The 113,055-nt window shown below is 40.8% G+C and overlaps 2 protein-coding genes across 2 annotated transcripts; both read left to right on the top strand.

Annotated features, from left to right (window-relative positions):
- The first annotated feature begins 6,176 nt into the window (after positions 1-6,176).
- On the top strand, positions 6,177-92,989 carry LOC139441160 (proprotein convertase subtilisin/kexin type 4-like). Its single transcript, XM_071225448.1, has 16 exons — positions 6,177-6,690; positions 38,592-38,696; positions 58,798-58,905; positions 60,008-60,142; positions 60,762-60,838; positions 61,047-61,135; positions 61,887-62,059; positions 62,468-62,680; positions 63,489-63,589; positions 68,604-68,707; positions 69,206-69,323; positions 69,989-70,299; positions 78,883-79,046; positions 80,782-80,873; positions 81,902-82,095; positions 83,910-92,989. The coding sequence occupies exons 1-16, from the start codon at positions 6,493-6,495 to the stop codon at positions 84,284-84,286; spliced, it is 2,559 nt and encodes an 852-aa protein (XP_071081549.1). The 5' UTR covers positions 6,177-6,492; the 3' UTR covers positions 84,287-92,989.
- An 8,345-nt stretch (positions 92,990-101,334) lies between these two features.
- Positions 101,335-107,627, top strand: LOC139466357 (ganglioside GM2 activator-like). The gene is made up of 4 exons (XM_071248165.1): positions 101,335-101,448; positions 103,058-103,259; positions 104,793-104,991; positions 107,439-107,627. The coding sequence occupies exons 1-4, from the start codon at positions 101,370-101,372 to the stop codon at positions 107,571-107,573; spliced, it is 615 nt and encodes a 204-aa protein (XP_071104266.1). The 5' UTR covers positions 101,335-101,369; the 3' UTR covers positions 107,574-107,627.
- The last annotated feature ends 5,428 nt before the right edge of the window (positions 107,628-113,055 follow it).

The following is a 113,055-nucleotide window of genomic DNA, read 5'->3' as shown; positions in this document are numbered from 1 at the left end:
GAAACCTGAACGCTGTGCAGTACAGAGACCAAGTGTCGCAGCCAGTTGTGCTTCCGTTCTTACAAAACCAACAGCAGGGGACATTGTTTCAACACGACAATGCCAGGCCCAATACTGCAAGACTGACTCGGAACTTTCTAAACCAACAGAACGTTGACGTTTTGCCCTGGTCTGCCCACTCACCCGATATGAATCCTATTGAACATTCTTGACAGACAGATTATAGCACCCCATCAGCCTCCCGTCACCAGACAAGAATTGCAGCAGGCCCTGAGAGACAATTGGCAACGGATTCCAGTCCGCGTCATCAGAAGACTGACGTCATCGATGAGGCGGCGTATCACAGCATGCATTGAGGCAGCTGGACGTTTATATACGCGCTGTTGAAGGCAACTGTGTCGACAATGAACTTGTAGTGTGTCTGACAATTTTTGGTGACATTTCAGACAACTTTTGAAAATGAAATTTCTTACCCCATCATTGTTTACCTTGAGCTTACATTACCTGTGACTGCACAATTTCATTCAAACTGTGGTTGATCAATCATTTGTTACCCCTCCCTAGATTATATTATAATTCACAACAAAACCTCTTCTTGTTATTTTTTTATCGATCATGGAACTCGACATATACTTTCTTTTGCCGCCCAGTTTATATATACAAATTAATTTCCAACCATCTATCTTAGATATACTTTAGATACTTAGATATCTGTGTATAGAGTACACCTGAGTACACCTGCATTTCATGAGTATTATCTGCGGCAGAAGTGTTACAGAGCTGTTACATATTTCCCTGGTTCCAAGAAGCCTTTATATTCCTACACAACATATACCTTTAGTTATTGTTTAGTGTAGCTTCCCAAGTTTGTGAAAATATGTTACAGTTTCAGAATTCGTTCGGACACTTTAATTAATGCCATGTGGTCACCAACTCTATTACACAACCATACGAATTAAAAATGGAATTTAGACCCGTGTCTCACGGCAACAACTGTCAAGTAAAGTAGAATATGAGCTTTCTTAGGAATTTGAGTGTCATGCATAATTATTAATTTAAGCGAATACCTTTTCAGACGAAAATTAACTCTTCATAATAAAATATTTAGAAAAATGTGTGGTATCGTTTCTTTTGGACATTAGTTTATTATAATCAGTACAAAAACTATCGAAAGTATTAATCTGTTTCTTAAGACCAATAATTGTGGTTCAAATAAGTGCCACATCATCGTCAAACAAAAGCAGAAGTTTATTAATAATTATTGAGAATAATAGTGGGCATATACTGTTAGCTCTGACACATGCTATAAACACAACTATAAATTGATTTTAAGGTATTCATTCAGCAGTAGTGAAACCCGTGAAGATCCGGGTAGGCATGGGTCTTCAGCAACCCATGCTTGCTGTAACAGGCGATTATGCTTGAAGTAAGAGGCGACTACGGGATCGGCTTGTCAGGTTCGCTGACCTGGTTGATGCATGTCATCGTATCCAAGTTGCGTAGATCGATGCTAATGATCTCAATCACTGGATTGTCTGGTCCAGACTCGATTATTTACATACCGCCATCATATAGCTGAAAATATTGCTGAGTGCGGCGTTAAACAACAAACAACAAACAAAATTTTAATAGTAGTTGTGATAAGGACAGTCTAAGCACACCTCCCCCCAAGTTATGATAGGGTTTTTGTCAACACCTGTTCCTACTGCTCTGGCTCCTGTACAGGCGCCTGCTCTAAGTGGGATATCTCAATTGGATTGAAACAAACTTTTGCCACCAACAAGTAAAATCATTTAATGAATCATAAACATAAGAACTGCAACTGTAGTGTTATTATTGTCTTTGTACCAGACCATCTTGTGAACCTACCGATTGAAATCACCAGAAATGGACAAAACTGGCTATAGGGCAGTCATCAAGTACCTGCAACTGAAAGGGCTAACTCCAACACAGATACATCCTGACATGGTTTCCACTTTAGGGGATGATGCCCCTTCCTTTTCCACTGTAAAGAAGTGGGCTGCGGAATTAAAGCGTGGCAGAGAGAGCCTTGACGATGACCCGCGTCCAGGAAGGCCTGCAACAGCAACCATTCCGGAAAACATTACCCGGGAACATGACATGGTGATGGCTGATCGACGATTGACCACTCGACATATTGCCAGTGTTGTGGGTATCTCTCATGAGAGGGTTGAGCACATTATCACCAACGAGTTGGGAATGATTAAAGTTTCTGCAAGATGGGTGCCAAAGCTCTTGACAGCGGATCAGAATCGTGTCAGATTCCTGACGCTCCGTGACAATGTATGCCGTTTTGAAGCAGATCCCGATGATTTTTTGGCCCGATTTGTAACCATGGATGAGACCTGGATTCATCACTTTCAACCAGAAACCAAAATTCAGTCTAAACAATGGAAGCATCCGGAATCACCAGATCCCCCCCCCCCTCCCCCCCCCCCCCCCACCCCCAAAGCCAATCTTTGGGGATTCCAAGGGCATTCTGCTGATTGACTATCTTGAAAAAGGCCAGACTATTGTGCTGACCTACTGAGACAGTTGCATAAAGCTATCAAAGCTAAGCGACGGGGAATGCTCACTAAAGGAGACATGTTCGGTGGTTGCCATGTCAGCGATCCGTGATTGTGGCTTCGAACTCATTGACAATCCCCCTTATTCACCCGATTTGGCCCCGTCAGACTTCCATCTGTTTCGCAAAATGAAAATGGAACTAGCCGGTCGCCATTTTCCTAATAATGATGACGTCTTTCACAGTTAGGCTTAGAACTTTTCAGCCAGCCCTCCTAGCAACTTTCCTTCGTGCTGTTTAAACAGGACATTGGACAATGAAGGAATGTGATTTGTGTCTTCTGCGTGATAAGAATGTAATCCTAATGTTGATGGTGAGGGGATGTCAGTTATGAGATCGGTGTACACAGGTGAGGTGAGGTGAGGTGAGGTGAAATGGGGTTTAACGTCGCGCACTTATATAGCGACGTGCATGTACGTGTGTGTGTTTGTGTGGCTGCTTGCACTAGTCCGGACTGATGCCGATTTATAGTGCTAGCTCAATGAGATACCATGCCGCATTTTAACATGAATACCCCACTCAGACACAGTATACGGACTCCGAGCCGACCAGTCCTTGTTTTAGCCCTTTAATGCAGAGCGCCAGACAGGGTAACAACAAGTATACCATCTTTTTACATCTTTTGGTATGACGCGGCCGGGAATCGAACCCCAGACCTTCCGCTCTCTGGGCGGACGCTCTACCACTAGACCACGGAGGCGGCCAGTGTACACAGAGTGGGCTACATGGTAAAGATAAACCTGCGGCTACCTGAATTACTGGGAGAATACACTGTATACTAGTATACACACAGAAATTGTGTACCCTTATACTTGTCTTTTAGATTTATTTGATCAACCAATCACTTGACAGTCCGATGATGTCAGTGTCTATACATATCTTCCCAGGATTCTATACCTATAGAATACAATGTTATGGACTTAATCCGTGTCTAAATATGGGATGTGATGTCATATACTTAGACAAAGATTGTGACGTTACCCTCACGTGGGGATGACGCGAGGGAAGTAATAAAAACACTGTGTAGTTAACTTGGGGAGAGGTGTGTGAAAACTGTCCGTTTTACTACTACTGCATTCAGCATCATGGACGAAGCTCCTCTACATTTTAGAACGTACCATGGTTTATTTCTATTAACTAAGTCGAAAGCCTTACTGAAATCCACAAAGGGTACATGTTTTTCGTCAGATCATATATTTTCGGACATCATACGGTTTCGGACGGTCGTGTTTATCGCGATTACTCGCACTATAACAAGGGGCATTTCTTCACACAGACATTGTAAATATTTAGATGGTGGCTTGTTTTTAAAATAAAGTTATTTTATGCAAGTGAGTGAGATGTTTTACAGTTGTCCACGTGATTAGCGAGAAAACTACGAATGTTTCTTAAGCGTCCGAAAACCCACAACACGGGGATACGCTGTTTGCTTGTTAAAAGAGTCCCATCTGTGTGCACTTCAAGTCTGCCATGTATAGGATATACAGGTTTAACACGAAGCATAAATCCAGTAGCTTTAAACCGAAGTTGTTAACACGTGCACCTTCAGATATTGTGTCATAAGCTGGTACATTGTCTTCCTCTATGAAAATTCCTCTGTGTAGTGGAAAGATTTATTGGACCTTCAGCAACTCCTGTGCGCGCGTTCATGTCGCCACGTTTACATCATTATAAATACATACAAGTACAAAAAATACATAGTGGTGATCTGTTAGCCACTATTCCAGTTGGTAAATACCTAATGGGTTATCGGATGCTGTATACCAAGATGAGTACCATGGTGGTGGAATATAGTGATGTTATTAGTCTGTTAAGTCAAAGCTTTGGAGGGTTAAGTGCTACCATGTGATCAACATAAATTGGTATGTATGCAAAACAACTGACAACTGCTTTACAAACAAAAACACTCACCACCTGACGATCTACCAAACTCAGCAAATGTGTGTGTTATTGCAAACTATGTCAAAATCAGTGTTCGGGGATCATTTGGTACCTAAATGTCTTCAATAAACAGATGACATCCAATGTACGATATACTCCAGTAAGTCAGTGTCGCCTACCTTAGACCAAAGCCCCATGGAATTTTAGGAAATGATGTTAAATGTCGATTTGTAGCTTGGGTACAACGCACTTTCACATTCAATTACTGTAGAATTACATGCATTTCTGGCCCTTAACCACCCTTATCTCGACGGTATATAGTGGGGTGAAGCGCTCCTTAAATCTTGGTGTCATGCATGGTCGTACGAGCATGATCAGACGTCACGGATGTCATCAGATCTGCTGTTTTCTAAGGATCGTCTTGTGGAAAAGTTGCTTTAGCCCGTGTTTCCAAACACCGGACTTTGGTGAAAGGCTGTTTATAATTACAGTTGTAGCTTCTGATGCTCATCAGTGGTTTGGTCTCTGTTCTAATTCACAGGAAGAGTCGTTAACTTTGGTAGGTTGGTTTGTTGTTTAACGCCGCGCTCAGCAATATTCCAGCTATATGACGGCGGTCTGTAAATAATCGAGTCTGGACCAGACAATCCAGTGATTAATATCATGAGCATCGGTCCACGCAATTGGGATCGATGACATACATCAACCAAGTCAGCGAGCCTGACCACCCGATGACGTTAGTATAGTTGCCTTTTACGACAAGCATAGTCGCCTTTTACGGCAAGCATGTAGATTCGTTAATTGATCATGTATGTTGTATGCAAGCAGACCTTTATTTCTCATTTCTGATATTTATTTTGAAATTCGTTTGATTTCGTCTTCCGTATAACTAACTTAGCCATCATGGGTGGTGGTACCCTGTGGTCTTAGTCAATACGGTGCTTCCTCATAATATCCTCACGTCTCCATGCCAACTAAGAACAGAAACTCATAAGTTCTTACGACCTTTGAAGATCCGGGGTAGAATAAGTCTTCATAAAAAGCGACTGTGCTTGTCGTAAGAGGCGACCAACGGGATCGGGTGGTCAGACTCGCTGACTTTTTTTTATGCATGTCATCGTATCTCAATTGTTTGGATCGATGCTCATGATGTCAATCACTGGATGGTCTGGTCCATACTTGATTATTTACAGACAGTCGTAATATAGCTGGAATATTGTTGAGTTAAAGCGTCCCGTTATGGGATAATACACGACTCTTCAGTCAGAGGAGTTATTTCATGACGGGGCTCGGAAAATACATCAAAGAATATCAGCACCATTGCCCTTATTCCTTTATGTATGATCGTCTGCTTTATACAAATCAGAGACTAATATATATATATATATATGTACGTCTCCACGCGAATGCAAAAATATAATCATGCACATATCATGAATGATGGTGTTATCACGAATCTCACTCTTGGCGAAATATTTCCACCCTTTGTCATGGACTTGGAGATACATGTTTTATGTTGGCATAAACTGAATATGCAAATGTGAAAATAGTATTGTGAATACGTTATAAAAATGTTGAAAAATACATATAGTGAATGGTGAGATTCGAACTCACTCACACAACTATTGAGTTTTGTATCGAGCAAATATTATGTGCAGCGCATCAGTAGCGTCCCTTGAAAACACAATAGAGGGCGCTGGAAATTCATGTGAGTGAATATACTTCCTGTCTCCGAAAGTCCAAGTTGACGTGTTCTGTTGACTTGCAAATCGCTAGAAGGTCCGGGATAATTTCGTATTGATTTAAGTATGTAATTGCGGCCTGGTTCAATATTTACTCGAATCACCTCAATACCGGTGGATAATAACGGGTTCAAGTTATATACACTTTCCCATTTTATCATCTTGAGCTGTCAGATTGCGTGTGGGTCTTGCCTTATCCGTTACGCAAAGTGTGTTTTCTAATTGGCGTCACATTTAGGCGTTGGTGTCGTGGTAAGACGGTCTAGCAGAACAACTGTCCAGATGTTGAACATCTTAAGGGCCGTTGGAAGATGCCTGTATGGGAATGTGTATGTGTGGTGTATGGTGACACTGCTACTAGCAGATTTGGGTTGGGCGGAGGATAACGTCTACATTCATCATATAGCTGTCAACATAGAAGGGGGGCACGAGACCGCTGACAGAGTAGCAAGATCAACAGGACTGATTAATAAAGGCCAGGTAAGTTGAAAACTTTCATTTATCAAATAATTATTTTTAACTAAAGACGTCCGTTTTAATGACTTTTTTTGTATGTTGTCTTCATGTTTACAGTGAGTGAGTGAGTATGGTTTTACGCCGCTTTTAGCAATATTCCAGCAATATCACGGCGGGGGACACCAGAAATGGGCTTCACACATTGTACCCATGTCTGGAATCGAACCCGGGTCTTCGGCGTGACGAGCGAATGCTTTAACCACTAGGCTACCCGACCGCCACTCATGTTTACAGAGTTTAGACTATATCCTGGTTCACAGTATTAGTTCTTTTTTGACAGTAGGCCTATAGATACTACAATGAAAGTCCGTACACACAGCACAAGTACAATTCAAAACATTTTATTTTGACTTGCCTGTGTGGGATGTCACTGAATTAATATACAAATGATATGAAATTGTAAAACTCACAAACCTGTGTTCTTCATTCTGGTTATTCAAATTTACAAGGTCGATATTGAGCAGGAATTATTCAACAATAATGTTTTTTCCTATGAATGTTTTTTGTGTGTTATATTTGATTGTTAATCCATATTTCAGAAAAAAATTTTGGAAACATAAATGATGAAAACAATTCATGTTTGGTGCGTGCATTGAAAACACCAGAATGTCAAATTAACCTTACACCGTGTTGTATATCCTCACGTAGTGTGTTTTTGAGTCCTTTAGAAGTACCATATTTGATGTAATAAGCGCATCGCTCTAATAAGCGGTCGGGTAGCCTAGTGGTTAAATCGTTCACTCGTCACGCTGATGACCCGGGTTCGATTCCCAACATGGGTACAATGTGTGAAGCCCATTTCTGGTGTCCCCCGCCGTGATATTGCTGGAATATTGCTAAAAGCGGCGTAAAACCTCACTCACCCATTCACTCACTCACTCATACAGGCACCACCCTGGTTTGACCAGCTCACCTGTACATAGAATAGATGTATTGGTAATAGCAGTGTAACTGTTTCAAAAATGGGAATCCCTTGGGTCAGTTGACAAGTGAAACTGTGTTATCATAATTATGGATAGTGCTGTCGATGCGATGAACCAGTTATGATCCAATAAATATGAAAATGAAGTCACCTAGAACATGTAGAAGGTACTCCTTTTAGTAGGCTCCATACATCAGCTCCATTTACTTGCTACAAATCAATTGGCATTATATCATATATTGGGGCAGTTCACTCAGACATATCATGCATATCCCTATGTGGACTCTAAGGCTACTATAGTGAATAGCAGTGTGTCCTAAATGTCCATTATTTTAAGCATGACGTTTTACGATAAAAAGATCATTGCCCTTGTTTGTTTCCTTATGGTAATTATTAGGGCTGAGAGGGGTAACTCTGTCACCTGGGTTGGGTGGGTTCTGAGTAGTGGTGATGCATCGGTGGATCGCGATATTTTACTTACCGATACAAGTATCGATCAAAGTCACACACTAAGTGAAAAATATTGATTCATACCTTAAATGTTTACTTTAATGCCTGTTACACCATACACTAATTAGTGGTGAAAATTAGGGCTGTTACAATTCACTCGCATATTCGGTGAATCGAACCGTATCCATTCATGAATTGAATTTGTTATTCGTGGCCACTGGAATCGATATTTATGAATATGCAGTCATGTGCATTCACATACCCTGTACCTAAAAATATCCATAAGAACATATTATTTGCATAGATTTCGTCAAAGATAACACTCATATAATATGTAATTTGACAGTTTGTGATCACTGGTCATTGTTGCATTGGAGCAGGTACTAGTTCCTGGATAAGTGCAGTATATATAAATGTATATAATATTGATAGTTAACAAACAATGTCAAATAATTTTTGTTATCGTTTCACTGAATATAACAAATAATACATCAGCTGCTGACTTGTTATTGTATTTGTGAATTAATATTTGTATTCGTTACCCTATATTCATGATATCAATCATTTTCACCTCAAAGTGTTTTCGTTGCAGCCCTAGCGAAAATTAGTAGTGAAAAAGTAAACGTTTTCATCCATTGTGCCATACTTGACACTGCCAACTGTAAATCATCTGTGTGCCAAGTATTTGACTATCCTGTCTATGAAAAACATGGCTTACCCACCCCAGATAAGAGCACATACAAGTATTGTAATATGTATCGGATCGTGAACAAAGTATCGTGATATGTATCAGATCGCAAAGTTGGTGTATCGTCCCAGCCCTAGTTCTGAGTAGGACCTGGGTACCCACAGGACTTCCCAGACCCGTGGTTAGTCACATGATATATATGTTGTATAATGTTATGTGAAAATAAACAAGACTTTTCCATGGTTACACAACAAGATGAAGTCGCTAAAGAAGTTTGCATGATGTCTTTCTTGCTGACTTTTAAGGACGTCTGTGTAGGCATGATTAGAATGTTTTATCTATGTATCAAAGTAGTTCCCGAGTGCTCTGGTAAAACAATTCCCAAATCACATTTTGTACCCAAGATATTTTGTTGGCATACTCATCATTTCATCAATCACGCATTATAACTCATATGGAGATATTTATACTCTTGGCATTTACTGAATTTGTACCCCTGAAATGATAAGCCAGACATATGTGTAAAAATGTTTTCATTGTAACTTGTACCTACCTTAGGCCAACCTGAATATAACAGGTAACCAATAGTACTTCAAAGAATTTTTATGCTATATTGAAATATTCTGAAGATAGTATATCTGAAACTATTATCAACGCGTGGCGGTCTGACGTTGATTAATGAACAATTTGCATACTCGTATATGCAAGGGGCCGACGTATGGTTCCTGTAGGAGGTGACAATTTGGAGACGATGGCTTGCGGTTTATACAGTTTTACTTTATACATGTAGATATAAACATACAGAAGACACTATGTGCCAGGTCAGCACATGGTGGTAGTGGTTGGTGTCTAGGTGCCCCGGAGCACCCAGCCTAACCCTAGCTAGGCTAAGGGTAAGACCTTTCCTTTTCTTTTCTCCTCTTTGGACCAAGGCTTATATAGCCAAGGTCACCTGACATTTATTAAGTAATAAATATAAATGTAAACAGTAAATCATCAGTGACATACTTGCACATCCTGTTCAGGATGTCAGATGGTCGATGTACACAAAAATGGGGATTAACAAATAGGATTAGCATCTTATAAATAACAGCAATTAAATGTTTCAAGGCATATAGATGTCATGGCTCCAGGGTAATGAGCCTTTGCAATCAAATGTTCTTCAGACAATGGGTGTCGTAAATCAGTCGCTATGACACTATACTCATGATATTTTAACCAGGAATATCATATTTTATTGTCATGTTATTTTAGTTTCTGCTTTCATATTTAAAAGAGAAGTGATCACAAGATTTTCTCGTGTTTTTGCTTTTTCAAGTGCGAAAACAATTTATTGACATAAAATAACCACATTTTCTTTGCTTTGGAAGAAAACAAATCAAAACAGCATGTCTGCCTGTATAATGTGCAATCCCGCTTCACAGCTGTATTTTGTTTAAAAACATGCACATTATTTATACACAAGAAAAGCGTAATTACAGTACCAGTATTTATTTGTGACCTGGATGTGATCAATTTACTCTGAATACAGAAAGTATGCTTCTACGTGATATCAGGATGTCAAAGTTCATTATGTGGAAAACAGAATTGTTATAGTGTTTTTGTTCATCTGGTGGACTGACATTGTTATATTATTATTAGAGATGACTAATGAGGCAAGTAATTTCTTTAACTGTATGCTTAGTTAATTGTGAACAGTTTGAACCTGCAAATACTATAACAGCATTTGACAAACTAAATGGAATTCTTAAAGCTGTTGTACAATGGATACCCGGGTCGGGTTTGGTAATAGGGCGTCCAGAACCTGGGTAGGTAATTTGTATTCTAGTAACCCTTGTAAATATATGTCAGGAATACATAATATGTATTCTGTTTATTCCAAATATTTGATATTTACGTAAGGAAAACATACTCATCTAATCCGAATCTGATCCGATTTGTATCTTCTGCATGGAAAAACGACCGAATTTGTCCAGACATTGATTTGTTAAAAACGGGTCGCATTCGTCAAGATCTAGACACAATCTGGACTCAATCGACATGAAACGGCTATGAACAATTCATGTCTGTTCATTGCGACAGCGTCCCGACCCACAGGACACTGTTCAGACAACACAGGACACTGCTACGATTTTGATCCGATACAGCAGAATCTGTCACTACATAGTCATGATTGTAATCTGAATAGACAAAATCGGCTGAGTTTCCTGAAAGTTACGGGAGGCACCAAACTGTCGGGAGTGCTGAGCCAACAACCCTGGACCTTTCCCGATCTGTAGGACTCTGTTACGAACATATACAACTGCGTTCAGACAATGATAGGACATTCAAGATCTTTGAGCATAGTAATCCGTGTCGTAGCACTGTCTGATCTCAAACGGGAGCCATAATCGGCACTGTGTGGAATCGGCTGAAGCTAACACATCGTGATACAATCTGATCAAAGCATGATTAGACCCAGCTCACTCACGTATACTACCTACACAGACTATACGATCCGGGTACAGTTACGTCAACTCCCTGTGAAGATCCAGGGCCCCGTTCCACAAAGCCATCTTAGCACTAAGGTGATCGTAACTCCCATACTTTAGCACTGGCTTAAGATTGTCGTAGCGCTAAGATCACTTTGTGGAACGGTGGCCCAGTAAGAACTGTTCTGCAACTTTTGCTTGTCGTAAGCGGCAATTGACATGACTGGGTGGTTTGGGGCATTGACCGATATCAGTGGGGTATTTTTGCAGATTGCCCGATGGGAGGGGGTTGAGGGGAGTCCTAAAAACACACATGTTTTAAATATTTGAATATGTTTGAAACAGTGTTAGAAATTGACACTAGTCGTATAGTCCTTGCCAAACTGCCCAGTAGTTAAGGTATCATAAGGACTAGCAGAAATTTGGCCTTTTTAAGGGCTTAATGCCATATGTTATCATTATAAGGACTTGTGGACTAAAACTGTTTCTATTGCTGTGTTTGTGTGACCAACCTATTTATTGATTGAGAGTTGGACTTTGGCGAACAAAGATAGACAATTCTTCAACTTTATAACTTTATTTAGTCACTATATGGCTGAAATATTGCTGATGTGACTTTAAATTTTAACTCTCACTCACTCGCTCTTTCTTCAATCTGCGGACCATTCAGAAATTGTTTCTTTGATTCCTAATACATGTAGTAATTCTAGCTGCATTGAGTATGCTGTGAAGCAGATTGCTGATCATGCTGATGACAAAACGAGTACTGAACATTGAAACCGGCACTGTGATTCCGTACAGTGATAGTGTCAACAGTCTTTCAAAATAAATGGGGGTCCTAGGGGTCTGCTCCCATATGGTATTTGAGGCCATGAATATTAACAGTTAGGCAACGACAAGAACCCCTTGACTTACATGCAGTGTTCGAAAGACACATCGGCCTGAAGGCCCAACAGTTTTGTTCTCAGGCTGATAGTTTGAAATTTCAGCAGGCCCTTATTTTGAGTTGGTTGGTTGGTTGGTTTGTCGTTTAACGCCACACCCAGTAATATTCCAGCTATGTGACGGCGGTCTGTAAATAATCGAGTCTGGACCAGACAATCCAGTGATTGACATCATCAGCATCAATCCACGCAATTGGGACTGATGACGTGCATCAACCAAGTCAACGAGCCTGACCACCCGATCCCGTTAGTCGCCTTTTACGACAAGCATGGGTAGCTGAAGACCTATTCTACCCTGGAATCCCTTATTTTGAGCTGTAAACATGGTAAGAGAATCATAACACTGATGTTAATTGGTGAAACTGGGTCCAGCTTCAAAGTACTCTGCTCGTTAACTCTTTCAACACTGCAGGCCATTCATCACTTTTCACAAAGTCAGAAAATATGTATTTCATTTTAATGAATCAAGTTTCATCAATAGATTTATAATTATGAACTATTTACTGCAATGTTATCGAGCATGTCAAAGAGCAATATATAAAGGTTTCAAGCAAATCATCAATAAATTATAGTAATAAATAAAATTTTAAAAAATATTTCAACATATTGTCAAATTTATATCTAAGTTACTCTTTCCATCTCTTCATGCGATCCTGTAATGTATTTCAAACGACATGTCAGCATTTGTCACCTCAATCTTTAGGCTTGGACATTATTATATGCATGAGAAATCTTAGTCACAGGTCGTAACTTTGCACGATATGTTCATGAAGTTCTATGTTTTAAACAAAGGTTGCGATTTCCTGCTTAAAACGTTAAAAATAACACAATTAAACCAAAGACTTTCATCTAAGTCTGAAACATATCACACACGAAGATGGCATCCATTGCTGTTGTTTGATTGGCTGCCTAAAATAGGTCATCTGTTTCATTTTAACTAACTACGATACTTATATGTTTAGATTATGGCAGAAGCGTTATGAGAAAGCAATTTCTATCTGATAAAATCACACTTTACAACTACGAAAATACTCCCGGGGACATTATTGATGGAATGAATCTTCTCACGTGTTATTTATTCAAAGCCTCGAAAACGGATTTATTTCCCAGTATTTTCTGAGCCAAAAGCCACTATTATCGGGAAATATGTGATGATACATCATACTTAAAATTCTTTTTATCATCGTCAGATAACTTTAACAATGAAAATAAAAAAGAATAACTTAGTGTATAGCTAGCTCTTTTATAATGTCTTAAAATTGCTGAAAATCGCCATAATTTTCGCTTCCTTCTCCTTTTCCTCACATGGACCTTATGAATGTGTAAGCTTAAGTTTTTATTAAAAACGAACCTAATGAAGTTATAAATGCATTATTAAATAATATAATTTTAACAATCATATTTATATTAATATTCTGGGCCTACAGTTTTTTAAATGCGCTGGCCCTTCAGGTTCTCAGTTTACTCTGCTGAGTTTCAGACACTGCTCACATGCTTAAATTGTGGCAACTGCCATGCCAGCAATAGTTAGACTTGCTAAATATATTCATGTGAATGCTGGGAAAATGAATCCAGCTAGGGATCGATCATCATGAGGCACATCATTGGGAGCAAGCCTGATCATTGATTTGTTTTTTTTGTTATTTTCTCATGTTTATATTTGAGATAATCCATTTAAACAGACATCACAGTAAAAAGCATTTTCAGATAAATTGTAAGCATGTTAAAATCAAAATAAGTTAAATCTTTTGCAACCTTAATTGATTTATTAATCAGCCTTGGATTTGTATTGACTTGAAATCAATTAATCAGAACACCGATATGTGAAGCTTAGGCATATTGCATTATGTCACTAACAAGACCACTGCTGTAACAAATCCATAAAGGTGTAGGTGATAGACGTCACAGTCTGTGTCATGTTAATAGTGTAATGGTATTTATTCAGATGCGGGTGGCATTGTCATTTATCGATAATAACACCCAAATCAACGACACAGATTGTGAAAACATAGGCCTGATGTTCCACTCCACAGTTAAACAGTTTCCTTGTCTGAGGTGTCACCTCCCAATGATGTGTGAGGTGTGGAGATGTTGTTTGTGGGGTCTGTGCAGTGATGGTGACAGCTGGAGTTCCTGCATGTCCTCCATTTGTTGCTCCCTCCCTTGCGGCAGTGTTGTCACCTAGTGACGTATGACCGTCACATCACTGTCAGACACAGACATCAAAGTCACGGTGATCTGCCTTACACAAAGCTCACGCATAACCAGGATAATTGTGTTTTGAGCTTTTGATTCTAAGCAGTGATAAAAATACCCGGGGTTTTACTCCAGACATTGCGACAGTAGCTGACAGTGACTCCATGCTGAATCCTCAATATTATTATTGTGCTTATTGTTATGATTAGGATTCATGATGATGATGATTAATGGTAAAATAATGACGATAATGATGTTCAAATAATAATGATAATTGTGATAATAATATGCATACTATTATTTTGTGTTTTGAGAGAGTGCCATATTAACTCATATATGGACTAATGGAATGCCTGACCATTGGCCTGTGTCTTCAGACAAGTCGTCTGAATATCTGCCCAGAGGACACTGGGAAGGGTGAATGGATTATGAACATGTTACAACAGCCGTCACCTGAAGGTCCACAGAGTACACTGGGAGATGTTCATGTCTTGTAATTTGAATGTAAATCAAAGGAATTTATCGTGCATGTCTCATTACGTGTTTGCCTGGAGGACTGTGTCATGTTACGTTGAGGTGTAGCTTGTCACCTTATATGAGTATCATTAAACATATAATCTGTGAAACGTGTTACCTCATATGCGTATCTTAAACATTTGCTCCAACCATGGTACTGATTTGGTACATATCTTCATTTACATGGAAAATGTGGTCCTAATACATTCACACACTGTTGTGTCGAACTTCGATGAGTCAAATGTCTGTGTGTCTTGAAGTAAAAACTTCAAAAATTTCATCTTTTGTCATCATTTTCGGTTGAGTCAAACCTTGCACAACTGGAAGTATTTATGTAGGTCTCTTCCAGTTAGATACAACAGACAATGTTTGATTGTATTTACTGGAGATGGATGTCTGTGGCAGCTGCTATGCATACACAACCTTTGTACATGTAGCTTGGCTGCTTGTGAGGCTGTTCTAGGTATAAACAGTGATCATGATTATGGAATAGTTATTGCGTATTACATTGTATAGTTGACAGGTATCTGGTCACTGATGTCCTAACAGATGTCTGGGAGGTGTTTGGGACAGTGAGGTGTCGTACTTGTGCTCCACTTTATGACCTCTAGGATTGGTCCCTGAAAGAGAAATATTTGTCTTATATCACTGTTGGAGAAGTTGCTGATCATGCTAATCGGGAGAAGCCATCAAAGACGGTGGGGATGGGTTCCCAGGGTTTCCGTGACTTGCTCGGAGGGGATGTTGGCTGTCTGGTGTTTCGGGGAGTTTGTTCAGGATTTGGTCCAGATAACGGATCTCCCCATCTCCTTCCCTGCAAACAGGGGAAGGGGTGCTGCTTTATCAGTGTTAGTGTATACCACTCAAAAGATGTTAAGGACCCCCCGAGTCTCTCATATTACCATAGTTAATCTACCATTCCACTTCTTGTGTGTAGTATATAACTTACAATTTTGTTAAGTTGAACAATTATTACAATTTTTGGGGTATATTATTATTTGGGGTAAGCTTATTATTCCAAATTTTTGTGTTGCTGTGTATTAAGATAGTGAAAATGAAAAATGTTGCAAGTGTTTGACCATTTGACCTATTCTAACCTACTTTGGCTGTTTATCATATAGAATCCAGCAGAGATTTACCAAAGTGGTGTTGACATTAGGGGGCTCTGGGGTCTGTTATTTTTTGCAATAACTATTCATCTACCATGTTAAGTATGGTTGACAGACATTCTTTACCTTTAGCATGATTAGTATTAACATTACATTAATATCAAGGATCATTCAACTTTAATACTTAATTTGGACACAAAAAAGTGATTCCGATTTTCTAACTTTCACCTCACCATCATTTTTGTGGATGTGACCTTCTTCGGAAGTTGATCAAAGCAAATACTTGATGATATCTAGTTGATGATGTTTACTGTCCTGTAAGGATGTGAAACTGCATGTGTTATGGAGATCCAGTTGGATGCTGAGGACTAAAATGCACCACTGGCATGGTTCTGCAATCTGTCAAGGTCAAACCGATATCAATATCATAGTTATCAATGCAATACAGTTTTCAATATCATCCAATTTGAAAATGGAAGTGAAATGAAAATGGCTGGTTGAAGTTTGTGAGTGCAGCTTACTTTTTTGTTTGGTTTATTGTTTAGTGTCGCACTCAGCAATAGTCTGGCTATATGACAGCGGTCTGGACCAGACAATCCACTGATTGACATCATGAGCATCAATGTAGGCATCTGGGATACGATGACATGCATCAACCAAGTCAGCGACCCTGACCACCTGATCCTGTTAGTCGCCTCTTACAACAAGCGTAGTCGCTTTTAGAGCATTCGTCTACCCCCCAACAAGATGGCAATGTGAACAGGACACACATACACAAAGCCTAAGGCTGTGTTGCAAGGCAAGATGTCATCATTTCACGAACAATTTGACGTTTGAATGCAACATTGTGAGAAGTTGTGAAGCAGTCTAGTATTGTAAAGCTTAACAGTGCCTGGCTGTCTGTTGTTGCCTGGAGTCAGGGCCACTCACGCAACAACAGCGCCCTCTGTCTGTATGCCTGGTGATAACAAACCGCTGTCTCCCACTGCTCAAAGTTCCTTACTTACAAATTTGTTCAAGAGTGCAGAGGCCGTGGCTAAGACGTTTACCGCCAAAAATGTTATCTCGGTGTGTAGGTGACAATGGCTCCGATCTTGCAATAGGGGCATTTATCGCGTGTGTTCGTCACTTGCCTAAGTTTGTCAGGTGTCAACAGTGAGAGGCACAGCATCGGCAACAGCTGCCGAGGGGAGACCACTCTGTAAATACCAAGATTTATATTTGTAGAGACATCATCTTTAGCACCAGAATATATTGATTCGGTTGGGGACTTACGTCAAGATCAACATGGATCATGCCTTCCAAACATTGAGATTATTCGTGACACTCAAAGGTTATACCTTAAACCTTTGAAGTCATATTCAGCTTCACGGAGATTTGCTTGCATGCTTTCATGTATCATCTGGAGATGTTGTGAAATATTTCATATTTTGTTTTCCAAACAATAGGGCTTGCTGTCGACACAGATCATACAGAACGATAATCGTTAACTTAATAGCGATCAATTATTGCTAAATATTGGTAGGTGACTTTGACCAAATACTCAAAAACAGTCCAGAGAAGTCAACATGTTTCACTCCACTAGTGAGTGGTGGCACAGTTATGCAAGGATAGCTTTGTGGACCTTTGAGATATTACAAAAACAGTTACTTTTTTGTCTTCAGCAATTGACATTATTGACAATAACAAGTCTGTTGTATTAAATGTAAACTTTATTTTATCACAATGGTTTTTATGTAAGATATTATCAATGACATTATTTTCATATCGCTAATCGCTAATATTTCTACCCATTGACAATAATTCCGCTTATCAATTTTTTTTCCATCCTACCTTACATCATCTGTTTGTTTTAGTCTTAATGATTTTGTTGGAGGAGTTTGATATTCTACGCCGCCTTCCGATGTGTGATAGTGAGGAGTAGGTGATGAAGGGGGCATAGTGGAGTGGTTGTGCCTGTAGAACACCTGCTTACGTATACGTCGTGACATCACCAGGCTTAGTATCATAGTGCATTAGTGGTTCTCTGAAATGGAAAGGAATATACTTCCTGTGGTTGAGAGTTTCATTGTGTTGGTGTCGTTGAGTGAGTGAGGTGGGTCTGAAGCTGCTTAAGACAGTACTCCAATTATATCATAGCCTATTATCTCACTATAGTTGTAACAGTGTACCATTGGTAAACAATTCAGTTTATTCAAATGCAGTCTAGGATTGCAAAATAAATATGACAATCGTGATCAGGTTAATGTGGGAGGAAAGCCTGAAGGGATCCAAACATAAGTTAACGTTCCTCATTTTGGTGTCTGTCTGTCTGTCTGTCTGTCTGAAATCAAATAATTTATTTTGGTTTCGGTAGCTCAGGTTATAGTCCATAGGTTAAGACTTACTCAACTTTTGCTGGAAAGTCTCCAAAAGACACGTTCAGGCTGGTAGACAGAATTGTTTGCCGCAGACCTCAAGCGTGGTCTTGTTTTACCTTCCTGATGTAATGCAATTAGGATCTGCAAGACATGAACAGATATAATCTCCGTGTTGCCAGCCATGCAGTGTTCCTACCCCAGCTCTGATGTTTACGAATTAGAGCAGTCAACACAAAAAATTATTGTCACATTGATTTATGCCCAAACTGCAACATGATACCACTAGAGGATTGCTTGTGCTGTGTGGGAATGCTTGGAGAAATCTAGCGGCGGGAGACACACATAGCCTGCTTTGAAGGCTTTCAGCCTGCTTAGCTGTCATTATGAAAATGCTCAGCTTACATGGGAAATTGTTTAATGAACAAACTTGAGCAATGGTTGGCATTGTTTGTTATCAGAAGAGATTGATTCTATTGATCTGGCTTTTCATTATCATGATTATCAACAATTCTCTGCTAAATGGAAGAAAGTGTTTTTCTGATATAAGTGTTTTTATGTTATTTGAAGACAGCAGTGTTTCATGATAAGCAGTGTGAAATCATTATTAGCCATGTTTAGCCAATATTTCATTACATACCTGACTTTTGTTTATCCTGAGTGTCAGAATGGTATGCTGTATCAGAGTGTATCCTTTCACATATCTCCAGAACTGAAGTCAGTTGACAGTAATCATTACCCTGTGATATGGATATTGCAGTGTTATCCATCTGATCACTCACGCAGTCAGTGTGTCTGTCACCGCAAGGCCATGTATTATTGCCATGTGGAATGTGTAAACCGACCATTTTCATGATGCCATCGGTTGTTGACTAGATGGCATTCCAGGGTTGTAACTAGATGGCATGTCCACAGATTCTAACTAGATGGCACATCTATTGTTGTAACTAGATGGCACATCTATTGTTGTAACTGGATGGCACATCTATTGTTGTAACTAGATGGCACATCTATTGTTGTAACTAGATGGCACATCTATTGTTGTAACTAGATGGCACATCTATTGTTGTAACTAGATGGCATGTCCACGGATTCTAACTAGATGGCACATCTATTGTTGTTACTAGATGGCACATCTATTGTTGTAACTAGATGGCACATCTATTGTTGTAACTAGATGGCACATCTATTGCTGTAACTAGATGGCATGTCCACGGATTCTAACTAGATGGCACATCTATTGTTGTAACTCAATGGCATGTCCATGGATTCTAACTAGATGGCATATCATCATGTCAGAACTGCGTAGATCTATGCTCATGATGTCGACCACTGGATTTTCTGGTCCAGACATGGTTATTTACTGACAGCTTTGATATAACTGGAATATTGCTGAGTGAGGTTTTAAATAACAAATCAACAAACAAATGTTAGGTCAATTTGTTGTTTCTTTTTTAAAAACAGACTGTAGTTTGTTGTGTTCACATGGCTAAGAAGATGTATTAAACTGTGAAATTTTAAGTCTGGCTTCGTACCCAGCTGTTTTCTAACCAGGACATGATGCAATGAGAGGATAATGACCCTAATTTGTCTGGAACACTCCCAACTTGAAATAAGCCTGAGCTAACAGATGGATATGATTACCAGAATCTGTAACCTCACACCATCTCTGCTGGCACTCACATCCATAGCAAGCTGAGACACCAGACAAGTGCACTGTATTTACATCCAAACTGACATAATAGAGGAGAGTATATCTTAAAATTATGAGGAGTCATCCTAGGTGGCCTTTGTGGTATAGGATATATCAGGATCAGTTACTGGATATTTTCCTGTCCTTTGTCAACAGGTTATAAATAACTTCATAATATTTGACCACAATGCTTTTGAAATACTTCCAACGTGACTATAAGTTCCTCTTATGAGTGAGTGTATTCACAAATTGTGTGTATAAAATCCAGCAATATTTCTCAATATGTCGTACCAGTCTGCGACTTGAGCCACTAGTCCGAAGCCCCTGTCTATTAACATATCTGAGGTTCTAATGAGATCAGCTTGTACTTCAAGTCTTGTCCATGTACTAACACTAATAGTAATATCTACCGATAGTAATGCCAAACTACAATTTCGGGCTAACTAAGACTTACACATTTTTGGCACAGATTGTAGTACATGTATTTGCTAGCTGAAAAAATGTGACAATTTCAAGGTGCAATAATTTACTAAATATTTGCAGAACTTCATTAATATTTCGCACAAATCTTCTCATAATGAACGTGTGGGAGATTATTGTTAACCTGTAACAGGGCCATTCCTCTGTACACACTGGTTGATAAGGTATGTCCTTCCTGCATATCATTGTTTGAGATGGTCTGTGTATGACTGGGGTATGTGATCCTGGATCTGGTGGATGAACCAGCACCATTCACTTAAGTATGGATAAGATACGTTGTATATTTGCATAAAATATGCAAACTAAATCACTATGACCAAGTTAGTTTTGAGTTGCTTGTGTAGAAACATACATTTATATTTTTGAAAATGTGAACTCATCAGTTTACAAAACCCATTAGGCTGGACTGGAGAGTAAAAATATTTGAATACCCAAACAAAACTATCACTAACCAATGTGAATGATAACAGATGAGTAAATACTCAATGGCTCAAAACAATTATCTGAACCCTGGCTGAAGCTGCCGGAAGTCTCAAGACTTGACTGGTATCCAGCCAGGTACTGGTGAAGTGCGAGGTGTGGACATGGGCATTGTCTTGTTGATGTTGGACAAGAATCCCACTCCCGCAAAATTGAGAATAAAATATGCCCTCTTGTAAAACCTGTCAGTATTTGTTTGAATTCAAATTTCCTGTAACTGACAGCAGCGTCCTTCTGATTTGAATTACGCCAAACACCACAGTCATTAACAATGCTTGGGCAGAATTTGGGACCATTTAAAAGCATTTACCACCTCCTCCTGACCATAGTTTCTTTGATATCCTAAAGAACTAAAACTTGGCTTCATCAGTGACAAAAATCATGTTAGAGAAATCTTATCCCCAACCTCATTATGCACCACTCAACTCTTTACTCTGTGTGCTGCCATTATGAGCATGATGAGGGGAATCTTCTTTGGCACCTGTTTTATATATTGTGATTGCTTGAGGCAGGGTGGAATTGTCCATTCTGAAACTTCAGATGACTCTTGACCGCCTCCGTGGACTAGTGGTAGAGCGTCCGCCCAGAGAGCGGAAAGTCTGGGGTTCGATTCCCGGCCGCGTCATACCAAAAGACGTTAAAAGATGGTACTTGTTGTTACCCTGTCTGGCGCTCGGCATTAAAGGGCTAAAACAAGGACTGGTCGGCTCGGAGTCAGTATACTGTGTCTGAGTGGGATATTCATGTTAAACTGCGGCATGGTATCTCAGTGAGCTAGGACTATAAATCGGCATCTGTGCGGACTAGTACAAGCAGCCACACAAACACACACACGTACATGCACGTCGCTCTATAAGTGCAATAATCTTGGACGCGACGTTAAACCCCATTTCACCTCATCTCACCTCAGATGACCCTTGCCACACTAATATTCTTTTTCTATTGGCCCCATAAATCCCTTCGACGAATTGGTCTGATATGTCAGAATCATACATATCCTTGCCTGAATCCAATCAAACAGCAAATAGCGCTGAGTAGAGCACTTCCGTATATTCCTAATAACAACACATAGTTTATATGTATATTCTGTTGACTGGCATTAAGGAAGTTCAAAGGCAATAAAATACGTGAAACAACAACAGCTCATTGATTTGTATGCGAAGACGGTGTCTACAAACTTGAAGGCAGATGACAAGACAAAGGTTGTAGATCTGAATGTGATGAAGCCTCTCGGTGCGCATTGGGTCTTGTCGGCCTTTGACGCAGTGTTGTGTGGGTGGCATCTGTCTGCACTGCTGGTGCGTTGAATGATGCCTACTTTGACACAAGTGGGTGGTAGTACTCTTGACACCATCAGTGATAACTCACCGGATACATATTGTGTAATTTCTATTCTTTGAATGACATTGTTATATACTTGTTACAACTGCTGCTCAGTTAACTGTATTTGTGTTTACATTCAAGTTGGTATTTCCGCTATGCAAAGTGTGCAGCGAGGCCATCTTATTGTTCATAGTCATTTTGGAGTCAATCAATACAAAGTTTACTTAATGCGTGCAAAGACAACATGCATTTTTCTCATTTAATTTACGCTCACGTTAATTTTGAGATTTACAGAATGTGATGTTTTGTATTCACTGTCGTTAACTCCCTTTCCAAGAGTTGTATCGGCATTCGTTTTACTGAAATTGGTCCCTGTTCAGCAATTATTTTGTGACATGTAATCTATGTTTATTTTCCTTTCATGTAGTGGTACAGTTTCATGAGTCTCAGTGTGTTTCATTTGACTTTTAATGACCGCCATAGCAGGAGACCTCGAAAGACTTGTCTTTTCATAGTTGATAAATGTGTTCTTCTTGTGATTGAGTGCTTTAAGAGAAAGCTTAGATTGCATGTTGTGTTTTTTCTCCTGGTCTGTCAGGGTCTCCTGCGTATTAGTGTAGAAGAGGAGTTTTGATTGGCAGAGCCTGATCTACTGGGGCACTTCCTGGTGTGGGAGTTCAGTGTATACGTCAGCCGAGACATTCAAGTTTTGAAGGTGTTTGTCTTGACTGTGTGGACACTCATAGCCAGTGTGCTAATGTGTTAATTTTGGTGATATACACACTACAAAGCCGTCATAGAGAGTTATGCACATTTGATAGGACTTTACTTATTTGAGAGGGTTATGAACCATTTGAAAGGATCATACATATTTGTAAGGGTCATATACATTTGAGATTGTTATACATATTTGAGAGGATCTTACACATTTGAAAAGGTTATACACATTTGAAAGGGTTGTACACATTTGTGAGGCTCATACACATTTGAAAGGGTTATGCACATTTGAAAGGGTTATGCACAGTTGAGTGTTGGACTTGGATTCTGTGGTCATACCTCAACTAATGGCTAGAGGGCACTGGGAACCAAAGGCGCTGCTTCTTGCTGTGCAGGGTTATCTCCCTTAGCCATGTTAACCGTGCCAGCATCCACTGAGTATTTTGTTAATGTCTAAGTAATTACAATGGATTGATGCAACATTTGAATTCCAATCTGATTGCAAATACCAACAAGTTTAAACTAAGCCGAAAATAGCAATAAGCTGTAGACACATTCTTGAAGATCTGTTGGTGATTCAGTTAAAAGAAACAAATAATATATATATAAAGGAGTTTTGGTTTGTTTGATTGTTGCACTCACTGCACTGCACTCAGCTATATTACAGCTATATGACAGCAGTCTGTAGATAATTGAGTCTCGACCAGGGAATCCAGTGATTGACATCATGAGCATCGATCCATGCATTTGGGATACAATGCTATGCATCAACCAAGTCAGTGAGCCTGACCACCCGATCCCGTTAGTCGCCTCTTACGACAAGCATAGTCGCCTTTTACGTCAAGCATGTGTTACTGAAGACCTATTCTACCCCGGATCTTCACGGGTCAGGTATTTGGTACAGTGATTGGAAGACTATTGTATTGAAACTATTATTTTATCAGGATTTTTTTTACGTTTCCATGGCAACAAGATGGACTTAGGTTCTGTGAGTGTAGGGTTCATTTCTGGAGCATAACTCATAAACTGTTAAATATTCATCAAACTTTGCAGGTCTGTCAGATACATGCTGAACTGGTGCCTGTTGTTATTTAGAAATTTTAGAAATTTTTATTTTTTATGTTTCCATGGCAACAAGATGGACTTAGGTTCCAAACTCTCCTTTTTTTTACATTTTCCATGACAAGTTCCACCTCGGTTAAAAAAGGTTAGGGTTCGTTTAGGTTTAATTATGTCATAAATTCTGCAACAGGGGCGGGGGATATAGCCACGTTAGTGGCAAACTCTTGTTATTATTGATAAAATGGATGAAATTTGTAGGTTAATGCCAGAATGAACTAAACAAGAAGCAGCAGCATACGTTTATGGGCTGTCATAAAACAGGCCACTGGTTTACGAAGAGGAACGTCAGAGAACATTATAATTTATATAGGATGTCCTCACAAACAGGAAATGTGATGCCAATGACGCCGCATAACAATAAAATAGATAGCTGAAGCTCGTCATAAGATAAATGTGAGCTGCCATCAAGGAGCAGTGGCCCGCAGATTTCTGAAGATGTCCGCGGTCGTGCAACAGATCTTTAGATAAGCTTCTGGTTATTTGTGTAGTTTACCCAGGAGTTTGATGATGTTTGGCAATCCTCAATTTTTGGAGGGTATTCAAATTTTTAACCCTAGTGTTTCTTGATGTTTGGGTATTTTAATATGTTTCGTAACAATCCCTGTAAGTCATATAAAACTAAATGAATAGTAGTGGTGGGACGATGCATTGGTGGATTTTGATATTTTACTTCTCAATACAAGTATCAATCACAGTCGCACACAAAGTAAAAAATATTGATTCTGACCTTAAATGTTTGCTTTACTAACTGTTACACTAAACACTAATCAGTAGGGAAAATAAATATTTTCATCCATTGCGCCATACCTGACACTGCCAACTGTACATCGGCACACATCTGTGACACATTGGTGCAGTACTCATGAAACCAAAGATGATTGGTTGATACCCCTCCATCCACAGGGGAAAAAACATCAAAACTCACTGTGGCGTGTATTATGTGTGCCCCCTTACACAGCTGTGTTTTTTTGGGAAATGTGTTCTCTATATTCTAGGAAGTATGGTAGCTAATAAATAGTCATTGATAATAAGATCATTGGAACAACATTAATAAAGAAATAATAGTTAATATTATTTATTGTAAGTTCATTTTCTCACACACAGATGTTGTACTTGGTTCAAATAGAGAACATAATCTTCCCGCACTTGGCTAATTCATCACTTTGGAGCGCATTCATTAGATTGTGCTGCCTCTCGGTGATAAAATCTACTTTCAACGTCATAATTGAGGGATGGCCAAGGTTCGGATTTCTGCAAATTAAAGTAAACCTCGATGAGAGCAATAAAGTGGTAATAAATGTATTTCTGTACCAGCTGGAACATTGTCCCACTCATATAAAGTCTGATCACTTAAACATGATAAATATTGGTTGTTTGTCCTGTTGAGTCATTATTTGCAATCTGTCACGGAACTCCAATAATTCAGGTGAAAATTAATATTGAACCATATGAAGACGATTGGCTTCCTTTGTACAAGTACTCAGTGATCAATATATAAAACAATGTACCGCTGTATGCTCTGCCAGGCCACCTGTAAGCTTCTCTCCTCCAGGCATGGATGTATTGTAGATTCTGCACAACAACCTTGGAGATCTACATGATTTAGGCAACATCTGCAGAAAAAGATAGATAAAATACAAAAGTAAGATGAAATCTAAGTCGATGTCAGCTGAGCTGTCAGATTGAAGTATTGTACATTCATTCCCCCAATTAACCCATATATTAAACACATTTTGTTTAAAAAATGTAAGCCTGTCTTCCACATCTTCAAATCCATAATCACGAAATTATTATCATGGTTTTTTTGGCCTGATGCAGAATTTCTGTACAACTCAATCCAAGCAAATCTTTGAGAACATGGTGTATTTGTTGCGCTGTTGGCAGACAGTAGCTGTGTTTAGTCCCATTTCACAAGCAATCTGTTGCTAAGCCTCTGTGTTATGGCAATGAAGGTAGGACAAGTGAAGATCTATGACCATGTTGTTAGACAGGGCTTAGGTGAATTCAGTAGACATAGCCAGACAAGGGGAATGTCAGCCTGTCCCCAGTAGAGAAGAGCGTTGAGCAGAACATGTCAAATGTCGTCAGTGTTCAAGTAGAGAAAAGTATTGAGCAAGGCTGTCAAATGTCAGGCCACATCCTAAGTAGAAAAGTGTGTCGAGTAGAACGTGTCAAATGTCCGCTCGTCCCAAGTAGAGAAAAGTGTTGAGCAGAATGTGTCAAATGTCCGCACATCCCAAGTAGAGAAGAGTGTTGAGCAGGACAGGTCAAATGTCGGTGCATCCCATGTAGAGAAGAGCATTTAGTAGAACATGTCAAATGTCCGCACATCTCAAGTAGAGAAGAGCATTGAGTAGAACGTGTCAAATGTCGGCACGTCTCAAGTAGGGGAGAACGTTGAGCAGGACGGGTCAAATGTCGGTGCATCCCAAGTCAAGAAGAGTGTTGAGCAGGACGGGTCAAATGTTGGTGCATCCCAAGTCGAGAAGAGTGTTGAGCATGACAGGTCAAATGTCGGTGCATCCCAAGTCGAGAAGAGTGTTGAGCAGGACGGGTCAAATGTTGGTGCATCCCAAGTCGAGAAGAGTGTTGAGCATGACAGGTCAAATGTCGGTGCATCCCAAGTCGAGAAGAGTGTTGAGCAGGACGGGTCAAATGGCGGTGCATCCCAAGTCGAGAAGAGTGTTGAGCAGGACGGGTCAAATGGCGGTGCATCCCAAGTAGGGGAGAACGTTGAGCAGGACGGGTCAAATGTTGGTGCATCCCAAGTCAAGAAGAGTGTTGAGCAGGACGGGTCAAATGTCGGTGCATCCCAAGTCGAGAAGAGTGTTGAACATGACAGGTCAAATGTCGGTGCATCCCAAGTCGAGAAGAGTGTTGAGCAGGACGGGTCAAATGGCGGTGCATCCCAAGTCGAGAAGAGTGCTGAGCAGGACGGGTCAAATGGCGATGCATCCCAAGTCGAGAAGAGTGTTGAGCAGGATGGGTCCAAGGGGATTTGGGATTTAATTATTGGAATGATCTATAACTACGTGTGAAAGTTTACATGGACCACCGGTTTAAAACCTAACACTGGACTCCTGAAATCACATGTACCCCTAGTTCATACAAGGTTTTCTTAATCTTAGTTGGGGGCACTGGTGGCCCAGTCGTCTAAGGTGCCGCGATTCGCTGTGCAAAGTTGCGTCCATTGGACACGCCAGAAACCTATGATTGTGGGTTCGAATCCAGGTTCGTCCCGATTATGTTTCTAGGTTGGTCAGCACCATACATGTGCTTGTGGTTTTCACCGAAGTGGTTAACGTCCAAGACATGCATCACTTCGGGCTTTCCTCCCACATTAAGCTGATACGCTGCGATATAACTGGAACACTGTTAAAAGCGATGTAAACCCAACTCACTCACTCACTTAATCTTAGTTTGTTATATTCCTGCTGGGTTTGACCTGTTTCAGACTCTTCTGTGTTTTGGGTTTGGCCTGTTCCAGACACTCATGTGTGTTGGGTTTGGCCAGTTCCAGACACTCATGTGTGTTGGGTTTGACCTGTTCCAGACACTCATGTGTGTTGGGTTTGGCCTGTTCCAGACACTCATGTGTGTTGGGTTTGACCTGTTCCAGACACTCATGTGTGTTGGGTTTGACCTGTTCCAGACACTCATGTGTGTTGGGTTTGACCTGTTCCAGACACTCATGTGTGTTGGGTTTGGCCTGTTCCAGACACTCATGTGTGTTGGGTTTGGCCTGTTCCAGACACTCATGTGTGTTGGGTTTGGCCAGTTCCAGACTCTCCTGTGTGTTGGGTTTGACCTGTTCCAGACTCTCCTGTGTGTTGGGTTTGGCCAGTTCCAGACTCTCCTGTGTGTTGGGTTTGGCCTGTCCACAACTGGTCTACACAGTGTTGGCAATGCTCACACATACATAATGCCAAGAAACGGGAGATCATTGCCATTATTCGATCTCAGTGACACCGTCATTTTCATGGTACCAATTACTGTTTCTTGAAACCCATACATTCCTGAGATTCTTCTCCATGGCAACCAGAAGTCAGGGACAACAGATTACATCAGTAAGACCAGCACAGACAGATGTGAAGATGGTATCCTAAAACCTATTACTACATGATGGAACAGGGAAATTGGCTTTTATAGATCTAATTGTTCTTCCTTCATGAAGAGTCTCATCCAGCTAAAAGGCACATAATAAGAGAGAAGTCTGAGAATACCAAGTTCAGGTCTATACATTATATAGGTATATATCTTTGTATGATGCATGACACATGTCTGTGTGTGACACTTGGTGCATAAAGAATACTTCTTTTGGCTTGTTAGATAGCATTTTCATGAAACGAGTGGACTTTCTGTGGTATCTCGCCAAGCAAATGCTTGTTTGGTTTGATAAAGTGTCAGTTTTGAAGTCTCCATTTGTTTTTATGAATGAAACAGAAGTTCTAGCGTGATCCAATCCAATTATCTAACGAATTAAACAAGGTTAACCTTGTAGGACATACGTGTGACACCTGTCTGTGTCCTGTATATAATAAATACACACACACACACACACACACACACACACACACACACACACACACACACACACCAATGTGTGATGCAGGACTCTTGATACAGATCTACCGTATTTGACGTAATAAGCGCCTATGGCAATTTTACTGATATATTGGCCAGTGAACAGTCCCAATTAGCACCCCTTCTGATTGATCAATGTACACAAGACTTATTTATTCGCACTCACTCGTGTGTTATATGCACCCTTAATTATGGGCAATTAAATTCTGGAAAAATGTATTCATCGTACATAAACATTTCAGACTGTCACCATAAACCATGAAATTTATCTTTCAACTCTGTTTTTTTTTTCAGATAAATAATATTCTAATAAGAGCCCCCTATAATTTCTAATTTTGAGAACGCCCTGTGCGTTTATTACGTCGAATATGGTACACGTGATGTGGATGATATATATGTATTTCTACTTGCAATGCATGTTACATGTGTGATGTATGGTACATGATTTAATATATATGTATGCATGGTATATATATATATCTACATGTCATGTTTGGAACATAATATATAGCTACCTGTGATGCATGGTACATAATATATATCTTTGTGTCATAAATGGTACACGATACACAATATATATCTAATGTGATGCATGGTACATACTATATCTAGGTATGATGAATGGTGCATGGTGTTGCATTCATACTGAGTCGCATTTTTGGCTAGGGTCCAGTGGTGGCATTCTTTTGGAGACACATTAATTTCACGATTTACAGTATATCTATGTGTCATGCATGGTACACAATTTATATATGTGTGATGTATTTTACATAATATATATCTATGTATGATACATGGTGTATAATATATATATCTACGTGTCATATATGGTACACAATACAAGATATATATCTTCTGTGATTCATGGTACATACTATATCTAGGTATGATGAATGGTGCATGATGTATATCTATGTGTCATACATGGTACACATTATATATCTGTGTGATGTATGGTACATAATATATATCTACATATGATGCATTGTACATGATATATATTGAATGATGTTGGCCTTCACACTCATCTGTACGCAGGACACATTTTGTGGACTTTATTTACTTTGATTTCAAGTGACATGAATGTAAGAGTGGAAGAATCCTGTCTCTCAGGAAGTGCCAGGGGACATGTCGATGTGGTGATCCTGCACATTCCCTGTGTCAGTAGGGATTCACAATACACACTGTATTGATTGTACTTCTGTGTGGCGTAACGTCGGAACTTTGATGTTAAATCAGGAACATCTGAAGTATCATTCCTCGTGTATTGACTTCCTGCCAGAGGCTCCGTGACATAGATCCATGCTGGGGTCTGTCTGCGGCTGCTTCAGTGTTCCGGCATCATGCCCCTGTACAGGTGTCTACATCATGTACAAGTATTTGTTTCTTGTTTGACACCACATCCAGCAAATATTCCAGGTATATATGATGGTGACCTGTAGATAATCAAGTCTTGACCAGACAATCCAGTGCTTCACATTGTGAGCAACGATCCACCTCGTCGGTCTGCGATGATATGCAGTCAACCAAGTCACCAAGCATGTGGTCCCCTCTTACAACCAGCATAGGCTGCTGACCAGTTTTAACCTGGAATCCCCACTGAGTTCATGTACCAGTAAAACAGGATGTAGATACATGATGTGCAACAATGACATGATATTACACTTGACCTGAGGATCCTGCACCTCTGTGCTTTTTATCAATATGTGCCTCACTAGAGACTTGTTCATATTTCCTGTGTTCAAGATTCTTTAAGACAGACATACATCTTACATATTTGGATTTTTTCCCCTAAAAATCAGTTAAGTTGTAGCAGTTTGTAATAGAAATTTATATCAATAAATTAAGAATTATCTTTCCAGATCGATATGTCAGTATCATTGCCATAGTCGTGGTAAAGTGTCTGAGAATACCTTGAATATTAACACAGAACTTGTCCACTGTTCCAAACAGCTAATTACAACCTTATTTAAACAGACTTTCTGACATTTGTAACTTAGGAAACGTACCAGACTTGTTTCCAGTGATACTGTTTTGGACTGCAAAGCCCCTGATAAAACCTTGCTGTTTGATGTACAATAAGAACCTTTCACAACAAGTCCAATGCAGGCGAGAGATTAGGGCAGCCGAAGAAAGTCGGGGCAATTTGCTTAGCGTTTAAGGTCTCCTCATGGCTATTACCAGTTCATGTTATTTAGTCAATCTCCGGTATTATGGTTGTTGTGACCTGGCTGTTCCAGGGTTTTAGACCTGCTGTAGCCAGCTGCTGTAAGTTTGGGTTGGGCACACAGAGATGCATGACAATTACACCAATTCCCTTGCCCTGATTGGGGAGTAGTACAGAGTTACCCACAGATTCCCTGCCCTCACTACAGTGGACTAAAGGAATACCAGGTAATCACCCACATTGGGTTGTATGCAGCACACTTCAGTGCTGTCAGGCTGGCTAATTATCTGATACTATTTCATGATCAGAATAAATTGGCTGTAATTGCTTAAGGAGACCATCTGTAGATTTGGGGGCTTGCACTGACTTACTGAGATGGACTGAGGCTTGTGATGTCTGAATGCTGGGTATCGACTGATAGAATGCTGGATTACTGAAGTACACTAAGTCTTATGGTGATGTCACTGTCCACATCGTATCTGTGTTTGGACACTGTTGCTGGTAAAATATGGAGTATTCTAGAACGGTTCCATTTTCATACTTTTAAGATTGAATTGGGATGATTGTAACCTGATATAGTTTTAACTGTGGTTGTGTAGATTCCTTGTAGATTACATGTAATGTGTGATGTCCATCTGTGGCCCCTGTAGAACTGAAGATATAATCAAAATCATATTGGCCAGATATTACTGTAGTCTTGTTCAAAGGCTCTCTACAAAATGTAGGGTAAGGGATCATGTCAGTTGTGAGTGATGTGTCATCTGAGAGAAACGAAGGGATTGGATCAATTGAAACTGAATCATGCAATTCATGAACAGTGCATAAAGAAGTTAATTAGTGTGTGATGAAACGGATAAAATATTCTCTTTTACATTTTGGGGGATCACTGCAATGCCTTGAAACTGGATTTTATCTCAGTACATGATAGAAACTCTTTTATATCCATGACACTGTTCTTAAACATGTTAAAGCTTTTCCCTGCTTAGTGTAATGGTCAGACACCATGGGCATCTATGCTACTAAAAAAACGTTAACATGGTTAAGGACAACCCTGATTCTTTAATATTACTCTAGTTACTCTGTCATGGCCTGACAGATTAACTAAAGTAATATGAAAGAATTGGGTGGTCTTTAACTTTTTGGGGGTTATAAATATTGTTGGTCATAGTTCAGTTGCCACACTACTGTGTCATGTGTTTTCATGTGGTGATGTCTCAAATAATCTTTTAACATGAACAGAAAGATTTTAGGTAGAGACATCCACTAGCTGAGACCAGCGATAGAAATTATCAATTTTTAGTCCACTAGTCCATATAATGATAACATATAGCAAAACCATTAACACATGTAGCAAAACCCTTTAAATTGCAACTTTTTACTAGTGCTTATGATACCTTTACCATTGGTCAGTTTGGCAAGGACTAGAGGATCTGTGCCAATTTCCAGCACTGTTAGGACGTGCTGAGATGTGTGATGTGTTTTCACCTGAACATGCAGTGACAACTGGAGGTCACCGTGAGCTTGTGCCATGGAATGGTGTCGGTTGTACTGTTATCGTGAATGTCTTCCTCTGTTGTGAAGCACAATGCTCATTAAGCTGAACCCCTCCATAAAGGATTCCCCCGTGGTAGCATTAAAACATCCCCTGAATTTAAATCCAATTTTATGTGATGTCATTACGCTGTCGATTTTCTTAATGGCCACCATGGCATCCATATTGAAATAAAGCACTTCCATGTTTGGATTGATTTATGGAGTTTTAGCCTTTACTTGTCAAGTTTAGTCTTTATTTCACTTGCACCTTGCTATCTTTATTGCTGTAAGCTAGAGGCATGGGCATTTCTATGTTTAAGTTATCTAGTATTAGATATGCATGTGTTTTCCAAAACAGGAACTGATGTCATAAACCAGAAGTGCCTATATAACTTTCTTATTTATTAACTGGATATGACATCAGGGTTTTACCATAACCTCACAAAACTAGGGTTCCAGTGGACCCCCAATAATTGATTTGAAGGGTCCTTAGAGGGAAATATCATGGTCCTGTGTAGTAATGAAGTGGTGTTGTGTATTGTACTGTAAGATTGTTAATTGCTTTTATTACAGGACTTCTATGATTCTTGTCAAGAATTTGTGATAATGAATATTATTGTGCATATATATGATTTTCTGCATCCACTCTGTATAATTGTGAGTACTGGACACACATTTCTGTGTCATGTAGAACCCAGTGACATTTATTTTCCCTCATCAGTGATTTTGTTCAAATGGTAGTGTGTAGAACTTTTTATTTATTCTTATTCTTGCATTAGACATGTGTTTCTCAAACCAGAAATGAAGTCAATAAACTGGTGCATGTAACCTTCTTACTGACAGTGATTTAGGTGGCAACAGGCTGGGGACTTCTGTTTTTATGTGAACTTGCCCTGCAAAATTGTCAAATTGGGAGTGATGTCATTAGACATGTAGGGAAGCCATTTTAGTGGAAATGTCTTTGGGTGTTCATTACATTAGGTAGAGGCAAGCTGCTTTAATCTGGTATGAGGTTGTAGTAGGCATGCATTTTGCCAAACAGAAGATAATGGTATCACATTTGAAATGTGTGGAGGTATGTAATGATGGGATAGGGACTTCTGGCCATGGGGGTGATGGGGCAGGTTCTGTTTTTGCAAGTACTTCCAAAGAGTTTTTGAGTTAAGTCTCTATGAGAACCTGATATCCTGAGATCACAACTCTGACCCCGATTCCATATCCGAATCCACAACCACCCACAACCACACCAACCCAACCCAACATGATCAATAACCAAATATCCACTTCAACAAACATGTACTCAGAACCAACATCTGCACTCCCTCCCAACCACACTTGTTTTTTAGCTTGGGATTCTTGCAATTATAGGCTGTGACCCCCTAAAATACAATGTAAATATCCCTGCTCACAATTGATAAAAACACCTGCACCCTTCTTGTAATCCCCACCCACACTGAGGCAGGATGGATTAGAAATGGTCCCTTCTGATAAACAGTCAAACCAGAAGCACACATGTAAGGTTCCCTGATAAGACAGCAAGATAGTTTATGACACACACAAATTTATGTACCCACAGACAGTTAATTATGTTTCTGTCATTGGGGTCTTGATGCATTGATATAATGATCATGTGTCTATTTGTAATACAATATATTGTGCTCAAATGCTCGGTTTACTAACTCTGACCTTCCACATGTTCTTTGTGTTCTGCCAGGTGTCTGCTGTGTGTGATGCAGTATGTGTCTGCCATGTGTCTATTGTCTGCCATGTGTGATGCCAGATGTGTCTGCCATGTGTGATGCAAGATGTGTCTGCCATGTGTGATGCAAGATGTGTCTGCCATGTGTGATGCAAGATGTGTCTGCCATGTGTGATGCAAGATGTGTCTGCCCTGTGTGATGCAAGATGTGTCTGCCATGTGTGATGCAAGATGTGTCTGCCATGTGTGATGCAAGATGTGTCTGATGTGTGTGATGTCAGATGTGTCTGCCATGTGTGATGCCAGATGTGTCTGCCATGTGTGATGCAAGATGTGTCTGCCATGTGTGATGCCAGATGTGTCTGCCATGTGTGATGCAAGATGTGTCTGCCATGTGTGATGCAAGATGTGTCTGATGTGTGTGATGCCAGATGTGTCTGCTGTGTGTGATGCCAGATGTGTCTGCCATGTGTGATGCAAGATTTGTCTGCCATGTGTAATGCCAGATGTGTCTGATGTGTGTGATGCCAGATGTGTCTGATGTGCGTGATGCAAGATGTGTCTGCCATGTGTAATGCCAGATGTGTCTGATGTGTGTGATGCCAGATGTGTCTGCTGTGTGTGATGCAAGATGTGTCTGCCCTGTGTGATGCAAGATGTGTCTGCCATGTGTGATGCAAGATGTGATGCAAGATGTGTCTGCCCTGTGTGATGCAATATGTGTCTGCCATGTGTGATGCAAGATGTGTCTGTTATGTGTGATGCAAGATGTGTCTGCCATGTGTGATACCAGATGTGTCTGCCATGTGTGATGCAAGATGTGTCTGTTATGTGTGATGCAAGATGTGTCTGCCATGTGTGATGCAAGATGTGTCTGCCATGTGTGATGCAAGATGTGTCTGCCATGTGTATTGCAAGATGTGTCTGCCATGTGTGATGCAAGATGTGTCTGCCATGTGTAATGCAAGATGTGTCTGCCATGTGTGATGCAAGATGTGTCTGCCATGTGTGATGCAAGATGTGTCTTCCATGTGTGATGCAAGATGTGTCTGCCATGTGTGATGCCAGATGTGTCTGTTATATGTGATGCAAGATGTGTCTGCCATGTGTAATGCAATATGTGTCTGTTATGTGTGATGCCAGATGTGTCTGCCATGTGTGATGCAAGATGTGTCTGCCATGTGTAATGCAAGATGTGTCTGCCATGTGTAATGCAAGATGTGTCTGCCATGTGTAATGCAAGATGTGTCTGCCATGTGTAATGCATAAAGTGTCTGCCATGTGTAACTGTGATGCAAGATGTGTCTGCCATGTGTAACTGTGATGCAAGATGTGTCTGCCATGTGTAATGCAAGATGTGTCTGCCATGTGTAATGCAAGATGTGTCTGCCATGTGTAACTGTGATGCAAGATGTGTCTGCCATGTGTAACTGTGATGCAAGATGTGTCTGCCATGTGTAATGCAAGATGTGTCTGCCATGTGTAATGCATAAAGTGTCTGCCATGTGTAACTGTGATGCAAGATGTGTCTGCCATGTGTAACTGTGATGCAAGATGTGTCTGCCATGTGTAACTGTGATGCAAGATGTGTCTGCCATGTGTAATGCAAGATGTGCCTGCCATGTGTAATGCATAAAGTGTCTGCCATGTGTAACTGTGATGCAAGATGTGTCTGCCATGTGTAACTGTGATGCAAGATGTGTCTGCCATGTGTAATGCATAAAGTGTCTGCCATGTGTAACTGTAATGCAAGATGTGTCTGCCATGTGTAACTGTAATGCAAGATGTGTCTGCCATGTGTAACTGTGATGCAAGATGTGTCTGCCATGTGTAATGCAAGATGTGTCTGCCATGTGTAACTGTGATGCAAGATGTGTCTGCCATGTGTAACTGTGATGCAAGATGTGTCTGCCATGTGTAATGCAAGATGTGTCTGCCATGTGTAATGCATAAAGTGTCTGCCATGTGTAACTGTGATGCAAGATGTGTCTGCCATGTGTAACTGTGATGCAAGATGTGTCTGCCATGTGTAATGCAAGATGTGCCTGCCATGTGTAATGCATAAAGTGTCTGCCATGTGTAACTGTGATGCAAGATGTGTCTGCCATGTGTAACTGTGATGCAAGATGTGTCTGCCATGTGTAATGCATAAAGTGTCTGCCATGTGTAACTGTAATGCAAGATGTGTCTGCCATGTGTAACTGTAATGCAAGATGTGTCTGCCATGTGTAACTGTGATGCAAGATGTGTCTGCCATGTGTAACTGTGATGCAAGATGTGTCTGCCATGTGTAATGCAAGATGTGCCTGCCATGTGTAATGCATAAAGTGTCTGCCATGTGTAACTGTGATGCAAGATGTGTCTGCCATGTGTAACTGTGATGCAAGATGTGTCTGCCATGTGTAACTGTGATGCAAGATGTGTCTGCCATGTGTAATGCAAGATGTGCCTGCCATGTGTAATGCATAAAGTGTCTGCCATGTGTAACTGTGATGCAAGATGTGTCTGCTATGTGTAACTGTGATGCAAGATGTGTCTGCCATGTGTAATGCATAAAGTGTCTGCCATGTGTTACTGTGATGCAGGATGTGTCTGCCATGTGTAACTGTGATGCAAGATGTGTCTGCCATGTGTAATGCATAAAATGTCTGCCATGTGTAACTGTGATGCAAGATGTGTCTGCCATGTGTAATGCATAAAGTGTCTGCCATGTGTAACTGTGATGCAAGATGTGTCTGCCATGTGTAATGCATAAAGTGTCTGCCATGTGTAACTGTGATGCAAGATGTGTCTGCCATGTGTAATGCATAAAGTGTCTGCCATGTGTAACTGTGATGCAAGATGTGTCTGCCATGTGTAATGCATAAAGTGTCTGCCATGTGTAACTGTGATGCAAGATGTGTCTGCCATGTGTAACTGTGATGCAAGATGTGTCTGCCATGTGTAATGCAAGATGTGTCTGCTATGTGTAAAGCATAATGTGTCTGCCATGTGTGATGCAAGATGTGTCTGCCATGTGTGATGCAATATGTTTCTGCCACCTGTTATTCACTCACTTGACTTTGTGTCTTTTCGTGTGCTTTCCATGTGTGTGAGTCACCATGTGCTCTTAACCATGTGTATTGCCATGTATGTTGCCATGTCTTGAATGCAGATCATGTATGAGTCTGACATTTAGTCAATACAGACTGAGTGCAGCTGATAACTGAACAAACAGCCCTCCTAGCTGTGTCTCTGCGTCAATATGGTAAAATGGGAGTTTATGCCTCTGATGGATCAGAAGGGCTTTGTATGCTCCAGACTGCTATGTCAAACCAGCTGAAGGCAAGGCTGTGTTATTCAGATGAATTGGTTTTTTGACTGAGGCACTTTCAGCTTATTGTTACATCAAAGTGCTGCATCTATGAATAAGGTCACTTTAATGTCATACATATGAAATGTATTTCTGTATTGAGGACAGGATCTAATGGGGATGAAAGCCTGTTCATAGAAGACAACATGCCACCATGTGTAGTGGTGATATTGATTCAGGGCTAATCTAGCTGTCATATCAAAGGGGAAAGGTATTTTATGTAATGTTCAGATGTTATTATTTATTTTTTTCCTGAAGCTGTATTGCTAGACACTGTAGAACACAATAACAAAAGATGCTTTGTTGGCATGGAAAGCTCAGATGGGGACAATAAAAATTGTGGCCATTTTAGATGTACTAAGAATGTTTTCATGCTTCCTATGGTAATCAAAGTGCAAAACATCTGATAGGACATCATTGTAATGACATTTCTCGCAACACAAGCATATACCAAATCCCTGCAGACCTAGGTATCAATCATGATACTATATCTTGATCTCATACCTCAAGGGGCTTCTTTGCTGTAAACTGACGCTTGCCACAGTAGGTCACCTGAATAGCAACTGTTTGCCTCAGTAGATCACCAATAGCAAGTGCTTGTCACAGTAGGTCACCAATAGCAAGTGCTTGCCACAGTAGGTCAACTGAATAGCAAGTGCTTGCCACAGTAGGTCACCTGAATAGCAAGTGCTTGCCACAGTAGATCACCTGAATAGCAAGTGCTTGCCACAGTAGATCACCTGAATAGCAAGTGCTTGCCACAGTAGGTTACCTGAATAGCAAGTGCTTGCCACAGTAGGTTACCTGAATAGCAAGTGCTTGCCACAGTAGGTCACCAATAGCAAGTGCTTGCCACAGTAGATCACCAATAGCAAATGCTTGCCACAGTAGGTCACCGAAAGCAAGTGCTTGCCACAGTAGTCGCTGAAATTGAGTAGATTTGAGACACTCACTTATTTGAGAAGTGTTTCATAGAACTTTTCTTATAAACCTTTTTGTTTTATGTGTCTTTATACCCTGATTTTTCTGTGGGTGTATCACTGTTTGCCATGTTTGTTTCAGGTGGGAAGTGTCGCTGATCACTATTTGTTTGAGATCCCTGGGCGTGCTCGGAGATCTGTTAGTCACAGTGCTGAGCATCATGAATCCCTGGCAGCCCATCCACAGGTAAATAATGCATCCACATAATTGGAAAACAATGTTCACATCCACATGTAAAAAATGCATCCACGTAATAGGAAAACAATGTTCACATCCACAGGTAAATAATGCATCCATGTAATAGGAAAACAATGTTCACATCCACAGGTAAATAATGCATCCACGGAATAGGAAAACTGTTCACATCCACAGGTAAATAATGCATCCACGTAATAGGAAAACAATGTTCACATCCACAGGTAAATAATGCATCCACGTAATAGGAAAACAATGTTCACATCCACAGGTAAATAATGCATCCACGTTATAGGAAAACAATGTTCACATCCACAGGTAAATAATGCATCCACGTAATAGGAAAACTGTTCACATCCACAGGTAAATAATGCATCCACATAATTGGAAAACAATGTTCACATCCACAGGTAAATAATGCATCCACATAATAGGAAAACAATGTTCACATCCACAGGTAAATAATGCATCCACGTAATAGGAAAACAATGTTCACATCCACAGGTAAATAATGCATCCACGTAATAGGAAAACAATGTTCACATCCACAGGTAAATAATGCATCCACATAATAGGAAAACAATGTTTACATCCACAGGTAAATAATGCATCCACGTAATAGGAAAACAATGTTCACATCCACAGGTAAATAATGCATCCACGTAATAGGAAAACAATGTTCACATCCACAGGTAAATAATGCATCCACGTAATAGGAAAACTGTTCACATCCACAGGTAAATAATGCATCCACATAATAGGAAAACAATGTTCATATCCACAGGTAAATAATGCATCCAAGTAATAGGAAAACAATGTTCATATCCACAGGTAAATAATGCATCCACGTATTAGGAAAACAATGTTTACAGCATAATTGGCACTAGTCCTATAGCCCTTGCCAAACTTTTGCCCTTTTTAAGGGTTTTGCTATATGTTATCATTATAAGGAGTAGTGGCCAAAAACTGTTAGTTTCTAATCCTGGTTTATATGCACAGGTACATAATGCATCCACATAATAGGAAAACATTGTTCATATCCACAGGTAAATAATGCATCCAATTAACCTTTAGCCTGCTGAATTGTTTTAGCATAAGGTGCTGAGAAGACGTTGGACGATTTCAAACAGTCGGTACTTCATTAAACAAGGCCTAAGTGAAGAAATATTTTGCACATTTATTCCTGATAGAAAACTACACATTGCTATGTAAAAATTTTCTGATATTTTCAGTCATACCAAGGTTAAGGCCAAAGCGAACATAAAATTTGTAAATTTTCGTGAACTTGACTGAATTACGTTATTGAAGGTGGTTTACGTTTCATGTTAGGAACCTCTTTAAATTGTTACATTTGTGCAAATTCATTACAATAATCATATCACCGATATCTTAATTTTAACTGAGCATACATTTGATGTTTTTTATTGGTGAATAACGGCGGGATGGTAAATTATGAACCATTTCAGTAAATTTATTATCCAAACGTGCAACCGAAAAAAAACCCTGAATTTTTGGGGTCATCATGTCAGTTGCAGAAATATGAACATTCGGGTTAATCTAGTGTCACGTTATAAAATTTGCAGGAAACAATGATTCATAAATATTCACTAATCCTAATTTCAAGTCTTTTGGTTGAACATTTATGATACAGTAGAACACGGATATAACGAACACGGATATGATAAGGATATGTTTCATGTATCTGCGATGTACACTCTGATGATTTTATTTTCACTATAAAAATTGTGTTCCAGGCAGTATGTCTATAGATATCATCAATCAGCAATGATCAACCTCCAGAACAAGTGCGCAAAAATCGACGTGACAAAAACGTGTTTCAAAATAGCATTCATGCGATGACGAATATGATAGGATATATAGGCAAGTGCAGGATGTATATATCAGTAAGATACTTAATGCATACTTTCAGTGTTAGTTTATAATTAAACATGTTAAATGTGGGATAGTTAGAGAATTTTTCCTTTTATAATACATTTATTGATTCTAGCATTATTTTAGAACAATTTCACGGAACATTTTAAAATTTATTCCATCAATATAGAGACCGCCATGATTGGTTATTGATGATAGATTTGTTAATGTTTAATTATTAACAGCTGTTCACAGCTTCTAAAATATTAAGTTATATGTTTATATTTAGTACCGGTAGGCATTTTTTTCCACAATGATTATATGTATTGACACTAAACATTGGTCAATGCAGAAGCAAAGATTTACTGATCAAACTTCAATTATTATCTTTAGTTTAAACATATTTTATTCAACAATTATTATCTCTCACCTGGACATCAATTATGTGAATAAGTTACTATTTGATGTCATTATTTAAGTTTGTATTCCATAATAAGATCCTGATGAACATGTACATACACAAGTCATTTTGGACATTAATCTTGTGTATGAAGTGGTTTGTTTTCCAAACAAAACAATTCTTGAATACAGATGAATATGAATATGAAACATTAATTTCTTGTAACAGTGCATGAGATTTTTGTTTGTTTAATCACAAGATCAAGGGTGGCACTTAAGCTGGTGAGTTAGCCATATATATATTTATAAGAAAATGTTATCTATTGATAAAGGAATAGGGCACATATACGTACATTGACAGCTTGTGTGTCACAAGTTCCTCAGTTGGTGTGTATAAAAGTGCCTTTGCCATCATGAAACAAGAACAGTCGAAAACAAAAGTATTTGTCAAAAATACCCAACACATTTGTCTTTCCTTGAATAATCCTAGGTTTAGTGCTTGAAATTTTCAGTGTCATAAATTATTTAAAAAAAATTTCATAAGGATTTTTCTTTGAAAGACAAATGTCAAACCATCTGACAAGTTAGATAGAATTTTGACTTTAAAAGTCCTCATTTCTGAGGTGTCCATTCTTTTCAGATTTTTTTTCTACTTTTAGGACAAAACATGAACCGTCTACACGGTTTGGTTACGTAAACAAAACGTTTTTAAAATGTAAAAAGGAATTTGACTGATGAGAAATCTTTTTTTATCCCATCGTTTAATGAAATGTATTTGAAATGTGCTTTGTGTATGTAAAATTTCTATAAAGTATGTACTGGTACCCAAACTGGTATGTACAGTTTTGTAGTTTCAAGGATACACATTACTTTTTGTTTGATAAAATTAATTTATTATAACTTTCCTGTCAAAACACTAAAATTAACTTATGCTTATGGTTTACCAATTAACTGGCCTCATTCAGTGACAAGAATTTATTACTTTCCTATCACAATCAATCAATTTGAGTTGTGCCAATGTAGACTGACTTCACTCAAGGACCACATGCATTTAGGTTAGTCATATTATGAACTTGATGAAATATTTTATATCATATTGTTCAGCTCATTGTTTGCAGTAAACATGAAAAAATATAGAATCATACATATTTAGTTCAGTTTTCTTGTCGTCAAAAATCACAAAGTACTTTGAGTACAGTTTTGTTTTGGGTACAAAATCACATAGGCCCTACAATCATCCAGTCGACGTGTTCCTGCTTTGATCCTTAATATTCTAAATTGTTCCTCTTGCAATGACAGACTAATAAAATATTATGTTGTTATTATTATGGTATATCAATATGTTATATCGCTCTCCGCTGCCATCATTTTCAGAAAATAATTTTAAATCATCAAGCGTGGAACCCTTTACAGTTTCGGATATAGACTTACAAATTTGATGTTACGCACCGGCAGCAATCACGAATAAATATGAAACAAATAAGAGTGAAGACTGCTATTAATGTCAATAAATAGTAAACAGTTGACGAAAGATTGTAAATTATGTAATTTCTTTTGAATTTGGAATTTCGGAAAAAAAATTGTGATAGCTTACTGACTTTTCCATATTTTGCTTCTATGTGTGTCGTGCAGTACATGCTTCCTGTTTCAGAAATGATAGCTATAATTGCAAGTATTTTGATTACTTTTCGTAAACTGCATTATTTTGCTAGTAAATGGTTTACCTAGAATGTATATCAGTTCATTTTTTCCATATCATCCAAGGGGGTGGTTTGGTAGCCTAGTGGTTAAAGCATTCGCTCGTCACGCCGAAGACCCAGGTTCGATTCCCGACATGGGTACAATGTGTGAAGCCCATTTCTGGTGTCGCCCGCCATGATATTGCTGGAATATTGCTAAAAGCGGCATAAAACCATACTCACTCACTCCCCATATCATCCAATATTTGTCATTATTTGCAGTGTTTGTTGACTTTGTTCAACTCAACAAACCGCGAGTTAGGCCATGCCCAAACGTGTCACTGATGTTTGTCGGCATATCAGTGTGTCTAAAGGTTTATCAAAAGTAATCATTTGCTAACTCTATAAAATAAGATTTTGTTTTTACAAAGAAATATGCATCCGTGTCAATAATTCTAGAAGATTAAGTTAGATGTAACAAAATAATTGTAATAGTCTTACGGGATCACTATGCATGTGGAGTTGTTTGTTTACTGCCGTTGCCATGATCATACAAGCTCCAGCCAATCAATGATGTTACGATTCATATTGTTTTTGTTTTGATTTAAGTACATTGAAATTTTCTAATTTTTAGAAATAAAGAAACTTTAGTGTTTTCCTTTCATCAGCAAACAAAAAATTATGATCAAATATATAAAATGATAAAATTATTACAAAAATATCGGGCTGCATGCCGCTCAACGTGAAGTGCCAAAAGTCAACAATGGCCGTTTCTGGTAGTTGTGTGTTGCTAAATTTTGCTGTTGTTATCTCGCGATGTTTTCTTTTTAAGGTAAAATAACTTCTGAAAGTTTTGATATTTTGCAAGCTGACCATTTTTGCATACCATATGTAACTTAAAATATACACAAAGCCTACTTGTTAAACAGAAAAGTTATATAATAGCGAGTTTCATTTTAGAGTGTCCTTTGACATATTCACCACAATACAACTATGATAACAATCACAACATCCACAATACAACTATGATCACATTCACTACAATATGACTATGTTCATGTATTTATCACAATACAGCTATGTTCACAACATCCACAATTAAACTAAGTTCATATTCACAACAATACAACTATGTTCATATTCAGTATTATTCACCACAATACAACAATGTTCACAACAACCACAATACTAAGTACAATGTTCACATCCACCACAGTACAACTTTGTTCGTACCCACCACAGTACAACTATGTTCACAACCACAATACAAATATGTTCACAACAACCACAATACAACAATGTTCACATCCACCACATTACAGCTATGTTCACAGCAACCACAGTACAACTATGTTCACACCCACCACAATGCAACTATGTTCACAACAACCACAATACAACCATATTCACAACCACCACAATACAGCTATGTTCACAACAACCACAATACAACCATGTTCACAACCACCACAATACAACTATGTTCACAACAACCACAATACTACTGTGTTCACATCCACCACAATGCAACTATTTTCACAACACAACTTTGTTCACAACAACCACAATACAACTATGTTCATAACAACCACAATACAACTATGTTCACAGCAACCACAATACAACTATGTTCACAACAACCACAACACAACTATGTTCATAGCAACCACAATACGACTATGTTCCCATCCCCAGTATAACTGTTTGTATTCACCACAATACAACTATGTTAACAACATCCACAATGCAACCATGTTCACATCCCCAATATAACTGTACACATTCACAACAATACAAGTATGTTCACATCCACTACAATACAATTTTTTTCACATCTACAATACAACTTTGTTCACATTCACAATACAACTTTGTTCACATCCACAATACATTCATGTTCACATCTACAATGCAACCATGTTCAAATGCACAATGCAACTTTGTTCAAATGCACAATACAACTTTGTTCACATCCACAATACATTCACAATACAACCATGTTCAAATCCACAATGCAACTTTGTTCACATCCACCACATTACAACTTTGTTCAATCCACAATACATTCATGTTCACATCCACACTACAACTTTGTTCACATCCACCACATTACAACTTTGTTCAAATCCACAATACATTCATGTTCACATCCACACTACAACTTTGTTCACATCCACCACAATACAACTTTGTTCACATCCAGAATACATTCATGTTCACATCCACCACAATACAACTTTGTTCACATCCACCACAATACAACTTTGTTCACATCCACCACATTACAACTTTGTTCAAATCCACAATACATTCATGTTCACATCCACACTACAACTTTGTTCACATCCACCACAATACAATTTTGTTCACATCCACCACAATACAACTTTGTTCACATCCACCACAATACAACTTTGTTCACATCCACCACAATACAACTTTGTTCACATCCACCACATTACAACTTTGTTCAAATCCACAATACATTCATGTTCAAATCCACAATACATTCATGTTCACATCCACACTACAACTTTGTTCACATCCACCACAATACAACTTTGTTCACATCCACCACATTACAACTTTGTTCAAATCCACAATACATTCATGTTCAAATCCACAATACATTCATGTTCACATCCACAATACAACTTTGTTCACATCCACCACATTACAACTTTGTTCACATCCACCACATTACAACTTTGTTCAAATCCACAATACATTCATGTTCACATCCACACTACAACTTTGTTCACATCCACCACATTACAACTTTGTTCAAATCCACAATACATTCATGTTCACATTCACTCTACAACTTTGTTCACATCCACCACATTACAACTTTGTTCAAATCCACAATACATTCATGTTCACATCCACACTACAACTTTGTTCACATTCACCACAATACAACTTTGTTCACATCCACAATACATTCATGTTCACATCCACCACAATACAACTTTGTTCACATCCACCACAATACAACTTTGTTCACATCCACCACATTACAACTTTGTTCAAATCCACAATACATTCATGTTCACATCCACACTACAACTTTGTTCACATCCACCACAATACAACTTTGTTCACATCCACCACATTACAACTTTGTTCACATCCACCACATTACAATTTTGTTCAAATCCACAATACATTCATGTTCACATCCACACTACAACTTTGTTCACATCCACCACATTACAACTTTGTTCACATCCACCACATTACAACTTTGTTCAAATCCACAATACATTCATGTTCACATCCACACTACAACTTTGTTCACATCCACCACAATACAACTTTGTTCACATCCACCACATTACAACTTTGTTCACATCCACCACAATACAACTTTGTTCACATCCACAATACATTCATGTTCACATCAACAACAATACAACCATACATGGAACAAATATGAGATACTCAGTGTCAGTTTGTTCTGCTTAGAAGTTTCTGTAAACAATCATGACCTACTCCTACATCAGACATAATGAATCTCTCACATGTCCTCTGCCATATCATCTTTGGTTATCTAGTGTCATTATCTTTTTTCTGTTATGATAAATACCATGACCCATTTCCCTCCCTAGCTCTGTTTATCTAATTGGCAAGTGGCATCACCATCTCTTCCCGACCACATACTTAAAAATTGTCACAGAAGTGCTCATTAGCTTGAAATCAACAACTAAGAGGTTTTTTCAACTAAATTGAACACTTTCAACACAAAAATAGACACCGAGTTTGTCCTCCATGTGACATCCAGCACGACTGTGCCATGATTGTAGTTTATTATTTCCACCTCATGCACTCTGTTAGGAGAGTGAGTATCATGAAATTGATATTTGCAATATGCATGCACTTTGTCAAGGTTTTATTGCTGTCAGTTACCTGAATGAAATATGGGTTGCATCCACCATCAGGAGTTATGTTTATTGCCTGCAGCACAGGCTGATGCTTGTATTGGCTGTGCACCACCTGCAGGATCTTTCTTAAAATGCACCTCAGATTAACAAGGAGGTGTTCTGCGGTTTTGAGCAGATAAAAGACAATGTGTACACAACATTACTTTCCTGAATTTTACCATGAAACGATGCATATCATAAAGTAGAGATAATTTATGGTAACAAAGTCTTTATTTACCGTAAAGGCGACGTTTATGTGTAGATCGTTATACCGTTTTCAAGCAACGATAAATAAAGACGTTGTTATCCATAAATTATCTCTACTTTGTCATCCCTCAACTTCCTGTTTACCTGTCAAACTAATGCATATCATAGTACTAAACTGATATTCATTTTTGAACTTGCATGTTGACCAGATATGTAGAAACAATAGTTTATATTGCAAGACCAGCTTCATGAAAACTGTGACCCTCATAGCAATATACGCAGGTGGTGTATTGAAAATTCTTTTCTTTTTCTTGAATTGTATAATAGGCATTTCTTTGAAGTTGACGCATGACAAATTAGACCCATTTTATTGATAACAACTTCTTTATGTTGCTTACGGATCCTTATACTGTTGCGATGGTATAAGGATGGTTTCAAGGCATCAAGAGTGGTTATCTGACCGTGGTTGCTGTAAATAACGATTGCTTCACACATGATTTCACCAAAATTAATTTAAACAATATTCAAAGGAATTTTGAATAAAATTAATGAAATAGGTTACAAACATAAGTCCAGATATACATTGAACACATTTTAAAACCAGACAGTGTTATCACAAGATTACATTGCGTACTCAAGTACAAATTTTTGGACATGGTATTTCCGGTTTTACAAGCTCAAGGTAATGTCTTTGTGTTGGGGGAAAAAACCCAATCAAAAGAATCTCATTATGGTGTGTATAATGCGTACCCCCTTCTATACAGCCTTGTTTTTTTTAAAAAGTGTGCACTATAAAGTGTGGTATACCGAAATGTTGCTATTACAGTAAAATATAAATTCTATCCATAAATTGTGTCGACATTTTCTTTTTTTGCTGCTGAACAGCATGACCAGGATTTTTCACCCAAACCTGTAAATCAAGCAGGAATAACAGCCTTGCATGAGCACCCTTTGTAAGATGACAACAAGTTGATTAGTCAGGGATGTTTTCAGTGATGAGGCCATTTTACTGATGTACTCAACGTCATCAAATACATCTGAACTGTTCATGACCGGGCCATTCAGTTTCAGTGATCGTGGTGTTAGGCTGATAGCGTCAGTTAATTTCTTCCAAAAAAATTTCTGTAATTTGATGAAGGAGACAGAATTTTGGAAGATACATCTGTTTGTCACGAGTTGGTCATAAATAATGTTGTGGCAGCTTAGTGGATGATTATGACACCCCTCTAGCGGGCATGACAGATGAGGGGAAAGTGTGATTTGTTGATGTGTGGCTGCAGTGCATCGATTAGACTTAGCCTGGACTACATGGATGGTGCATGTTTGCTTGCAGTGGTGATTTGTTTTGTTGGCTTGTCAAATTGATCTTGTTTCCAATTTGTCCACTCAGTCTTCTGTCAAACTTCCATCATGGGATAATGTTTAGCTTACCTTTGTCAATTTAAGTGTGAGTCTAGAAGTGAAGGTTTTAAATTGTAGTAAAAAAAATTGCAATTTATAGTATATCACAACAATCAGGGTGGATGAGAAAAGCTAGTGGGTGACTGCATGAACAATGATCCAGTAGTAGGGATGCTGTTACTCATTCTGTCAGATTACCACCCAATCCCTATTTCAATCTCCTGTCAGAGCAAGCATGAGGTACTGCATGGGAACCTGTTCTTCTTTGGAACAGACATCTGCATGGGGAGACAACCATGAGGTGCTGTGACTTTCACTGCTTTGGCATCTGCATGGAGAGACAAGGATGAGGTGCTGTGACTTTCACTGCTTTGGCATCCGCATGGAGAGACAAGGATAGGGCGCTGTGACTTTCACTGCTTTGGCATCTCTATGGAGAGACAAGGATGAGGTGCTGTGACTTTCACTGCTTTGGCATCTGCATGGAGAGACATGGATGAGGTGCTGTGACTTTCACTGCTTTGGCATCTGCATGGAGAGACAAGGATAGGGTGCTGTGACTTTCACTGCTTTGGCATCTGCATGGAGAGACATGGATGAGGTGCTGTGACTTTCACTGCTTTGGCATCTGCATGGAGAGACAAGGATAGGGTGCTGTGACTTTCACTGCTTTGGCATCTGCATGGAGAGACATGGATGAGGTGCTGTGACTTTCACTGCTTTGGCATCTGCATGGAGAGACATGGATGAGGTGCTGTGACTTTCACTGCTTTGGCATCTGCATGGAGAGACATGGATGAGGTGCTGTGACTTTCATTGCTTTGGCATCTGCATGCAGAGACTAGTACCAGGTGCCGGTGACGCTCACTGCTTTGGCATCTCCATGGGGAGACAAGCGAGAAGTACCAGTGACTTTCACTGCTTTGCATCTGCATGCAGAGACGAGTACGAGATGCCGGTGACGTTCACTGCTTTGGCATCTCCAAGGGGAGACAAGTGAGAGGTGCTGGTGACTTTCACTGCTTTGGCATCCTCATGGAGAGACTAATACGATGTGCCGGTGACGTTCACTGCTTTGACATCTCCATGGGGAGACAAGCGAGAGGTGCTGGTGACTTTTACTGCATTGGCATCCTCATGCAGAGACAAGTACGATGTGCCGGTGACGTTCACTGCTTTGACATCTCCAAGGGGAGACAAGCGAGAGGTGCTGGTGACTTTTACTGCCTGGCATCTCCAAGGAGAGACAAGCGAGAGGTGCTGGTGACTTTCACTGCTTTGTCATCCTCATGGAGAGACTAGTATGAGGTGCTGGTGACTTTCACTGCTTGGCATCTCCAAGGAAAGACAAGCGAGAGATGCTGGTGACTTTCTCTGCTACTGCTTTTGCATTCCCATGGAGAGACAAGGATAAGGTGCTGGTGACTTTCACTGCTTTGGAATCTCCAAGGGGATACAAGCGAGAGGCGCTGGCGACTTTCATTGCTTTGGCATCTCCAAGGAGAGACAAGCGAGAGGTACTGGTGACTTTCACTGCTTTGGCATCTCCAAGGGGAAACAAGCGAGAAGCGCTGGTGACTTTCTCTGCAACTGCTTTTGCATTCCCATGGAGAAACAAGGATGAGGTGCTGGTGACTTTCACTGCTTTGGAATCTCCAAGGGGATACAAGCGAGAGGCGCTGGTGACTTTCATTGCTTTGGCATCTGCATGGGGAGACAAGGGTGAGGTGCTGTGACTTACCCTGCTTTGGCATCTCCATGGGGAGACAATCATGAGGTGCTGGTGACTTTCACTGCTTTGGCATATGCAAGGGGAGGTAAGCATGAGGTGCTAGTGACATTAGCTGCTTTGGCATCTGATACATCCTTGGCTAAGTGGAATAAAGTAGACATGAAGTTTTGAAAAATTCTGAATGTTGTCAAATTTTATATAACAACCTTCAATTCCTTCTATTTTCTAAAACAAATGTTTACATGATCCCCCTCCACAATAAAGCAGGGAATCCGTTTAGAAATACAAGTAAGAAAAAGTGTGCAACAGGCTCACTGGACCGACGCTTGCTACTTCAAAGCATAGCTCTAAATTTCAGGGGAATGGATCGATGGCTAGTTATGAAAGAAAACAAATTTTAAGGGTAAAATATAAGAAAACAAATTGACGAGTCATGTCATATTTTTAAGTAAACATGATAAATGGAAAACCATGTAACAAAAGAATGAAACGTGTTCGGGCTTATTTATGTCAGCTGAGATGTCTATAACATTATTAATGAGGAGTGAGCCATGACATATGAAGACTGATTTGGTGACAAATTGAAACTGCCCTTTGCTTGTTCTGGCCTGGGGTCATTGGACAAGCAGTTGAATCAATCAGCAACTTTGTGATTGGTTTTGTTACTGAACATTGGCACACATGATCTCCAGGATAAGAGCTCCATTTGATTAAATGTGGGTGGCCACTTCCATATCGGTCAAGGTCAAATCAGCTGAGATCTTAAACACTGAGGATCGCCGCGAATAGCTGCAAAATTGCTGATGCGGCGTTAAGCAATACTCACTCAGTCACTCACTAAACACTGAGGCCAACTGATAAGACAATTTTCAAAACGAATGGAGGAACTGACTTATCAAAACCTACAACTTTGTCAAGATACAGACATAACACCATTAAAGGGTTGACACTTTAATATATCATAATGATTAATTATGTGAATATATGTCAGTTAATATTTGTATTTCATTCTGAGCACCACTTGCTAAATTGCTGCTGAGTGTTTCATAAACAACTGTCATGATGATCCATCTCAGTAGTTTATTCATCAAATAACCTTATATTCACTTAACGAATCATGTTTGTTTGTTGTTTAACGCCACACTCAGAAAGAATTCAGCCGTGACAGTGGTCTGTGTACACAGTTATTAACTGAGGCCTCGACAGTGGTCTGTATACTCAGTTATTAACTGAGGCTGTGACAATTGGCTGTGACAGTGGTCTGTATACTCAGTTATTAACTGGGGCCGTGACAGTGGTCTGTATATTCAGTTATTAACTGGGGCTGTGACACTCACCATGGTCTGTGTACTCAGTTATTAACTGAGGCTGTGACAATTGGCTGTGACAGTGGTCTGTACTCGGTTATTAACTGAGGCTGTGACAGTGGTCTGTACACTCAGTAGTTTTTAACTGGGGCTGTGCCACACTTGTCGATGTATTCTGATATTAAATGAGACTGTCAAGGTGGTCTAGGTTGTGTCACTTTGTGGTGACGGATTCTCCTGTTGCTGTGTCACTTTGTGGTGACGGATTCTCCTGTTGCTGTGTCACTTGGTAGTGATGGATTCACCTGTTGCTGTGTCACTTGGTGGTGATGGATTCACCTGCTGCTGTGTCACTCGGTGGTGATGGATTCACCTGTTGCTGTGTCACTTGGTGGTGATGGATTCACCTGTTGCTGTGTCACTTGGTGGTGATGGATTCACCTGTTGCTGTGTCAGTTGGTGGTGATGGATTCACCTGTTGCTGTGTCACTTGGTGGTGATGGATTCACCTGTTGCTGTGTCACCGAGTGGTGATGGATTCACCTGTTGCTGTGTCACCGAGTGGTGATGGGTTCACCTGTTGCTGTGTCACTTGGTGGTGATGGATTCACCTGCTGCTGTGTCACTTGGTGGTGATGGATTCACCTGTTGCTGTGTCACTTGGTGGTGATGGATTCACCTGTTGCTGTGTCACTTGGTGGTGATGGATTCACCTGTTGCTGTGTCACTTGGTGGTGATGGATTCACCTGTTGCTGTGTCACTTGGTTGTGATGGATTCACCTGTTGCTGTGTCACTTGGTGGTGATGGATTCACCTGTTGCTGTGTCACTTGGTGGTGATGGATTCACATGTTGCTGTGTCACTTGGTGGTGATTGATTCACCTGTTGCTGTGTCACTTGGTGGTGATGGATTCACCTGTTGCTGTGTCACTTGGTGGTGATGGATTCACCTGTTGCTGTGTCACCGAGTGGTGATGGATTCACCTGTTGCTGTGTCACCGAGTGGTGATGGGTTCACCTGTTGCTGTGTCACTTGGTGGTGATGGATTCACCTGCTGCTGTGTCACTTGGTGGTGATGGATTCACCTGTTGCTGTGTCACCGAGTGGTGATGGATTCACCTGTTGCTGTGTCACCGAGTGGTGATGGGTTCACCTGTTGCTGTGTCACTTGGTGGTGATGGATTCACCTGCTGCTGTGTCACTTGGTGGTGATGGATTCACCTGTTGCTGTGTCACTTGGTGGTGATGGATTCACCTGTTGCTGTGTCACTTGGTGGTGATGGATTCACATGTTGCTGTGTCACTTGGTGGTGATTGATTCACCTGTTGCTGTGTCACTTGGTGGTGATGGATTCACCTGTTGCTGTGTCACTTGGTGGTGATGGATTCACCTGTTGCTGTGTCACCGAGTGGTGATGGATTCACCTGTTGCTCTCAGCTGCCGTACAGGATGCTGCAGATGCTGGCTTGCAAGTCCCTCCGGGCCAGCACACAAAACACATGATCCAGGCTTGATGAACTGGATCAGACAGGAATCAATTATGTCTTTGGTATTTTTTATGTGAACAAGAGATTATTTCCCACAGGAAAATGAAACTGGTATGGTGCCCTAGGATGTAGTGTGTTTAGCTTGAACAATTTGATAAAAAACAGCAAAGAACTCTGAAGGAAAATCAATTCTGATCCAAATTGACTTGGAACACATGGAAAAAGAAGTCATCAGCATTATGCTGTGTTTATGATCATGATGATGTTGAAAGCTCTGTGCCATGTTGACATGTTGCTGAATGCCATGTGTAAATAATCAGGTGTATGATATTTATGTGTAAATAATGATGTATGATATATGCCATGTGAAGATGATGGTGTATGATATATGCCATGTGTAGATAATGGTGTATGATATATACCATGTGTAGATAATGGTGTATGGTATATGCCATGTGTAGATAATGGTGTATGATATATGCCATGTGTAGATAATGGTGTATGATTGATGCCATGTGTAGATAATGGTGCATGGGATATGCCATGTGTAGATGATGGTGTATGATATATGCCATGTGTAGATAATGGTGCATGGTATATGCCATGTGTAGATAATGGTGTATGATATATGCCATGTGAACATATGAATGACATATGCCATGTGTAGATGATGGTGTATGATATATGCCATGTGTAGATAATGGTGTATGAAAAAGCCATGTGTGGATAATGGTGCATGGTATATGCCATGTGTAGATAATGGTGTATGATATATGCCATGTGAACATATGAATGACATATGCCATGTGTAGATGATGGTGTATGAAATATGCCATGTGTAGATAATGGTGTATGAAAAAGCCATGTGTGGATAATGGTGCATGGTATATGCCATGTGTAGACAATGGTGTATGATATATGCCATGTGAACATGTGAATGACATATGCCATGACGAAATGTTGCTGAATTACGTATATCATGAGGATATCAGTTTGAGGACATCAGTTACTGAATCACATATACCATTAGGACCATGGTCCCCAAATGACATATACCATGAGGATAGCAGTTGCTGAATCACATACAGAAGCACATCTGTTGCTGAATGACATATGTAGCGAGCACATCAGTTGCTGAATGGCAGATACCATGGTGACATCAGTTGCTGAATGGCATATACCATGATGACATCAGTTGCTGAATGGCATGTACCATGATGACATTAGTTGCTGGTTTGCATATACCATGATGACATCTGTTGCTGAATGGCATATACCATGATGACATCTGTTGCTGAGATGCATATACCATGATGCTATCTGTTGCTGAATGGCATATACCTTGATGATATCTGTTGATGAATGGCATATACCATGATGACATCAGTTGCTGAATGGCATATACCACGTTGAGATCAGTTGCTGAATGGCATATACCATGATGACATCAGTTGCTGAATGGCATATACCTTGATGACATTAGTTGCTGAATGGCATATACCATGATGAGATCAGTTGCTGGATTGCATATACAACGATGACATCAGTTGCTGAATGGCATATACCATGATGAGATCAGTTGCTGAATGGCATATGTCATGAGGACATCGGTTGCTGAATGGCATATAGGACATCAGTTGCTGAATGGCATATACCATGAGGACATCAGTTGCTGAATCACATATACCATGAGGATAATAGTCCCCCAATGACATATACCATGAGGATATCAGTTGTAGTATGATATATATCATGAGTACATCAGTTGCTGAATGGCATATACCATGACATCAGTTGCTCAATAGCAAATATTATAAGGACGTCATTTCCTTAATGGCATATACCATAAGGACATCATTTCCTGAATGGCATATACCATAAGGACATCAGTTGCTAAATGGCATATACTATAAGGACATCATTTTCTTAATGGCATATACCTTAAGGACATCAGTTGCTGAATGGCATATACTATAAGGACATCAGATGCTCAATGGCATATACTATAAGGACAGTTGCTGAATGACATATACTATAAGGACATTATTGTCTGAATGACATATATCATGAGTACATCAGTTGCTGAATGACATATATCATGAGGACATCAGTTGCTGAATGACATATATCATGAGGACATCAGTTGCTGAATGGTATATTGGAGGACATCATTTGCTGAATGGCATGTACCATGAGGACATCATTTGCTGAATGGCATGTACCATGAGGAGATCAGTTGCTGAATGGCATATGCCATGAGGAGATCAGTTGCTGAATGGCATATAGGATGACATCAGTTGCTGAATGGCATATACCATGAGGAGATCAGTTGCTGAATGGCATATACCATGAGGAGATCAGTTGCTGAATGGCATATAGGAGGACATCATTTGCTGAATGGCATGTACTATGAGGAGATCAGTTGCTGAATGGCATATACCATGAAGAGATCAGTTGCTGAATGGCATATAGGAGGACATCATTTGCTGAATGGCATAAACCATGAGGACATCATTTGCTGAATGGCATGTACCATGAGGACATCATTTGCTGAATGGCATATACCATGAGGAGATCAGTTGCTGAATGGCATATACCATGAAGAGATCAGTAGCTGAATGGCATATGCCATGAGGACATCAGTTGCTGAATGGCATATACCATGAGGACATCAGTTGCTGAATGGCATATAGGAGGACATCATTTGCTGAATGGCATAAACCATGAGGACATCATTTGCTGAATGGCATGTACCATGAGGACATCAGTTGCTGAATGGCATATACCTTAAAGACATTGTCACTGTGTGGGTGTTGTACAATATTATACTTGCCATGTACAAAGCAGACTTTCATCAGTATCTGCTAGGGGTCATTTGAGGCGTTATCAATGTTGTCCATTTATCATCCAAGATCATGTTTGTATTGTGCAGCGGTGTAGTGATACCCCCAGTGTGTACCGAGTGTGAGAGGTTTGTGTGCGTATTGTGCAGCGGTGTAGTGATACCCCCAGTGTGTACCGAGTGTGAGAGGTTTGTGTGCGTACTGTGCAGATACAGGAATATTTGTAAAAGATAATTCTCCGTGGTATAACTCAATGTCCTGCAGTGTGAGTCAGCCTTGATATTGGGGAACACATCTGGTCACAAAAGATCTCTTCACACCAGTAGGGACTTTTACACATAATAATTGGCATCAAATTGTAAATTTCTTGTTTCTGCCTAAAACATTTGAGAAGGAATGAATAATGTATTTTTCGACTTTTTAACTTTGTTAATCCCATAGAAGCTTTGCAAGTAGTTGGTCACTGATGACTGAAGGTGGCAAGGTATTTAGTGTGATCAGGCCCTTCTGATGGCTGCACCCTGCCAATCACTCTCCCTCAACTCATGCACAATACAGGCTATTCACTACTTCACTGTTTCAACATCTGTAACGTTTGCCGGTGAATTCTTATGTAGCCATGTTACAATTCTTAGTTTTTGTTTCAAATAAAGTATTTGAATAAAAACATATGGAATCTTGTTGAATTTGAAGTCAAGTGTACCACTGTACAACAGGACATGAATGTAGATTATGTTCAGTTTACATTTGTGCAACATGATGACAACATTATGTGCAGTTTACATTTGTGCAACATGACAACATTATGTGCAGCTTACATTTGTTCAACATCATGACAACATCATGTGCTGTTTACATTTGTGCAACATGATGACTACATTATATACAGTTTACATTTGTGCAACATCATGACAACATCATGTGCTGTTTACATTTGTGCAACATGATGACTACATTATGTACAGTTTACATTTGTGCAACATCATAACGACATTATGTACAGTGTACATTTGTGCAACATGACAACATTATGTACAGTGTACATTTGTGCAACATGATTACCATATTTACAGCTCACATTTGTGCAACATCAGTACAATATGTTTTACATTTGTGCAACATCATTACAATATGTATAGTTCACATTTGTGCAACATGATGACTACATTATGTACAAATTACATTTGTGCAACATGATGACAACATTATGTGCAGTTTACATTTGTGCAACATGACAACATTATGTACAGTGTATATTTGTGCAACATGATGACTACATTATGTACAGTGTACATTTGTGCAACATGATGACAACATTATATGCAGTTTACATTTGTGCAACATGATGACTACATTATGTACAGTGTACATTTGTGCAACATGACAACATTATGTACAGTGTACATTTGTGCAACAGGATTACCATATTTACAGCTCACATTTGTGCAACATCATTACAATATGTACAGTTCACATTTGTGCAACATTATGACTACATTATGTACAAATTACATTTGTGCAACATGATGACAACATTATGCGCAGTTTACATTTGTGCAACATGATGACAACATTATGTACAGTGTACATTTGTGCAACATGACAACATTATGTACAGTGTTCATTTGTGCAACATGATGACAACATTATGTACAGTGTACATTTGTGCAACATGATGACTACATTATGTACAGTGTACATTTGTGCAACATGATGACAACATTATGTACAGTGTACATTTGTGCAACATGATGACTACATTATGTACAGTGTACATTTGTGCAACATGATGACAACATTATGTACAGTTTACATTTGTGCAACATGATGACAACATTATGTGCAGTTTACATATGTGCAACATGATTACAATATGTACAGTTTACATTTGTGCAACATGATGACTACATTATGTACAATTTACATTTGTGCAACATGATGACTACATTATGTGCAGTTTACATATGTGCAACATGATTACAATATGTACAGTTTACATTTGTGCAACATGATGACAACATTATGTACAGTGTACATTTGTGCAACATGATGACTACATTATGTGCAGTTTACATATGTGCAACATGATTACAATATGTACAGTTTACATTTGTGCAACATCATGACTACATTATGTGCAGTTTTTCATATGTGCAACATGATTACAATATGTACAGTTTACATTTGTGCAACATGATGACTACATTATGAACAATTTACATTTGTGCAGCATGATGACAACATTATGTGCAGTTTACATTTGTGCAACATGATGACAACATTATGTACAGTGTACATTTGTGCAACATGATGACTACATTATGTACAGTGTACATTTGTGCAACATGATGACAGCATTATGTACAGTGTACATTTGTGCAACATGATGACTACATTATGTACAGTTTACATTTGTGCAACATGACAACATTATATACAGTGTACATTTGTGCAACATGATGACTACATTATGTACAGTGTACATTTGTGCAACATGATGACAACATTATGTACAGTGTACATTTGTGCAACATGATGACAACATTATATACAGTGTACATTTGTGCAACATGATGACTACAATATGTACAGTTTACATTTGTGCAACATGATGACTACATTATGTACAGTGTACATTTGTGCAACATGACAACATTATGTACAGTGTACATTTGTGCAACATGATGACAACATTATGTACAGTGTACATTTGTGCAACATGATGACAACATTATGTACAGTGTACATTTGTGCAACATAATGACTACATTATGTACAGTGTACATTTGTGCAACATGATGACTACATTATGTACAGTGTACATTTGTGCAACATGACAACAATATGTACAGTGTACATTTGTGCAACATGATGACAACATTATGTACAGTGTACATTTGTGCAACATGATGACAACATTATGTACAGTGTACATTTGTGCAACATGATGACAACATTATGTACAGTGTACATTTGTGCAACATCATAACAGCATTATGTACAGTGTACATTTGTGCAACATGATGACTACATTATGTACAGTGTACATTTGTGCAACATGATGACAACATTATGTACAGTGTACATTTGTGCAGCATGATGACAGTAAGTTATGTCATGGTAAACTTTGGTTGAGTTTGAATGCATACTTTCCATCTTAAGGATCTTGGAGGGGAACTGGAATGTTGTTTATTATGTCACGTGGTGTGCTGAATGTGTTGTTGCTGATGCTGCTGCAGGTGCTGTGGTTCGAGCAGCAGATCGAGAGGAAGAGGGTGAAGAGGGACCTGCAGCCTGCACCTCCGTTTTATCTGAATGACCCCAACTACAGCGACCAGTGGTACCTGGTAAGCAGATATATATATATGTGTGTGTGTGTTATGTGTATCATGTTATAGGGTGTTTCATGTGACAGTAGTTTGTGTCATGTGACAGTAGAGTGTATTATGGGACAGTTATGTGACAGTCATGTGACAGAAGGGTGTGCATGTGACAGTACAGTGTATCATGTGACAATAGGGTGTATCATGTGACAGTAGAGTGTATCATGTGACAGTAGGGTTCGTCATGAGACAGTAGGGTGTATCATGTGACAGTAGGGTTCGTCATGTGACAGTAGGGTGTATCATGTGACAGTTTGGTGTATAATGTGACAGTAAGGTGTATCATGTGACAATAGGGTGTGACAGTGGGGTGTATCATGTGACAGTAGAGTGTATCATGTGACAGTAAGGTGTATCATTTGACAGTAAGGTGTATCATTTGACAGTAAGGTGTATCATGTGACAGTGGGGTGTATCATGTGACAGTAGAGTGTATCATGTGACAGTTAAGTGCATCATGTGACAGTAGGGTCCATCATGTGACAGTAAGGTGTATGAGGAATGTTAAATATCCTGTGTCAGTGATACTATTGTGAGATATATCATGTGTTGCCATGTTATCGATTAATGTGACCCACATAGTGTGTCCAAACCTTGCTGCACCACTTTTTCTCATTGACAGCAGAATCTCTTCATAATTTCCACTCTGAGATTGAGATTTAAGAGGCAACCAATTTCTTTTTAATATCAAATATCCTTCTGGTTTTTTAGATGTTTCATATAAAGGAGTATTAAAGATGTTTTCTTATGTAAATGTGGCCAGAAATGAAGTTGGAAATACATCAATCTCATGTCAGTATTGAATATGATTCTTATGGCAACGTCCCCAAGCAATCACGTTCAGGTAGCACGTGGAACAAGACGTGAGAGAAGAATAGGGATCCTGATCAAGATTTTAAGTAGCACAGTAAGTAAGTACTTTTAGGAGAAGGATTTCTAAGCACTTCAAGTGAAACTGCTGTGATGCTATTTCACTAATGGATGCCATAATCATCTGTCCCCTGTGATGGCAGCAGTAAAATGAATGACTTCTTATCTCACGATTGATAACTATTGTTCGTTGCAGCATGGCGGGGCTGCTAATGGATTTGACATGAATGTCATACCAGCATGGAGGCGTGGTTACACAGGCAAGGGCGTCGTCATCACGATTCTGGACGATGGGATAGAAAGGAACCACGCTGATCTCATTGACAACTATGTAGGCTTTCACTTTCTCTCATGGCTATGTTGAAATTGGAACTTTACCCAATCTAATTTTATCTTATAAAAGATGATTCTTCGTTTTCTGAAGATGTTGATTGTTGGCCATAATATTAATCATTGATTTGTCTTGTCCAGACTCAGTTATTTACAGACCGCCATCATAGTAGCTGGAGTCCAGCATTAAACAACAAAAAAAGCAAACAAAACATCTTCCAGAAAATAGACCGAGAAACAACTGGCTAGGAATATAGCTGCAAGTCCTGAGTCATGGGAGTCATGAGGTGTACCATCAAAGTTAACCATTAGAAAGTTTCTTATTGCAAATGATTCAACTTGATTGGGAGTGGTTGGGTAGCTTAGTGGTTGAAGAGTTCACTCGTCACGCGGAAGACACGGGTTCGATTCCCGTCATGGGTACAGTGAGTGAAGCCCATTTCTGGTGTCCCCCGCCGTGATATTGCTGGAATATTGCTAAAAGCAGCGTAAAACCGTACACATTCATTCACTCACTCACACTTGCTTGATTGTGTTTCCAATCTGCCATGTTTATGTGCCAATGTCAAAGTTTCTTGAAATTACATCAAATTGGGACCCAGAGACACATTCTGTTGCAGGATCCCTACGCGAGCTATGATGTCAATGGCCATGATAACGATCCCATGCCGAGATATGATCCCACAAATGAGAACAGGTCTGTAGTCTGTTGATGTGATGTATGGTATTAAACATAAATACACGCTGATGACTAAACAATGTATATTCCCAGAGATAATGACATGCATTTTCATATGTATTTGAACGTGTACAAAGATACAAAATTTTGATCTCATAAAGGAATAGAGTTCGACAATCAGTTTTGAGGTGTACAATTTGAATGCAATGCGAGGTGTGTGTTCCAGACATGGCACGCGGTGTGCAGGGGAGGTGTCTGCAGCGGCCAACAACTCCAAGTGTGGAGTCGGTATCGCCTACAGGTCCAGAATTGGAGGTACTCACACATTTCTGTCCAGTAAATGTCTGATTATCATTTGTTTGTGTTTTGTAACTGAAAATTGTGGCATGTGAAATATTGACCTATTTTCACTTCTACACTGATAAGTGTGACATGTTATATGAAATCTATAAATATACAGGTTTTCCTGTTCATGTATAAGCAATATTGGGTGGGGGATATGGGAATGCAATTCGTCCATCCTTCCATCCGTCCGCCGTACCTTATCAATGGGAGACAAATTTTCTCAAACACACTTATCTAAGAGATACTTATCAAGACTGAGTTTGAATTGGTGCCATAAATATTTTTTCAGAGATTTACTGTCCTTGCTAGATGTTTTTAGATTTTCAGCATACACAGTTGTGGGCCTTGATCCATGTTATTCTACAAGGTGCATAGTGTCTGCAGTGGGGACAAGTTTTCTCAGAAACTACTAAAGTTAGCTTATCTTAAAGAGACTTGTCAGTTCGAGAATTGGTGCCATAAATTATTTTTCCTGAGATGGATCTTTGTATTATTTTCACGATTTAATCATTTTTTTTCTCTTCTTAAGGCTTTATAGGACTTTTTTTTATAGTTTATATTCACTACTATCAACAAACAAAATTGTCATGAGCCCTATGGCAGGAGATCGTGATAACTGCTTTATCCCAATCCCCTGTTTGCTTGTGTTATCTCTTGCATGTGTCATGTACATGGATGGCACACCTGTGATGCACACCTGTATCTTACTCCTGTGTTTCAGGTGTACGTATGTTGGATGGTGAGGTATATGATGCTGTTGAGGCAACATCACTGAGCTTCAACAACACTCACATTGACATCTACTCTGCCAGCTGGGGTCCAGATGACGATGGCCGAGTTGTTGACGGGCCTGGACCGCTTGCCAAGAAAGCATTTACAGAGGGCATCGTAAAGGTAGAGAAATATGTCAATTCAAGGGAGAACATTTATGATGGGAAACCTTTTCACTCATTCGTCGCCTTCTCATTTAATGGGGGCGGTCGGGTAGTCTAGTGGTTAAAGTGTTCGCTCGCTACGCCAAAGCACAAGGTTCGATTCCCGACATGGGTACAATGTGTGAAACCCATTTCTGGTGTCCCTTGCGTTCATATAGCTGGAATATTGCAGAGTGTGGCGTTAAACAACAAACAACAACAACAGCATTAGATATCAGTTGACATTGTCCCTATACACCCTCAGTTGTGTTCATGTAACCTAGTTCAGTGCATTCATATCATGTGAAGGGCTGCGTTAGTCTATAGACATCAGTTGTGTTGATGTTTTCATCTAACCCTGTTCAATTCATGTTTCTATCTTGTGAAGGGCCGAGGTGGGAAAGGATCAATCTTTGTGTGGGCATCCGGTAACGGTGGCAGTGCGCAAGACTCCTGTAACTGTGATGGGTATACCAACAGTATCTACACCCTCTCCATCAGCAGCACTTCCGAGAAGGGGACGAAGCCATGGTACCTGGAGGAGTGCAGCTCCACCCTCGCCACCACCTACAGCAGTGGCGCCTACAACGAGAAGCAGATCGTGAGTTACCTCAAGCAGCTGTAGAGAATAACCAACAAGCTAGACATCCTCTGTGGTTCACAGTGTTACATCTGTGTTCTATTATGTCTGCCCTCAAGCTACCATCACCACAGCTATGTGTTGAGCCCTATATGGATAGCTAACACTGAACTCAGCCACTGAAACAAAGGACCCTCCTGAGTGAAGGAGGGTCTGTGTGATGTGAGTGGTAACGGTGATGGGTTTGGGGATGGCACTGGCCAAACAAATCTATGGTAGAGAATGGAGAATGGGTCCCAGGTGTACAGCATCATAGAATGGAGGTACAATACACTGGATGATACAGGTTGGTAGCTGGAGGAATTACAGTTTATCTGTCTGGGAAGGAATGGTTTTAGCCTTACAAAATTTATTCGAGATGGACAGATCATCCAAGATTTGACCAGGTTACATTTTGTTTTTTGTTGAGATTCAAGAACATGAAGAAATGTCTGATGAGCCGTGTCATTACACTGAAACACTGAAATCATGCTATTGTTCTCATGTTGTCAATCTGTGATATGAACAGTGAAGCCATGTGGCATTATGTTGCTTCAACTGTCAACATGCAGAAATGCTGAAATGAATATGTACAAATGTCATAAGTTATTCTTCTCTTCGTACCCTATGGGTATTCTTCCCATTTCTTGTCAGATGTTTCAAGTTTACATGATATGTTGACTTTTTAATTTTACAATACAATGGAATTCAGTGCGAAAAAAACACCAGACAAAAAATATATCCTTGAAGCTAATTCATCCTCCTTTTTTTTCATCCTGACTGCTGACAGACAACGGTGGACCTCCATGACCGGTGCACAAGTTCTCACACAGGAACTTCTGCCTCCGCACCCCTTGCAGCTGGGATTGTAGCCCTAACTCTGGAGGCAAAGTAAGTCTCAGTTACACCATGCACACTACCCTCACAGCCGAGATTGTTGCCCTTGCCCTCCTGGCAAACTGGCAAAGTTGTCTCAGTCACACCATGCACACCACCTTCACAGCCGAGATTGTTGCCCTCGCCCTCCTGGCAACCTGGCAAAGTAGGTCTCAGTCACACCATGCACACCACCCTCAGAGCCAAGATTGTTGCCCTCGCCCTCCTGGCCACCTGGCAAAGTAGGTCTCAGTCACACCATGAACACCACCCTCACAGCCAAGATTGTTGCCCTCACCCTCCTGGCTACCTGGCAAAGTAGGTCTCAGTCACACCATGCACACCACCCTCACACTTTCATTGTAGTCCTCACCCAGTTGTGATCTGGGTTAGGATGTGTCCCCAGCACCCCATTCCTCAATCACACCTTTAAGGCCCATCACACCATGTAGCTTCAGTCACACCTTGTACCCTCAGTCACACAATGTACCCTCAGTCACGCCAGGCATCCACAGTCACACCATGTACCCTCAGTCACACCATGTACCCTCAGTCACACCGTGTACCCTCAGTCACACCATGTACCCTCAGTCACACCAGGTACCCTCAGTCACACCATGTACACTCAGTCACAACATGTACACTCAGTCACACCATGTACACTCAGTCACACAAGGTACCCACAGTCACACCATGAACCCTCAGTCACACCATGTGCCCTCAGTCACACCATGAACCCTCAGTCACACCTTGTACACACAGTCACACCATGTACACTCAGTCACACCATGTACACTCAGTCACACCATGTACCCACAGTCACACCTTGTACCCACAGTCACACCATGTACACTCAGTCACACCATGTACACTCAGTCACACCATGAACCCTCAGTCACACCTTGTACCCACAGTCACACCATGTACACTCAGTCACACCATGTACACTCAGTCACACCATGTACCTTCAGTCACACCATGTACACTCAGTCACACCATGTACACTCAGTCACACCATGTACCCACAGTCACACCAGGTACCTTCAGTCACACCATGTACACTCAGTCACACCATGTACACTCAGTCACACCATGTACACTCAGTCACACCATGTACACTCAGTCACACCATGTACACTCAGTCACACCATGTACCCACAGTCACACCAGGTACCTTCAGTCACACCATGTACACTCAGTCACACCATGTACACTCAGTCACACCATGTACACTCAGGCACACCATGTACACTCAGTCACACCATGTACACTCAGTCACACCATGTGCCCACAGTCACACCATGTACACTCAGTCACACCATGTACACTCAGTCACACCATGTACCTTCAGTCACACCATGTACAATCAGTCACACCATGTACACTCAGTCACACCATGTACCCACAGTCACACCATGTACCTTCAGTCACACCATGTACACTCAGTCACACCATGTACACTCAGTCACACCATGTACCCACAGTCACACCAGGTACATTCAGTCACACCATGTACACTCAGTCACACCATGTACACTCAGTCACACCATGTACACTCAGTCACACCATGTACACTCAGTCACACCATGTACACTCAGTCACACCGTGTACACTCAGTCACACCATGAACCCTCAGTCACACCATGTGCCCTCAGTCACACCATGAACCCTCAGTCACACCTTGTACCCACAGTCACACCATGTACACTCAGTCACACCATGAACCCTCAGTCACACCTTGTACACTCAGTCATACCATGTACACTCAGTCACACCATGTACCCTCAGTCACACCATGTACACTCAGTCACACCATGTACACTCAGTCACACCATGTACCCACAGTCACACCATGTACACTCAGTCACACCATGAACCCTCAGTCACACCTTGTACCCTCAGTCACACCTTGTACCCACAGTCACACCATGTACACTCAGTCACACAAGGTGCCCTCAGTCACACCTTGTACACTCAGTCGCACCATGTACCCTCAGTCACACCATGTACACTCAGTCACACCATGTACACTCAGTCACACCATGTACACTCAGTCACACCATGTACCTTCAGTCACACCATGTACACTCAGTCACACCATGTACACTCAGTCACACCATGTACCCACAGTCACACCATGTACCCACAGTCACACCTTGTACACTCAGTCACACCATGTACCCTCAGTAACACCATGTACACTCAGTCACACCATGTACACTCAGTCACACCATGTACACTCAGTCACACCATGTACCTTCAGTCACACCATGTACACTCAGTCACACCATGTACACTCAGTCACACCATGTACCCACAGTCACACCTTGTACCCACAGTCACACCATGTGCCCTCAGTGACACCATGTACCTTCAGTCACACCATGTACCCACAGTCACACCATGTACTCTCAGTCACACCATGTACCCTCAGTCACACCATGTACCCACAGTCACACCATGTGCCCTCAGTGACACCATGTACCTTCAGTCACACCATGTACCCACAGTCACATCATGTACTCTCAGTCACAACATGTACCCACAGTCACACCATGTGCCCTCAGTGACACCATGTACCTTCAGTCACACCATGTACCCACAGTCACACCATGTACCCACAGTCACACCATGTACCCACAGTGACACCATGTACCCACAGTCACACCATGTACCCACAGTCACACCATGTACCCACAGTCACACCATGTACCCACAGTCACACCATGTACCCACAGTCACACCAGGTACCCACAGTCACACCATGTACCCACAGTCACACCATGTACCCACAGTCACACCATGTACCCACAGTCACACCAGGTACCCACAGTCACACCATGTACCCACAGTCACACCATGTACCCACAGTCACACCATGTACCCTCAGTCACACCATGTACCCACAGTCACACCATGTACCCTCAGTCACACCATGTACACTCAGTCACACCATGTACACTCAGTCACACCATGTACACTCAGTCACACCAGGTACCCACAGTCACACCATGTACCCACAGTCACACCAGGTACCCACAGTCACACCATGTACCCACAGTCACACCATGAACCCTCAGTCACACCTTGTACCCACAGTCACACCATGTACACTCAGTCACACCATGTACACTCAGTCATACCATGTACACTCAGTCACACCTTGTACACTCAGTCACACCATGTACACTCAGTCACACCATGTACCCTCAGTCACACCATGTACACTCAGTCACACCATGTACACTCAGTCACACCATGTACCCACAGTCACACCATGTACACTCAGTCACACCATGAACCCTCAGTCACACCTTGTACCCTCAGTCACACCTTGTACCCACAGTCACACCATGTACACTCAGTCACACAAGGTGCCCTCAGTCACACCTTGTACACTCAGTCACACAAGGTGCCCTCAGTCACACCATGTACACTCAGTCGCACCATGTACCCTCAGTCACACCATGTACACTCAGTCACACCATGTACACTCAGTCACACCATGTACCTTCAGTCACACCATGTACCCACAGTCACACCATGTACTCTCAGTCACACCATGTACCCTCAGTCACACAAGGTACCCACAGTCACACCAGGTACCTTCAGTCACACCATGTACACTCAGTCACACCATGTACACTCAGTCACACCTTGTACCCACAGTCACACCATGTGCCCTCAGTGACACCATGTACCTTCAGTCACACCATGTACCCACAGTCACACCATGTACTCTCAGTCACACCATGTACCCTCAGTCACACCATGTACCCACAGTCACACCATGTGCCCTCAGTGACACCGTGTACCCTCAGTCACACCATGTACCCACAGTCACACCATGTACCCACAGTCACACCATGTACCCACAGTGACACCATGTACCCACAGTCACACCATGTACCCACAGTCACACCATGTACCCACAGTCACACCATGTACCCACAGTCACTCCAGGTACCCACAGTCACACCATGTACCCACAGTCACACCATGTACCCACAATCACACCAGGTACCCACAGTCACACCATGTACCCACAGTCACACCATGTACCCACAGTCACACCATGAACCCTCAGTCACACCATGTACCCACAGTCACACCATGTACACTCAGTCACACCATGTACACTCAGTCACACCATGTACACTCAGTCACACCATGTACCCTCAGTCACACCATGTACACTCAGTCACACCATGTACACTCAGTCACACCGTGTACCCTCAGTCACACCATGTACACTCAGTCACACCATGTACACTCAGTCACACCATGTACCCACAGTCACACCATGTACACTCAGTCACACCAGGTACCCACAGTCACACCATGTACCCACAGTCACACCATGTACCCACAGTCACACCATGTACCCACAGTCACACCATGTACCCACAGTCACACCATGTACCCACAGTCACACCATGTACCCACAGTCACACCATGTACACTCAGTCACACCATGTACCCACAGTCACACCATGTACCCACAGTCACACCATGTACCCACAGTCACACCATGTACCCACAGTCACACCATGTACCCACAGTCACACCATGTACCCACAGTCACACCATGTACCCACAGTCACACAATGTACCCACAGTCACACCATGTACCCACAGTCACACCAGGTACCCTCAGTCACACCATGTACCCACAGTCACACCATGTACCCACAGTCACACCATGTACCCACAGTCACACCATGTACCCACAGTCACACCATGTACACTCAGTCACACCATGTACACTCAGTCACACCATGTACCCACAGTCACACCATGTACCCACAGTCACACCAGGTACCCTCAGTCACACCATGTACCCTCAGTCACACCATGTACCCACAGTCACACCATGTACACTCACTCACACCATGTACCCACAGTCACACCATGTACCCACAGTCACACCATGTACTCTCAGTCACACCATGTACTCTCAGTCACACCATGTACTCTCAGTCACACCATGTCACACCAGGTACCCTCACCCTGTGTTGTGCTGTTTCAGCCCTAGCTTGACGTGGAGGGACGTCCAGTATATCACGCTCATGGCCGCCACACCAGAACCCTTTGTTGATGGACAGTGGGTTGTCAACGCCTTGAAGAGGAAAGGTATTGAGAGATTACTTCTTTTTGTTGGTACCTGAATAACAGATCAACAGAAATTGATAGTTTGGTTTCCTATTGAGTGTGATACATGTTTGACATTAACATATTTAATATCCCTTGAATCATGTTAATTGAGCTGTTAAAAACGTAATGTCAGATAAAATTCATTTTGGCTTGCAAGGTTAAGAGTTCTACAAGTTTTGTATATGACAAAATCAATTGTTGAAGGGATTTACAGTTTAAGGTAGGTAGCTCTGTCGTCAGTATTAACACCGAGTTGAGGTAAAAACAGTCAATTTGACAAAGTCGAAAACTCTGCAGCGCCATCAACTTTATTAAATGATTGTGACGTAGGATTTATTGGACAAAAATATCTTTGATTATGTCAACTTTTTCATTATTTTTGATGGTGGGATCTGTCTAAATACTTTTGGAATAAATGTGTCTTATCCTGCAACTTTTTGAACTGTACCCTCACCCAACTCTTTTGTCTGTTGTCAGTTAGTCTGAGATATGGGTATGGATTGATGGACGGAGACAAGATGGTTGACCTTGCCCTTCAGTGGACCAACGTGCCGGAGCAGCACATCTGTGAAGTTCACTCCATGCAGCAGAATGTGTTAGTACTACCTCCTGGCTTTATACAGCTGTGAACATCTGGGTCAGAATAGGCCTTCACCAACCCTTGCTTGTCATAAGAGGGCAAGTCACAGGATCGGGTGGTCAAGCCCTTTGACCTGGTTGATAAATGTCATATCCCTATTGCGTAGTTCGTTGTTTGTGATGTCAATCACTGGATTGTCTGACCCAGACTCCATTATTGACAGCCTACCCTCATATAGCTGTAATATTGCTATGTACGGTATTAAACAACAAAAAAACAAACAAGCAAACAACATCTTTCCAGTTGGAGTTGATCATTCACCTACAGCATGAATACATGTGGATTAAGAAATGAAATATGTCTTGGCATGATCTGTTGTGTATTAGTGGATAGCTTTGACCTAATAGAGATACTATTTTTATTTAAAGAAAAGTATTTCATACTGAGAGAGATGGTACATTTAACACTGTACAACATTATCTGTTGTCCAATAAGCAATGATGACCTTGAGCTCACCTGCAGCCATGATAGAATACTGGACATTATGCATAAGAATAATGTGTCTTGAGTGTGTTTAATGTTGTGTGATATTGCCATTTCTCTAGACTTGTAATGATAGTTTTGCGACAATTATGACTTTATGGATTTGAGTGATGAAGTTTTCTCAACTTGTTTTACAGAGCGTTATCAGGTACAAAAGTAACATTAAAAATCCGAACAGATGGATGTGGTGGAACAAACAGGGAGGTGAGGTTCCTGGAGCACGTCCAGGCCAAAGTGTCGCTAAATGCCCACCGTCGCGGTGACGTCAAAATATATCTCACCTCTCCCAGTGGGACGAGATCCACACTTCTACCACGACGCCCAAATGATTCGATGGGTGGAAACTTCAACAATTGGCCGTTTCTGTCCGTCCACTTCTGGGGGGAGCGGTCAGAAGGGGAGTGGACGCTGGAGATTGAGGATGCTGGCAGCTATGGGTCCGGGGGAGGTAGTTTGTCCCCCTACTCCTCTCTGCCCTACTTTGGGCGCAACTATCGCTATAACGGCTTGTCTATTCTCCCTGTTACTGTGCTTGGTATGTTGCTTGTTTTCTTTTTGCAAATAGGCTTAAAACAAAATGTGTTTCAGATCACTTGATTTAGGGACCAGTAATTTATTACAGGGGGTTGGGTTTGGGTGTCAGAGCTTTTGGATGCGCTAATCTACTGAAAATGATGACCCTGATCTAATGCTTGTCATATTTTGGGATGTCCTTCCCCATCTCCTTGTACATTTTTTTCCACACTCCCTGAAAATACAAAATACAAAAGCACTTCATGTGTTATTATTAAATGGCCTTCTTTTTATGACCCTCCCCAAATATGTTTATTAGTTTTTATGACCCTCCTTTGGTGAACCTCCCTTCATTCCCTCTGACCCCATCCCCTACCCCTATGTATATGTATAAATAGTGTTAAATATTTACCCTATATTTTGGTGAATCTTTTTGAAAAATGCTATTGCAAATACTATGCATATAGATTAATGTCACTTTTGATATTTTATTGATATGTGATATTGGAACACATAATATTTTAGGCCTAATATTCTTAATGGCAGTCAACGACAGTCACAGCTGTAAGATACCAGAAGAGCCATTAAGTTTTGAGTATTGTGGTGAATGTTTTGTATGTAGTGTGTGTGGTATATGTATTGTATGTAATACTTACAATAAAAAACGGGACAGGGTTGCTGGATGATATGTCTTGACTGCTAAAAGTGATAGAAACACTCGTAAAATCATCTACTGTTGGGTTAAGCACATGGACATTTTAAAAACACATAACTGTACTGCTTTTTGTTCAGATCCATGATATATCTAAACCAACTCAATCATTTTCCACACATGACTAACGTACAGACAGGTGAGACATGACTGATATACAGACAAGTGAGACATGACTGATGTACAGACAGTTGAGACATTACTGAACAACACACAGGTGAGACATGACTGATGTACAGACAGGTGAGACATGACTGATGTACAGACAGATGAGACATTACTGAACAACACAGGTGAGACATGACTGATGTACAGACAAGTGAGACATGACTGATGTACAGACAGATGAGACATTACTGAACAACACAGGTGAGACATGACTGATGTACAGACAAGTGAGACATGAGTGATGTACAGACAGATGAGACATTACTGAACAACACAGGTGAGACATGACTGATGTACAGACAAGTGAGACATGAGTGATGTACAGACAGATGAGACATTACTGAACAACACAGGTGAGACATGACTGATGTACAGACAAGTGAGACATGACTGATGTACAGACAGATGAGACATTACTGAACAACACAGGTGAGACATGACTGATGTATAGACAGATGAGACATTACTGAACAACACAGGTGAGACATGACTGATGTATAGACAGGTGAGACATGACTGATGTATAGACAGGTGTGACATGACTGATGCACAGACAAGTGAGACATTAATGAACAACAAAGGTGAGACATGACTGATGTACAGACAAGTGAGACATGACTAATGTATAGATAGGTGAGACATGACTGATGTATAGACAGGTGTGACATGACTGATGTATAGACGGAAGAGACATGACTGATGTATAGACAAGTGAGACATGACTGATGTATAGACAGGTGAGACATGACTGATGTATAGACAGGTGTGACATGACTGATGTATAGACAGATGAGACATGACTGATGTATAGACAAGTGAGACATGACTGATGTATAGACAGGTGAGATATGACTCATGTACAGACAAGTGAGACATGACTGATGTATAGACAGGTAAGACATGACTGATATACAGACAAGTGAGACATTACTGAACAACACACAGGTGAGACATGACTGATGTATAGACAAGTGAGACATGACTTATGTACAGATGAGACATTACTGATGTACAGATAGATGAGACATTACTGAACAACACACAGGTGAGACATGACTGATGTACAGACAGGTGAGACATGACTGATGTACAGACAGATGAGACATTACTGAACAACACAGGTGAGACATGACTGATGTACAGACAAGTGAGACATGACTGATGTACAGACAGATGAGACATTACTGAACAACACACAGGTGAGACATTACTGAACAACACACAGGTGAGACATGACTGATGTACAGACAGATGAGACATGACTGATGTACAGACAGATGAGACATGACTGAACAACACACAGGTGAGACATGACTGATGTACAGACAAGTGAGACATGACTGATGTACAGACAAGTGAGATATGACTGATGTATAGACAGGTGAGACATGACTGATGTACAGACAGGTGAGACATTACTGAACAACACAGGTGAGACATGACTGATGTATAGACAAGTGAGACATGACTGATGTACAGACAGATGAGACATGACTGAACAACACACAGGTGAGACATGACTGATGTACAGACAGATGAGACATGACTGATGTACAGACAGATGAGACATGACTGAACAACACACAGGTGAGATATGACTGATGTACAGACAAGTGAGACATGACTGATGTACAGACAAGTGAGATATGACTGATGTATAGACAGGTGAGACATGACTGATGTACAGAAAGGTGAGACATTACTGAACAAGACAGGTGAGACATGACTGATGTATAGACAAGTGAGACATGACTGATGTACAGACAGATGAGACATTACTGAACAACACAGGTGAGATATGACTGATGTACAGACAAGTGAGACATGACTGATGTACAGACAAGTGAGACATGAGTGATGTATAGACAGGTGAGACATGACTGATGTACAGACAGGTGAGATATGACTGATGTACAGACAAGTGAGATATGACTGATGTACAGACAAGTGAGACATGACTGATGTACAGACAGGTGAGATAGATATACTACTACTACTCAAGTTTTGATAGAGATTAGATGTATTTGTAAATATTTTCTTAACATTCGTTTCTAAAGTTGACTGGTATATATTTATTTTTTGCTTGCTTCTTTCTGCTTTGTGCTAGTGTATTGTTTTGATGTTCTTTCTGTGAGTCTAGTGAAGGTAAGTTGTAGCCAGAAGACTTTCACCAATTCTAGTTTGCTTCTGCTTTGTGTGTAAGCTCTCTTCACCTACTGTCTCGATCTCAATTAATTCACTTTATCATTGTGATAACAAACAAAATGTTTTACCTCTCTCATTGAAGTAATTCATATGTATGTAGATCCATTTCAGTTTACTTGGATTGATTGTGATAAATATCTGAAAATGTGAAAGTTGTGATTTTTCATGTATGTTACCAGTTAGTAATTTCTTTACTGATCTTTTGATATTTACTGATTATGTTAAGATCCAGTAATAGACAACAGTTGATATTTTAATTAAATTAAATAATACGTTACCACTGTTATACCGAGGCTGTTGTCTCCCACAACTGCCCTTATAGCGATATCTACCACAGAGATTCAATTATCTCATGCAGCACGTGCGTAGCCACCTGAGCTGCCATGTGACACCCTTCACTCGTTTAAAGACTGCTCGGAAGCGTTCCTGTTTCTTCATCCTTTGGTGATGTATCTATTGAGGGCGTTTGCTTTAATTATGCTTGGAAATATTTTTCTTGCGGGGTGTTTTGTCTGCACGTTGCGTCTTACGTTCCCCTGTTATATTATGTTTGGTTTTTTTTACATCACCTATTTCTCTCACGCTAAAATATGTGTATGTTCTATATTCGCATTACTCGTTTATTTTCTTGTGAAAATGTTCGTTGTGAATATTTGTGGCACTTGTGTTGTAACCATGTTTTGTTCGTTGTTTATAGCTTAAACAATGTCTGACATGGACACTTCACCGTGCTCAACCCCCTCCACTCCCGCAACCAGGCGTTGGGCGGTGTGCCGCAAATTTCTATCGGCCCGCGATCCCCACGATCGTTGCCCGGACTGCAGGGTTCCTTGCGGGGACACCAGGTGCGCCCTGTGCGACGGTCTGGGGCCTGAGGTGTTCGAGCGCTACAGGCTCTACGTGCAGTCTGTCTCCACCCCTGGGGTGGCCCGCTCGTCCGGTCGGGATCCCCTAGCGGGTACCACTTCCACGTTTGCAGGGTATCCCCTGGTGGCCCTTGGGCTGACCGGGGACTCCGTTACTGCGTTGCAACTCGTTGACTCCAAGCTGGCGGCCTTATCCCAAGATAGGCCACTGGCTGTTCTGTCCCCGGCCTCTTCGGAGGCCTGGGGTTCGAACGCGGGGTCTTTCGGTGCGACGGGGGCTCCCGTGGTCACCGGTCCTTCCTCTCCGCTGGCTCCGCTATCGGTTAAGGACCGCGTGGCCATGGTCTATGACCTCTTTGAGGACATGCCCAAGCCCCTGCCAGTACCGCGGGGAATCCAGGGCTCCGTGGGTTCCGCCAAGGTCTATGAGGAGTCGTCCGACAAGGCTTTCCCCGCTTCAACCTTGTTGCGCTGTATAAGGCCTTCCCTGGAGAAAGCTTGTGCGGCAGCCTCCGGTCAGGGACTCCCTCTGCCGTCATGGAGAAAGGGTTCATTCCCGTGCATGACCTTGCCTTCCCCGAGGCCGGTCCCACCTCGGAGACCCAAGTTGAGCGTTTGGGTGGTACCACCGGCTATCTTGCAGCAGTTGGACACCCTCGCTAGACGCTCCATGCTCGCTATGTCTCATGGGGATACCTACTTGGCAGCAGTGGCCAGTCTGGTCGAAGGTTCTCCCACCGACCGAGACCAGCGCATTTACAACTGTTTAATCGGTTTAAATGCTTTGCTTGAGTACGTTGCCGGGGCTTCAGGCTTTCTTTCCGGCACGTTCCACTTCCTCAGACGGCAAGCGTACCTTGCCGCCTTGGGGTCGGACGCAGCTAACCAGCCTTGGTCTGCACGGACCCTGTTTAATAACAAGATCCCTGGGGTTCTCAAAGAACAACAGGCTGAGGCCTCTTGGCACACGCTGTATCTTGTTGGGTCCTTGCATCAACGCCTGGGTGCCGGTAAGGGCAATCTGCTGCCCTTTCTCGGGAAGAAGGGACACTGGGGGCATCCCAAACCGTCTAAGGACAGAAAGGGCTCCTCCAGGTGACTCTCACTGGAGGGGTTCGTATGCCGACAGCGTCAAGTTCGGTTGGCCCGTAGGCGAACCAGAGACACTCGGCCCTGGCCAGTTGCACCTGCCGCAGCCTGTCAGGCATCCCTTTCCTTCCCCAGTAGGAGCCAGACTCCAGACTTACTGGGAGAATTGGGAACAAGTGTTCGACAACCCCTGGGTGGTCAACACGATCCGGTACGGCTATCGGCTAGATCTCAAGGCGGATCCGCCGCTCACCGTCTCTCCGTTGGAAGGTTTCTATTCGGAAGCCGATCTTCCCATCCTCGCCGATGACATCGGCAGGTTGGTGGAGAAGAGGGCGGTACGGGAGTTAGCCCTACCAGAAATAACACCGGGGTTTTAATCCAGGATATTTCTCGTTCCCAAGAAGGACAGTGCCGAACTCACAACCTGAAATCGTTCAACGAGTGTTACCTACACAAACCGCCCAAGTTCGGAATGTTGACCTTGGCGGACCTGAAAGCACTGATCATGCCCGCCGACTGGCTTGCATCGATCGACCTGAAGGATGCTTATCTGCATGTTCTGATTCATTCGGACCATCACAAGTATCTCAGGTTCGTCTTTCAAGGCCGGCGAATGGGTAGCACTCCCATTCGGCCTATCGTTCGTTCCCTGGCTGTTCACCCGGTTAACCACCCCCACTGTCGGGTTCCTCCACAAGAGGGGTATCAGGTACTTCGCGTACCTGGACGACTCGCTAGTGGTCAATCGAATGACGGACACCCTGTCACGCCAACTCGATTTCGCACTTCGGCTCTTGGAGCAATTTGGGTGGATTGTCAATCTTCCCAAGAGCGAGTTAACCCCCTCGCAGAACTTGAAGTTCATTGGAGGTTGGTTTGACACGGTGACCCATCGCCTCTTTGTCCCCCCAGATCGGTGGCACAGATTAAGGCGATGATTGCCAAAGTCTTAGCGGTGCAACAGAAAGCAGGGCAGTTCAATCTGCACGTGTGGATGTTGTCACAGAGCGACTGAGGAGAAAAGGTTTCTCTCGTTGGGCGTCTCAGGCATACGTTAGTATGCATCATGATTCTACCCAGAAGGTGTATAATGCACGCTGGGCTATTTTCATTAAGTGGTGTTGTAAACATCACATTCATTCGCCAGATAAGGTATCTGTGCAGGATATTGCTCGTTTCATGTCTCACTTAAGAAAGACCCGGAAACTCTCCGGGGGTTCCATTGCCAACTATGTCTTGTCCGTTGCTACGGTACGGGATGTTGCTATGGGTACCAGTCTCTCAAAAAAGCCGGTGATTCGGGGTATTATCAAGGGTTTCAAGCATCGAGATCTTAAAAAGGGCCGCCTTCGGGCACCGGCCTGGGATCTCTCCTTAGTGTTGCAATCACTTACGGAGGCTCCGTACGAACCCTTGAGTAGTGCCTAGTTCCGGCATGTGAACTCGAAAACAGCATTTCTCCTCTCCTTTGCACGAGTGTCGGAAATACATGCACTCGATGTCACCAAGATTATTTGATACGGGGCGATGAAGGAGCGGACCGCCTGGGCCTGCTCATGGGCTTCGTCGCTAAGAATCAGAAATTTGGCCAAACGGAGAGAGAATTCACTGTAAGATCACTCAAGGAAATCTTACATCCTGCTGATACTGAGGACAGATCACTGTGTCAGGTTAGGCCTCGAATGACATAGACAAGGGCGCGTCCGTCTGTTAATATCGTGTAACCCTAATTGGACTGCCGACATAACTCGCAACTCGATTGCGTTATGGCTTTTCTGTCATCAATCTGGCGTACCGGTCACAGTGAGTACCGATTGCGGGGTCAAACCCGCACGAGATCCGTGCGCTAGCGGCAACATTTGCCCTACACTCTAATATCTCTGTTCACAGAATGTTGAAAGGTTGTTACTGGCGTTCTGACTCGGTATTTGCCAATCATTACCTCAGAAAGGTTGATGAAGACGTGGAGGGTGTGCACCGTCTTGGGCCGCTGATCGCAGCGCAAGCAGTCATCTAAGGGGTGTGCCTAGCGCAGTTCCCAAATCCTCAGGCTTCAGATTTTTGCACTGTGGTCAATCTGGGTCGACTCCAATGTTCCCACCGCCGTGGGTAACAGGAGTGGGGGTCCGGCAAACCAGCGCTCTCACACCACAGGTGAGGCGGCATTTTGTGTGTTTTGTCCTTATTTGTATTTTTGACAATTATTTATTTAATTGTCCATCATGTGTTCCAACCTTGTAATGCATGCTTACAAATACTGGAATTAGGTCACGCGCCTATCGCATACTTCAAGTAGGCTTGCTTTGGGATTTATCATCCAAAACTGGCTCCCACAGGAGATATCGCTTGGGTGAGATCAAGCGATATCTACACCGTAGATGTCGCTGCAATGAAATTACATCACAATGCTTTGCAGACCATTGTGACGTCACTGGTTACATGACGTCACAATCAAATGACATCACTAATGGCTCTGCTACTGAAGCTGTTTGCAGTACTTTTTACACTGAAGACACTGCTAATTAGTGTCTACAATTTGAAAAAGTTGAAAGAATGATGTTGGATGATAAATAAAATCTCACCCTCGTGTCTTTTGATATCAAACATACCAACACTCGTTGATAAAAGTGGCAAAAATCCTCGGCAGTTTTTCAACTTTTATCAACTTGTGTTGATGTATTTGATTTCAAAAGACACTTGGGTGAGATTCTCTATATACAGTCCGGATGAAATTAATTTCCCTCTTCCCGACTGTTTAACCTGATCTAAGATTCAGCTCACACGGTTACTGTGTTCTCATCCGCTGCGGCGATGAAATATCTATCCAGTGAGGCCGTTTGGAGTCACCAATCGTTTGGCAAAGACGATTGAGCCTTACGGTGCTTTGGTATTCCTATAGGGTAACGCCAAGCTGGGAGCATGTGCATCGAGTGCTTCCGCCTTGTTTACTTCCGCTGGTCGGAAAAGGAACAACGAGCAGTCAGGTTTGGGTTGTAGCGCTCCCCACCGCCTACTGTGGTAATCAGCCTCGGTATAACAGTGGTAACATAATACTTAATGTAATTTGTAGAATTTTCCTATTCGTAATATTCTATAAGTAATACGTTACCACTTGGCTGATGCCCGCCCGACTGTCCCCCGAGCACTTGCTCTCGCAAGAGACAAGAATGAAGGGTGTCACATGGCAGCTCAGGTGGCTACGCACGTGCTGCATGAGGTAATTGAATCTCCGTGGTAGATTTCGCTATAAGAGCAGTTGTGGGAGACAACAGCCTCGGTATAACAGTGGTAACGTATTAGTTATAGAAGTTTTAGTCAGTTTTAGTATCTGTGGGAAACTCAGTACCCATCTTAAACAGGGGGTGGATTAAGATGAAGGTGTTGGCACTGTGGCCATCATGGTGATTGCCATGGCAGCAGACTTAGAGCTGTTGCTGATTACAGTCTTGCTGTACCCTCCTTCTGTTGTACACAGGCACTTTACAGCAGTGGTCTCTGATCCTGCATGGTACGGCATCAGATCCCGTCCACCTTCACCCCGAGGGTTCCCAGGAGCCTGCTACATCCACACCAGCACCATCCACTCCAGCATCAGACAAAGTGTCCACTCAGGCCCCAGGCACTGGACCCACCACACCGGTAAGAGAGGGCACATGGTGTCTCCACCTGTGAGGTCCTATTTTTATTTATATGCTGTTAGGATTTGTCTTTAAAAAACATACAGCCTTTCCTAGGGTTTTATCGTCGCCAACATAGACCATCTAGTGTAGTGCGTAATATATGATGACATATAAGATCTATAAAAAAACTACAAAAGATTATCAACACTTAGTAAATAATATTCATTTGACCCCCCAAAAATGGACAAAACATGAGAATGCGTGACAAAAGAGGCCACTAAGTTCAACATTTTCAGGATTTATTGGTTTTTATCCCCCCGACATATAATGCGGGGGGATATAGCGATCAGCCAGTCTGTCTGTCCGTCTGTCCGTCCGTAATCATTTCCTTTTCCGTGGCAGAACTCGAAAATAATTCAGTGTATTTGATCGAAACTTGGCATATCTATCAGTCACATACTGAAGTTGTGCCTTTTGCTATTTAGGAATTTTAGACATTTTTATTTTTTACGTTTCCATGGTAACAAGTTGGACTTAGGTTCTATAAGGGTGGTGTTCGTTTCCGGAGTGTTTCCGAACTCAAAAAAAGCTAAATACTTTCTTACAAAACTTTGCATGTCTACCTGGCACATACTGAACTGGTTCCTTTTGCTATTTAGGAATTTAAAAAAAATTAAAAAATTACGTTTCCATGGCAACCAGTTGGACTTAGGTTGTATAGGGTAGAGTTCGTTTCCGGAGCATAACTCAAAACCCATTCAAAACTTTCTTACAAAACTTTGCATGTCTATCAGACTCATGCTGAACTGGTGCCTTTTGCTATTTAGGAATTTTAGAAATTTTTATTTTTAATGTTTCCAGGGTAACAAGTTGGACTTAGGTTCTATAAAGGTGGTGTTCGTTTCCGGAGTGTAACTAAAAAACTGTTAAATATTTTCTTACAAAACTTTGCACATACTGAACAGGTGCCTTTTGCTATTTAGGAATTTTTATTTTTTTATTTTTTACGTTTCCATGGCATATAGGGTGGGTTCACTTATGGAGAATAACAAATAAACTGTTAAATATTTCCTTGCCAAACATTGCATGTCCATATATAAAGTACATACTGAACAGGTGCCATTTGATATTAAGGAGTTTTAGAAATGTTTATTTTAGAATTTCCATTGCAGCTATTTTGACATGGGCTAAGAGAAATATTGGGTCAGTTACCTAGTTTGGGACCATAATGTGTTAAAATGGGTGGGGGATATAGATGACTTTCTTTGACTATACGCTTGTTTCTTGTAATTTATCATTTGTTTGCATAAAAAAAACCCACAGAAACACACGTTTTACTTTCCATTTCATATGGATGCGACCATGGTGGATCTTTTGTTGGTAAACAATGTATGCTTCTTAAAGAACATTCAACTCTTGACTCATTACATACAGAATTGCACATTTACTTGTGGTTACTTTACAGACAGCTGCCGGGGGGATATGTCATCTTTCTGATGACTCTTGTTTGGTGGGGTGGGGGAGATGTCTCAAGAAATTAAGTTTTTCATCTGACATCAAAGTGTTGAACTGGTCCCTAAGTAGGCTTCTACACATGAAGTGTCAGCAAATTTGAAGTTATGTTCATGTCTAGAAATTATGGCACTGTTTTCATGCAATCATTGCCACCTGTCCTATGAAATCAGCTATTTCATGTCTTACTAATGATGCTGTATGTTCTTGCTGTGAGTATGTGTTCTGTGTTTGTCCTGCAGTATGAGTGTGACCAGCAGTGCGCCAACAACTGCACCGGCCCAAGTCCCGCACAGTGCGTGCAGTGTGCTAACTTCAGGGTCAGCTCCACAGGGTAAGTCCATTCCAGTCCAACTTGCTGTTCACCCTGTCTTCAGGCTCTCGCTGCTGCTGACTGATCTTTGTGACACAGTTATTAAAGGATTTATGCGAAATTAAAATGAAAGGTGCATTTCAGCAGAAATCTGAGGTAGAGAAGGTGAATGGTCTTATTTGTTGTTACTGAATGTGCTGGCATGGCATAAAGCCAAGCTGGTTGTTTATGCTGTGGTACACTGGCGTGGTTGTCTGTGCTGTAGTACACTGGAGTGGTTGTCTGTATTGTGAGACACTTGTGTGGTTGTCTATGCTGATGTATACTGTGCTTGTTGTCTCTACTGTGGTATACTGGCATGGTTGTCTATGCTGTGATGCACTGGTGTGGTTGTTAATGCTGTTTTTACTGACCAGGTTGTCTATGCTGTGTTAAGCTGAGCTGGTTGTCTATGCTGTGTTAAGCTGAGCTGGTTGTCTATGCTGTGTTAAGCTGAGTTGGTTGTCTATGCTGTGTTAAGCTGAGCTGGTTGTCTATGCTGTGTTAGGCTGAGTTGGTTGTCTATGCTGTGTTAAGCTGAGCTGGTTGTCTATGCTGTGTTAGGCTGAGTTGGTTGTCTATGCTGTGTTAAGCTGAGCTGGTTGTCTATGCTGTGTTAAGCTGAGCTGGTTGTCTATGCTGTGTTAGGCTGAGCTGGTTGTCTATGCTGTGTTAGGCTGAGCTGGTTGTCTATGCTGTGTTAAGCTGAGCTGGTTGTCTATGCTGTGTTAAGCTGAGCTGGTTGTCTATGCTGTGTTAAGCTGAGCTGGTTGTCTATGCTGGGTTACGCTGAGCTGGTTGTCTATGCTGTGTTAAGCTGAGCTGGTTGTCTATGCTGTGTTAAGCTGAGCTGGTTGTCTATGCTGTGTTAAGCTGAGATGATTGTCTATGCTGTGTTAAGCTGAGATGATTGTCTATGCTGTGTTAAGCTGAGATGATTGTCTATGCTGTGTTAAGCTGAGATGATTGTCTATGCTGTGTTAAGCTGAGCTGGTATATTGTCCTTGCAGCGAGTGTGTGAAAGAGTGTCCACCAGTCGGCTTCTACAAGGAACTGAAGATGTGTCAAAGCTGTCATCAGTCATGCAGTACCTGCCGTGGACCACTCTTGTCGGATTGCATCAAGTGTCGTGATGGCCACTATCTCTTGATCACTTCAAAGGAGCATGTGTGTGTTGAAGAATGCTTTGACGGCTTCTATAAAAGTGAGTTTATTCAAATAACCATGTTTGGAGTATTACATGCCTGATGTGTATGTGTGTGTGGGTGTGTGTCTGGGCATACATGTGTGAGCCTGTGTGTATATTTACAGGCTTACATTCATAAGTGTGGGTGTGTGTGGACATACATTCATAAGTGAGGGTGTGTCTGGACATACATTCATAAGTGAGGGTGTGTCTGGACATACATTCATAAGTGAGGGTGTGTGTGGACATACATTCATAAGTGAGGGTTTGTCTGGACATACATTCATAAGTGTGGGTGTGTGTGGACATACATTCATAAGTGTGGGTGTGTGTGGACATACATTCATAAGTGAGGGTGTGTGTGGACATACATTCATAAGTGTGGGTGTGTGTGGACATACATTCATAAGTGTGGGTGTGTGTGGACATACATTCATAAGTGTGGGTGTGTGTGGACATACATTCATAAGTGTGGGTGTGTGTGGACATACATTCATAAGTGTGGGTGTGTGTGGACATACATTCATAAGTGAGGGTTTGTCTGGACATACATTCATAAGTGAGGGTGTGTGTGGAGATACATTCATAAGTGAGGGTGTGTGTGGACATACATTCATAAGTGTGGGTGTGTGTGGACATACATTCATAAGTGTGGGTGTGTGTGGACATACATTCATAAGTGAGGGTGTGTGTGGACATACATTCATAAGTGAGGGTGTGTGTGGACATACATTCATAAGTGAGGGTGTGTGTGGACATACATTCATAAGTGAGGGTGTGTCTGAACATACATTCATAAGTGTGTGTGTGTGTGGACATACATTCATAAGTGTGGGTGTGTCTGGACATACATTCATAAGTGTGGGTGTGTGTGGACATACATTCATAAGTGTGGGTGTGTGTGGACATACATTCATAAGTGTGGGTGTGTCTGGACATACATTCATAAGTGTGTGTGTGTGTGGACATACATTCATAAGTGTGGGTGTGTGTGGACATACATTCATAAGTGTGGGTGTGTGTGGACATACATTCATAAGTGTGGGTGTGTGTGGACATACATTCATAAGTGTGGGTGTGTGTGGACATACATTCATAAGTGAGGGTGTGTGTGGACATACATTCATAAGTGAGGGTGTGTGTGGACATACATTCATAAGTGAGGGTGTGTGTGGACATACATTCATAAGTGAGGGTGTGTGTGGACATACATTCATAAGTGAGGGTGTGTGTGGACATACATTCATAAGTGAGGGTGTGTCTTGACAGACATTCATAAGTGAGGGTGTGTGTGGACATATATGCATAAGTGAGGGTGTGTGTGGACATACATTCATAAGTGAGGGTGTGTCTTGACATACATTCATAAGTGAGGGTGTGTCTTGACAGACATTCATAAGTGAGGGTGTGTCTTGACAGACATTCATAAGTGAGGGTGTGTGTGGACATACATGCATAAGTGAGGGTGTGTCTGGACATACATTTATAAGTGAGGGTGTGTCTGGACATACATTCATAAGTGAGGGTGTGTGTGGACATACATTCATAAGTGAGGGTGTGTCAGGACATACATTCATAAGTGACTGACCATACATTCATGAGTGAGGGTGTGTGTGGATATGAAAGAGTGTGTTTTTTTCTGGTGCATGCATGGTATTTGTATGAGATAAAAAATAGTCATAGTCTTAAAGACTCAATGGTGAGGTAAAATTGTTTCAGTACGGCTCACACTGATTTAAATGAAATATAAGAAAGATATCTGGGATCTGATGAAGTTACACAAGGACTTTCATTGACTCTTGTTTATGTACAATGTCTTATTTTCCCTGCAGATAATGGTCAATGTCTGAGGTGCTCCAGGATGTGTGAGAAATGTTCCGTTCTCTCCAACAAGTGCACTGCCTGTGTGGCTGGGAAGGTATTGTGGGAAGAGAAGTGTGTTGACAAGGGAGACCACCGCCTGAAAGGACAGCGGTCATCACTCAACATCTGGATGCCTGACTCAATACGTAGCGTTGTGGTGGTACTAGTGTCTATATGTGCAGGCTTGATTGTACTCATACTTGCTGTTGCTGGGTTCATATACGCCAAAACCAACCAGCGCCTCTGCTGGTCCTATTATAATTACAACAAATTACCTTCAAGTGATAAGGAGTCCCTGATTGGCCTAACAAGAGGAGATTTAGATAACGAAGATGACCTGAGCTAGTTTCCTGTGATACATTATTGTTGACTATAATATATCTGTGCATAATTCCAAGAATGTCACCCGATACAGCAGAGGCGCTTGCTTCCATTTGCAGCAGTTTTTTACATCTTCTGTTTATTTTGTATTACACGATAAACCTCAGGCCTTCATTTTGACACACCTTGTTTATTACATTGTGAAGGTTAGGTACAGATGTCACAAAAGCTGTTAGAGGATAGACTTTTCCTTCTCTGAGTAGCTGAAGATATCAGCACGGTTCAGGTTCAGTTTCTTTTTAACAGTTTACAGTGGTGGAAGATGGGAACACTTTAGGGAAGTCTTTCTTCGCCTTATTGTTTCACTGGTGCAGCATTACAATATTGTGTCTATTGAAATCTGGTCCTCAAGGCAGGGCCCACTCGTACAAAGCCATCTTAGCGTTAAGATTATCTTAAGCCTCTGTTAACGTCTGGGAGTTATGATCATCTTAGCGCTAAGATCACTTTGTGCATGTGGACCCTGAGCTGTCGGGTTGCTGTACAAAGAAACCCTTGCTCTGTGGGTACTGGAGCTGAGCTTCGTCTGCATCTTGTCCTCACCAGTAATTCCCTGTGGGTAAATGGATAAACTGTCTCATATCACGAAGGGTTTATGTTTAGTATCAGATTTGATGGTATCAGATCAAGATTTGATCATGATTTGTGCAGCAAAATATATTCAATGTATATAACCAAGACAGATGTCTAAGCCATTCTAACAGAGGTGGTTCAATCTAGTTTAACAGACTGTTTGAAAATTAAGCTTGATAATGATCAAAGTGGCTTAACTAGCCACAATCATTTTTTGTCAATGAGTTTTTTTAAAATGTTTCAGAGAACTTTTCTCTGGGCTTATGTGTGAAGTAGAGTTATCTCCCCTGTTGTAGTCCCATCTTCAATCACTGAAGGGAACTAAGAGCAGTAGAGAGATGTTGTTGAATCCAGTGAATCAAAACAGATCCCCTTGTCTCAGCGTTAGATCAAACTTGTTTCTTTATTTCTTGGAATATGTATGTATATGTTACAAATGGAATAATCATTTTCTATTTTTTTACATCCCACAAACACTAAACTGATGCACAATATAACATAAATCTAAAAGGTGATACATGCTGGTTGCTATAGAAATGACATTCTTTATTAGACATGAGATAATGTTCTGTTTCTATGGCTTTTCTGATTTTCATACAATTTGTAAATACTGTTGTGTACATTGATCATATCAAACCTTCCACCTCCATATCAATCACTGTTGGTCTGCCGTGGCGCAAAGCTGCAGGCTTCAAGCTCCTGGCTTTTGGCTCCTGGCTCTTGGCTCCTGGCTCCAGGCTCCAGGCTTTGTACGTAGCCTAAGATGCTGGTAATTCCTGACCCACCATAGTAATGTTATGGCACAGATGGACTTCTCATGACAGGACTGTATTGTGATATCAAGGTTCGGGAGTCTTATAGTTGTAACAACTGTAGCTTCTTAAATTTGTTCTCTACACAATACTGTCTTGGAGCACAACAGCAAAATTCCCCAGTTCCACAAATATCCCATCAGCCGGTAAAGTGATTACCAGTAGATGGAACAAAAAATGTATATCCAGAAAGCAGGCTTTGCTGGGTCTAGCTCTTGCTGGATGAATCATGACTTTCTTTTTTCATTTTTAATACAACTGCAATATCAAAGTATCTATGAGCTTTGCAATTAATAAGGATAGGAACCAGGACCCTGTCCCTTTCATAGCGCTGCCGATTTGGACATTGCGAATGTTGAAATACAGGAGTTGTAGGAGGTTATTATAGCACTAAGGTTGTGTCTTGGAATGGACTCACTGTGAAGATGAGCTTACTGTGTGCCTGGTACATGTTTGTTCCACATGCAGCAGATTACCAGGAAGCTTTTGACAGGAGTTGAATAACAAGGTGACTTCAACGACTTCAGTATTTTGTAGCTGATCTAAGACAACATACAACTTTATGGATAACAACTTCTGGTTTATTGCATTAGCGATGATTTAATGTAGATTCCTACATAGTGGAATGTTGTTATCCATAATGCTGTACGTTTTCTTATTTACTCACCAAGTTCTTGAATGCCATTTGAACAGTCACCAGCTGATCTCTATGCCTGAGGTCATAATATATTTCATCCTCCTAGACTGAAATTATTTTTAACATCATTTTTTTTATATAGAAGGGATTAAAGAATATTATTTGGAGGAATATAATTTTGAACACACCATTAGACAGAAAATATATATCACAAATGAAGTCTGTAATGAAATGCTTCTCCCCTGGAAGGCAAGAAAGGTGCTGATGAAAAACAAGAAAATAACATTTTTGGCTCTATTGATAGGGACTGTGAAGAGGGAGGGACACACATCAAAGTCACATTAGCAGGGCAGTGTTTTTCAGTAATTTAAGTTCAAGTTTGTTTTGCAATTTAGGCCATACCAATTGGAGTACTTGATTTACAGATCTGACTGTCACTTCCCCCCCAAATAACAGGAAATAATTGTGTTAAGGAACCTTTTATCTTAGTGCCCTCTTAAATTTTACAATTATCATGACATGTTGACATGTTGCTCACTCGAGCAAACAAAATTGAATGAAATAACCCCTCAAAATGTGTGTGTGTGTGTTTTACAGAATAGAGAAATACACACAAGGGAATAATAAATTTAGTCCATGATTTCTTTATTTATTAAAGAGATTTGTTTTGTTGTATTTCTCTCCTCCCTTCAGTAATTTTTGTGGACAAATCCTTAAGGCAAGAAATTCAGGGATATAATTATCCAGGATTCCAAACTAAGTGTCCTTGGGGGAAAATCATGATATTGTTCAAAATTGGATGTATTTAATCTTCTAATGTTTGAACATTCTGAGGAATAGGGAATTTTTAAAGTCACATTGGGAATTTTTACTGTCATTTGCTTCAGACTTGGGCCTAAATATCGACCTCTGATCGGGTCTAGATATATCCCAGTAATCATATTGGTCTGGCCTTGAAATATTTTAGAAGCAGCAAGTTAAGATTTAGGTTAAATGATAGATTGCATTTGTACTGCAGGGTTTGCTAATGTCATAGCAGTGGTAGGGAGAGTAGCCCTTGAAGTCACTGAGAAAGCTGAAAACATTGTGTAGATCAGTTGATAGTGACTGTTAACCAGTTACATAATGCTAGATGAATGCGTGAGTGATTAACGCCACTTTGAACAGTATTTCAGTTATACCACAGCATGTCATCTTATTGTGGGGTGAAGGCCCAAAGTGATGCAGGTCTTGGATATTTACCACTTTGGTGATACCCATGACCACTGTTAGGATGTTGATAAACAAAAAAACATAATAAAGGCAAATCCGGGATTTAATCAGACTTCTAAGCTACACAACTGTACTGTGGGAAATTGTGAAGCCTTAGACAGCTGGGCCACCCGTGTTCTACTTCCAGGGCCCACTTACACAAAGCGATCTTAGCGCTAAGACTGTTGTAAGCCTATGTTAAAGTATGGGAGTTACGATCATCTTAGCGCTAAGATCACTTTGTGCATGGGGGCCCAGGTGAATGTCGCCATGATCTGGACGGGACGAGATGATAGCCATCTTATATGTAGTCATGTCAAGCCACAACAGTCACATGTTCTGTTTATCACCTTTGTATGAGCATGTGGGTTAAAAGTAATGTTTGGAGAAGTTATTGTTTACTGATTTCTTAACTATACTACTCGAAAAGGTTAAGGATCACCCAATTCTTTCCCGTGAAGATCCGGGGTAGAATAGGTCATCAGCAACCCATGCTTGCTGTTAAAGGCGACTATGCTTGTAAGATGTGACTAACGGGAATGGGTGGTCAGGCTCACAGACTTGGTTGATGCATGTCATCGATCCCAATTGCGCGGATCAAAGCTCATGATGTCAATCACTGGATTGTCTGGTCCAGCCTCAATTATTTACATACCGTTGTCATATAGCTGGAAAACTGCTGAGTGCGGCGTTAAACAACAAACAAACAAAACAAATCTTTCATATTGTTGATCCCTCATGCTATGATTCTTAACTTTTTTTGAGTAGTATATTTATGATTTTCTTTGCTGTCATGTATGTTTTCTTTACACTGATTTATGATTTCTTGTGTCCAGTAGGTACACAATAGAAACAGTTGATGGAACCTAACAACTAAGGGTGCTTGGTATTACTGGTATATTGGTATATTGAAGTTCACTCTTTCCACGATACGTATCCCAATATCATGTTTGAACCTCAGTATACTGGGTGATTTCAAATAGCGATATTTATTATGTGTTGAATGTTATACTTGCGAAATACCCATGTGTATTTATTGAATTAGTAAACAATACGTTGTTCCAGCATCTTGTTTTGTTCCATTCATGAACTTTAGTTCAAACACTGATGTTTCAAGTTGCTTCTGAATTCAAAATTAAGATTTTATACAATATGTTGTGATACGTATTGCAATGATGGCCTTGTGCATCGTAAAATATTGTGATACATTGTAAAGCCTCTGGTATCCATCCCTACTAAGAACTGTACATCCATCTATACTTCTTGTCACCATTGATGTAAGACTTTATTGAACAGGACGTTTACTACTCCATCAAGACTGTCCTTGATATGTTGTGGATTGATTAAGAAGAGTGTTAGAAAGCCGTTGCAGATAATTGTCGTAGGAGAATATTTGTTTTCACAAGGTTTACATGTTGTATATTTTGTAACAGATATTTTTTCCCTCTTGTAAGCAGTGTTTATGTGTCACATATTTCCAATGTATTTGTGTTTATTGTTATTTTGGGAGATGTGTTGTCAAGATAGAAGTAGCCTTTCATTGAAACCTGCCTTGTTCACTTTCCATGGTGATAAGGGGTGGACCATTTGATATTTGAGGGTGTGTGTGTGTTTGTAGTCATTTCTTGGCTACATCTAAAAAAACAGATATTTTTTAATGAAAACTATGAGCCTAAATTTGTTTGCCCGAAATAGATTGCAACAGTGTATCTTTAGTGGTTGACAATTCCCTTTTTTTTCAATGTTTAGAAGCACAATGATTTCTTTTAAGCATTTTCTGGCACAATGTTCTTATTCAATGAAAGGGGCGGTTTGGTAGCCTAGTGGTTAAAGCCTATGCACGTCACGCCGAAGACCTGGGTTCGATTCCCGACATGGGTACAATGTGTAAAGCCCATTTCTTGTGTCCCGCGCCGTGATATTGCTGGAATGTCGCTAAAAGCGGCGTGAAGCCATACTCACTCACTCACTCATTTTTCAATAAATTTCCAGGCCCCACCCTACAATATCAAATGGTTAGTCCTCAAAGACTTCTATATATATATGCCTGGCTTACACTTTCAGGATGAAAATCTGCCAACTTTAAACTTGTCCAATGAATATGATAACATTTTGTGAATGGATGTAATGTGGAAGTAGCCATGATGGTGGGAACAGAGGAGATGCAAGAGCATGGCTGTCTTCAAGGCAGTGATATGCTTTGGGCTACTTTTGAACTTTCACTCTTTCAGAAGTTAGGTAAAGTAATACTGAGTCATTTTGTTGATATAATTCAGATGTATTATTTTATCTTTCAATATCGTTGCTTAATATTACCCTGATCTCACATGAGTGTTTAAACCGATTCCTGTGATACAGCTCCATTGTTATGTCATGTTGCCCAGCAATGGCGCTACTGGTTACCCATGAAGAAAGTGCTCAAACTAAGACTATCATGCATAGCCAGTACCCTGACACTTAGCTTCCAACTATGTGTACAACACTGAATCGAAACAAATAGGCCAAGCATCATAACACTCAGCCTCTGCGCCACAACACAATGCAACATACACCCAGCCCTGCAACACACCACATAGACCCAGCAATACAAGACAACATACACCCAGCCCTGCAACACACCACATAGACCCAGCAATACAAGACAACATACACCCAGCCCTGCAACACACCACATAGACCCAGCAATACAAGACAACATACACCCAGCCCTGCAACACACCACATAGACCCAGCAATACAAGACAACATACACCCAGCCCTACAACACACCACAAAGACCCAGCAATACAAGACAACATACACCCAGCCCTGCAACACACCACATAGACCCAGCAATACAAGACAACATACACCCAGCCCTACAACACACCACAAAGACCCAGCAATACAAGACAACATACACCCAGCCCTGCAACACACCACATAGACCCAGCAATACAAGACAACATACACCCAGCCCTGCAACACACCACATAGACCCAGCAATACAAGACAACATACACCCAGCCCTACAACACACCACAAAGACCCAGCAATACAAGACAACATACACCCAGCCCTGCAACACACCACATAGACCCAGCAATACAAGACAACATACACCCAGCCCTACAACACACCACATAGACCCAGCAATACAAGACAACATACACCCAGCCCTGCAACACACCACATAGACCCAGCAATACAAGACAACATACACCCAGCCCTACAACACACCACATAGACCCAGCAATACAAGACAACATACACCCAGCCTTACAACACACCACATAGACCCAGCAATACAAGACAACATACACCCAGCCTTACAACACACCACATAGACCCAGCAATACAAGACAACATACACCCAGCCCTACAACACACCACATAGACCCAGCAATACAAGACAACATACACCCAGCCTTACAACACACCACATAGACCCAGCAATACAAGACAACATACACCCAGCCTTACAACACACCACATAGACCCAGCAATACAAGACAACATTAAAACCCAGCCTTACAACACACCACATAGACCCAGCAATACAAGACAACATTAAAACCCAGCCCTACAACACAACACATGGATTCGGCACTACAACACAATGCAACATACACCCAGCCCTGCAACACACCACATAGACCCAGCAATACAAGACAACCCATGGACCCGGCACTGCAATAAACCAGCACAGTGACACCATTCTGCAGCCACTCACCCACTCCATGTCAACAGCTCATTACCAGAACCTCAGCAGTAGCAGCTTGTATGTAGAATGTGGCAGAACATAATATTGGTGTCAGTTGAGTTAGTTGTCATAAGCCGAGACTTTCCTACCCAGGATACAGTTTCTTTAGAAGTGATCTGTTAGACTTGTCAACTATTGATGGGGATACTGTGAGAAACCAGAGAAATGTGACTGCATGGAGATGTGAAATCTGTCGATATTGCCACGAAACACTTCCCTTTTTAGAACACATTTGCAGAAGATGTCCACTGTGTTTCAATAAAGAGATAAACATACAGTTTGGTTTGGGGGCTTTCTGTTTCGAAATATTTTGACATGCTATAATTGATCCAGAAATAACCTGCAACACAGTGTTTCCTCTTGATAACATATTGAGAGTAAATGTTGCCAGGTTTGGGAAAGGAGTGCTTTCAAAAAACATTTCCTGTGCAGTGGATTCAGACCAATCAGAATACAGAGCTCATGATTGTAATTGTAGAATATGAAATATGTGAGTATCCCTATCAGAAATTGAGTAGTATATTTACATGTGTTACCTGTTGATTATCAATTAATGTAAATGTGATAACATTGATTCCTCATCAATCTGTGCTAACATGGTGGTTATGGAAAGTGAGGTGCTTGTTGTGCAAACAAAGGTAGAATAGGTCCAACTTTTTTATGCTTGTTGGAACTTAAAAGGGGATTGCTGGACCACAACTTTCAATAGAATTTCATTTATGAATTTAAACAGTATTTTGTGAATCCAATGTACAAATGCAACTTATAATTGAAAGTCAGAGGATTGGCAAACAGGTTAAGCATGATGGATCTTGTCAGTTAAGAGAATTGATTGACTACCAGAGGAGCCTATTGTCCCTTTCAAGGGAGCCCTATATCTTACCCAGATGGCATGGAGAGTTCACACATTCTGGACATTGGGCTGCCTGCTTTGTAGCATTGCAGAACATTTGTGACATTAGGATGTCTTAACAGGATGTGAAGCATGTGATCAATCTGTGTGTGATGAATGATATTGATATATGTATTAATTGATAGCATTGACACATGATTTGTACAAGAATCGATTTGCAACAGACCTTGCGTTTGAAGATTCTAGGTAGCTTGATTACTTTGTTAATAGTCTTTGTGTTGGACTTGGTATGTAGAAAAGGATAATAGAGACTTGCAATGTCATCAGTTAGCTCCCCATTTGAAAATGTTCTTTGAAAAGTTCAGAAATCCTCTATCCACAGTGATTAAATTGTTTATTTTCATGTGAGCATATCAGCTGATCAGTAGATGTGGACATATCTCCCCAAACTCATTCTTCTTCAACATAGTGGTTCTACTTTAGGAAGTGTTGCTGTTGAGAACATATTTGTATCAATGTTGGGATACAATGAATAAGTGAGTTAATGTTGATAAAGGAGGACATTGCAATGCCTTGGCTGTAGGTATGTTAGGGGGTATTAAAGGAGGACCTTGCATCGCCTTGGTTGTAGGTACGTTAGGGGGTGTAAAGGGAGGACATTGCATCGCCTTGGCTGTAGGTGAGTCAGGGAGTATAAAGGGTGAGGTTAATCTGTGAATAACAACTTTATATTTTGATGCATTGTCATATATTATACATATATATATACATATATTTTCTTTATGAATAAAATGTCATTTACTATGAATTTTTGTCTGTTGTTTTTGGTACAGTTAGAACAAAGTGCCCTTGAAGGCTGACACATAAATATAACTATTCATGTGAAGCATTACCTGGCCACCTACGCCTACTACAATCATTGTAAGTGGACAGAGGGAGATAATCATATTGAAGTAGAGACGATGTATCCTAACAGTGCACCTGTTCGTCATTGTAACAATTCGTTGTGACCTAACAGTGCACCTGTTTGTCATTGTATCAATCAGTTATGACCTAACAGTGTACCTGGTTGTCATTGTAACAATCCGGTATGACCTGACTCTGTACCTGTTTGTCATTGTATCAATCAGTTACACCTAATAGTGTACCTGTTTGTCATTGTAACAATTCGTTGTGACCTAACCGTGTACCTGTTTGTCATTGTATCAATCAGTTATGACCTAACAGTGTACCTGTTTGTCATTGTAACAATCCGTTGTGACCTAACAGTGTACCTGTTTGTCATTGTAACAATCCGTTGTGACCTAACAGTGTGCCTGGTTGTCATTGTTACAATCTGTTGTGACCTAGCACTGTACCTGGTTGTCATTGTAACAATCCGTTATGACCAAGCAGTGTTCCTGTTTGTCATTGTAACAATCCGTTATGACCAAGCAGTGTACCTGTTTGTCATTGTAACAATCAATTGTGACCTAACAGTGTACCTGTATGTCATTGTATCAATCAGGTATGACCTGACAGTGTGCCTGGTTGTCATAGTAACAATCCATTGTGACCTAACAGTGTGCCTGTTTGTCATTGTAACAATACGTTGTGACCTAACAGTGTGCCTGGTTGTCATTGTTACAATCTGTTGTGACCTAGCACTGTACCTGGTTGTCATCGTAACAATCCGTTATGACCTATCAGTGTACCTGTTTGTCAGTGTAACATTTCGTTCTGACCAAGCACTGTACCTGTTTGTCATTGTAACAATTCGTTCAGACTTAACAGTGTACCTGTTTGTCACTTATAAGAGTCTTCTAAATACAATCATAGAATCTTTCAATCAGACAAAAACCTGCACAAAGAACATCAAATCATGGACAACAGAGGTTGTTGGGAATTGTCGCAAGTATGAGGTCATTGAAACTTAATTCTGACTTAACTTAGAAGTTGACATCCATAAATTCTATTCCTTATGTGTAACACTTCTAACACTGCAAAAAAATAAATCCACATATACAAGCTTGTATATGCTTTGGAAAGATGGTATATCCAAAGCATATACAAGTTTGGAATGATGAGATATACACAATATACAGATTTGTATTTATGACATATACAAAAATATACAATTTTGTATATATGATGTATCCAAGTTGTTTTTCTTTGTATATATTAGTAAAGGGAGATAATTGTAATATATTCGTGTATAATTATTGTATATGTGCAAAATGAAGTATTTTAAGTTGATCACTGTGTTTCTTTGTAAATGTTGATTAAGGGGGGTAACTGCTGTGCATTGTTCCATAATTGTTTTGTATGTGCAAAATGCCGATCAATATTATTAGCAAGTTACAAATAAAACTGATATAGTGGCGTGTAACATTATTGGGATGTTTAATTGGTACTCCTCACTGTTAGCGGTAGTCCTTACTCTCCTTGCAATGATATTGACGGGTAAGCGATTGAGGCGTCTGGTACTTTTCCTGGCGCGGTGCTTGGTATGTGGGTAGATCAAATATACAGAGCGGATTAGCAGTCGGAGGTGATTGCATTGGTGGTGACTTCTTTATTATAATCACCTGAAAGTGTTGAAATCGATTTGTGCCGAGCTTGGATTGGTTTGTACGGGATGCCGCGATGTGATTTGTAACATGCTCTCCTGCGCATAGCAGATTAGCCAACGGAGTGGATTGCACATAGGATGAAAGCTAATCATTATTACATAAAAGTGTTGAATTTGGTTTGTACGGTTTAACTGTTATGATGTGAAATATCCGCAAAAACGCGGAAAATCGCGTTTTTTAAAACAGTAGTCCTCGGAAAAATCATCTTCCGCGTAAAAATATCGTGTTTCCGGACAACCGTCGCGGATTGTCCTGTTTTCGATCAGAGCTTTCAGCATCAAACATGCCTTTATTATTATTCATAACACAATACTATTATTGTCTGATCTTAAGTTTCCGGACATCATACATTTTCTATCACGAATTCTTGCACTATAACGAGGGGTGTGGCAGGACACAGAAATACTCCGATGATGGCTTGTTTTTATGAGTCAATGATATGTTTTACAGTTGTTCATAGGAAAACACCATGAATGTTTATTCAGCATCCGAAAACTCATAACACGGAGATATATGTTGCTATTAATGTCTTATGTTTTACAAAAGGTAAGTAAGTACAAGGTAAGCTTTTATCAATATTCTTCAACATGGGAAAAGAGTCAGACATTGCACGTTTGTAGCAGTATTGCTCCCTGACCTGGTGCGCTGAAGCTATTCCCAATTTTTTAAAAGTACTGATTTAACTTTGAAATTTTACTGCATCCGCCATCTTTGTTTATTTGACTTATTTACTTTCGCCACTGACTTATTACGTTCGTTGGTATGAATATTGTTCAAACGGCACGAAATTGCTAAATATGCAATGTTTAAAGCAATTTCTAAACTACAAACAGGACATACCAACTTAAATAACCACCTCAAAATATATTAAAAAACAAGCAACAGGAACCTGCCCACATTGGAACCAACAAGAAACCTCAGAACACGCACTCATACACTGCACCCACTACCTAACACACCGAACAGCACTACAAACCACCCTAAATCTAAATAAGGCTCTTACTCTAGAAGCAATCCTAAACCCACAAAATAAAATAGAAAGTTCAAAGCCTTAGGCGTATACTTAATCAAAATAGGACTAATAAATCGCATTTAAAATCCCAATAAACTACCAAAACCAAACCACATAATCAAACGAACAAACTTCCATACTCAGCTCCCTTAGTTCGCCCCCCAAACCCTCTTGGCATTTTTTCCAAATCTCAAAATTTCCAAAATTCTATATAAGCAACCACTAAAACCCCCCACTGGATTGCCAAACAACTTTTTCCCTTTTTGGGAAACACATTAAATGGCCTGGCCGGGCCCGTGTGCGAAATTCGCTGCAGTCGGAAAGTGCATGTAAAATCTCCAATATAAGTAAGTAAGTAATCAACTGTATTTATGCACGACTTCACACAGACTGAAAAAGTATACATATGTTTATCTAGCTGCAGTTACATGCATGGCACAAAGATTAACATGAAATAATAATGTTGGTCATGTTTGTTAATTTCTACATTTCGTTGTTATTGGTATTCTGAGGATGTTGTAATTATACACGGGTTCTGATCTTCTTTGACGTAGAATACATGAACTGGTTGAGTGACTTTCTGCCATCAGCGTGAGAGAATTACCTACACATATACTCACAATCTTTTGACAAAGAGAAAGAAAGGATCATAAATCCTATAGCTATCATATCTAGCTGGTACTAAAAGTTCACTATCAATCTCCTCTGATAACAAACTGTTACATTTGATATCCCCAAGCAACAATACTCAGTATGCTCAGGGAGTCATTGTCAAAATCAGAAACCCGAATGATATCCTGTCAATATGGTCACACTCGGTGATTGTTAAGATCTACACTCAGACAACATGGCAGTCTGTATTCATTTATCATATCCCCAAAGTCCCCCACCAAACTCCCTCTTATTAATTCTTACAACAACAAAAAAGTGGGATTTTGTGAGATATCCTACTAAGAATGGGAAATTGTACATGCTTTTAACATATTTTTATTCAGTAAATGAATCGGGATTGGTAAAAACTGCTCCAGAAACAAAATTATATTTATCAAGTAATATTGATATGTATTGGTTTATACATATACATACATATTATAAAACATAACACATATATACATCAAAATAGAACAAAAATGAGTGGTGAACAAATTAGTGCGGTTGATGGACTGGTGTTCAATTATTAAGAAAAGCTATTTAACTATTTAATACTTAATACGTAGCTTAAAATATGAATTAATTCTTAAGTTATTACTTTAGTACAAATCCATCAGAAGGTAGATATGGACTGAATTTAAAATTTCTGTATGGACAGTGTTTTGTATAATAGTGTTTTCTTTTGGCTATGTTAGTTTCTCAATAAAGTTCCTCATGGCTTGTACCCTTTGTCCCCCCACAAATAGTCCGTAATGCAGTGTAAACTTTCTCGGATTGGTTCTTATTCTTTGGTACAATTATCCCAAATATGGGAGCAAAGATATGGGCAATAAGCTTGTACATAGCTTCTAACGATTTATGTGAAAGGAAGTATTTATCTGAGTGAGTGAGTATGGTTCACGACAGGGGACACCAGAAAGGTATTTTAAGACTTCTAAATCAATTAATCACAGGGCTTTTTAACTATATCGACAATATCAGAATGCTATATAAATCTGACTGAAACATTTAACCAAAAGTCATTGATAAAAAATCTTTTCATTTTACGGTTAGGTATTGCATTTAGACTGACTTTAACGTGAAATTGAACAGTTTCTGTTTTCTTTGGATTATACTTTACTTGCTTTCATCCCTTGGTAATTTTCTCCAAATCGGCATTAATATTTTACGCAGTAGTATTTGGAATTGTCCACTTGGGGAATTGCCTGGACCCCGCCGCAAACACAGCAAACAGACATTCCAAGGTGAATAATATATACAATTGTTTCTTGGCTCGACATGCTAGGGTCCATAATGTTACTTATAATGTAAAACTAATAGTAATTTTAAATTATATTAAAACATTTTTATACATTTATGTATTTAACATGAGAGAGGTAGCGACACACTTATATAAACATGCTGTATTTTATAATAATGATTATACAATTCTGAATGCTTAAAACCTGTTGCATTAAACAAATTTTGGATAAGATGTTGTCACATTGTGAATCAATTTATTTGATATTCACTTAATGGCTTTGTTGTGTACTAGACTTGTTAGTCATTTTTTTTATTTCTTCCAAATGTTCTATTGCGAACACATACAGAGTCAGCGCTCATGATTGCCATATTTATTGCACGAATGAATAAAAATATCATCATTAATAAACTTACCTGAGGTTTTCACTGTGTGTTCTGAAGTAAAATCGATGTAAGGCACCCTGCACGGCTTCATTCACGTTCACCCTCAAATGTACGATAGAACAATCTTCGATTCTGTGTGTTCTTTGTTCAACTATATTTTTGTGACAGGTGTTCGTTTATTTATTAAAATTCCACAAATTCATAAATCACATTGAGTTGCTTGCCTCTTCTCCAGCTGCTCACACTCTCCACTGATGCTGGCTGCCTTAGCTAACTGGAGTCCGCATATAACTAATTACAAACTCTGTTCTAATTATGCTAATCGAGGAAGTGCATTATACCAGATGACAAACTTAGTTGTCCTGTCACACTGATCCTTGTTTAAAATAAACACATGTCAATTGACTAAACAAACATCATTTTTTATATACTTGCGTAGGAGTATCACATTGGACAGTGCATACAACTGTTTGTCAAAACAACATCAAGCAACATTTTAGATTTAGAATCACCATACCATGACATAATAGAAACATATATATTAAATTGTATATATTCATATTTGCCGATATTCATGATATATTTATTTTACTGTCATTGTTTAAAACTACTCTGAACGACTTGTATGTATAGATCTTCGTATTTGTAAACAGATGGCGCACTTATTATATATATTATTGATATAACTGTCTGCTCAAGTGTTCTATTTCATTATTATGTAAAATACTGTCAACATAAATAAATACAAATTATTTCATACCACTCCAAATAGAGTTGTCATAATGACAATAGTATACACTTGTCACATACAATAATACTGTCCGGTATTCTTAGTAATATTTTCAATAGCAACCACATATTGTGAGCATTAATGTCTGCAGTGTAAAGAAACTGAATGAAGCAGAGGTAAAATCAATCCATATATACAAAATTGTATATTTTTGGAAATACCAAATATACAAAATTGTATATTTTTGGATATACCAAAACAACAACAACCAACCTTTCAAAGTCTTACCAAATTGTTCTGAAAACTTAGAGGAACCTGTTATATTAAATTATTGAGTAATATGCTTTTAATTCGAAATAATGTGGGCACACTAATTACAAATGCGCATACATACGTGCGTAAGGAAGGTGCTGACAGAAGTCTGTGAGTTAAAAGGGTCGTGTTATCTGAAAAACGTTATAGTGAAATATGTTCCTAATTTACCAAGCTCTCTCAGCGTCGTTCAGTCAAAAGGGATATCATATGAGAGTGAGTATTTGACAGTTTTATTCAGCTTATTATGGGAGGAAAGTCCGAAGTGAAGCAAGTGTATGGTGCTGGTATTCGGACCCACGATCATAGTATGCTGGTACGTGACTCTTTTTAATAAAACGACACTGACAGTAACGATATATGAAACAATTTCTAAGGAAACTATCAAAGAATTTTTTTTCATTTTGAGAAAAGCAACCCTTATTCCCATTAGTACTTTGGAACCTTTAGGGCTGAAAAAAAAGACCACACGAGTTTGAAAAGGAGTACAACCATTTTGTACATGCTTAGATTAATTCACTTACTACATATGTGTACCATTAATTGTAGAGGGCGACAATGGGAGAATGCGACATGATGTTTATGTTGCATGATCGCGCATTTAACCACTTTTGTACACAGTTTAGATAAGTCGACAATGCCACAACTCGACATATTTTTGCCTTGAAAAATGTCGCGTTCTCTTTTTTTTCTGCCCTTTACTTACAAATAAAAATAAGTATTCAAAGCACGACAATGCCACAAATAATCGCATTGATTAGTTTTGACACTTCAGGAAGGCGACAACGCGACCTTTTAACATGCTATATATTGTCTGTAGATACGTAGAGGCCATATGGTGGCCCAATCTAATTAAAATCAGATCTTAGTTCTCGCTACCGCTAGAACAAAGATCTGAGGACATCCCATTAAGGATCACGTCAGAACGACCTTTCATCCGACCAATCAGAGCGTCGCTTACAAGATCATGAAAGTGACAGTCGGAATGTGATATCTCATCATGCGGCCATTCGAGAATGTTCTTTTGTTCAGGTTTCAAATTTTTAAGCGAGAATTTGTCAAAATAAGTTTCGAAGCGTTGTCGCAAATTTGAAATTACTGCCGTAAAGCACGAGAAAGCTGCCTTCTGATTGGCTAATGTCGACTTCTTGTCAGTAATTCCATTGGTCGGTTAGAGTTCGCGAAAGGTCGGTCTGACGTGACCCGTAATGGGATGTCCTCAGATCTTTGCTAAGCGGCAGCAAGAACTCAGATCTGATTTTAATGAGATTGTATGGTGGCCCAAGCTAGTCACAGTTGCGATTCTTGGTGATCATGGTACCTAGTAGTATATTTTAAAGGCCCCCGCGTCTACGTCATTTGTAGTTAGATTGTATAGGCCTCATTGACCATGACGAGAGAGAGAGAGAGAGAGAGAGAGAGAGAGAGAGAGAGAGAGAGAGAGAGAGATGTATTCAGGAGTGAGTGAGTTTAACGCCGCTTTCAACCGTATTCCGCTTATATGACGGCGTGTCAGCTTAATGTAGGAGGAGAGCCCGAAGTGATGCAGGTCTCAGCCGTTTACCACTTTGATGAAACCTACAAGCACATACTCGGGGCGAACCAGGATTCGAACCCACTATTCCCTATCATGGGTTTCTGGCTTTCACTAGGGGCGTAAATCTGCACAGCGAATTGCGGCGTCTTCGACGACTGGGTCACCCATGGCCCTTCGCTTATCAGACTTATACCCCTTTGAACAATGTGGTATCACCTGGATCGTTAGATAAGGAGGCATCCTCACCCTCTACAGAACCGTCAACAGCTGGAAGCCCCACTGAGAGACAGGTGGTAACGGATTTCCAATGGTGTCAATTGGCACCTGTGCATTGATGCACGTGTCGTTTGTCAAATTCGTTACCGTGTACTGTGAACATGCGTCAACCATGTTCATTGAGACACTCGTGGTGGAGATCGTCTGTCGTCTCCATATGTTTTTTTTCTCAAGAACATCAAGACGCAAGTTAAATGTCACCGATATCGTCTTTGATGCAAACAATTAGGATCACATGTTAGATGAATGCCGCCCATGCAATGGCTTTTTTCTTACATGATGTTTGATATTTTTTTGATAGTTTAGTCTATTTGCACACTGAAAATGTCGCGAAAAGTAAAACAAGCGTGACGTCACGGAGACGAGCAGGTGCTGCTATCAGTTGACATTGGACGTCACATATTGGAACAAGTGCCTGGCAACAATGAAGTGTCTCGTGTTCCTTCCATGCCTCGTCCTGGCAGTCAGCGCCAAAATAACACAATTTACATGGTCTGATTGTGGTAGGAACATTTCTTTTTATTTTATAATTATATGAACAACTTTATTAACACGTCTTTGTATTTCTGATCAGCAATACTGTATAATAATGTGCATACCTATTTTTATCACGGATTTCAGGGCGTCAGTACCCAAAGTACGTTTGTCGCTAATGTCTCCAAATATACCCTGGTGTCTTCACACTTACGCCATGTACAGCTGTTACACGTGCTGATTTAGATTATCAGATTTGCAGTAGTTGAATGAATATGCGGGGGATACAACGTTTCCACTGACCTTGATAAGAAACTCCGTTAGGTGTCCCTTAGGCGTTCTAAGGTCCTATGATCTTGGGTTCGAATTTCACCTTCGGTCTGGTAATAGTTCTTGTTGTGTGAGCACCACAGCCGCACTCGTGTGATTCTTCAGTAATGTCAAAACGTCCACGGGCACCACTTGGGGCCTTCCTCCCCAATTGTCTGACAGGCCACGATATGACTTAAATATCCACATGTCATAAAATTACATCACTATGTATCTCAATTACCAACGTTATTTACAGGTATGCTTGTATATTTGGATTTGAAAATCGTAAAACTGTTCAAAGTTCAAACTGGAAGCGCTGATCAAAGATAAGAAACGTTATAACCTTCGTATACTTGACATGAACCTTCGCTGGAATGGTGGCGTTCGCCAAATATATAGATAACACAAATAAGTGATAAATATACTCAACATATAATGCGACGTAAAATGATTCACTCGGCTGCTTCGAATTAATCAGTGTAAGATTAATATAGGGAAGACAGTGTAAGATTATCCGACAGGTGCAAGTTAAATAGGGAAGACTCGTGTTTGACAGTGTAAGATTATCCTACAGCTTCGGGTTAAAAAGGGAAGACTCGTGTTTGACAGCGTAAGATTATCCTACAGCTTCGAGTTAAATAATGAAGATTCGAGTATGAGAGCGTAAGATTATCGTTCAGCTTCGGGTTAAAAAGGGAAGACTCGTGTTTGACAGCGTAAGATTATCCTACAGCTTCGGGTTAAAAAGGGAAGACTCGTGTTTGACAGTGTAAGATTATCCTACAGCTTCGGGTTAAAAAGGGAAGACTCGTGTTTGACAGCGTAAGATTATCCTATAGCTTCGGGTTAAAAAGGGAAGACTCCTGTTTGACAGCGTAAGATTATCCTACAGCTTCGGGTTAAAAAGGGAAGAGAAGACTCGTGTTTGACAGCGTAAGATTATCCTACAGCTTCGACTTAAATAATGAAGATTCGAGTATGAGAGTGTAAGATTATCATTCAGCTTCGAGTTAAATAGGGAAGACTCGTGTTTGACAGTGTAAGATTATCCTACAGCTTCGAGCTGAATAATGAAGACTCGAGTCTGACAGTGTAAGATTATCCGATAGGTGCAAGTTAAATAGGGAAGACTCGTGTTTGACAGCGTAAGATTATCCGACAGCTTCGAGTTAAATAATGAAGATTCGAGTTTGACCGTGTAAGATTATCCTACAGCTTCGAGTTAAATAGCTTAGGGAAGACTCGAGTTTAACAGTGTGAGAATTTCCTATGGCTTCGAGTTAAATAGGGAAGACTCGAGTTTGACAGTGTAAGATTATCCGACAGGTGCGAGTGATGCCAACCGGGCTGTGAAGATCTTGGAGCTGTCGGTGTCCCCCATGCCCGTGAAGACGCCGGGCGATCTGGTCGTCCACGTCAAGGCGCAGGTCACCAAAAGCATCCCCAAATGGAGCCTCAAGTTGAGCGTCAAACGTCATACATTCGTCGCAACGGTACTGGTGCCTTGTACGGAGAACATCGGGTCTTGGTGAGTTAATGGCTCTAATTGTCGGGTCTTGGTGAATTTATTGCCTTTGAATGTCGGGTCTTTGTGAGTTCATCGCTCTGATGGGGGCAGTCGGGTAGCCTAGTGGTTAAAGCGTTCGCTCGTCACGCCGAAGACCCGGGTTCGATTCCCGACATGGGTACAATGTGTGAAGCCCATTTCTGGTGTCCCCCGCCGTGATATTGCTGGAATAATGCTAAAAGCGGCGTAAAACCATACTCACTCACTCATCGCTCTGATTGTCTCCCGTCTAGGTGAGTGTTTCAAGCAAAACAGTTGATATATGTTCATCGTTCTCAGTCGCAGACGTTATAATCCAACGCATACTGAGTTTTGGTTTGACAGTTGTCACTTTGAATATGACTTCATTCAAAGTGTTTATTTACAATCCTTCGTGTATTGTCTTCAGCACATATGATGGTTGTACAATCCTTCGTGTATTGTCTTCAGCACATACGATGGTTGTACAATCCTTCGTGTATTGTCTTCAGCACATATGATGGTTGTACAATCCTTCGTGTATTGTCTTCAGCACATATGATGGTTGTACAATCCTTCGTGTATTGTCTTCAGCACATACAATGGTTGTACAATCCTTCGTGTATTGTCTTCAGCACATATGATGGTTGTACAATCCTTCGTGTATTGTCTTCAGCACATATGATGGTTGTACAATCCTTCGTGTATTGTCTTCAGCACATATGATGGTTGTACAATCCTTCGTGTATTGTCTTCAGCACATATGATGGTTGTACAATCCTTCGTGTATTGTCTTCAGCACATATGATGGTTGTACAATCCTTCGTGTATTGTCTTCAGCACATATGATGGTTGTACAATCCTTCGTGTATTGTCTTCAGCACATATGATGGTTGTACAATCCTTCGTGTATTGTCTTCAGCACATATGATGGTTGTACAATCCTTCGTGTATTGTCTTCAGCACATATGATGGTTGTACAATCCTTCGTGTATTGTCTTCAGCACATACGATGGTGTACAATCCTTCGTGTATTGTCTTCAGCACATACGATGGTTGTACAATCCTTCGTGTATTGTCTTCAGCACATATGATGGTTGTACAATCCTTCGTGTATTGTCTTCAGCACATATGATGGTTGTACAATCCTTCGTGTATTGTCTTCAGCACATATGATGGTTGTACAATCCTTCGTGTATTGTCTTCAGCACATATGATGGTTGTACAATCCTTCGTGTATTGTCTTCAGCACATATGATGGTTGTACAATCCTTCGTGTATTGTCTTCAGCACATATGATGGTTGTACAATCCTTCGTGTATTGTCTTCAGCACATACGATGGTTGTACAATCCTTCGTGTATTGTCTTCAGCACATACGATGGTTGTACAATCCTTCGTGTATTGTCTTCAGCACATATGATGGTTGTACAATCCTTCGTGTATTGTCTTCAGCACATACGATGGTTGTACAATCCTTCGTGTATTGTCTTCAGCACATATTATGGTTGTACAATCCTTCGTGTATTGTCTTCAGCACATATGATGGTTGTACAATCCTGGGCAAAATGACAACTGGGGATGCAGCTCAGCAGTCGGTCGGATCTCAGGTCCAGAAGATGCTGTCGGACAACAACTTCAGCATCGCCTGTCCAATAGCGGTCCAGAATCTGGATGTGCAGACCTTCACTATCAAAGTGCCGGAACTGGGCAAAGCAGCAGACATCCTGGCTGATGTGAGTACCAGATGCAGGGATGGGATGGGCTGATGTGAGTACCAGATGCAGGGGTGGGAGGGGCTGATGTGAGTACCAGGTACAGGGGTGGGATGGGCTGATGTGAGTACCAGGTGCAGGGATGGGAGGGGCTGATGTGAATACCAGGTGCAGGGATGAAAGGGGCTGATGTGAATACCAGGTACAGGGGTGGGAGGGGCTGATGTGAGTACCAGATGCAGGGGTGGGAGGGGATGATGTGAGTGCCAGATGCAGGGGTGGGAGGGGCTGATGTGAGTACCAGGTACAGGGGTGGGATGGGCTGATGTGAGTACCAGGTGCAGGGGTGGGAGGGGCTGATGTGAGTACCAGATGCAGGGGTGGGAGGGGCTGATGTGAGTACCAGGTGCAGGGATGGGAGGGGCTGATGTGAGTACCAGGTACAGGGGTGGGAGGGGCTGATGTGAGTACCAGATGCAGGGATGGGAGGGGCTGATGTGAGTGCCAGATGCAGGGGTGGGAGGGGCTGATGTGAGTACCAGGTGCAGGGATGGGAGGGGCTGATGTGAGTGCCAGATGCAGGGGTGGGAGGGGCTGATGTGAGTACCAGGTGCAGGGATGGGAGGGGCTGATGTGAGTACCAGATTCAGGGATGGGATGGGCTGATGTGAGTACCAGAGTCAGGGATGGGATGGGCTGATGTGAGTGCCAGATTCAGGGATGGGATGGGCTGATGTGAGTGCCAGATGCAGGGGTGGGATGGGCCGATGTGAGTACCAGAGTCAGGGATGGGAGGGGCTGATGTGAATACCAGGTGCAGGGGTGGGAGGGGCCGATGTGAATACCAGGTGCAGGGGTGGGAGGGGCTGATGTGAGTACCAGATGCAGGGGTGGGAGGGGCTGATGTGAATACCAGGTGCAGGGGTGGGAGGGGCTGATGTGAATACCAGGTGCAGGGGTGGGATTGGCCGATGTGAATACCAGGTGCAGGGATGGGAGGGGCTGATGTGAGTACCAGGTGCAGGGGTGGGAGGGGCTGATGTGAATACCAGGTGCAGGGGTGGGATTGGCCGATGTGAATACCAGGTGCAGGGGTGGGAGGGGCTGATGTGAGTACCATATGCAGGGGTGTATGCAAGTCTTGTGGCCTAGTGTGGATATCAAACACTCACAGCGGTGAATGTCAGCAATGCGTCCGAGTAAAGGCAGGCCGTACACAATTACTACTGACATGAAGATGTCGACTCATGTCAGGAACTCTCGGTAGAATTGTGACCGAGACTAAATACCAGGGCGATGCATGGGTTAACGCGATGCCAAAGGCCCGGGTTCGACTCCCCCACATGGCTTAATTGGGTGATTAATTACTGCACGTATTTCTATCAGATACCGTTTTACTTTACAACGAGTTGTTTTTGTAACATCGAGTTATAAGATTCGCGGGTGTGAAGGCATGAGTGCTGCAATTTCTTTCTTACACAACCTAAATTCACCCCATTTTAGCATCGAATCTATTTATATCTAATCTATTCTCATGATTGCAGTGGCGCATTAATACATCACACAACCGTCACGAGGGACGTCATTAAACTTACTGCTTAATGCTCACACCTACATGTAGTGTGACCTTCCACAAAAGGTTTCAATTATATCTCTGGATTTTCAAGGCGATGCTGAAAATGCAAAGATAAGATCAGAGAAAACTGATTACCACTCTAAAATTTCTCGACATTTCGCCACACAGACGTAGGTGAATTCGACTGAAGCATGAGAAACAATTACAATCAGGAAAGTAGTCCGTCATAATCAGACCTAAGGTCACTACCATGGAATATCCAACCAAGGACCTGGACTCTTACACGTTTAAAACCAGTTACCTCAACTTGGTTGCTCCCCCACAGGCGAATAAGAAGGACATTTCTCTTAGCCCATCTCCGTGGTATTGCTGGACTATTGCTAAAAGCGTCGTAAAACCGAACTCTGCTGGATTATGGCGAGGTGAGGTGAAATTGTCTTTAACGTCGGGGCCAAGATTATTGCACTTATATAGCGACGTGCATGCACGTGTGTGTGTGGCTGCTTGTACTAGTCCGGACTGATGCCGATTAATAGTGCTAGCTCACTGAGATACCATGCCGCAGTTTAACATGAACACCCCACTCAGACACAGTATACTGACTCCAAGCCGACCAGTCGTTTTAGCCCCTTAATGCCGAGCGCCAGACAGGGTAACAACAGTACCATCTTTTAACGTCTTTTATGACGCGGCCAGGGATCGAACCCCGGACCTTCCGCTCTCCGGGCGGATGCTCCACCAAAAGACTACGGAGGCGGTCTCTGCTGAATGAACTATCGTGTGTGTGACCACCTCGCCTCCTCGTGTCCTACTTTGCTACAATAGTGTAAAACTACGATGTCTGTTCCACAATCCTGCATTTTGTTTATCGACGTTTATTCTATGTTACTAGGGTGACTACACGATCGAGGGCCGCGCCCTGAATCCCGACACTGGAGAGTTGTACGGGTGTGTGCACTTTGATGCTGCCATACAGCGGTCGTGTACCGGGTGGCTTTGCTCGGGTAGACGGAGAAGAATCGCGTAAATAAATTGTTGGGAATTGATATTCAATAATAATTTGATGATTTAATAAATAATTTGTGAAAAGATATCTAATATTGTTTATGAACTAGGTGAGTGAGTATGGTTTTAATCCACTTCAAGCTACTTTTGAGAAACAGCTCTGCGAGGGACACCAAAGATGGACCTTCGATTGGAACCCAGGTCATCGGTCAGACGAGCCAACACGTTGACCAATAGTCTACCCCATTGCCCTTGATGGCATGAGAATCAATGAGGTAACACTCGGCCAGACGAGCCAACAGTTTAACCACTAGTCTGCCCCATTTCCCTTGATGGGATGAGACTCAATGATGTAACGCTCGGCCAGACGAGCCAACACGTTAACCACTAGTCTACCCCATTGTCCTTGATGGCATGAAAATCAATAAGGTAACACTCGGCCAGACGAGCCAACACGTTAACCATTAGTCTACCCCATTGCCCTTGAAGGGATGAGAATCAATGAGGTAACACTCGGCCAGACGAACGAACACATTAACCATTAGTCTACCCCATTGCCCTTGATGGGATGAGACTCAATGATGTAACACTCGGCCAGACGAGCCAACACGATAACCACTAGTCTACCCCATTGCCCTTGATGGGATGCGAATCAATGATGTAACGCTCGGCCAGACGAACCAACACGTAAACCATTAGTCTGCTCCACTGTTCTTGATGGCATGAAAATCAATGAGGTAACACTCGGCCAGACGAGCCAACACGTAAACCATTAGTCTGCCCCATCTGCTGCATGTTTTGCCTTTTACATTGTCCAAGAATAAATAGGACGATTAGGACGAGGATTAGTTATACAGGTCGATGTGTTGTACACAGGTACACCATAATGAAGAGGACTATAGGAATGTTTTGCTATTTCAAGCTCCAAATCAAAGCTCAATAAAATTGTCTTGCATGCCTTAATATCTTAATGAACAATACAGGGATGGACTGTTGAATTTATATGAGAGGCATGTAAAGGATCAACTTGGAAGCACTGACGCATTTGGGTCAGTAACAATAATCAAGAGACACGTTCACACAAAATGCTGACATTAAACTTTCCTGATAAGTGACGTAATACAACCCCGTATAAAAAGAGATACTGAGATCCATTCACAAACTATACCAACTGTCCAGTTCGGAAAGTTACATGTCCCACAAAGACCCGGCTAATCTCATGAGGCCTTTAGTGTGCAACATTCAAAAGGCTCGCACAGTCGAAGAACCCATTGGAAAGTTTGTTTTTAAATATTTGCATTATGTCAATATGATCTGTCTTTGCAATGAAGATGTTTTTAATGTAAAACAATGGAATGGTCATCAAACATTGTCAGAAGAAACTACATAATTTCTATTCTTAAGTGTGATCAAATGAATTAGAAAGTGTTCCTAAGTACTTTATATCGTGTAGCGGCATCCCAGTGGCCCACTATGGTTGTTATCACCCCAGTGGCCTCGCTGTGGTTGTTATCACCCCAGTGACCTCGCTATGGTTGTTATCACCCCAGTGGCCTCGCTATGGTTGTTATCACCCCAGTGACCTCGCTATGGTTGTTATCACCCCAGTGACCTCGCTATGGTTGTTATCATAGTCACCTCTCTCTGTTATTTTTAGCAGGAAGTAAATGGTAACCTAAAATCATAAACATGTGGAATCTAGTTTCCAGCGCACCTGATAGAAAGCGAATTAGGCTTATGTCGTGGCGCGTTGCCCGTCCTTGTTTAAAGGGCCAGTTAGGATAATTGCCTAATTTTGACAAAAATGTTAAATTCTAAGGCCAAAACAAAAACATTTTATTTATGTATGGAAATATCAGACATGTTCAAATAGTCTTGCAAGTTTTTTAACATCTGGCAAGTTCAAGTACCCAAGGTTTGCTAAAATGAGTGAACAAGACTATGTTGCTATTGCCAAAAAACAAAAACAAACTATGATCAAATCAGTGACCTTAGATGACCCTTTTCACCATATGTTATTGGTATCCTTGTCCACTTCTGAAAAACTTACAAATCCATCCTTAAAATCTCCCAAATCAGTCATTCCAGCCTTACATATACATAAGTTTTTCGATATGAACCCGTCTTTCATTTTAAATAGACTTTCTCAATAACAAGGACTCTGTCGTTATGATAATGTAAACAGGATTATGAATATCATCCCAATGATTACTGTGAGTGTAACATGCATTAAAATGTAGATATATATTTCTTTGTACAGTTTTTAAGTATCCAGTAAGAAGACGTATTAAGTTGTACTTACAAAATTTGAAACAAAATGGTTTTGGCCTGCTTTCTCTTTAACTCTTGTTGAATGTTGAACAACCATATATGGCGTCAATATTCCGTTTAAAATGTTATGGCTGATATGGACTCATTATGTATTCAGTCACTGACATTACCAAAGGAACTTTGTAGTCACCTCGTATAACAAGCGTGGGTAAGTTGTGTGGCTTTCAACTTAATAAAAGACGACATAAAACCTGCAGCCGATCCAAGATAATTTAGAGTCTATGACATTAAAGACAATAAAAGCAATTTAATTCAAGTCGGTGTAGATCCTGGAAAGTGCATTCTACTGAAGTGTGTCCATGTCACTATATGAAGTCAGTGTAGATCCTGGAAGGTGCATTCTACTGAAGTGTGTCCATGTCACTATATCAAGTCAGTGTAGATCCTGGAAAGTGCATTCTACTGAAGTGTGTCCATGTCACTATATCAAGTCAGTGTAGATCCTGGAAGGTGCATTCTAATGAAGAGTGTTCATGTCACTATAAAAAGTCAGTGTAGATCCTGGAAAGTGCATTCTAATGAAGAGTGTTCATGTCACCATATCAAGTCAGTGTAGATCCTGGAAAGTGCATTCTAATGAAGAGTGTTCATGTCACTATATCAAGTCAGTGTAGATCCTGGAAAGTGCATTCTACTGAAGTGTGTCCATGTCACTATATCAAGTCAGTGTAGATCCTGGAAGGTGCATTCTACTGAAGTGTGTCCATGTCACTATATCAAGTCAGTGTAGATCCTGGAAAGTGCATTCTACTGAAGTGTGTCCATGTCACTATATCAAGTCAGTGTAGATCCTGGAAAGTGCATTCTACTGTAGTGTGTCCATGTCACTATATCAAGTCAGTGTAGATCCTGGAAAGTGTATTCTACTGAGGTGTGTCCATGTCACTATATCAAGTCAGTGTAGATCCTGGAAAGTGCATTCTACTGAAGTGTGTCCATGTCACTATATCAAGTCAGTGTAGATCCTGGAAAGTGCATTCTACTGAAGTGTGTCCATGTCACTATATCAAGTCAGTGTAGATCCTGGAAAGTGCATTCTACTGAAGTGTGTCCATGTCACTATATGAAGTCAGTGTAGATCCTGGAAGGTGCATTCTACTGTAGTGTGTCCATATCACTATATCAAGTCAGTGTAGATCCTGGAAGGTGCATTCTAATGAAGTGTGTCCATGTCACTATATGAAGTCAGTGTAGATTCTGGAAAGTGTATTCTACTGAAGTGTGTCCATGTCACTATATCAAGTCAGTGTAGATCCTGGAAAGTGTATTCTACTGAAGTGTGTCCATGTCACTATATCAAGTCAGTGTAGATCCTGGAAAGTGCATTCTACTGAAGTGTGTCCATGTCACTATATGAAGTCAGTGTAGATCCTGGAAAGTGCATTCTACTGAAGTGTGTCCATGTCACTATATCAAGTCAGTGTAGATCCTGGAAAGTGCATTCTACTGAAGTGTGTCCATGTCACTATATGAAGTCAGTGTAGATCCTGGAAGGTGCATTCTACTGTAGTGTGTCCATGTCACTATATCAAGTCAGTGTAGATCCTGGAAGGTGCATTCTAATGAAGTGTGTCCATGTCACTATATCAAGTCAGTGTAGATCCTGGAAGGTGCATTCTAATAAAGTGTGTCCATGTCACTATATGAAGTCAGTGTAGATCCTGGAAAGTGTATTTTACTGAAGTGTGTCCATGTCACTATATGAAGTCAGTGTAGATCCTGGAAAGTGCATTCTAATAAAGTGTGTCCATGTCACTATATGAACTCAGTGTAGATCCTGGAAAGTGCATTCTACTGTAGTATGTCCATGTCACTATATGAAGTCAGTGTAGATCCTGGAAAGTGCATTCTACTGAAGTGTGTCCATGTCACTATATGAAGTCAGTGTAGATCCTGGAAAGTGCATTCTAATGTCCATGTCCTTAGGTTCGGTCATTTGTAGCCTAAGCAATACACCAGTACGTATGCAAGATTGTGGTTGTTAGAGTTGATTGTCTCTCAGAGAACGGCATACAAGGAAGAACAAACCCTTGCTTTCGATTGCGTTTTCGGAGCTCCAAGTCAAAGAAAACACCTCAATCATTTTGGACTGAGTGATCAATAATGGTGTGCTGATGAGGCATAGTCGGTCGTGTACTGAGAATGTCAAATGAATACAAGATAGATGCCATTGAGCATAACTTCAGGCTTAGCATAATGTTGTCTTCAGGATGACCTTGGAGATCGCCGAGTTGTTTTGTTAACGTCAGATTTCACATCAATTTATACATTACATGTATTTGCCAGATAGTTATTTTGTTGCATAAAGTTGATGTCAATATTTACATGACGTTGGAAAACTTAGGATACAAAACATGATTTCGAAATTCGTTTAAAATGCTCAGTATCTATAAATTATTTAATAGACCAAGTCAAGTTAAAATATAGTTCACGATGGGAAGTATCTAAAGGTTCATATCAAATGCAATGTGGTTGTGTTTCAATGTATGTATTGACAATGAAACAAACAAAAACACTTACATTTTTACTAATTTACCCTTTTCGCGAACACTTGGCTGTTTTGCCTTTTGTGCCCAATAGAATATGTTACGTCTGATAATTGAGACGTTCTTCTTCGACGTTGACGTTTAAAACATAGAAACTATATTCCCTTTACCTTTCACTTATTAACAAGGACATATGTTTCTGCTGTTCACGCGGCGTCTTCAGTGATACTGGGTGTCACAAACATCGAAGTTAAGTGCGAAATAAGCCTTAAAATGCCATCCCCGCTGTGCATCGGAAGATCGTACGTGATTCTCTATCACGAAGACACTGAACCTGTAAGTGAGAAACAACACTGTGATCAAAATCAAAATCTCTCACAGGGCAGTTTTTCTAGGAACGTGTCGGCTAATCAGAAGGATATCTCATATCCATCAACGATGTTTAACTTTATTAATGATGCTTCCATTGACATTCTCACAACTTAACTCAGCAGAGCTCTCATGCTGCCCCAACTCCAAGACAAGTTTGCCAAGTTATTTGAGAGTGTAGCAGAGGATCTTATCGAAGGCCTAGCCAGAGATATTGTACAACCGCTAAAGCAAGAAATCATTCATCTTCGACATGAACTGATGATCTTGAACAGTGCAGTGGAAGAAACTCTCTACGAATTAGGGGCCTACCTGAGT

Source organism: Haliotis cracherodii, unplaced genomic scaffold, assembly GCF_022045235.1.
Source record: "Haliotis cracherodii isolate W230 unplaced genomic scaffold, xgHalCrac1.p SCAF_1, whole genome shotgun sequence".
Taxonomy (NCBI): Eukaryota; Metazoa; Mollusca; class Gastropoda; order Lepetellida; family Haliotidae; genus Haliotis; species Haliotis cracherodii.
The sequence above is the reverse complement of the archived record's forward strand: the minus strand, read 5'-3'. Positions and strand labels throughout refer to the sequence as shown.

Bases quoted from the DNA above. Each gene is read 5' to 3' on its own strand.
- LOC139441160 (XM_071225448.1), top strand. From the start codon at position 6,493: ATGTTGAACATCTTAAGGGCCGTTGGAAGATGCCTGTATGGGAATGTG. The intron at 6,691-38,591 runs GTAAGTTGAAAA...TGTTTGTTTCAG, and splicing joins GACTGATTAATAAAGGCCAG to GTGGGAAGTGTCGCTGATCA. The intron at 62,060-62,467 runs GTAGAGAAATAT...TATCTTGTGAAG, and splicing joins TTACAGAGGGCATCGTAAAG to GGCCGAGGTGGGAAAGGATC.
- LOC139466357 (XM_071248165.1), top strand. From the start codon at position 101,370: ATGAAGTGTCTCGTGTTCCTTCCATGCCTCGTCCTGGCAGTCAGCGCC. The intron at 101,449-103,057 runs GTAGGAACATTT...ATTATCCGACAG, and splicing joins ATTTACATGGTCTGATTGTG to GTGCGAGTGATGCCAACCGG. The intron at 103,260-104,792 runs GTGAGTTAATGG...TATTGTCTTCAG, and splicing joins ACGGAGAACATCGGGTCTTG to CACATATGATGGTTGTACAA.